The sequence below is a fragment of the Echeneis naucrates genome, chromosome 8 (genome assembly GCF_900963305.1).
Source record: "Echeneis naucrates chromosome 8, fEcheNa1.1, whole genome shotgun sequence".
NCBI lineage: Eukaryota > Metazoa > Chordata > Actinopteri > Carangiformes > Echeneidae > Echeneis > Echeneis naucrates.
In genome coordinates this window covers 2,713,158-2,857,336 of record NC_042518.1, presented here as the reverse complement: position 1 = coordinate 2,857,336, position 144,179 = coordinate 2,713,158, and the positions used below count along the sequence as shown (strand labels likewise).

Below are 144,179 nucleotides of genomic sequence, written 5' to 3'. Positions count from 1 at the left end.
GCATCGTGCATAAGCCCTCGGATTGTGAGGACATGAAATCTCCTCAAGAGCATGCCAACAGAGTGCCCGACACAGATACGCCCCAGTAACCTCAATACTCCTCTCGCCCTCCTGCAGGATGTCCAGAGAGAAGTTGGAAACAAACTGGGCAACACGAGCCCACGGCGTCGAACTCATGTAGAAATAAAAGTGGTGGGGTGCCTGTGGAGAAGAAACCCGTTTCTCTGCTCCTCACCAATCCTCTGAGATTTACAGCAATACTCCCACTGAGACTCCACCCTCTCTGCCTCTCTGGTGCGAGTTCAAATGAAAAAAATTAAATAAAATAAAAGCTGCTGGACCAAGTTTCAGAGACGGTCGTGTTGCTGCAGGATGGACAGTGTTGTTACAGCAGCAGCCTTACTGTTGAACCATCTTGTGCCAACAGACATGTGGATACTTTGGCCTTAGAGACTGCAAGACAACACTGGTCCACTCAGCGAAGAAAAGTTACAAAACTGACAAAAACATAAATATACATATATATAAATAAATATATATATATATAAAAAAAAAAAAGCTACGAGCCCTCAGATCTGAATAAAGTTGTATTTAAATGTGGGTCATGCAGTGGAGGTCGTCTGTTTTATCCTTTTGGTTCCTCATGATTTTGTTCCTATGTCATGTGGATGATATACTATATGGATGATATGATGGCATTTACTGTGGTTTTCGACATTCTAAAAATCAATAAAGTACACACAAGTACTTGAGCCACTCCAGTTGTAGAGAAAACAGACTCCGCTCTTATATTTGGTTGTGCTTTATGTGTAGGAAGAGTGTGTCAAGAGTGCTGAAGTCTGCATAGCCAATAGGAGCCAACTACGAGCCAACAGCTAAGAGGAAGATGTGACACTTTTTCCCCTCTTTGCTGAAGGGCTCTTGCAGATATATATATGCAAAGAAAGAAATGAGAGGGGGCAAATGGGCTTGTGAGCAAAAGGAAGGAAATGTTTCAGCTGGGAAGATGCATGAACACAACTCCATCCTCTAATTAGCCTCCTCTTCTCTACCTCCTCTGACTCACTCTTGGTTTTCTTTGTTGTGCATCCTCATGCTCTCCCCGTTCATTTTAAGATGCAATTGACATTAAATTCATTCTACTTCTTAATTAAATCCCAGACAACTGTTAACGAGGGGATGGGTTGAAACATTCAGCTCACAACATCCCTTTAAACAAGATCGATTAAGGCATGGCTGGCGGCAAAGCCAGCCCCCCCCTCCTCCTCCTCCTCTCCCCTCCCTCCACGCCCCCTCGTTCCCATAAAAGTGCTGCCTGCCTCAGGATAACCTTGCTGGAGATGATGAAAGGGAAGCAAATAAGTCAACACAGAGAAAGAAGAATAGAAATCTAATTTGGAGGAAAGCAGGATTGAGGTTAATGTGAAATCTGTGAGAGCACCATTCTGGGTCAAACACACACATACCTCAACACATGCGCAGACAGACACACAAACACATACATACAGAGGTTTGAAACTGCAGGTAGCACTCGATGAAGGGCTCAAGTGTGTACAACGACTGCGATGGCTTCCGGTTGTCCAAGAGGAGAAAACAATTGAGGTGTCTGAGTTTTTCAGAACGCAAAAGGGCATTTCAGCATGAGTAATGGGGAGCTGGACGACAGTCATTTTAGAAAATAACTAGTCATGGCACGAAGAGGCGGGAGAAGGCGTGCAAAGCTTAAAATGATAAATAGATATTTGGAAAAATAACCTTGAGGTATGAAAATGTGCGTCTGGAATGAAGACTAGACAATATATGTAACAAGATGAGGAGGAAGAGAGAGACTCCTTGTTAGCACTTTGTTTTGAAAAACAAGGCTATCAGGTCTGCAATTTAATCCTGCAAGGTAATAATTATGAGTCATTTTCATCTGTGACATATTACACCACAAAGTGGAGTATTGCTCTGCCGGTAGATATTGCACTTTGCAACATCATCCGCTCACTACCAGTGTTGACAAAGTTGACGTTCAACCACGACGCTCTCATTTCTTCACACTTTGAAATCATCGAGGCGGATTAGGCCGGTGCACCAGTTTGATGCACAGAACCAGAGTGAAGCTGAGGTTTTATTAAAAAAAAAATGAGATTTCATCAGTCGTCTGTTACTAATATGGTGCAGGCTTCTCCCTGACAACAGCCACATTAAATCAGTCTGTGAATACTGCGATGAGCATAATCTTCCAGGCACAATTTTGTTTTTTAATCTATTTTTGAGATTTTTTTCTCTACCTCATTTAAAAGGACTAATTTATCCCCAAACCTGTGCTTTTATTGAAGAGGTGTGTTGAGTCAGCCTACTAACCCATCTGAAAATTTCATTAGAGTGGGGTTTTAGAGATTTTGGTGTCTCGTTATGGTGTAAATGTTGTTTCTGAGGCTTTTTTTCTCCCCGAGAGGAAGAATGCACACCAGATGCAAGTCGACCACAACACCAACACTTTTTATATAACAAACCTAGTCGATCATTAGTGCCTCTGTAATCTGTTTCCACATCAGATCTTATGGAAATTGATTAAGGCTTTTGTTACCATGATACCAACTCCATCCAGAGGCAATTTATTACTGTACCTTATCTGGTTGCACTCGCTGAATTCAAATACATTTGATATTCTTTGATATTCAGTCTTGTGCGTCTGGGTGGTCATGGGCACGCTCCTTATCCGGGCACAAATGTGTAAATGCAAATGTACACATGCACTTGCCGCCCACACACAGACAAGCATAAACAAGTACACCTTCGCTTTAAGTGGCTTCATGCTCCAGCATCCTAATAGTTTCTCTGCTACTGCCACGCCAATCACGGAGCCCGGCGCGGAGTGGACAAGCAGCTAGGCCAAGACGTGACCGTAAAGCATCAGGCAAGGAGGGTTATCGGACAAGGACAGATACCAGATTAGCCTCTCGTCTCCTTCCATGATTGCGATGTATTTCCTCACAGAGTGGACCCAGGACTACAGGACTCACATGCTCCATGGAGGCCATTAAAAATTATGGAGGAGTGGAGGAGTGAAGGGGTTGAGGAAACAACAGGAGGGGGGATGTAAGAGTTTGTTGCGAAGAGAAAGCACAGATGGCCTGGGGCTACAACATGGTGGTAAGAGGGAACAAATAACAGAATGCCCTAATTACAATAGCAGGAATTCACACACAAGGCAACATTCACTACCTCAGCTAGAAAAATATGTTTCATCCATATATCATTCCTACTCAGAGAAAACAAGAGTCTGGGATGGAAACACCGATATAAAAGGTTTTTTGTTTTTTTGTTACTGCTTCACTGCCTCTTGTAACACAAGAACTCAAGAAGTGCAGTTTGCATTGTAGTGGGTGACAACAAAATTGCTTCGCCTGCCGATGCTAGTGTGGAAATTCAGGCTGCGGTGTATGTGTCTTGGAATGTGGCAAGACTAGCCGGAGGCCAGGATGAAGACACAAAGGCCGTGATCTCTGTATTAGCCCGAAAAGAGGACATTTCCACTAAACTAAAGGAAGCAAAGGGGACGAAGGGTGATTTAAATTCAGTGATAAGGCTTTAAATACCAGCCAGGGATCACAGTTGTGCCCTTTGGCAAAGTAATTATTCACTCCCTTAGAAGACGATCAGGTGTGGATGTGTGGTTATGTGGTAGTGTGCGCGCACTGCTTTCAGCAAGTGTTAGTATGTGTGTGTGTGTTTGGGTGAACAGGGAGAGAATGAGGGAGGTGTGAAATGTTACAGTTTCTCCTATTTTCATGTAACTGAGAAGTGTTTATGCCAAGCTCTTCAGAGGAGGGAGAGGCTGTTCAGCTGAGGTCTCCTATCAGGTGGTAAACGTGAGAAGGAAGAGAGGGAGACACAAAACATGAACTGGTAAAGGTTAGCTTTCTTCCTTTCCATCACTGTCTTGCCAGCTTATTCACTCTATTTTATTTTTTTTTTCATGTTCTGTATAACCTTCAGCCAGAAGCAAGAGGAGGAAGAGCAGCTCTCACCCCCCCAACTGTGGCTGGACAGCCGCCTCAGCCCAGAGGTTGATAGGATGAGAGTCTCATTGGGAAACTTTCCTTAAAAAACTGCAGCTTGACGGATTTTTGGTCCGCGGTGTTACTTCTATCTTTCCCAGCACAACTTCATAGCTTTCCGCAGCACTCCATCTCCCTCAAGCCCCCTCAGTTATCAGGCAGTCCCAAAACGCGCACACACACACACACACACACACACACTTCTGCAGGTTTGTTTCTGCTGACAGTCGAGTCTGAGGACTGAGGACTGCGGGGGCTGTTGCTTGATAAGTCAAAGACATGGTTGGGGGCCCGGATGCTTCTTGTTATTTTTGGGGCTGTTCACACGAACCTGCACCCCCCCCGCAGGACTGCCATGGGAGTGTGTTGCAATCACATCGTTATCACCGCTCCTGCACGAGCTCATCACCATCCCAACAAATCTGCAGACTCAGCTGCAGACAGCACACAACACCTCAATCGCTCCTCATTTGCCTCCTCTTCCTTGTCATATTTTGCCACTTTCAATCTTATTTGCAGAGGAGGGAACAGTGGTCGCTCAACTGAGAGTTTATTTCCTTCTGTTTGTAAAGAGATTTTTATTTTTTCCAACACTTAAACTCCCTCAAAAGGCTGAGGCCTGTCTTTCGAAGTGCCCAGAGGTTTCAAAACAGCAAGACTGAGTTGCAGGCTTTCAACAATCAACAGCACCCCACTATAGGCACCAGGAAAAAAATAAAGCTGCATTCACTGAACACTAAAACGCAGTTCATGGACAAATGAGTTATCAGACTTTCTTTATATGAAATGGGAAAGTTTGGCTACGGCCCTTCTGTAAAATGTCTGAATAAACCTCTTGCTGCAGGGACCTTCTTTTTATTGCTTTGAATGAGGTGAAATCAGTGGCGAGGCTTTTCCATTTACAAGTCAGTAAAAGGTGGGAGCCACGATGGAGAGCGGGATCATTGCGGGAGGATAATTGGAAGACGAGACATTAATGTGACCTCTCGCTGACAATGGATGGTCATGTAGCCGCAGTCTGACATTTTAGCAAGTTATAAGAGGTCAGCAGCCTGATGTTGATTAATTATTTCACATACAGAGCTGAAATGTTTAAAAAGGTGACTGAAGAGGGATAAAAACTCAGTTGCACCATTTCTGCAGAAGCAATAAAAGTAAATTATGCAAAAAAAAAAAAAAAAAAAGGGTGGTGGGAGAATTATTTAGATCCTGAAATAAAGATTTGGAAAAAATACAAGTAGGGGTCTTGTGTGCAGAATATAATGCCATCGATTTCACGATTGGAATGTCATTGGCTGCATTGAGAAATGCATATGAGAAATGGTTCCACTCCAACCCAAACCAAGGACTAAAAATACTAAGAATGCTATGAAAGGTTCAGTATCTTCCTTTGAAATATAGTGGAGTGTGAAGGGGCAATTTGATGTGAAAAGGAACTAAGAGAAGGTCCTTCAGGGATGAAAATGTATGTCCATTATCTATCACAGCACTTGTGGTCTCCCTACATTTGTTCTACCTTCAGCACATTATCTGAAAATGTACTGAAACACAGAACTTTGGAAGAAGTTGCTGTGAATCTTCCATACGACCACGATGAGCAGAGCAAAGACATAAAAGCTTTCCAACACATATGCTACAGTAAGTAGCTCAACATGCTTGTTGTTCACTTCTATTATTTAAGTATTTACAACTGCGGTAGTTCTGCCGTCGTCCCTATTCTCAGACTGTTCTGTACAATGTGCTGACACTCTGCTCATTTCAGTGACAGATATCTCTATTCAGCAAATATTTTCCTGCTCATTACCTGTAAGATAACGCCAGTTCCACCGCTTGTACCCTCTTAGACTCCCGCTTAGAGCTGAATTACAGCTCCAACTGAAAATCATCATGCAAGTCCTAAAATCTTCTGAATGGCTCTCGGATTTATAAAGTACTGCAATCAAAAATGACTCTGCTCCATGTTTTGTCCTGAGCTCCCTGCGTGACCTCAGCAAGAAGCTCCTTTTAGAAATCTTGACGTTGGCCATAAAATACTGCTGCCGGAGAGTAAGAGCCTCCGGGGAGCCAATACCTTTAGCCTGACAACGCTGTTATGTGTCGACCTTCACCTTTCACCAAGATTTTAACATACTACTGTTACTTCTGTTTTGGCTTTTAAATAATTGGATTATTGAGGTTGCACAGGCCAGCAGATTCTAATTCACCGCTGGATGCCTGCTGTATTATGATGATTAATGGCTGGATGTGCAGAGACCTCTCATTGGCTTCAGGTTGTCTTTTCAGCCGCACACACACACACACACACACTAACACACGCCTCATATACTTTCCATGGTTAAATTTTCAATTCAGAGACAGTTTTTGAAGATCTAAATCATGGTCTGAACTTATCCACTACATGCTACACGAATTGAGCTACAGTGGGAAGGCAGTTTCTTTCACACTGAAGGATTTCTTTCTGCATCAAACAAGTCAGGCAAATGGAATTATGACCAGGGTCAACGCTCCAGATGAAACAGCGGGCCTTCCCCCTCCTGTTAAATTCACTTTCCACCTGCCTCCACCTCACCACTGTCCTTGACCCCTCTTGATCCCTTCACCTTGGGGGGAATTGTGTTATTCAGTGGTACAGCCATCAGCCCGCAGCTATAACTTTAAAAGCTGACCTTCCTGCCTCTTGCAAACACGGTAGCTGCAGTGTTGGCTTATTGATGGAGGCTCCTTAACATGGTTCCCCTGTCTCTGCCTGGGGCATGAGGAAATAAATCAACTTTACCAGTCCTTCTTAATCGGTGTCCTACATCTTGACATCCTGGTAAGAGCTGATGGCTGCCCGGGGTCAGGGGCAAAGGGGCCGCCACAGTCACTGTATATACACGCTGTGACATGTCACTCCAGGAAACCGCCATTCAGACTGATATTCAGCGAACACATATCAAATTGGGGTCTTTGTCTTTCCTGTGACTCCATCCATCACTATCATCAGACCGCAGGAGGGAAGCAGCAGGTCACATCTTATCCAGATAATTGCAATCGCACGCTCACAAATACAACTTCCTTTATGTCTCAGAATGTGAGGCTTAAGAAAGGCAGTCACAAATGACAAAAAAATAAGGCACTGGTGTGGTGGTGTGTGGGTGGAGATTTAGGGAGGGAAGGAGGGCGACTGTGGGAGGGACATGTGTGGTCGATGTGGGGGAGGGCAGCGCAGGATGAGGGAGGGGAAGTGGATGTTTTATGAGGCCCTTAACATTTACTTCCCCAGCGTTTCAATCCGGCGTGTCTATTAAGGACGGCTGCTCCTCCTACGTGTTCCCCATCCATCAAAGACAGAGAGACACGAGGCCCCACGCTGACAGACAGCTCGATATGATGGAGAGAGAGAAAGTCAGCATCAGGCAGGGGAGGGAGAGAAAGTGAAAATACCAAGAAATGAAGGAGTAAGAGAATGGGGATGGGTCAGGAGCGGAACACAGCAGAAAATATGGTTGCAGCCTGAGATTGGCAACAAAGAGGAGTAAAAAAAAAAAAAAAAAAGCTTTCAGTTATAAACAAAACGGCTGAAGATGAGTTCCGCACAAAGAGCTGAAGCTGCATTTTGTCCCAGAATATGCTTTGTTCAAGGTGGGCTGCTTTCCCTTTGCAGGCACAGTCTGAAATGCCAGAGGATTTTGTGACTACACAATGAGCCACACTGCCCGACAACATTTTGCGAGGAGTGGTGAAGTCATCCAAGCCGTAAATAAAAAGAGAGCCTAAGAAAATAGATGAGATCGTCACTCTCTGTGGCAGTGTGCGCGAGATGTGTGCGGGTCAGCGAGGTGTCTAGCCTTGTTCAGGGTTTAGTAATACGTGTAACCCCTGCAGGTCACAGCTATTAATTACTAACATAGCCAGCTACTCTTCCATTAATCTAAATTTAGAGTCTAGACTAAACTCCGGCTTGATGCTGCTGCTACAGAGCGCTGTGCCAGCCAACCAATCACATAATAGATTTTCTGCCCTCTGGCCGACCGAAGACAAGGTCCACTATCTGCAAACTAATCATAGCCACAGTCTGACACTCTCAACCTGCTGGCAGCCAAGGTCGGCCGACCGATGACCACCACAACATTTATTTGAGACAGAAAATTGCTGCAGATTGTGGCAGGAGTCGGCGGGACACTGAAAACTCTGACCACCTGAAACGCATAAAATCAGGCTCACTAATGAGTACATGGAGCTAATGATCATTGCAGTGATGAACAGCTGGTTTGCGTTACTGTCTCGTCTGCCTTCGGCCTTTTATCTTAATCAACGGCACACATATGTGCAGCGATGTTCCCGCTCTGAGGCGGCCGCAGCCAGCGCTCACCGGCAGCTCGCAAGGGTCAGGATGGGAACTGTGGTGAATTAGCTGTACAACAGATCAACAAGGAGAGAGGGGAGAGTGAGAGGGTAAATGAGACAGAGATGGAGAGAGGTGGGAAAAAGAAAGAGAGATGCTGAAGGAGACAGAAAGAGAAAGGGAGAGAGGAAAGAATGGAGGAAAGAGGGGGGTGATACCATCTTGTAACCTTGTGTTCCCCCAGCCATACTGCCCCTGGACTGCTATACCCCCCTCTAACAATTAATCATCTGATACTGAGCTTACTCAACCGACAACAAGCTACCCCCACATCCTAATTAAGCCAGGAGAGGAGAGGAAATGAGAGGAGAGGAGACGAGAGGAAAGCAAAAACAGCAACTGAAGGACAATAGATAAAGAGAAAGGATGGCCACTGACAATGCAAAAAAAAAAAAAAATACAGTAGACTGAAAGCCAGCAGCAAACAAGAATGAAGGCAAAGGGAAGAAGTCCAAGTCTCAAGGCCAGATTCTATGGACTGGTAGTGAACATAATGAAAAGCCTGTGCCAGCCTGTGTCGAGGACCATCTATCTACCAGACTGGCGAAGCAGGAACCACGCTGGCACCAAGGTTATTCCACAAAGCTCAGAGACTAAGTCTGCATGAATGCGCGCGTGTGTGTGAGAGAATAGATGATGATGTGTGAGAACATGCATTTGCCTTTATGTAATTACATGTAGGGACTGTGTGTCTGTGTGTGTGTGTGTGTGTGTGTGTGTGTGTGTGTGTGTGTGTGTATGACCTGTTTTCATTCTGCTGAAGCCTTTTCATCTTTGGTCCAGCATACCAGGAGACTTGATGTCCTCCCTCTTCCCCCTCCTGGCCGAGACACACTTGCGTTGTCCCGGCCACCTGCCAGCCAATTAGCTGAGTGGGCAGAAGCAGCTGCCCTGCACCAGGTGGACGTCTATCCCAACATCCCCACCACCTGCTAATGCTAATGGCTCTGATCTGAGGGACCACTGGACTGGGCCGCCAGAGGAGGCAGGTCAACTGTGGATAGAAATCACCGAGGCTGAGCTGAAGCTGAAGCTTGGCACAAGCCTCTTGTGGGCAGATTCAAAGAGCAGTGTCTACTATTAATCTAGTGCAACTGCTGGACTGGTGGAAAGCTTTGACAGAACACCTGGGTAAAGTTTGATGATGGGACCAGTTAGAGTCACCTTAAAAATAGATCCTGTCCTTCTCCGTTAAAAAAGCACCTGCTGCAGATTTGGTTGCAAGAGTTTTAGCCAACGAGTGTGAGCACAGGTGACCAAACACGAACTTTTATCTACACTCAGCAGACAAAAGTATAGTCCTTTACAATAAAAAAAAAAAAAAAAAATCTACTTTATCAAACTTTATTGTTTGTATATTGCTCTAAAACCCCAAGGATGTGAGTTTCATTCATCATTTTTATTGCAAACAAACCCCATGAAGATTTGTCTCTATGGGTGATTTTTTAAAAACAGGTCACAGTAAGAAACTTTCATTTCTTCTAAGAAAACCACAGTATAATAAAGGTAACAAGACACAGGTAACAGGAAGATTTTACTAAATGCTACTCCAACACAACAGGATTTATTAGTGGATGCATTCAGTTGCAGATAATTATTACAGGCACATGCTGGTGTGATGACTGAAGACAGTGAATGTGGGGTCACAGATTAACAAGAGTGATTAATTATGTGCTTCTAATAGTTTCCAGAAAAATATGGAACTCTACAGTCTGAGGAATTCAAATGAATATGTTTATATTATCATAATTGTAATTCTTTCTTTGTTTCACTTTCAGTAGAGTAAAAGATCAGGCTATTCTTCAAGAACAATGGCCACTAAAATGTAAAACCTTCAATAAACTGAGGATACATTGTTACATCAGTCAGGATAGACAGCAGAAAAATTAATCTGGGATTATTACTAAGAAGATATCTTCTGCAGGCATGCCAGGATTTCATGGAGACCATTTTTTCCTCCATTATCTGCTCATTGATACAGATTTAAAAGTCTGTCTTCACAGCTCAACCTTGCACTCTCCATCGATCCCTCTTTACTCTCCATCACTTTGCACAGTGAATAATTAGCTCAGTCCACAGGTGGGGGCAGTGATGCAGTGGCTTTTAGCGATCCGACCTGAAATAGGCCTGCTTTTCTCCCCCTCGTAAAATGCCTCGACCCTTTTTCACTTTTATAGATGGAGGAGTAATATATGGCTTTATTTACGAGGACAGGCCCTGACAGATTTAATATTTTAATTCGGTTTTATGACCTGAACATAGGGCCGTGCAGGACTCTTTATTAGCAGCCGGGACGGAGGGACAGAGTGGCAGAGACCACCGGGCAGAGATGAGGGGGGGCCAGGGAATGACAGATACAGCCATTTCTCATGTATCCCTACCTAAATACCAAGCATATCTCTACCTGATCTACTCTCTGCCCATACCACTCCTCCCCTGCATGTCTCTATCATCCATCTAAAGCGCCCCCCACCTTCCCGATCTCCCCTCAACCCATAACTCCAATGAGAAGACATGGCCATGGAGCAGACAGTGCGAGTCTAATAGAAGGGAGATTGATGGTTGAAATGATTCAGGGCTGGTACTGAGGGGAGATTCACGCCCCAGACAACTCCGAGCTATTGGTTTGGAGATTGATGAATCAGAGGATACAGCCCTAAACTTTCCAGGCATTTCATGGCTTCAGCGATTCCCTGCCAATACTTTCAGAGTTCAGGGTTCAGACCATTAACAGCTGATACTGGAGTGAGGCGTGTTAGAGCTGATTGATGAATGTAATGATTCAAACTCTTCTGTGTAGATTGGTGGTCATCTTAAAAGCAGGACTTATAGTTCTTCACAATATAAATAAATAAATAAATAAATGAATTAAAAAAAAAAAAAGAATCCCACACCAATCTAGCGGCATGAAAAGTTTGATTACTTTTAATGGAAATCAATAGAGTTTCAGCACTCGCTCTCCAAGAGAATTTTTAATAAAGAGAAATTCATTATTTTACCCTACTGCACACACTGCTATAATCTGTCTTAAGAAAAACGACCAATAACTAAGATACCCTATAACACAGACACCAATTTTTTTTGTTCCACTTTTACTGGCAATTGAAGCGTTTATTGTTTGACACCAAATTAAGTGTTCCCAAAGGTTGATGGAGTAAAACTTCCCAAACAGAAACTTTGAGAGAAAAACCAAGGAGGTCTTCAAAGCCCCACATCCGGCGGGACTCGGAGCAGTTCCCATGGGAACTGGCAAATGAGCGTCTACCCAGCCTCACCCCTCAAGCGCAGTGCTGGGAGAACACAGTGATTATCGATCTGTCTGAGGCCCGAACAGCTCAACCAATCAATGGCTCTTTGAGTCCCCCAAGGATTGTGGGATAGAGGAGGAGCGACGTGTGTGTGCGCAGAGAGGGGGCCACTGAAGTAGCAGTGCCATAGTGATTTCTGTCTAACACAAATCACCAGCTTAATTGACGGGCTTGGAATTGGTTTAAGAGCCCTGGTACCCCCCCCCCCCCACACACACACTCCTCCACCCTCCCTCTTCCCAGGATGGCATCAAGACAGAACACCGTTTACAGGTATTAATGCCATTATCCCCCCTGGGGAAGGAGGTGAGTAGCTGGTCAGGGGTCTGAGCAGGTCGGGACAGCAGCTATCAAAACACGCCACAGCCTGGGGAGACACTGTTCATACATCTCAGCCTCACAACAATACAACATCGACTGCAAGTCCTGATATTTTAGACTTAATATTTCTGCTGGGACAATTACTCATGAATGAATCAATTAGAAAATGGATTAAAACAAATTCACTTTTAAAGTCATTAATGAAGCAAAACCAACAAACGTAATTTCTTCCAGCTGCTCGAGTCAGCTTTTCTTGGTTTTGTTTGATCATTTGGATGATCATTGTACATGAAAAAATGTATGACAGTTTTCTAGCTGTTCCAATTTAGCTCGAATTGTGTTTTCAAACAGTCGAGAAACATAATTGTATGGAGAAAACACAGATTTTCATACAACCAGAGTATTTTCTGTACTTGTGCCTGATTTCTATCTGTATCGGCACCATTGTACTCAACAAATTAGTTGCAGTAATCTTGAGAAGTCAAACAAAAAGGAGTCAGACTGGCCCAGATTTAGAAGACAAACCCAAAGACGTTTTTGTTTCTCACGTTAGATAAGGTTAGCTGGTGAGAAATATAAAAAGGCACAAAATGAAATGACTCAACCTTTTGTTGTAGCAAAGGGGCCGAGTTCCAGGTCTTAACAGCTATCATCTCTACGAGCAATGATTAATTTATTAGTCAGAAAAATAAAATTGTCAGGCAGCAACACAGACTTAACTATGAGAGACATTGCTCTTCCTGTGTGTGTTCACTCTGGGGAGGGCTGGGCTCAGTGAGAAACTGATGTTCAACTGTGGGCCTTCTCCTACACTCAAGTCACACACACTGATCAAACTGGAGACCAAGGATGGGCTCACCCCCCGGAGCAGACTAAATAATTAACAGGCCTTTAATTACACTTATAAGCGAGCAAATGGCCCTGGGCCTCCTGAGAGCGGTGGGGGGTTTGTGGGAGAGGGATGGAAGGAGGGTCAGGGTGTGTATAAATATATGTGTGTGTGTGTGGGGAGGTTTAGAGATGGATGATTACAGTTACAAACAAGCAGGAGAAAGTGGCCTGATGAGCACATACGGCCGCACAGCCTGGCCAGCTCATTTACTTTGACATTTGAGCAGAGCTATCACCGCAGGAAGTGGCTGTAAGGAGGCAGAAACAGACGCAGCTGACTCACAGGACGGACTGACACCCTGAAGTCCATCCATCTGACCCAGGTGAATGCGAGAGAGGAGAGACGCCGATCAATGAGGCAATGGTTTGATTGAGTGTTTGAGTGGCTGCATTTCGACCTATTGAGCTTTCTGCGTTTCTAATAAGGGGGAGGATTTATAATGGCAGCAGGGTAATGACTGAGTGTCCAAATGGTGATCTGACATCTGATATACACTGGAGCGAAACTTGAGCTGGGAAGAATTTCAACAATTCACAAACACTAATTTGAAGCTCCATCCATGCTAATATTAAAGATTTTCAGTACATTTCAGACATGTGGTTCATAGGAATATACAAAATATGTAATAAATTGTCCATTACACACTGTGAACATTAAATAAGGACCCTTTGATTTGAAAAGGCTTTTACAAAACATTTTATGAACTGCTTAATAGGAGGACTGATGGTGTCTTTCTTTTGTGTTTTTCAATTTAAATATCATGAAAGTCAAGCCTTTATATTTTTCTGTCTAATAACTGTGAAGGCCTTGTAGTTTCTCCATCATTTAAAATAAACTGCACGAGAAAACCCTCCTATATTGTCAAATTAGTTCTCTGCTTCCTACATCTCCAATTAGGCCCCCAGTAAGTCAGACCTCCTGCTTTAACGCCACCAAATATTACACGACGCAGAGTATAAGATCTAAAAATGCCATCATTTTCATCTGCCTAATATTGCGGAAATGGGTGTAAGATCATCTTTCTCATTGGTTAGTGACAGCACTCTTAATCAAATTAAATCTGGAGAAGCGTGGCATGCCACACACCCCCGACAAACACACACACACATTTCAATCATCTCACATGCCTGCATGGTCGTAGTTTCTTTCTTTTGCTTCCCAGTGACACAATCACTCAGAGATCCAATCAATCACAGCTTTTCTCAAATACACACACACACACACACACACACACACACACACACACACACACACACACACAAATATACACGCAGGGTGAAAAGGCAGTTGCTCTAAGTTCACTACCTGACCAATGATATCCATCGTCTTACCCATCAACCCCTGTGGGTGTTAGCGTGACATACAACAGAACACATCACCGCTCTCCACCACCACCATCAAAGCAGCCGCCGACCCGAGCACATGCGACTCCTTTTAAATGGTGGTAAAGAGGAAATTAATCTCTCCCTGGGCTGCTGTGGCAGGATATTAATCTAGCAGTTTCACTCATCTCCTCATCTCTTCTCTCTTTGCCTGATAATCCCCTCCTCATCAACAGCATATGCAAACCACAGGTGGACAAAGAGGCTAATTGATTAGGATGCGAAACTCCCCTCGCACCTCTCCTCCCTTTTTTCTGTTATCAGTCCCTCCGCTCACTATTGCAGGTGTATAATATACCCGTCAATCCTGCAGCAGTTAAATAAGAAGTTATTGATGTGTCTTTTTATGGAGTTGTTTTCAGAGGGGAGATCAGATTTGGGGTTTCAATGTGGCCATGTTCAGCATCAGTTGGTCACACAACTGTGTAATTATTGTTATTTTTGGACAATTATTCAGTCAAATATTCACAATAACTGTGTGCAAACCTAAATAAAAAAAAAAACAATAACTATGATATAAAGATAAACACAAGCTGGTACCCCCTCCCCTGAGTCATATATCACAAAAACAAACAACATTTGTACATTTGTAGTTGTTAAATGATGGGACTTACAAAAATTCTAAGTTGTTGAATTTTCTACATGTCAATACAGTTCCTATCATTCCCAAGTGCATATCCGCACCGTATCTGCCCCTTGGGTGCTTTAGAAGCTCTTTCCCCAGAACAGCTCCAAGCTGAAGAGCTTCTAGTGACGCTCGATAACTGCATGAATCTTATCAGGGCATTAACCCCTGTACTTGCTCCGCGAGTTTACACCCGCCCGACGTAACAGGGCGAGGCAGCTGTGTGGGCCCTGGGGGGAGACAAACGGGGCTGATAAAGTTAAGTTCATTATCTGTTACTGACACATCGGTCAGGGGTCAGGCCTAATCTGAGCCCAGAGGAGCTTGGCCACTTGGCCACTGTGCGACCTGGCTCTGTTACAGCCTTTAATCAGATCCAAGGTTAATGTGCAGCCTCTCCATGACAAAAGCAGTGCGGGAGATCAGAAAGCATCTCCTCATCTCACGGGGAGAGAAATAAGCACCCTCCTGCTCTCCCTGGAGATCCAACACTTAGCCCACACGACTGAGCCATGACTCAGAAGAAGGAAAAAAAAAAAAGAGCACGGCACAAAATAAATATCATTAACCTACAATTAAAATCCTGTTCTCTGTCCTGACATCCTTTATTGTTCTCATATCTCTGTCCAATTACAACATGCTGGAGTAATTACGGCTACATTAAAAAGTAATGAAGTTATATGAGCGGCGCTGTTTCCACAGGGCAATCTGACAGAAGGTGGAGAGAGGAAGGAAATCACTGAAGCTGGTGGAGGAACCTGCTCATCCCTGCCCATGAAGTGAAATGTCAACTAGATGATTCTGCAGCAGGAAAATCCACAATTCAGCTGATTCTCCCTTGTGGCAAACCGCAATCAATCACTCTGCCTCCCGGGCAGCCATTATTTTTTAGCGCTTTAACTGGTCAACATGATCTTGTAGCCATGGAGACAGGGTCTTGCCCAGAAGGCACGGGATATAAATGGTTTCCTGGTCTTTTTTTAATGTGTGCGTTAACAGATTTGCGTCAGTAACATACTCACACATCGGTCAGAGCTGTGTGAACAGAATTAAAAACACATTTAAGTCTGTTGTGTTAGCTCCATGACTCTATGAGTGTTTTAATGTTTCAATCACATTTCTCTCTTTCCGTCCGTGTGTGTGCGTGTTTCTATGGGTTTACACATGTTGCTGTGTAAACATACTTGTTTTTTGTGTGTGAGAATGGGCGATGAAATGCCTGCATGAGGCTGTTAAGCGTGGGTCAGAGATGAGAGCAAGGCAATTTGAGGTTGGAAATGAGCGATGTCCTTTCTCATTTGAGTGCCGCAGAGGCCAAGCCTCTCACATGCCACCTCCTCTTATATGTCAACATGCCCACTTTGCTACAGCTTCCCTTTTGTTGTGTTTGTCTCTCAGTACATTGAAGAAAGAGTGACCACGGAGGAGAGAGGAGTGATAAAACAACTGTGAGCCACAGTGATTTTGAAATGAAATATCAAGCCTGGCCTGTGAAGAGGAGGTAATCTCCCTCTAGAGTAAGAAACAAAAGATGAAAATGACAGCTTGGTTGGGAAAAGAGGGGGAGGCAGAAAGAGGAAGGGAATAAAGGAGAGGGAGAGAAGACCACAACAGTGAAGGAGAATGTATTGGGGTGCTGGGAGAAATTGAGCTTGTATCTGAGCTGCTCCACACATGAATGAAGATCTGACACTGACACAGTGCTGGTCCTGCTGGTCTGAGAACTGCACTGAGACCTGCTCCTCTGAGGGCAGCTCTCAGATCCCCATGGATGGAAGATGGATAGAGCGAGGACACATTTCTGGAAACACAATTCAACTCAACATAGACAGTGAAATGTAAATGATAATGAAAATTGAGAGATTTGTAGCAGAGGTCAGAGCAGATAAAACACCTCTAACCATCCTTTCCTCTGTCACAAAGCTACTGTACGCAGGTACATAAATAATGTTTCTGGATTAGACGCAGCTGTGCTGAAGATTTTATTTCACATTCTTGTGTCTACTGTTGTTTCTCAACATCTCCTTGCATTTGCACCAGGTCAGCATGCCAAAGAACAAAGAGGGGGAGAAGTTCTCTTTAATCTTCCCACAAAATGCCATATTCTCTCATGTGTATTCCTCTGGCTGGACTGGTGGCTGATAATTTATATGGTGAATGTTAAAATGGTCTGTTTATAACAAATTTAATTTGTATGTCATCATTTATATATCATCATCTTCTGGTTCATTACCATAGATTGTTTGTAAAGGTGAAGGTTGATCCACTGACAACGACAGAGGACAACCCTCTGACAGGATTGTGGACTCAAATTGCTTACAATTACATTTCCCACTTTTCTGCTCTGAATCACTTAGAGTCTCATGTGCAGTTATGGACCTGAATATGTGATTCACCCGCTGCTCTGTGTACAAGTTCAATAAACCGTTACGTAACGCGTTCAATCTGTTTTCATTCTGATGTAGTTTTTAATGTCCACTTTCTGTGGCTTCAGTTGGTTTGTCGGCTCCAGGGTCTGTCACAGAGGACTGTAACCTGATCATTGCGGTATAAACGAAGAAAAGTCCGCAAGGCCCGTCTTGGTTGTCTGGCACCATCTTTTATTATTGAACACTGTTTGAGATGGACCAGAAACAATACCTGGCGAACAACACACCAACACAATGCAATGAGAGACTTGCAATAACAGCAGCACAGATGATGACTGGGATTGCCAACACAGGCCAACAACAATGGATTCTTTGATAAGCATCAATCAAGCTGTCGGCCCTCCTGGGGCTTTGATCGAGTGGTTGTGTGTTGTTGAGAGGCTGGCTGGGGATGGAGGTTGGCAGGGAACTGATAATGGGCTTCAGTGAATCACAGGAGATGACCCCCCGTTGAGAGATGGAAGAGGAGGAGAAGAGGATGAAGGAGAGAGCAGAAGGCAGATAAGGGAGAATGGAAAGACAGAAAAAAGGATGGAGCGGGGCTGGATGAGGAGGGAATTTCAGTCGGGGTCTGGCCGCCCCCTCCACCCCCCCCCCAGTCCCCTGCTGGATGACCAGCACACAGACAGCCAGGCACCATGACGGACACTCTCCTCATCTAATGAGTCCCAGTCACAGCTGAACACACCGCTGTGTTTTACAGCACCAACAGAAGGGCCTGCCACCATGAAAAACTGACTGCCTGCTACAGTCACAAACAGTACAACAAACACAGAGTCAAATTAGGTCCTCCTGCAGTAAATCTCCAATATAATTATGTTTGTTTGTGTCTATGGTGCTATGTAAGGACTGTCCTTTAAGTCTCTTCCCATAGTAGGCGACCAGGACACCTGCAGCGTGTTCACAGCATGCACTCTCGCTGCCTTGCTTCTGCCTCTTTGCCACCTGTTCTATGTTCCAGAGTAGAGCCAGCCGAGTGCCTACGCCTGATAACGGCATATCACATAGGCATGGTCCTTTGGCTCCAGGGAGGGGAAAAACGTTTTTTTATCATGGACCGTTCTCTCACATTTCATATTCACTAAATCCATTCAGTAATCTCCTTATGCGTGTGACATGGCAGTATTAGAGGAGGTTGTTGAGGTAACTGTCAGGGAATTTGATGCAAGTTCCCTTGTCACAGTCACTTTGGCTCAGTCCTTTCACTCAGCCGGCCGTGCCCTCAGGGGCTGCTGACAGGAGAGGTATCAGCAGGCAGGGGGAACGGCGGCAAGGATGTCCAAGAGGGCATTTAGTCCAGATACAGGAGTGTGGTATGTAAACCTGCCAGCTCGCGTTGGAAGGCATCTGCGCACATTCTGCCCTGGCATGTGGAAACAGTCTTTGATCAAATAAGCGGAGCCTGAGTCTTTGTTGCCGTATGTATATTGATTTTGTCCATCTTTGCCGTGTCAGGCAGGGGGTGAGCTGTAATGTGAAAAATGACGACCCTCTCTGCCAGAGAGCCAATGAGGCAAAGCCAACACGCAGCAGGGAACTGTGCCATTAACGCGATGTTCTCTTCCCAGCCACATTACAGTCTATTATTTTTAATCTGGAGCCTCTTGATGCAATTGGCATTTAAAGAAGAGGAAAAAAAAGGGATGTGGCTCCAGCAACTCCCATTTTTTACAACACCCTTTATGGCTCAGGCCCAAAACATACCAACGCATCTCTATGTATGAGTGTAATCTAGTCCTCACCGGGTCTCCTGTGGATGTCTGTGGTTTGCTGTGCCAGTGAAATGAAAGCAGGCCTCTCTAATAACAGCGAATTTAATACCAGCACTAGTCCCTTAATGAGAGTGCACTGTGTTTGCTCTAGGCTCATATCCACAGCACCAGTGGGAGAGGAGGCGAGGAATGTAAGAAGGAGGGAAATGTAGTTAAAAACTCCTATTAGCATCACCTCCAGGGCAAGCATCACTGCTCCCCAGGCGATGGCGGCGGTGAGCTGGCAGGGCAGTTGACGTGTGGCGGCACGGGGGGCCGCAAGTTGGCCTTGCTTGCCTCCGCACAGCTGGAGTTCCTCCGGATCGCAGTGCGTGCCACCATTAATAACATGCAGAAATTACTGTGGTGCTTATTAGAAAACAGCACGACGCTGGAAAACGGATGACAAACAATCGGCAACAATAGAGAAGACGAACCCTTAAAATGAACAGGAATGATGAATTGTAAAATAGGAAACTAGAAGATAAATTTAGTGTTCTTCTTTAACATCTGATGGCGGGTGAGGACCCAAGAATGAAAGATCAAAGACAGCAGAGTGTGGGAGTGTGAAATCATTTTGACAGTGTGTTTGTGCCGATTTTGTGGGTGTTGGGAATGGGAAAAAAAAAAAAAAAAAAAAAAAAACACAGGAGGAGGAGGAGGAAGAACTTGCAGAACAAGACAATATACATCCAGGTGATGGGAACATTTCCACGACAGTCAAACAATTAGCTAGTAATCCTTTAGCAATTAGCATGTCAGCTAGATCAAGGAACAAAACTAAACAAAAACAAGCTATTGCAATCATCTCTGCTTTAATAGTCTTGGTGAGGTCCCCTGAGTGTTTACTAAACAGAGTGATTGCAGCGGAGATTTGAATATTTAATAACAGGAAGAGATTGGAGAGGAGCTGCATCTGGGGAGAACAACAATCCGTTTGGACTCGCTGGGAAAATGAGGAAAACTAGGCTGAGCTCATTGAGTTTGTCCCTGTGGTATTAATGAATTTTAAATGAATTTTAGGGAATAGCCATAAATACACTTCGAAAACAGTGAGCAGGGAGTGTTTCTCTGCTTCACATGGGAGACAGAATATCTGTCTTTACAATGAAGGCGCCCTAAAACCATAGCTTTGGGTATTAGGGACCAGACAGACAGATGTAAGACTTATCAGGATTGGAAAACTCTCTGAGGTACATTTGATAGAGACATTTATTCTCCACCAGCTACGGCAGGAAACTCCTCTCCTGCGGGACATATATATTTTGAACTCAATATATTTCTCAATTCAAAACATCCATCACATTGTGCATTTACAGGGATCAAACACATCTATACATGTAGATTAGGTTTGTCAAAAAAATAACTGGCAGAGTTTTGAGTTCAGGTGAGTTCTGCTCACGTATTAAAACATCACAAGCGCCGCCCACATACGGCCTCAGTGTCCCTTCATCCAGGGATGTGCATATTACCCTATAAACACTAAAATATTGTTTAATTAAGTGCAATCCAACACACACATGACTCAACAAAACAAAAGCCCAAACGCCATAAATTTAAATATTTTTTAAATTAAAACTTTGCAGCTTTTAATAAGTCACTTCACAATATCCAGACGAGGTCAGAACCCATTATAAGGCTGGAGTGCCTCCTATTTACATTCTGCCTGCTGTCAGCCACTTTCAGCCCTTCGTCCTCCTCTCTGTACTCATATATACAATATTTTCCCAATGAAGCTGCCCTTATTTATGTCTGTTTCTGTTACTATAAAACAAAACAAAACCAGAAACAAAAGACAATCTGGCTGAAACGTAGCATATTAAGACGTAATTCGACAAAATCACCAAACACAAAAGTTAATGATACATGAGGCTTTGCTGCGATTTCAAAAATCAAAATAAATATACAAGGACAAAAACTTCAATTAGTTCACAACTGCACAGAGGTGCAGTACTTGAGTGAGTGGATTTAGCTGCTGCTCAAAAGATCCAACTGACCCTGACTACGATTCACTGTTTTAGAGCCACAAAGTCTTTTGACCTTTCTAAGGATCAGTAAACCTCAGTGCCAAACACACCCAGTCCGTTTTAAATAACACACAATCCAACAACACTGTTAATTGCCACAACAGAATAACAATAAAGCTGGACATGTGAAGACACATATCACTATTTGCACACACACACACACACACACACACACACACACACACACACACACACAGTGAGCCGGTTTCTTCCAAGCCCAGTCCAGGTCTATTAGGCAGGTATCAGCCATTCGCTGTGGGCCAGGCCTGGCTGGGCTCCCAGGTTAGAGGACGTCTCCTCCTGGCCCTCTCTTACCATCTGCTCCATCCAGAAGGCCTGCACCACTGGGGGGAGGAGGGAGGGGCTGGCCCATCAGATACAGCCCAGAGGAGAGGTAGAGGGAGAGGAAGGGAGGGGGAGGACAGCAGCGAGGAGGAGAAGGAGGAGGGAGCAGTTGGAGGGTGTTGATTGTGCCGAGGCTGACGGAGGAGCAGGAAGGGCTGGAGGTGTTCAAAGGACTGGGTGAAAAAGGTGGAGGAGGTTATGGCAGCACAGGGAGCGTGACGGAGGAGGGACAGGAGGGGCAGGGCTTGGATGCCCTGGGGGGAGGTACGGGGTCGTCTGTTACCTGTCCACCTCTGACCGAAGCCATCTGCTGCAAGGAGAGGGAGAAAGAGTGGGAAGGCAGGGAGCAGACGCTGAGAGGAACTGGCAAAAAGGTGGAAAAAAGGCTCTAATGTGAGATCGAAATCTGCACTCTGTAGTCAGGTTTTAATTAGCATTTCATATATTCTCAGACATGTCTGTTATTGTAACAAGGCAGAGTAATTGAGAAAGGTAATTGAGAATGGGAGGAAATATTATTAATAGTAGATTGAGTGGGTGAAGAAGTGAGGGAGAGAGGGAAAGAAATCACTCTTTTCTGCATGGATATGCGAGTTTAATTGGACACTGTGCCTTCGACTGGGCGGATGCAGGGGCTGCTGCTGACGCAGGGAGTTTTGGAAAAATTGGGTGTGAAACAATAGGGAAATTTCCTCCCAGAAATGAGAGATGGAGCGATATGGAAGAGCTAACACAGGACAAAGAAACAGGTCAGGCACTTCATCTCAACATTACTTTCTTTCCTATTCTAAATCCCTTTCCAAATGAAATATGCCACAGCCTTGACAGTAGAAATGTATCACAGCATTACATTCAGCGCTTTTGATCTCTCATCCACTGGCATTATAATTGACACTTGAAGAAAATGCAGCCAGGATGCCCAAGGATATAGAAAATGTATATCCCTGCTTTTCTGTCCCAGAAATGTCCTCCTTTTGTCCTGCTCAGCTTCCTCCAAGCCAAGCATGAGGAAACAGACTATAAGGACTCTGGTGAAGGTGACAGGAAGCGATTCAGCAGGCGAGGTAGTGCAGGGACTCGAGGATGGACAGAGCTTAACACTGGATTTACACAGAGGGTAACTTGCTCATCAAACACTGAATGAGTTGAAATTTATTAAGGCATTAGCTGCTGTCCCCAGACTCTGAGATACACCTTTCTCTTCCCACTGTTAACACTTTCCTTTCAGGATTTGGATTTGACAAAGATCTACGATCCACCAGAGAAACAAAAACATCACAGGTGACTTCTAAAATGTTAACACCAAGTGTCGTGTGGCCAACCGAGGTTGGCTAGCTTCTTAACAACAGAGGTAATCTGAATTACTTTCATCTCCAAAAGCATTTCAAATGCAAGCAGAGAATTACTGTACAATAATTCATCACGTCTTGACTGCAGACAGCATCACAATTTATCAGGTAGCTGGAAGCAGCTGGGGTGTGTGCAGCATCCCCGGACCTGACAGTGTAGAGAATGACGGGACTTTCACTCACTGGACGATAAGCACAGGCACCATTTCCACCAGTTTCTCTGAGAAATGTACAGATATTGTCATAATATCAATGTCCATCAGAATAGCACAAAGACAGCTGTAGATAAAATAACCACTTCTAAAACGCCACTAGTCAATAAGCACATCGCAGTAGTTCTTGCATTTACTTTTCTAAACACTCAGTGGCTGAAAGTTGTTTCACGGAAATACTGATGCATTGCATCTGCCGGCAGCAGCAACGGTGCACTGCAGAAAAAACAAGAAATTCTTCAGGTGTAAATGGCTGTAAACTGAGTTAATGTGACTTGCTTGTCAGAGAAAATTGCTTCAAAAGTTGCATCTCTTCAAAGAGCCACAGAGGCTGGTGGAAGGGTTCAAACCACTTGGCATTTTCAGCAGCTCAGTTACACAACTGAAGAGACCCAGCACAACTGCCAATGAAAAGAAAAATGAAAATGATGGGATTTACATAATTATTTCTTTACCTGGCTTTCTCTGCGCTTTGTTCTCGAATATGTAAATGAGATATTGTTGTCCGTCAGTTTTTGTGTGACTAAAATTCGGGGTGATGAAGGAGGGATTTGTGGTTCTGTGATTTATCAATGTTGCAATTCCTGCTGGACACCGACCAGTACCAGTAAAGGTCATAAATCAGCTAATGTCCCAACGGAAAGAAAATACACTAAATACAATTGTTTGTTAATGTTACACAGATGGATCCTACCAGTGAATTGGTAATTAGTCATTAAAGGGGAGCTGCAGCTGCTCCTGCTGGTCCCCGTAATGTTCTTCCCCAAATACACAGAAGTTGTATCAACTTCCTGATAGATGGAGTTGACAGATGAGAGGCCACCAGCCTCACAGCCGGTAGCTAGTGGCACTGCCAGGCATGGCTGGTGATAGCCGGTTTTTAGCGTCGCTCCCCTGCTGTGCCACAATTAGCAGTCATTAGCAGCTCTGGGGAACAGAGGGGGTTACGAGGGGTTGGGGAGAGCTGAGGTGGGGGACTACAGCAGCGTGGAAAGAACCTACAATGTTAATAAGGTTTGATTCTCCATCCCTTGAGTCTCCTCATCCACATGACCACAAAAACAATCATTCAGTTATGTGTGCATTTGTATGTATTTGTGGTCACGAGCATGCACGCAGGAGTGCGCAGCACCACAAAAAAAAAATTACCAGACATGCTCACACAGTCTGTCATGTAAAGATTGAAGCCGATGAGATGGAGTACTTAACACAGTCGAGAATCCCAGAGGATCAATACTTAGCCAGAGTTATTACTCAGCGTATTACATTTATATTGGCACTGCAGCTCTGAAAAGCCACCCGAGATGAACCACGTGAAATTGATGTCAAAGGTGACTCCGCACAAAAGGAGCATAAAAGATAATGTGCAAGCAAAACTAAATAAGAGAGGAATCCAGACAGCAGGTTAGCATCATAAGTACACTAGAGCGAGCTCAGATTGCTGTTCTTACAGATAAAGACTGGCTGCATGGCCGAGTACAGCAAGTGAGTCTAAAAATGACATTGATGCATAGAGGGAAGCGGCACAAAAGGAATGACTTCTCTTTTTTCTGTGGCAGGAGACAGGCAGCTTGTCCTTTGCCGTGGCCCTCCCCGGCTCTCTGAGCGGTGGGACGACACCATCTCATCTCTCCCGCTGTGATTTGTGCATCCGATCACAGAGGCGCCACTTTTACAGCGGCTATATTGTCAGGGCTAAGCAGGATGTGGCATGTCGAGACACTGCTGTGTGTATTTCTGTGTGTCTGTGTGTGTGTGTGTGTGTGTGTGTGTGTGTGAACGTGTGTGAACGTGTAGGTATCTGTGAAAGGAAGACATTAATTTGCTGTATCATTTCATGCTGGGACAGTCAACCCCCCTTCCCTCCATACTCACACTTTCAGCTCAAACACTACATGTCTATAGCTGGCCTGTCTGCCATAATAAACAGCTCATGTTGGAGGACTGAATTTAAACCAGGGCCATTTTTGTACATGAGCGGAGGGGGACTAGGAGAAAAACACATCAATAAAGATGACACTGTTTAAGAGGCAAACAACCTTTACAAAAGAGCGACGGGTTTAATGCGCAGGCAACGTGGCTCATAAACCACAACCGCATCAGACTGCAACAGGGACCAGAAGACAGCTTTGCTCAAGGCTGCTGCAGAGGAACAGTGCCTCCATGGACGCAACTCCAGGTGTTTTTCTATGAGGCAGTCACAACCCTAACAAAATCACAGAATTTTGACCTTACATGCAATGTAATGTGTGTTTGCTAAAAAGAGATTAGCAAACAAACAGCGTTAATGTTTTATCAGTATCAACAGGCAGTTTTAGCAATTCATGACTTCTTTTCTACTTTTCAGGTGTTTAATCTTTACATCTTCACTGCATTCGTACAATTACTGCAGATTTACATTCTGCTGGCAAAACTTTTTCCATTGAAAATGTTGAGTATGAGCTCAGAAAATGTGATGCATTTCTATTAATTAAACAACCTGACAGCATGTGAGAGTTAAAATTAGAAAATTAGCTGCGCCTGGACCAGCCACATGTAGCAGGAGAATGTAATAGCTCAATCAGCTGCAGGTTAGCAAGTGGCTAAAACGTGTCTTTTGATCCATTAATTTATTAATCTATTGGTTAATGATACAGAAGCAAACCAAAACTAGGTTCGATTAAACAAATTTTAACATAATTTACATGTGGTAAGTAGCAAAGATAAAACTTTTTAACATGCCTCAACAAAGAAACGAAAGCATCATGGCACCTTGACTTCATTATTATTTTTGTGTATGAGAATACTGAATCATCAGCAACAATCTCCATGGTGATGATCAATTTTATGTATTTACCAATTAGTTGTAACAGCAGCCAAAATTAAAACAAGGCTGCTTTTTACTTCCCTTAAGATACTGCTGCTCAATAATCTTTTTCTGCTATGTGGATGCCCTTGTCACAGCTAAAATTAACAAACGTTAAGGTGAAATCAACTCATTGCAAATTTGGTTTGTGCAAGCACGAACAATCTGTTTTCGTGTCTTGTCATGTAGTCTTACATGTAAGACCATGTCGTGGTGTTGCTACAGAGGTTGGTAATCCTCCAGTTACTAATTAATGCAACATCCTTAATACCATGAGAATACCAGGAGAACCATGGCATCATGTAAGCAACTGTAACACCAGCTTCATTAGTCATGTATAGCCATTTATTCAAGGTTAATTACAGCAATCAAATGAGTGGGGAGATTGCAGACTTCCTCGGTTACCTTGGCCAGGGTCACCAGCCTTTATCCAACGAACATTCAACTTCAGGTCCTGCTGACAACAGCCTCAGCACAGGAGTCTTACAAATGAGTGATCAATTTATTATCTGTAATAACTGAGGAGGAGACAGTGGCAGTGAAAGAGACACAAAGCCACTGAAATATCTACAAGTATATCATGTCATTGAGATGTAAATCTATGCAAATTCATGCAAAACCAGCTACTGACCTCAACTGGCCAGACTCAAGAGCAGTAAATATCCAGATTTCCAACTTTTAACCATCTTCTGCTTTGCCACCTGCCAAAAACACTCAACATTTTTTCTCATTAATATGCAAATGTGGGGAATCAGATTTGTATGTTGGATTGAATTAATCCCTGCCACCCCTTCTGCTTGTGCTGTAATCACAAATTACAGACAGGCGTCTGACGGTAGGCTAAAGCCTTGAATCCTGTCAGAGGGTCTTTTACCTCGGGGGAGAAATCCCAATCAGCACAACTGGTCAGACATACAGATACGACAGCAGCATAGTAATTTGCCACATCCACTGTCAGTTTCAAAGGGATATTAATTTTCCCTTTTCTCTTTGCCTTATCTCTCTGTTCTTGTAGCATCGCTGTGGAGCAGCCACAGCAGGCCCACGCCATGGCCAGTTTCTTGACATGATAATCAGCAGGCAATTTGTTCACATTTAACAAGGGGGATGTTTGAGAAGATAAAATGCCTCCATCCTCTCAAAGCGATTCCTTAAGATTTAGAGTTAATGAGGAGGTGCATCTGAATATTCTGAGATCAGAGGGATGCCACTGCTAATCATCCTCCTTTAAAGTGACTTTATATCATGGTGACCTGACTCAACACAAGACAACTATTGAGATGCAGCAGGAAGTTTCATCCAACTATTGCAACAGGATGAACACGAGTAGACAGTGAAGAAAATGTACATAAAACACAGCAGAATGATGTTTTGTTTGTTTTTTTGTTTTTTTGTTTTTTTTTTTTTTTGGGGGGGGGGTTCTTTTTTTTTTAGTTTAAGCATTTTCTGGAGTATTCCAAAAAAATGCTTATGTGTTATTACTTAATATTGTGCATCCTGAAAACACCTCCTTCTTGGTTTTTATAACTGTAATGGTATATTATAATGCCTATAATGCCTAATGCCTGCACATTACCAATGGCAAACTTCTTTACATGTGCTATATTGAATCCTGTTTAAATCTTAATTTAATTTAACGTGTTGATTGTGTCCCCTCAGCAGCCTTACCCGCACCCAGATGGTGCATGATAAAATAATAAAATGACATGAACATCCACCTGTAAGATGAGTGCCAGGTAAGCTGTGCAGACTGCTGCGATACTCATAAGCAGAGTCACACTGAAGAAGGAACGTGTGATCTCCCCCATGAACAGCATCAGTAGTTACATCTGTGAAAGAGTGGAGGCAACATATCATCGGCTTCATTCAGATGACAAAGTAGGGACAGACAATGGGTGTAGCTGCGTTATTTCAACTCCCCTCTCACAATACTCTAATTTAATGAAACACACTGAGCGCTTGGGTTAGTCTCTGTCTCACTTTGTCTGGAGCAAGGTCAATCTGCAAACACAAGAGCACGAGCAGGAAACAACAGAAAAACAAAGCCAGGCCTTGGACAGAAAAAAAAAACATAAAAAGTCGGATTACAAACCACCAACAGTGCAAACAAGTGAGGGCCGCTGGCAGCACAGAATATTCCAATAATTAAACTGTAACAGCAGACATGCTGTAAACAATGTTTGCTGTGCAGAGAGTGGTAATAGCATTTTACTTAGGAGAGGACTCGGCCAGATTATTAATGGTGTTGCCCACCTCCCCCCTGATGTGCTGAAGTGCGACACTGCAAACATAGTCACAGTGACGACAAAAAAGCCACGACGATGACCTCCTCCAAAACACACCCACGGACACACACACAGACACACTTGGAGAGACCACAACTCCCATCTCTTGGCTTCACCACGTCCTTCCTCCCTCCATCTGTCTGTCACCACAGATACAAACGCCATTCCAGGCAGCAGTCGCCTGGCAACATGGCTCAGCCTCTGAACATATTTCCCAGTTCTGGTAAGATATACACTTTCAGCTACAGTGTTATTTCATTAGAACAGAGCATGTGGGTTTGTGTTTCTGCATCTCTGTCTCCAGCCACCTGCTTTTATTGGAGCCTGCCCCCGGAGTGTTTGCTGGGGGAATATTAAAGAGATGACTGCCGTTGAACGGGATATTATAACATAATTAGCAGGGGTTCCGGGCTGGCACACCGCACAAAAACAGATGGTCTGCTAATTCTATTAGCAGGGCAAAAATGACCGCATAGCTTTTAGCACTGGTAGAGCGCTGTGACCTTCAAGCCCCTGGAAGTGGCCCGATACTAAGACCCCCACACTACTACAAGACACTTTCAGTGACCCCGGACACATCAGTTTAAACTTCCTTAACATAAGGTGCAACGAGGCATCCAAATCATCTGGCTGTCGTGTTTTGTTTTCCCGATTTTAGGGGTTCAAATCAGGTCATTGCCCTTGCTCGTGTTTCACAAAAAGCACAATCAAGCTGAAAATGCATTTGTGTAAACCATCTGATGTCAGTGTGTTAATTGTCAATGTGATGTTTCCTCATTGGCAACAATAGAAGCTGCTGTGGGCACTGGATTCAAGTCAACCTGTCTCACAATGGACATTTTGCCTTGTCATTACAAACATTAGCACATGGTCCAATAAAATACAACAAACATCACACAACATTAGCATGACAAGCCAAACTCAATAGAAAGAGGCGATGCATGGATCAGTCACATGGATGTCAGGGAGATATTTGTATGGCAGATGATGGACACCAACTTTCTTCAGCTTGTTTATGAAGACTGAAAGAAATACAACAATGCAGCAAACACACAAGTCAGCGATCCCTACAAACATCCACAGCGCTGACACACAACAACAACAAACCATGAATTACCATAAAGTAATTTCCACGATATGTAGTTTCAAACAAAGCCACAAAACAGTAACACAACTGCACACAAGACATCTCAGTGACAAAACAACAAAACAGGAAGCAGACTACAACACAAAAATGTTTCCATGGCGACGACGTTCCTGGAGACGGGGGTGTTAGCACAGCAACCGGGTAGCTAGCTTGCTAGCTCAACCGTCTCCACAATTAACTTAATTAACCCGCAAGACACGAACGCACTCTGCCACAAACATCTCCCTCTGGGTTTCCACACGTTCTTCTAACGCACAGCCAAAACGGAACAATCAAAAAGTTATCAGAAAAGGGAAATCTTACCTGTTTTCCAGACCTACGGCCTCCAGCGCTGACCGACGACGGATCCTTTTCTTCTTCGCTGGAGCTAATAACGGCACGCGGCGGCCATTTTGTCCAAACTCGGCTTCCGGCTCCACACTCTCCTGCTGGAGGCCTCCGAGGGTGACATTGTGTTTTAAAATATCAGGAAACAATATAAATATATATATAACACAAAACATGATGTAAAATCAAAGCCCGATCCGATTAAATGTCACTGGCTTCGCAGGTTGTGATTAAAAAAGAAAGTGCAAATGCACCAAGGATGTTTGATTTACACTGATGACTTATTGTGTTTCAGCCCCTCCGTCAGGATCATGAAAATATGCAATGGGCCAAAGGCATGAATACAAAAATACAGTGATTATCAGTTAGTGGGTGTACAAAAGAGGCTCGATTGTCTCAGACAATCAATATAAAATTACCATAAAGTAATTTCCACAGGATATCATTTCAAACAAAGCCAGGAAATAAATAAAAATATAAATAAAACAGACAAGGAGGGAAAGAAAACAAAAGAAGAAATCAAGATGACAATAATAAATAAATAAAGATGAAAACAAAAAAAGGAACTGATTAAATTGTAAAAAGTATTGAAAATTGGTTAATGCTGGATTTGCATAAGGTAAAATGGACAGAAACAAACAAAAAAATAATAATGTACGGGTGTTGGTTTTCATTTGCCAGTTTTGTTCAACATTATGACTTTTCTTCAGCTTTGAACTCTCCTTTTCTCACACCATCATTAAGGTCAGCACTGTCATGAAGCTGAGGAGAAGGAAGTGATTGCAGCAGTTCCACTGAACTTTATTTTGGTGTGAAATTAACCACTGACCACTCAAAGTTAGATTATAACTGCGCTCATCAAATATATCCTGGTCAAAAAGGATATGCATTTCTGGTGAGTGAGTTGAATTTTCATAATAGGGCCTTTTTTAAATTATATGAAAGGGAAGCTAATATAGAAGCGCATGGGTTCATCTATTTAGCATGAAAATCGACGGTGGAATTAAACATATTACCAATGGTCTCATCCTGATTCCTAATATATTTCATCTCCAGTCACTTTAACATATCCATTTACACCACAGAAACACTGCTGCTGTAAAATATAATCAGACCATGAACAATAACAGATATTACATTCTGAAATATTAAAAATATCATCTTTTATATTTTCATTACCAACCCACATTGATGTTTATGAATTTTCATTAGGACGCTCTGTGGGTTTGATCAAGCCGAGCTGTGTGGAGAAGGTATTGAATCAGCCGTCTGAATGGCCACATCCAAACCTCTGCTCTGCCCCGAATACTGAGCAGAGTCTCAGCCGCTGACTGTCATTCTCACACCCACTCACTTTTCATCTTTACCTCAGCCCCAACATCCTCCCTCCCAGGTTTCAATATGCTGTCCTTCATCCTTCATTTCTAAGAAGATTCCATTTACCTTCTCTATATATTTCAGTGACATATTTTTCAGTCCTTCTCGCTTCTTTTTCTTATCGTGCCCCTCCCGCCCCCTTCCATCCCTTTGCTGTCCCTCTCCCACTAAAGCAATCATCCCTCTTCCTTTCTCTCTTTATTTACATGACATCGAGGTTCTCTCTCAGGCAGCTGCCGATGGCAAAAGGCAGGCTTTTACAAAATGGTTCAGGTTTAATATCTTCCTCTTGCTTTTCATCACAATCCAATAGCTCCACAGCAAAACTAACAGTCCTCTCATAATGGCATTGTCCGTCTGTAAATATCATGGGCCCAGTCTCATCTTTATTTTATTACCACCTCTATCACTAAAGACCCTCAGTGTGGACCAATATCGTTTAGGCTGGAGGGTCAGCCAACGCTGCTCTCATATGATCCACTCTGGCCTTGCACAAAGTGAATCATGTGAAACACACAGGACATTTCTGTCAAGCATTAAACCCAAAGCAACAGTTAGTCCAATATTACAACAATAAGTTACTTAGAATAATGTAATTATCCTAAAAAAAAAAGCATTACGAAGCCCTGTTGGAATTAATAAATTGATAGGCATGTTATAATGGATTTGGACTGATGTGCAATTATAATTTGAAGTCCTCCAAGATTGAATTGTTAAAGAAAATCCTTTGGTTTTTTTTCTTTATCTTTGTATTTGAACAGTCCATAAAAAACAATTACAGAGGAGCTGAGTTCTGCTCAGGCGTCTGTTCAAGCACAGAGCTGTGAGAATTTCTCATCTTTCATCTCTGGGTAGATGGATTGGATAGTTTCTTGTGTGGATGGATGTCAGGCAGTTGTGGCCCAGCAGCTGGAGCGAGTCTTCTATTAATTTCAGAGTTGGCAGTTCGATTCCTAGCTCGACAGAAAGTATTTAAGTTTTCTTCTGCAAAACACTTAACCCTTCACTCCAGGTGTTCGGGTGTCTGCCTGCACGGCAGCCTGTTGAGTTCATTTGTGAATGAGATGCAAATTTGGATGAAGAGTTGGAAAGGTGCAGTCCATGATCCAAAAACAACAAAGATTTGCTTCCAATTATAGCTGGAGTTTTTTATTTGAGGTAAATGAGGATTGTATTTTTCAATTCCTAAATATATATCACAAGCAGAGCATAAATATCAGTATGACCCTAAAAATCCACTGTCAGTAAATCACTCCTTCAAAAACTGTGCTTATATTGCTGCAGTTGAGTGGCAGTTTTTAACAATGGATACATTATAAACCCTTTTATAATCCATCAAAGCACACGTTAGACTCCCATCACTACTTCAGTGAAAAGAAACTGGGGGAGTAAACTATTAAGGGACACGTAAGAGGACACTGATAATTAGACCACATCATGATATGATCATTTTTTTTTGTCAGATTTGTCTGGATTATTCCCCTGATATCTCTGTAGTATTCCTGATGTCTACACCACAGATATGGTGAGAGAAGAAGAAGCTGTGTAGAAGATTTGGATTGGCGTGATGTGGAAAATTAACTGAGCAGATGGTTGAAGGGAAAAAAAAAAACAAGTGTAAACGGCATCAGTCAGCTGACTGAGTTGGAAGCAGGAAGGATCATCTCCCTGATAAAATCTAATCAAACTCAACCTGCAAGGATGAACCAAAGGTTTAAAGACATTGAGAAACAGAGTGGCCCACAATGCAGATACCACGACGCATCTGTTCAGACGTACAGTGTAAATATAAACATAGCTGGACACACATTCACACACAAGCTTTACTCCACACTGCTGCTGAACTTCCTCAGAGGCTGAACAAATGTTTTGTCCAACAGCGATCTGAGCTGCAGCTTTTCCTCAGCACGGAGGGGAAGCTGGAACAAAGTGAAGAATCCCCATCAGGATCCAAGTCAGTTGTTTTAAACAGTCCGTCAACAAGCCTGAACAGCGCAGCAAAATTCTTCCCTTTTGAAAAGCACGTCACGTGTTTTTCATGGAGTCACAAGAAATTCTGCCTTTTTTTGTACAGTCCTTTATTATTTTCACTGAGCACAGCCTCTCTTCCACTGCTCCTGATTTATACTGTGCATCATGGCGTCAGCTGTTTATTAATGGATTCTCACCACTGATGGCAGCAGCACAGGAGCAATTCAACCTACTTACTGCGTGGCCAGTTTATGAAAGCTTTCACGCCTCGGTTTAATCTTTTCTGGGGACATTTCTTACATGCACAGCCAATTATGTACGTTACGTTGTGCTGGGGAAGAAGATAAATGGTGAAGTTTCTATGTCTTAACAGACCAAAAAAAAAAAAAAAAAAAAAAAAAAAATAGATGCACTACAAGAAACTTCAGCAATAACTCCAAAATTAAGAGTCATGAGAAGTTATGGCTTTCTGCTAAAGGAGCAATGCAGCAAAGGACCGTTTCTACATATTGCACAAGGCATCAAGCATGCAGTCATTAGCCGGAGTGACAGTGCAATGACGATTATTGCTCACATCATTGCACACACACCTTTGTGCAGCTACTACAATTCATTCATCTATTCCCTTTTAGTCTCTTGAGGATGTGGCCCATTAACACAACTCTCATCATCCTGAATCACTTTTGAAAAAACAAAAAAGTAAAAATAAAACAAATACTGCAAAATTACTGAGCATAAATGCATCATGAATTTATAAACACACCTTCGAGGCAGAGAAGGCTTCATTCATCAAAATGAGTTAGGAATGATTTTACATGCTCGATTGTTTATTGTGATGCATTTGAGGAGTGATTGTTTTCAAATCAAGGTATTTTTATGTAAATTACCACTTTAGGTTTTTTTGCACGTAAAAGGAAAAACACAAGGATGCATTCAAATTATTTTCACATCAAATCAACCGAAATCGGAAATCAGCCACAGCACATCCCTCCTGACTGATCTGGTTTCTTTTTCGTTGCAATTTAATTGCAGTCATTTTGTCTTAACCATGAACTCCAGATGAGGAATGAAGCATCAGCTGTGAGATCAGACCGTCCTGTTGGAGTCCATTAAAAAGAGTCCTGCAATCCCAAAAAAAATAAAAAAAGGCCCACTTTTTTACATCAAGATGTAAAAACATGAAGTTCACACAAACAGTCAGGGTGAGAAAGTGTCCCAGTGCAGCAGAGGTATTTGTTTTTCCCCCCTCTGACAAATAACTGCACCCCAGGACGACCTACCGGGGGGAGAACGAACGAGAAACAGAGAAAGACAAACTCACAAAGGCTTACATGTCGAGATAATTCTCAAGTGCACTGGTGGGGGAGGGGAATAAGTTGGGGAAACAAAAATCCTTTGCATTTTAATGAAAATTTGAATTGAACGTAAATAAAAGAAGGAATACAGTGGTACATAAACAAAACAAGAAAAAAACAAACAAAGGAGAACCAGACAGGAGTTTGTGTGTGAGTGTGTGTTTGTTTCTGGATGAATAGGACTGACAGACCAACTCATCTCACTCAGGTGTGAGGAGAATGTACGACGACTTTGGCTGGCACCCATCAGCTCACCTGAGCATCGGGCAGGTGGGGGGGTGAAGGAGGGGAATCGGCTGTTTGAAGAATTCATGAGGTCCCGACGGAGACGACGTCTCATCAGCAGCCACGCACTGACAGAGTTGGCTGGACGGAGATATTTTACAGCCAATGAAGGGTAATCGGCAAAGTGATGGGCCAACATTCCTCACAGTGACCTTTCAGGTGTGCACGTTGTTATGCTGTGGATGTGTGTGTCTGTGAGGGGGGGGTGCAAGAAGCCTGATAAAAGTGGATAGAGCAAAGCTTCTTGAAGGACGAGTGACCTCATAGATCATGCTGGCGTTCCTCTGCACAGCGCTGAAATGAGGGATTTTCTGTCCCACTCCCTTCTGTCCTCATGTCCGCACACACACACACACACACACGTACTGGTATCTCTATACTTGTTGGGACCCTCACTGATATCATGTATTCCCAAGGACACAAACTATCCGGCTGCGGCTCGGACCCTGAAGCCTTAAAGCTGAACTGCTCATAATGTTCACATGAAGGTTCAGAGTTCGTCGTGACGGCACCGATCTGGTCCTGAATACTTTAATTAAGGTGAAAGTTCTGGTTATTATTATTATTATTATTATTATTTGACATCCCTGCTCTGTGTTACTTTGCAGCCGCAGGTCGGCTGAGTGAATCATAATAAACCTGCTTTTGTTCTGACAGGAAGATAAAACGCTGAAATATTCCAAATCATGTGCACTTTTCAGCAGATATTGGATTGTGTCGTGGTGTTTTTCTGCCAGCTCACAGCAGCTTCTGTATCAGTGCTGCCGGCTTCCTCTCTTCAGCTACTCAGACCTGAACATTTCCCCCACAAGTTGGTGGAGACCAAAGCGGAGCTAATGTCAGGTAGAACTCTGAAATGTTATGTGTCGTTTCCCACGTTGTTAGTCAGAGCTGACTGAAACAAGTTAAAGATCAAAAATAGCTCCCAGTTTTGTGCGATAATGTTTGTTTTTTGCCGGACCAGGTGGACCGGCCCACATTCAGGGGCGTCACGTGTCCAAGTCTGCACAGACATCAACCATTTCCACCTTAACGCAGCGTCTCATATCACTGAGCAGCAGCTCAGAGTGTCTGCACTTCTTAAAAATGTCAAATGGAAGTACAAAGACACACAAACACACAGAGAGAGACATGCACATACACACACACACACACACACACACATTCAGGCAGGTAAATATACCTCCCTTAACCTCAGAAGGTCAGACTACAGTGAGTTTGTCCGTTTCCATGACACAGCACTCAACCTGACTATCAATCAGCAGACAAACCAACAACAGGACCAGACACAGAACCAGACTGCAGATACAGGACCAGACACAGAACCAGGCTCAGAATACAGGACCAGACACAGAACCGAGCTCAGTATACAGGACCAGACACAGAACCAGACTGCAGATACAGGACCAGACACAGAACCGGGCTCAGTACACAGGACCGAGCTCAGTACACAGAACCGAGCTCAGCATACAGGACCAGACACAGAACCGGGCTCAGTACACAGGACCGGGCCAATGTCCAGGTAAGCAGACACACACTCCTGCAGTGACAGTCAGAGCTGAGTGTCTTCTCTGTCCGTTGTATCAGCGTGTCGTGCAGCTATCTGTCAGTAATCTGGAGATGTAGCAGGAAGCTCAGCAGTCCCTCATCTGAGCAGAAACCTGTTGATTAGTGCTGGAATTATCTTATTAACAGGAATGATTTCACAAGCTTCAGCATAGAAATGAGTCACTTACAAAAGCTTCATCTGATACTAAGAGCGAAACTTATTAAATCATTTAATCGTGAGATTAAAGTGAGCTAATTTGACAAACCAGCACTAATCACAAATGACAATAGTACAGTCTGGAGGCCCGAGCTCGGTTTATTTTTATATTTATAATAAGAGTGGCTGAAGGGACAGAAGGGCATCAGAGGAGAAACCAGATAGCACAAACAGCTGAAACTGCAATGATTAAGAGAACGAAGGACACAATATTCGAAGAAATATCTTTAAGAAGCAAAAAAAGTAGGACTGGGTCGGTTTTTGTGTGAGTGTGTGTTTGCCAGGTCAGAGCTAAGCGCCCGGGACGATCAGAATAAAGGCACAATAGCTGATCGGTGAAGCGGACAAATGCGTCGAAAACAACGTGAGGCCAGGAGATAACGCTGGAAGTGGCGGGCTGTGATTAATCAGTGACAGCTAACCACTAATTAGAACCCCCAATCAATTACCTCAACACTCATTATCGAGTCAACACACCACCTGGAGAGCACTAATGCGCTTTACTTGCTGTGGGCAGTATCAGCATATACACTTGTCTTCTGAAAGCACTGACACTGACACCGGAAAATACGTGTGTGTGTGTGTGTGTGTGTGTGTACTGGGGAATAAGTGCATGAGCAAGGTGTGTGAATAATCCCCTATATGTATTAATTTACCATGTTGTGTGTTTTTTTTATGAAGGTGAACATGTGTGTGTGTGTGGGGGGGGGGGGGGGGGGCTCTGCAGTGGCCAGAAGCCTCCAGCCTTTGCTTTACATTTTGAGCGAGACTAAAGATTAAAGCTCTTCTTCCCAGCAGCTCTCTAACAGAGCACAACCCAATTACACCTCGCCAGACCTGCACCACGAACCGAGAGAGAAGAAAGGCGAAGAGAGACAAGAGAGAGCGAAGACGAGGGAGGTCGACGGGAGGGACGAGCGGGCTGCAGGAGGGGGGGAAAGGACAGCGGAGGAGATCATCCTTTAAGACGGGCGAGAGGAAGAGTGTGAGAGAAAAGCAAGTTGGAAAGATGAGTGCAATGCAAAGCGAGGTGTGAAGAAGAGAAAAGTGAGGGGGTTGGATTGAGAATATCAGAGGCGAGAGGAAAGCAATGTCAGACGTTTCTTCAGGGGATGAAATACTGAGCTCGGCTGAAAGGTGTAACTCCAAATGGCAGAAAGAGTTAACTGAAACTCACGGTACTTAAAAAAAAAAAAGAATGAAACCTCAAGACACCAGAACGAAAACACATTTGACGACTTGGACTGATCCACGCTTTAATACATCACCAACTACAGATACACAGATAAAGAACCTAAAGAACCTTTGAGTCCACCTTCTCCTCTGAATACTTTTTCTTCTTGTTTCTAAAAATCAAGATGCAACAGCCAAATTACAAACCAATCTATCACAGACCAGACTGATGGAGATTGATAAAATTCACACATTCCAAAATTGGAATAAAACAGTGTTTTACACCCCTGATGGTAATTTGAAGCATTTTTACATCCCACTTAGCCTTGTGAGACATTTCAATCCAGACCAAAAAATGCCCGGCTTTGATTGCGTGGAATAATTTTGTTCTTTAACTTTGCATTTTTCTTATTAATAAGGCAAAACGCTGGTCAAAAGCAAGCGAGTGCAAATTACTTCCAACAACTCAGGCAGAAGACATAATTGATGGGAGGAAATCAAACCTTGGTTAAACTACCTCACACTCTTGTGGCTAAATGTGTGTTTCTCATTCTGCTCATGGCTGCATCTGCCCGGCTGAAGAAAACAAATTCTGATCCCTCCGCTTGTCAAAAGGCATTCTGGAAAATGATGAAAATCACTAATTGCACAAGAAGTAAACAAACAGTTAGGGTTAGAGGGAAGGAAAACAGATCAAATACCACGATCAATTCAGACATGCCATCTGAAAAAAAAAAAAAAGCACAGATCCTAAATATTGCATTATGGATATTTGGTCTTCAGACCAATCGACGAGGTTTCAGCGACCAAACAGGAAATCCTTGTGCATCCTGCAAACTGAGCCAACAGATCAAAATTTTCCCTCCCAAAATGTTAAGAGTAATTATACGGCTGGTGTTTCGCCCTATAAGAGAATAAAAGTTAGTGTGCTGCCTCTCTCAGCTTTCCCTCCTTCAGGTGGCAGACAGTGCTGAGCTGATCAGGTCTGCTGTGGGTGACTGATGATGTTGGTTTTTTGGAAGCTGACAAAGATTCACCCCAAAAGTTGCAAGCTTGTGAAAGCTTGTGAATTTTGTTCTTGGCAGGAAGCAGAATGATCTGGACGAACATTTAGCTCCCGGGACACTGAGGACATTTTTTAATACTTGGCCAAGATACTCGAGTCTGCACTCGTGTTTGTTTTGTTTCCACACAAGAATCTGTCCTGTGAACTGCGGTTCAATCCTGCAACACCCACATCACTTCAATCATCAGTCAAAGTGCCAGTTCTGCTTACATGGATGTCTGTAGACTAACAGCAGGAAACCAAAAAACCAAAACAGTGAGCCTGATGGTGATAAATAAAAAGAGGCTGCATATTTTAACGTTGCGTCGACAGATTTAGATTCACAGGATTTCCACAGGTCATAAAGGTGAATCCTCTGAGGAGCATGAATGTGTGTGCCGTGTTTTAATGCCGATCCTTCGAGCGCATGTTGAGATATTCAGCGAACCTGAGCATCATGCACACAATCCGAGAGTTCATTATTCTTCAGTCTGGATTTCAGCTCCCCCCAGCAGGGATTAAAAAGAGTTACCACCTTTTTTTTAGAGTTGGTGGTGAACCGTTGACCCGGTCCGCTGATCTGGACTGAGTGTGATGACCAAATGTAACGGCCTCGGGTCTGCTACAACCTCTTTATATGTTAAAACCAAGCGGCAACCTCCAAGGCTGGAAAATTAAGCCAACATGACCAAAAAAAAAGTAAATCCCCATAAACTCTCAAAGAAAAGGAGTAACGCCTGTAAATGTAATAACAGGTTAAAGGTCAGCTTGGCGCTCAGAGGAACAGGTGGGTGAGCTGATGCTGGTTTGGCAAAGCCGGACAACATGAAGATGGTGCCAGCGTAAAAATGACGGCACAAAGATACGTCAGAGTCGTTGTGCACCGAATTCAGGTCTAAAATCTGCAGAATGACATCAGACTGTAACTCTGAGGTGAGCATCGATCCTTCAGCAGCAGCAGGTTTACCTTTTGTGTTGTTAGGTGTGTGCTTTGCTGCCAATCTCGGATGAAGATCTCTTAACCTCCCCCCATCCCTCCTCCCAGCAGCAGGCGAGGTTAAAGCCTAAATAAATAAGGCATGGCTGCGAGGGTCGCTCAGCCGTGACCTTTCGGCCCATTTGCTCCTGGAGTGCAGGAGTGCAGCCTCAGCTAGCTGCTCCCCAAAAACTCCGGAGGGCGAATTTTAATCAGCGCCGTGCCGATGGCTGCGGCCGTGCATCATGCTTAACGAGGCTAAGAGAGGGCTTTCATTTACCCGAGCACACGTAACAAATCGACCACAGTGCTCAGAAGACAACTCTACTTCCCCTTTTCTCCCGCCACGTCCTGATGTGTGTCTCTCCTCCACTGCGGATATTATTTAGAACCGCTTCAACTGCTGCCAATGGAAATATTTATCTGTATATTCACTTTTGTTTTAATATTATTACTTAGGTTCATTTGATTGATAGTCCGGCTGAACAAACATCACCAGTCACTGGTGATGCTGGATTTGGTTCGACTGCAGTGAAAAGCTTCAGGTCGAGGCTGAAACTACTGGACGGAGCGGACCGAAGCTGTCAGATATCCTAATAACCCCGGTGATCCCCTGGCTTTTCTCCTTCCTAAATAAAGCTTCACAGAGCTGCGAGCAGGGCAGCAGACTCCCAGCCTTGTTTGTATATATTGTGCTGTTTTGTTTATTACTTTATTTTTACATTTACTGCTCATTTGACTACCGTCTGTGAGCCGAATTGTGCCTCGGGGACATAAAAGCTCTGCTCTACTTTACATGTCCCTCCCTTCCTCCAGCCTAATGCATGCTCCACTACACTCAGGCCCACATTTATTTTTCATTCATCGCTCCTTCCATTATATATCTTCAGTCCTATTTGGACAGGATTAATACTCCAGAGGGAGGTGGGCAGTAAAATATTTCCACTTCTACTTTGTAACTGAGCTAATATTGCCAGATGTAATTTCAGCTATTGCTGAGGGAACGGCAGATCGACGGTTTCTAAGAACATCAGCTTCCACAGTTCAGACAACAATAATAAGGAATTGAGAAAATATTAAACACCACTTATTTGCTCTTGTTTCGCGTGGCCTTTTTTTTACAACACGAAGCATCCATCTTTAGTTTCTACCTCCTCCCTCCCTCCCTCTCTGATGGTTTCAGCTTCATCACTTGTTTCCATCTGACTCATTACAGCAGGCCGGTGTGGGGACGCTCTAATACACAGATGAAGAAAAGCACAAAAAACCCAAACCCACATGCACACACACACACAACCTTGGGAAAGATTACACCGGGGACGAGTACAAAATAAAAACCTTTCACTTGATTATTTCTGGGACAATAAATCACGACCCTCAGACAAGCTCAGGCCTCAGAGCAAGAAAAATGGTGATACAACAACATCCGCCGTGAGAACGGGAGCAAACATGCAGCTGCAGATAAGAGCGCTGCTTGTTGAGGGGCGGGGGCACATTCACCATGCACACTTGAATAATGGAAAACACACACACACAGCCGTGCACCTTCCTCTGTTGTACTGTGCACAATAAGTCTTGCTTCATTAAAGCCAAATCTCATCCACTATCAGTTTACAACCACAGAAGTCGTTTGAACCGCCGGGGAAATACAATTCCATTCCGTTTCGGGGTTATCTTAATATATGAGCTTGTCTCCGCCACATCGGTCTGAGGTTATGAGCTGGGCAAACACCCACAGCACCGCAATACAGACACACAAAGCAATTAGCAGCTCATGTATATGTGCGTAATTGTGTCTGTGACTCAGATGTCCGCCCCTTTTTTCTCCTCTGTCGACATCCAGCGTTATTAGTAATCAGTTCATTTTGGGTTTCAGTTTGCTGGTTAATCCTTAAAACAATCCAGGCTGAATGGAGGATTGTCCTGATGTGGTGACTCCAAAGATTCCCAAGAAGCTACAGTAACAGAGGAGGGGGGGGGGGAGAGGGAGAGAGAGAGAGAGAGAGAGGGAGGGAGGGAGGGAGAGAGAGAGGGAGAGAGAGGGGGAGAGAAAGGGACAGAGAGAGGGGGTAGAGAGAGGGGGAGGGAGAGGGAGAGAGAAAGGGACAGAGAGGGAGAGAGAGGGACAGAGAGAGGGAGAGAGAGGGACAGAGAGAGGGGGAGAGATGGACAGAGGGGGGGGAGGGAGAGGGACCGGGGGGGAGATAGTGAGAGGGAGAGCGAGGGAGAGAAAAAGGGAGAGACAGGGACAGAGGGGGGAGAGAGAGGGGGGGGGGAGGGAGAGGGAGGAGAGAGAGAGAGAGAAAGAAAGAGAGCGAGCCTCTGCTGCTGTATTGTCAGAGTAAATAGTTTTATGAGCTTTAACTCTCTCGGACACAGTGGAGAAGGAGAAATAAGACAAATGGAGCACAAAGAAGACAAATCTCTCAGCGCCGTCGATGTCTGAGCCGCTCCGGCAATCCATCCTCCATCGCGCCTTCATTCGCCATCTGTCTGGCCCGATCCCACCTGTATGACACCCGATCACTCTTCATCCCTCCATCCATCCATTAGGCCTGTCGCTCCACCCCTCCATTTCTCTGCCCCAAGGCCTGAGCCCCCCTCAGCTGTCAGAGATGATGCCATCTGAGTGGATTACTCTGGATATCATGAGGGATGTACAGTACGGTCAAATATCTCCTCTCAGAGGTTGGAATATGTTTATGCTGCGTTCTGTGTCGGGGCCTGACAGTCCAGAAATATATATGAACTGCTGGATAATTGGCTTATTAATGTTTCCAAATCACTTCGTGAATTCATCATGTCACTGACTGAAAATGATAGTAAGTGTTTAATGGATTCATTCATTAGGGCTGACTTTATTAATATTAGCATGTCAGTGAAGAGGCCAAAACTTTAGGTTAGCTGGGATTTGTTGGAACGGATGTTTCATAACTCCACTTCCTAAAACCTTCTTAATCCTGTTATATATGAAGCAGCTGTAGGCAGCATGTTGAAGACCATTTGTTGGTGGTCAGCGCACAGAAGTGAAGAAGCTGTGAACGACCTGATCAGCGTTACACAACTCACTCACGTAGTCAGGCAGGAGGAGACCAAAACAGAAGCAACGAAAGAAGAATGCCCACAAAGAGCATAAATGAATATGAATGCTAATGCTAATGCTAATGCTACTCTGTGTTCACCAGAAGGGCAACCTGGCAAACAAGGTCACTACAAAAACTTAAAATAAATCACTGTTGTGTTTGCATTTTGTTGTGCTGCCCCCAAGTGGCCAAACACGTGTCATGTAAACACACAATTTTTGTCCGGTTCCTTCGAGGCAAACAACTTACAAAGATTACATGCAAAGTTTTCCTAACCTGGCAACCCTCTTAGTTACTGATGATTCATAAATGCTGCTTTAGTTAAACATCGGTTCTAACTTATCAAGTTGCAGTTCGTCTTTTTAAGTTAAGAACGGCTCTGATTGAAAACAGAAAAAGGGAAAAAGCTAAATGTTCCAGAGATGTTGGAAAATACTGAAGTGAAGTTTGACAGAGTCACAGAGAAATTACAGCCACAAACAGCTGAGGTTTACATTTCCAGCTCCTCGTCTTCATCCTGCCAGGCATCAATCTCCGCCCGGCTCTTCCTCCTCGTCAGAGACTCTCTCAGCATTGACCTGCCACACCTCGCTCTCCTCTCCCCCATGAAGGGGGGAGTGAATGATGAGAAGGTGAGGCGGAGGAGGGAGGCGGTGACAGACTCATGGAGCATGCATAACAACCGAGCATGCCTCTCCACATGCGTCGCTACATCCATCTCCCCCTGACTGTCAGAGACACCCAAACACAAACACACATCTTTACAAAGATACAGAAGGTTGGCTGCAAGCTGCTGCACAAGCTGACTATCAAAGAAGAAAAAAAAAAAAAAATTACAACCTCGTGCCTCAAATTCCAGCTCATACGAGTCGGGTCACACCGGCTGCAGAAGGCAAAGCCTCCTCCCGTCTCGGGGACATTCCTAAAAACAGCACGTTGTGCTGACATGTGTGCGCACTCAGCCGCCGCCATATGCCTGCCATGTTCACACTTTTTCCCCTTTCAGCCAGACGCACATGCACACACATTGACCTTTACAGGGAAATTCTCTAACTCTGAAATACTGGCTGAGAGGCGTATTTGAGGGTTATCAAGCATTATGAAGGATGAGCTATCAATCTGCCTTCTCCCGTTTCTGCTGTCAGATCGACTGTGTAGCTCAGCGTGACATCACATCCAAATTAATCAGCTCAAGCTAATCAGCCTCAACATTTTTTGCTACATCGTGATAGGAGCAGTTTGTTCAAAGTTTGGACACACTTTCCTGGAGAGAAATGTCCACAAATACGCACATTAATGTGCAGCCTGAGTGGGAGATGCATAGAAGGCAACAAAAATCACATCGAGACGGGATTGAATTCATTTGTTTCATTTTCACTGAAATTGAACAATGATGTGATTTTTGTTTTGTCTTGTGCTAAACAAACATTCTCCTCCATATCTGGAAAATGATTTGTAGGATGGGATGTCTCCGTAGCACCACAACACTTAACGGAGCGACTGTGTTGTGATGCATTCAGAAGAAAATGGCAGCTCCTGTGATTTTTGAAACTTCTGCATCACGTCCAAAACACACGTTAGCTATGTTACTTATATATTCAGATTAAATGTGATTTAATATCCAACATATCTGAGGGAGGACCTCGTTTTACCTCAGATGGTTGTTGGAGACACATCAAATACAACACACTGAGTCGGCTTCATCGTCGGTGGTAAAGTGTCCTATGATGGACAATAAGCCTTAAAACATGCCCAAAAATATAAATGACTGCCACGCTCCCCTGAAAATGTGATGCTAACTTAATTGAACCACGCTCGTGCTCCCTGTATCAAGAATCACAGCCCTCCATCAGTTTGATGGATGTCAGGACAACAGCAGATGATCCCCAAAGGTGTCTGTCTGGAGCTGACTGTTTGATGTGGAGCGATTTGTGGGGCTCAGGAAGGAGCTTCCTTAAAGCCCGTTAGGCCTCCGCTTGGGCCAACAGAGTGACACGGTCCAGGAGGAAAGAGCACGAGTCAAACAGGCGTACAGCCACGAGTGGGAGACACAGCTGGACGTGAGCCCTGGTGATCGGCCTGGGGCGGGGCGGAGCGCCATGTGTGCTGCGGTTCACACTTTGATCCTGAAAGTGAAACGTGTTTTTTCTGGCAGCGGGTTGAAAGAGGCCGTGCACTAATGAGTCAGTAGCTGACCAAACTGCATAACGATGAGACCGGGGATTAAAAGGACACCGTCAAACCAGAGAAATTCAAAACGTCTGTACTTTATAGGTTCGGAGGTCGACACATAGTTTCAGTTATCGGGAATGTTCTGTGATTAACAGCTGAGTAAACAGTGCGTTTGATTTCCTTAACGTGCTCCTTAAACCTGGGCAGACACCGAGCGCGCTGACTGATAACACACGTCTGATTCCGACTTCCTTCACAGATTGATTCATCACGGAGCTCAAATCCACGATCTGCAAACAAAACCTCAACGAGAGCCAGCGGTAGTTTGACTCCTCCATCAATGGAAGGTGGGCCGAAGATGAACTGGATATAAAAGTGGCAGAGCCTTTAACCTGCATTGAAGTCTATGGGAAATGTGACATAATTCTGCCTTGATTCATTCCAGTCAGTAAAGGTTCTGCTAAAGGATTTACACTTTGATTGATTGATTAAAAAAAAAAAAAAATGGATTAGAACAGGATTTCAATGTCCGTAATGCATAATATTTTTTAAAACTATGATTAGATTTTAGTCTGAGCTTTCAGGGAACAAGAATGTTCCCTGCAGAATATGATTATTTAGGTCCCTCATGGTCACATTTTACCTTTGGTGGAAATTTCAGCTCCTGCCATTTTGACACTTGGCAATGCTGCGATTTCGATCAATTTTCCAATATCTGTTCAGCTCTAATGGAAAAAATTATGGCTGACAGCTGCAGACAGAATAATCTGCCCCGACAGCGTTAGCCATGACTTGTAAAATCTTACTCCAACAACATAAAATCAAGCCTGCTGCTCTTTCAGTTATGTAGGAGGTCGGCCTGCGGAGCCTGCCGAGAATCACCCGTGAGACGGATCGTTGATCGCTCGGGCCGTTAATCAGGTGTCATTACTGCCCTCAAAACACACGTCAGCAGCAGCCAATGTGGTGGAAAGTCAACCAGACCCCAAAAAAATCAGTCAGAGGTTAAACTTTGTTCCGCACAGTGTCTGCCCATTTTAAGACATTAAAAGGGGAACATTAAAACATGTTCAGATTCATTCAAACTCTGAATTGTTCATGTTCTAAAAAAATAACACTTTGTACAAATAGAAGAGTCTTTCACTTTCTGGTTGGTTGATCCTGTTCACTTGTCCTTAATCAAGCACATTTTGGGCTCTAACATTCAAGACACCGTACAAGACAATATGCCACAAGATTGTATTTACAGAGACTCGGCGTTGACATTTCTGTTCAAAGCCAGATCATTTCTTTATGTGAGCGACTTGCAGACTAAAGTTCTGACTTTTCCAAGAGCGTAGACGGAGGATAGATGGAGTTTGTGAGGCTCTGAGCTTGCAACCATACATATCCAGGTCCAGGTCTGGCAGAGTTTACCCCATCCCCACCGACAGAGATGTGTAGTACCTCCTCTGCGGCACCAGTCTGTTCTGCCCAGCTGAGCAGCTCCCTTAGACGTATCTAGCCAAGTCTTGGGCGTCTCTGGATGCTGTAGGAGTGAGAGGAGGGCCGGGAGAGGGGAGCAGTGAGGTCGCTGGTACAGGAGGACACAGCAGGGTCAGGACTGAAGAGTTGACCTCCGGGGCACTAAGACTGTTTGAGGCGTTTCCTCGGGGGACCCAGGAAGGGGCACTGGGCCGAGGCCAGGGAGTGGTAGGCCTCTGCTACCAGGTGGGGGTGAGAGATCACCATGGACTTCCAGCCCGACGTCTCCATCACATCAGCAGCGTGACTACGAGAAAGAAGGCAGCGACAGGAGATGCAGAACGTTAAAAGAGCAACAGACTCCATCAACAAGCAAAATAAAGTAAGCGCACACAAATAAAGCAGTTTCAAAAGAGTTTGGGATTATATGACTCAATCTCTGGAGAGCAGCACGGACACATTCAGGATTTGTCATACCAGCTGGCAGCGCGGCTATTTACTTTATATTTTTATATATTTAACCTCAAAGGTCGTTTCTGGGAGAAAAAAACATCATGCAACCAAAAAGACTTAACTCAAGACCATAAATATAAATATGTGGGCAAGTGGTGACAAAGTCTGTTGAGTCCAAGTTTTATCTTCATATCATGTCATACATTCACGAGCTGTGTTCACTAATGACTTTAGTGACTAAACTCTCTAATGTTTCAGACCTACAGACCTGAATTACTGAACCTAATTTGAGTTGACGTAATGTACAGAGAGCACTGAAGTCTGATTATTTTGGGAGAAACTACACTTCAAAAATAATTTATCTTTTTGTTTGGCTTCAAATATTACACCATGAGAAAAAAAATCATGGTAATTTTCAAGCTATATAATTATTTGGATTCCCCGTGTCTGTGCGAGGGTGATAATGAACCGATGGAAGCCAGAAAGACGGAAAAGAAGTTGGATAAATCTTGTAATGAATTCCTGGTGCTGATCATTAGATGTGTGTCTCCACCAACACACCCTGTGGCAGCATCCTGAGACCCTCGGGGTGCTGGGCTGCACTATCACGCACACCGCTGCGTGGCCTTTAATGACATTTTTCATGTTTCATTGTGTGTAAATCGACAACAGCGTGTGTTTGTGTCCATGTGTTTGTGTTTGCGGTGGCCTGGTCGACACACACACACACACACACAGCAGCTGCAGACCTCCAGCCGACCTCTGACCCCATCCTCTGTGGAGGAAGTGCACGCCTGCGTACAGTAATGGCCAAGGCGCTGAGGCCGAGGTAAGGTCCAGGAGAAGGAGGAGGAGGAGGAGGAGGAGGACAAGTGGAGCGAGACGGCAGAGGTGACAAACAAATAAATAAATAACTGGGGAGGTGGGGGAGAGTAATGAAAGTGCAGAGCGAGGGAGGCTGAGGAGCAGTGATGTGGAGGTAAATTAAAAAGAGCCCAGCTATGACCTGCAGTCAGCAGTAATAATGAGGAACCCCGCCACTTTTACCAAATCAACTAGTTTCAGAAAAGCTGCTTTAAAAACAGCCTCACTTAAATTACTCAAGTTGCATTTGTACTATTTACTGTGATTTATTCTATGAATTTATCCCAATAAAACGTGGAGAAACTATTTTTTTATATAAAAATATATATGTGTAAACAAATTGGATAAAGAGAGTTTGGGTGGCTTTACTCTGCTGCATCCCTGGAGAGGATGAATAAATGAGAAAGGCAGGATAAAGAGGACTCCTATTGTCTCAACTAAATGACTGTAAGCTGCTTGTGAAGACCGGTCTGGAAGGAGGTGGAGGTGCTACTGGGAGGAGGATTATTGGTTCCTCCATGTCGTCTTTTTTCAATATTTGTCCTCTAAATTGATTTTTGTTTTGTTGCTCTTGTTGCTGTCGATTGCATCCGCAGGAGGAAGGTTGATAACGCTTTGCTGGCCAGGAGTCTCCCGTGGCCAATTTTCCTGACCACCACAACAGCGCAGTCACAAATTAAACTGTCATAATGCCCATAACCACAATTAATGACAGGGATTAGGGGCAAAAATCTGCATTACTGAACACCTTCAGGCTCACATGAGCTCTTAAGCACAGAGCAGCAGAGGGAGAAAGGGAGGAATAACAGGAGGGGGGGGGGTCGCTGCTCCTGCTTGGGAACAAGACCAGGAAATGAAGTAAAGCTGCAAATGGAGGGCAGAGGATTGAACAAAGGGATGTAAAATGTGTCTGGCTGTGAGACAGCGGAGCTTTCTGTTTTCAAACACCGGATCAATCACCTCTCTGTGGACATAAATAGCAGCCGTTGATGCTAATAGGCTCCATCTCACCTAAACAGGCTGCAACATGATTAACAACGCAGTTCGATTTTTGGCTAAACGGCTCAATATGACACGGCAGCAAAAAAATCTGATCTGAGGATTAAATTAAAATTCCTCGGGAGACAAAAATGACTCCCTTTGTCCGTAAGCTAAGCGTGAGGCGTGCGTTGATGCTCTGCAGACGGATGACGGCGCTCACTAGTTGATGAAGTCCACGGCCTGCGTCTTCAGCTGGTCAGCACTGTGCAGGTCGGCCAGGATGAGGATCTCGGCGGCGTTGTCCACGGACAGACCCGTGCACAGAGCGTCCTCGCACATCACCTTCAGCCTCTCCAGAGCGTACTGCCGGTGACAGAGTGAGGGAGAGCAGAAACAACAGGTAAACTAAATTACTTAAACAATGCTGCCACCAACAACTGTTGTTGCACTGTTTAATGATACGGAAAAACAGCATTACTCCACAGCGGCGGCAAAAAGCCTAAATTGAATAAGGAAATATATGGCCAAGAGAAGGGAAAGTGACAGTTACACAGACGGAGGGGGAGTGATGATGGAAAAGGGGCTCGCTTGGGAGGTAAAAAATTATTTCCACCACAAGTGATTACAAAATTGCAAGGAACAATAATATTATCTCCTGTGTAGGGGATAAGCAGAGGCAATGGAGGAATTTTTCCTCACCACAATTTCTCAACCTGGCAGTCATTTTCCAACACTAATGATGTAAAGGAGCTGATATCATGCTGGGCTGTTTCAGACACATATTGTTTTCTACCATTGAAATAAACTGCTACACAGACACGTGTGTGTGTGTGTGTGTGTGTGTATAAAATGATAATATAAGTAGTCTGAGGCGTTCAAACAAATAGTCCAAAAGACAAGCTGACAGCTTAAAGGCCCATTTTCAAAACTGCACCTCATCCCATCACAAACTGAAGCTGCCCCGCGCTGTGACATCACAGTGGGCTCGTGGGTTGGCACGCCAACGCCATCTTGACAGGACCTGACTCAGCGCAGCTCCCGTCTGAGCTGAGACTTTGGTGCACGCTGGTTTTTGGCTAATCTGCGTTCGCACACCTGCCACTCGAAGAGACCACGCCCACAATGATGCAGAACAGAAATTTAAGGCTCGATAAAGCTGAAACTTTTAGAGAACCTGTTGTCCTGAGGGAGTAAATTAGCTTTTATTCCAGGCTGTGAACATGTTTATTTCTGCTGCAAAACATGAGTCTATGAAAACTGACTCTCCTTTTAAAAAGCAGTCCCATGTGGCCAATTGACAAACTGCAGGTTTTAGCACTTCACTTGCACATTGGCTTAATTCTTCACCTCCTGTGTGACATCCCTTTATTAGTGACAGAGCTGAATAGGCCCCCTGGAATTTTTATAAGACATTGTTGTTATTAAATCCTTCAAATTTGGCTATAAACATGTAAAAAAAAAGACTAATAGGTTTACTTAAAAAGTGAAAGACTGGTTGCTTCAGTTGTAGCGCACTGGTCTAAACCTACTGTGAGCAATTAAAACACACAAATTAAACTCTACAATGAGCAGCACAAAAACATCCCCAGAAATCTGGAAAATGAAGAAAACAAAACTTTAAAAAAAGAAGCAGAGGAGTAAAACGTAAGTTTAGTCGAGCAGACAGGAAACACTGAGTACACACCTGTTCCAACAAAAGTCTGTTTGGGTGGGATTGTGCCATACATTGTGCGTATGTGCTCAGCAGCTGAGAAGCATTTAGTGTTTTTGTGGGGGATATTGTTATGCATAATGTTTTCATGTCAGCGTACACAGCACCAGGTGCGTACGGCAGCACACCTTGTCAGCTGCAGCCAGCAGGTCATCAGCCATCTTGTCCAGGTTGGGGGCTTTGCCCGTGTAGATGAAGCACATCATTTCTTTGAAGACATCTGGCTCCACGTCATTTATCTCCACACGGTTCTGAGCGGGAGGAGAGGACAGCAGAGAGTTCATAGAGACTTTAAAAGACAGATGCTTTGACAAGCCATCAAAACCACGCACAGCAGCAGAGTGGAGGTTTTTTTTTTTTTTTAATATCCCAAATTTTACCTGAATTAAACTCACTCACCTTGTTTAGCATACACACAGGGACAGTCAGACAACGCGCTGATGCAAAATGTTCCAAGTACCAAACACTTAAAGGATCCTCTGAACAGTCTGAACACGTTTCAGCAAAACTACACTCTAGTACATTTATTTCATTCTTTCCAGCTGATTCCTGAAAATTAATCCCGAGCATTCATTCCTTGACAGCGCCTGCAGCCAGCGAAAGTCGGCTTTATCGCTCGCCGGCACAGCGAGGGTAACCTGAACCTTTCCCTCCACACTGAGAGGCAGAACAAAGTAGTAAACCAATTATAACGCTGCTTTATTGTCACCATGGTGACCAGCGGCGTTTTAGCAGGGTCAGGCTGCGTATACCAACAGCTTAGTGCATTTGTGTCCATTCTGACCGCTCAACAGCAACACAAACACACCAAGAATTAATGGCAGGGTCTTTACAGCTGTAGTGCCCTTCAGGTAACATGTGAAGGTAAGTGAGCGATGCCAACGGGACTCTGACCTGCTGCTACAGCACACAGGATCTGCATGTGCATATTAAAATATTCCTGCTCACAGCTTGGGCTCTCTTACTTCTCCAACCTGTTCGTGATCCGGGAAGAACGAGGGATGGTGTTAGATACAAAAAAATGAAAAACATGCTGTTAAATTTTGACAGCAGAGAGTGTTGCAGTGTTAATGAAATTTAACAACAAATAAATAATTAAAAAAATAATTAAAATGAAATAAAAGCAGCAGCATCGCACAACCGCATTGGAGGTCACATGAGAAAAACTAACAGGACTTCTTTCAACAGACAACAGTCGTGTAGTTACAGTACCGGGAGCTGCCGTGTATTCACAGAGCAGTCCTCTATTAGAGTGTTTCTTTATGAGCTCATTTGTCTCTCCTCTATAGAGTGCTGCAGAGGAGTGTTAACCCATCTATCTGTTTCCCCCAAGTCGTACAGGGACGTGGCCCACCCCTCTTTCCCTCTTTCTGATGAAGACGCCCACTTAAATAGCAATTAAGATGCATTTCCTTGCTCTGTGCTTTATAATTTCCCCATTCGAGCTATGCAGGCATCAATATTCTGCTGACATGACGGCTAAATCACCAAGGTTCAGGCTCACCACCATCCCATCATACGAGCACAACCGAATGTGGCGATGAGGGCTTTCTGCATCTCACACACACATGGAAAAAAAAAAACACACAAACACCACACAAAGAAAAGCCACAAGTGAATGCAGTGGTGAGACACACACAGATGCACAAAGCCTATTTAATGCACAGAGGCCAAGTAAAAATGAACTTGCCGGCTGTAAATAGAGGTTTCAAAGAGATTAATTTAAACTACTATAAAACCGGTTTATTACTAAAGTACTTAACACTAAGGTTAAGAAAACAACTTGAGCTGTGAACTCACTCATATTATATGTGAGTGAAATTCAGATAACAGATGAAATGTTTACCGTTCAGTCATTCTGCATATTTCTTTAAATCCTATGAAGAATTAAAGTAAAAATAATATGACAATCAGTGAGTGCAGAGATTAAAAAAATCTCTGATCTAAGATTGCACAATTTACTATTTTTAGCAAAGTTGTTCATCCCTCCCTTTTTGCAGTTTAACTGTACAATGAACATGTTAATATGCTTTTCAGACCTGCGCTCATATCAGTACAACAATGTACAATGCAACGTAAGTAGAGCCTTCGTCACATCGGGAAGTATCTCAGCTCAAATCTTCCCCATTTTGTCTGTTACAGGTGCTTTTTTTTTTTTTTTTTGTGGCCAGAGCTGCTGAGCTAACCGCTAACAGGCTATGTGCTGATGATAAAAGACATATTTTGTCTTATACATAATTTTTTTCTCTCTCAGATATTGATAGTAGAGAATCAAATATCCAGTATTATGCAGATGAAAACTTGCGCACCCCCTGAGGATAGCTGCCCCCCCCCCCTCCCAAAAAAAAAAAAAAAAAAAAAAGGTACCACGGCAGAAATGGATTCCTTCCTCCCCTGCCACAATTTAATCCTTTAACAGGGAGAAGACGGAGCCGAAAGCGACGCAGCCTGGACTAATTTTCAGCGGCATTGTTTCATTTTTGTCTGCAAACACCTTGTGCCTTTGGTATTATTTCTAAGACGCAATAATCACGCAGAAATTCTGCACACACTTCTAAGGACACCAGATAATAGAGTTGCGGTCAACATGACATGAAGGAACACGAGCAGACTGGCTTTCTGAGAGGTGAGGGGCCTCCTGACGCAACACAGAGAAAGATTGGAATTTAGACATTCAAGTCGCCACAGAGAGAACTGGAACAACAGAGTCAAGAGCTCGACTCACCTTCTTGCTCTCCTCCATCTCGTGTTCAAACATGGCACTGAACACCGGCGAGCGAGCTGAGACAGAGAGAGGAACAAAGGACAGAGAGGAGGGGTTGGTTGTTATTGTGTGTAATGTTGATACACGGCGAGGTCTCTGATATCCGTTAACAGGCTGCCACAGGGCCAGAACAGATGATTGACAGCTGTGACAGCAGAGAGCCGACTGCAGCTCCTTCCTGCTGACAGACTCATGACGACCTCTGAGGTGTGTTCGGGCTGCATTTAATGCTGACAGACCAACTTGACTGGAGCTTATTTGGCACATTATTCTTTAATTAAAGTCAGTCTTCCTGTTTTGACAACACGGTCACCTGCTGCCACTCAGCACAGACTATTTTAACACGGCAGCGCGGAGCTGATGAGGCTTATTTTCACCAATTAACACACACAGTTTTTAAGATGGGAACATATGTTTTTTGAAATTTTCACTCAGCTTTTATACCTACACAAATCAAAAACTGTTCCCCACCGTTCACAAATCCTTCTGCGAGAAGGACAGCTCAGGCTGTAAAAGGAGTAAATGTGGATACGAGATGCAGACAAGCTGCTGATTATGCACTAAAGTCCCTACACGTAAAAGATAACGGTTAAAAAGAGACTTTGCAATGCAAATGGCATTTTTATGATCAGATTTTCACCCAGATTTCAGAGTATTGATTTTCTACAGGCGAAGTAAACACATAAATTCATTTCAGTGCTGCAAAGTTTCGCAGCCATTAATTCCAACGGGGACACATGGATGAGTCTCGAGTTTGTGTTGTGAACTCGCTGCGCTGCTTTGAAGGCTAAACACAGGATGTTTTCTCTCTTATTATCACCAGCGTGACCCGAGCTGGGGAGGTCATGTTTAATCTCCAGCACAAACCGACGGTGCTCTGTATCTGATCCAACCACAGCGTTTCAAATTACACAAATCGGTCCCCTTTCTGTTGCTTGAAATCACGGCCGAATGGTAATTCTGCGTGCTTGAAAAAAATCCACACATCTTATCTCTGCAGTTGTGCGTAACACAGCGACGGTGTGTGTTTCCCTTCCTGCTGTCACAGTGGTTAGTTTCGGTATCAGCTGAAGTTGAACCTCACAGATGGAGCTGAGCCTCAACTAAACTCGGTCACCAGTCGGTCAGAATCCCAAATCAGCCAGGATCTTCTTTCGATATGCTTCACTTTGTTTAATGATGTGCTCGCTTTACTTTTCTGTTAACTAATAAATGCTTAATTAACTAGTGATTAAATTTTAACAAATGTTTAACACATTATAAAGTATGTGTCAAAGTCAGTGATGTGCTAATTAATTTAGCTGCTTTATACTCAGTTATGAAGTGCAGAACTAGCTACCCATTAAATTACTCATTCTGAAACGTGGTCTTATCAATCAGCTCTGCACAAACCACGAATAAGTCTTCAGCTGATAACAGACGCAAAATGTGGCCATGAAGTGAATGGCCATAGTGGGTGAAATGTCAACAGCTGTTGCTCCAGTTGTAAAAATAAAGAGCAGTGTTGAAGATCAGGTCTTAGAAATGTTGTGTCTCCGGAGTCAGAAACAAAAAGGCCACAAGTTGAACGTTTGATTGTCAGAAAAGCTTCACTGTTGTCGTGGCAAAAACAAGCAAAAACACTTTAAACTGATGCTTTTTCGGGTAAATTAAATCAGCTGACATTAGTTTTCCTTCATTCCGTTAATCACCTGACTCTGCATGGTGACGGCCGTGAGAAGTTGTCGTTGTCCGTCTTATCAACCTCTCAAAACGATTCACAATGGAAGCCACTTTCACCGATTCACCCACATTTATGGAGCACTAATCATATGGAGCTTCTGCCGTAAACACACCAAAAGAGCGGCCATCCGACCTCCAACCTTCTGGTCTCCCCTCTGACCTGTCCCCGTTCTGCAGAGGATCAAACACTGATGACAGAGCGTTGAACAACGAACACATAGACCTTCGGTGGTTTAACCTTCTCTCCATCTATCAGCCCATTAAATTTCACTCTAACTCTCTCCATCTAATTTCACATAAATGTTTTTAAATTTGGTTATCGCTTTAAAGCAGCCTCCATTCTGTCCTCCAACAGCTGAGTGTGGCCTGTCCTTGTGATAAATGTAGAATTAAAGTTTCCAGCTATTGAAATGAATAAATATGTAAGTAAAAGTTATGTAATAACTTTGAGAGGGATGCTTTTTTTTTTTTTTTTTTTTTCACTTGAGCACCGGCCCCCATTCGACTGTCAGGTTTGTTTAAAGGAGTCGGTGAAATGGACGTTACAAAATAACTTCATCCTCTGAAGAGGTAAATCTGTGTTGTTTACATGGGAGGCGAGGAAAGTTGGCCAGGTGATGTGTGAAAACAGTTCAACAGTTTTTGCTCCAAGAAAATAAAAATCGACTTAACAGAAAACTTTTTTTTTTTTGAAGATCCTGATGTCAAGATAAGAGGAAATGTGGAAGACAACAACAACCGGTCTTGTCTTGTTCTTGGTTCCCATTGGCTGCAGTTACAGAGCATTGCCAAAAAAATATTATTCATCAGAAACAGGTGTCGGTACGAATCCTTCAGCCAAGTCAGTTTGTGATGTTATTTAATATCGCTTTGATCCCAAAGCTTGCTGAGTGATACCAGCAGTTACACCAAACTTAGCTCAGGTAGGACTGTAGAGACAAACCTACAATAAATCTGTCTGGTGCAGCTGAGCATCGGTGAGCTCATACTGCAGCAACAAAGGGAAGGGGTGGACGAGAGACAGACGGAGAGAGTGACGGAGACAGACAGAGAGAGAGGAGAGGAGGGAGGAGGAGAGCAGCAGACGGAGACGGCGAAAGGAACCGAGCAAAATGTGAGAGGAAAAGGACGACAAACAACAGGCAGATATGTGGAGAAAACTCAAGACAGGAAGCAAGAAAAGGGGGAAGGAAAAAAAAATGAAAGGGGGGTAACATGAAAGAGGAAGACGGGATATTGAGAAACGGTGGGAGAGATTGAGTAGAGGGAATAAAGAGGAGGTGAGAGATAGAAAGAGGGGAAGAACACCGGGTGGCAGAAAGATCACACGGCCAGTGTGGAGCCAATTTGAGTTGCTCTCCCTCCTTCGTTTGATCCCTCTCTGTCCGTCTCCACGGCGATTAACGGCCGGGAGAGTTGTCACGGGAACGGCCGAGAGGGGGAATAACGAGGAGGAGGGAAGGGACGTCATCTGGACCGAGGAGAGCTGAGCGGGAGGGAGAGAGAGAGGGGAAGACCCCAAACCACAGCAGCACATAATTAAAATGGCTCCTCACACACACATTTCAACAAATCCAATAATGAACAGCCTCTTCCCGTCTCCACAGAGACACACAGTTCACCGGCTCCTTCAAACTTTTCACTGCCTGACGCCGACTGTCATCAAAGTGTCAATATCGGCAACAAGTTGTTCAAAAGTGCATCGTGTTTCTTTGTGCGACTGTCTGCACAACAAAGTCTGAGCCGTATGGATTCCTGAAGGCCAAAGAAGACGCACAGGTGCTGCAGGTGTCAATAGCTGATTCCTGCACAGGCATCAAATATATTCAAATTTAACCATCCCTGTAGCAAGTGAAAATTATTCATTAAAATTGAAAATTTGATTTAGTATTTCCCCCGGAATTTAATTTTTGTCACAGTGGAAAAGCGCTTGAAATTGTATTTGCACCAAAACTAAAACAGAAATGAGGCCCAGGATGACAATGACAAACTCCACCATGAATAATAACATAAACCAAAGCACTTAAATTACTTTGGAAGTCACTTTGTTCCAAAACTATGAGCACTGTTATTATGTACTGTAAAACTGTGACATATAAATGACATTTACATTTTTAGACTTTTCCTCTTCTATCTTTTATACTTTGGTGTTAGTTTCTTCTTCATTTTTATTTTTATTTTTATTTTATTCTCCTCTTCATTACACATACCAATTCACAACGAAGCCCTGAACACTTTGAACCGCTGAACGCCGGCAAACAGACATTATGATATTTATGTGACGATTACATGGCGTTGGATTTTGGTTATTTCACCAAAAAGACATCAACATCAGTCTGCCCTAAGAATTGAAGAAGACATCAGACGTTGAGCTTTGGTGAGATCAACCTGAGATCAACAGAAGACCAACTTCCAACGATGTGACGGTAAATAAATCAATAAGAAAATCATCATCACCAATCAGCAGCGTCACTAACACCATTTATCTTAAATACCTTTCAGCTTCATGATGTTTTTACCTTCGTCTACTGAACATTTTCATCATCCGGTGGCTCTGGTTAACGCTCTGACGTTTGACAAAAGCAGAGAACGATCAGCGGAATAATTGAGTTACAGCCCTAATGTAAACTGTACAGTGCTCCAGCACGGCAGTAAACATCTCTGTTACAGTGTATACTGCTCCATTAATGATTCAGCAGAACATGACAGTTACAAGCAGCATCTTGGAAGTGTTCGTGTGTTTAAAGTCCTTTGAATTTACTGAGACATGACAACGGAAATTTGCTGCATGTTTTTTTTTTTTTTTTTAAACACTTTTAAGTTGACATTCGACTGAAAAATGAGACATTAAAACACAGGTTATTCCTGAGGATATGACATTTTTTAGCACCAATATAAAGATTTTATCCGTCTCTTTTTTAAGACGTGGTGACAGGAAGGACACTCTCACCTGCCAGGATGGCTTTGTGCGCCTGGAACTTCTGTCCGGCGACACAAAGGGAGCAGTCGGTGAATCTGGAGTTTTCCCACAAGTCTCCGAGCTCCTCGGCCAGCCTGCAGTCAGGAACCTTCACCATGTTCATTGTGTTCTGGCCTGAGATGTTCACAGAGTCCTGCACAACACTCACCTGGAAACACACACACACATTAAACTCAGTAATTCATTTGTGTTACCAGCTGGTCTAGTTGAAACAGGAGTATTTAAATACACAGAGCTATAATTGAAAGGTGAATTGGTCTTTTAACACACTCACTGCTTCACACAGAGGCTAATAAATAGCATGAAATGTTCATAAAAAAAAAAGCAATAAATCAGTCAATCAAACATGCTGCGAATGATTAATGCAGTTTCTCTGACTGTGTAATCAATACATCAGCCACTCGATGCGGGGGCAATTCAAAGGCAACCGATTCTTCCTTCTCCATCCAGGCAGGCTGTCTGCACTCTCAAACAATCCAGAAAATCGGCATTGAAGTCAAATTGGGTGTGTGAGAGTGTGTGTCTCTGTTTGTGTGCATGTATGAGTGTTGTCTGCGGGTCTTCCCTGCTGACTTCACCACCTGTTCCAGACAATGTCAACCAGACTCATTTATCTCTCAACAGGAATCATTGCAAACACACACACACACACACACACACAGGAGCAGGCTGATGGGCACAAACACATACACTAATTATCAAGTCATATCTGACTGCCTGGATGGACTCATGCGATCTAATCAGCTTCCTATCACTTAAGTCCAGAAGTACAGATGTTCGACGATGTTGTTTCTTAGACTGACATGAGTCGACTTTTGTGGGGGCAACACGGTGGCCCAGTTGTTATCAATATATCTCACAGAAAAAGGTTCTGGTTCCAATCTCTGGGTCTTCTGTGTGGATGTTTATGTTGTGTTAAGCCCGATGATGGCCGTCAGCTCCAGCCCAGTAACAGTGACGGTAATAATTACACTCTGTTTGTAAATTTACCACCGCAATCAAATAAACCGCACTTCTTTATTTCTGCGCCATACTCTATCCCCATTGGATGGTATGGTATGGTCTGGCCACGCCCCCCTGGTCCGTCCCCTGCCTTATAGTCTATTTCCTCTAAATTAGACCATCATTTATAAAATGTTGTATTGACGAAGACTTGAAACTACAGACTGAGACCATAAACTCATTAGGAAAACATTTACTGGGCAGATAAATCAGGGAGAAGGAGGATCACTTTCCCATAGACTTCAATACAACCTGACTTCTTTTTCAGCCTGATGAGCATTAGATAGACTGCAGATTCAAGGCTGTTCAGCATTGGCATCAATTTTCAGCCTCAGACTTGATAACCACTTTAATTAAGTCTGTTCTTTGTCTCTTTGCTCCTTTCTTCCTCTCTGAGCCCAAATACTCAGATTTTAAACACAGAAAACTTCCCAACGAAGCTGTTTTGTTTTTAAATTTCTGCTCCTAACTTAGACGATGTAAAATGTGAGTGTGAAATACTGACTAATGATGATGTTCGCTCAGAAGACATGCTGTCGAGCAGTGACGTCCAAAACTGCTCAGAAAATCCTGATTTTATATCCGCATCATTATTTCATTTCACTTTAACTTCATCGGTTAGTCGGTGACGGCCATTTGCATCTGTAGGGTTGACTTTAAAGTCATTCTGCCTAAATAAAAACCCGTTCAGCTGATGAAGCTGTCAACGATTCCGTAGCTGTAAAGGATTTTTAAATGTCAAATGTGTTATGAAGCACAGACTGAAATGCTGATGGATCGGTATTGATTATGTATTATCTACTTCCCTGTCAATGTAGTATGTAATTACAGAACAACGTAATGATAAAAACTTCTGATAAGCTGCACTTTCTTTACTTGTGACAATGCAAAGATATCAAGAAAAACTTTTTTAATAAACTTGAATAACTTTTATAGATTCTTGTTTGTTTGTTTTTTATTCTATCTACTTAGAATGACTTTTTAATGTTCTGCCCAGGTCTTCCAATATCAAGGCAATTAAACTGAAAGACATTTGTTTTTGTTTGTTTTGTTTTGGTTTTTTTTTTTTTTTACATTGCAGCACATTTTACGCAATGATAAATTTTGCTAGAGATAAAACAGAAAAACTTGCTGCTAATGTTTTTTTTTTTTTCCTGTTTTCATTGCTGACAGCTTCTAAATACATTTGATGTGGTACCACCAAAAAAAAAAAGAAGAGGGGCTGAAAATCTCAACAGAATCCCAGCAAAGCTTCAGCCAGGTAGGCTAACACCCAAAAAATAAATAAAAAAAAACAGCCATGTTCTCTGCTCATCCATCCCATCCATCCCTCTGCCTACTCATTCGCCCAATGCCACATCCATCCACCTATTCAGCTCGCACAAAAAAAAGTCCTAGAATAGGAGGAGAAGCACACTGAATAGAGAAGTGCGTGGCAAGCAGGAAATTGAATGTCAAGGAGCCTTGTTTGCTCCTGATGGAGGTTTGAGGGTTAGTCTGAAGGGGAGAGAACGACGGAGAGAAGGGGGGAAAAGGAAAGATAATAAAACAGAGGAAGAGAGGCAGAAAAAAAAAAGAGAGTGGAAGATACGGGAATAATAAAGACAGAGAGAATACAGATGCAGAGATAACAAGCGACGGACGGGCAGAATAGAGGGAGGCCATCACACACAAAGAGGGACTGAGGTGTGAGTGAGCTATTGCTGGGATCTACAGTAGGACTCATTTTTGGGACCGAAATTGCAGACACACAGTGAGACAAAAATGTGTGTTCTATAGAAAGGAGCATTCAAGGTATTCCTGTGTGTGTTTGTGACCGGGGGGATGCATTCATGCGTGCCGGTGTGGTTTCCACAGCTGGCTCTATTAATCACACTCCAGGAGGGTGCTGGTCTGACTGACTGACGTGCATCCATCTCCACACACTCACAGAGGAATGATATCACACACACACACACACACACACACACACACATTCGCCCGAGGATGAGACAGCATGCACAGACTTTGGCATTCATAAAACACTGATTAGCAATACAGAAAGCCTGGGAGAAAAAGGAGCTGCCGCAGATTTGGTAGGAGGTGGTGGTGTGGGGGGGGGGTAAAATCAACAGTGAGAGGAAAAACAGAGGAGGCAGACAGAGAGACTGACAAAGAGACAGAGTGCAGAGGACAAAAGTTCAGTCAAGTTGGAATGAAAAATGGCTTTAGGAGAGGAGGAGGAGGCTGCTGAGTCCAGCCCTGTGTCCTGAGTACACACCGAAAAAATAAACAAGTGCTGAAAAGCGAATTGGAAAGGAAGCCAGAGAGCCTGGTCAATGGTATAAATAGCCCAATTAGCATGGCGGAGCAGTCGCTGGGCTCTCAAAGGCAGCGTGCTGGAGCCGGCCTAATTACTGGCTAACTTGACCAATTATTCCACTGTTTAACCAGGCAGAAACTGAACCGCAGCACCTGGTGATTAAGACACGCCGGCTGCCTTGACAGCCTTCTCGCCATCAGCTGTCATCCTCAGTCATGGCCAACCTTCTCCTCTTTCTCCTCAGACTCATTCATACTGGACGCAAACGTCACCCGCATTTATCATGCATGTCAAATAAAGCTATTCACCTGTTTTCAATACTAATTGGTAGCTCTCTGATGATGACCAGGTAAATATCCACAATCGTATGAAACGATATGAAAAAAATGGAAATTGTAAATTATTAATTACAGTTGGTTGTTTTGTTTTTTTTTGCATAAACCCAAACAAACCAATGATGCTGTCCTGTTGGTGGGGTCGGACAGATGGCAGATTTTATTTTATAATTTAATTTAAAGTTTACGATGTAAAATCATCATTTAAACTCAAAGTAGCAGCAAATGGCTGCTAGATAATAAAATTTTAATTATAACCCTCAGTACAGAAGTGTTGACGGTTAGTTATTTTTTATTATTCTTACTAATGAGGCTAAATTTGAAAGTTTCACCTGCTGGTGGTGCTACAGGAAAGGTCACAGGCTAGTTGAAATTCAAAGGGTATTTTTCTTTGGGGGTATGAATATTTCTGGACGATGTACCTTTTGGCAGAGTTTTTATCCAGAATTGTTGTTTTGTCAAAAAGGAAAAAACAATTTGTCCTCCTTCTGATACCACGCTGGTGCACAGCAGCTAATTTAGAAGCAATCTGGTGATTTGAGGTTGGTAATTCTTATTCCGGCATGTTGTCCTCGACCCTGTATGAAGCCTCCTGATTCTCTGGCTTCCTCCCAAAGTCCGAAGACAAACATGTTTGGCTTGACTGACTCTAAACGGCCCATTGGTGTGAATGTGGGTGTGAATGGCTGCTGGTCTCCATATGCTGCCTTCGGGTACACCCCAGCAGTGCCCCTGGGACCCTCAGAGTATCAGCAGCGCAGTAATGGACTGATGGATAACTCTGGGTAACTCTGTCTTAATCTTGGTACAACAGTAAGGAGACGAAATGGCCAAAACCAAGAGATTTACTTTTTCTGACCCTGCTTTTAGGATTTGTGGGCATCTAGCTAAACTAAATACCCCTCCCTCTGCAGTGTGCAGGAGAGAGTTCGGTGGCCGTCAGGTAACATAAAAGGCAAAAAGCTGCCTCTCTAACAGTGTTTTGTTACCCGTTTCAGGTGCGATTACACACCAAAGAATACATAATTATGGATGTTATATCAAAATCTGCCAATCAAGCCTCATAAATGCTCCGCACTGGTCCTTTAAGATCACTGTGTATCACACACTGAGGACTTTTAATTACAATTTTCATGGTAATCCAGCCAGCAACGGTGAACATATCGCTCCCAACGCAGCGCTGAATGGACCGACTACCTGAATCACCGACTTAGTAGCTCTCATTTAATCCCCGGCGGTGTTAATGACAGAGATACTGGTACACAACCTTAGGTAAAGAATAACTGTAATGAAGAATCATTGCCGCTGACAATCATCATTTGTTTTGGTAATTAAGTTCCCAAGATAAGTGCTTACTAATGCGCTCGCCTCCCAGTTAGTTCCTCAGACTCAAGATGGATCTGTCGTAAGCTCCCTCTCTACCCTCCAGGCAACGTAGAGTTAATATTGAGTTTCAGTACCCAGATGATTTATTCATAATGCATCAATCTTTTTCTGCCTGTTTATGTGTTTGTTTATGGATTTACAGTTTTGCCATGCGTGAAATAGTTTGAAAAAGAAAAAAAAAAATTCTAATGAAATTCATTAATTTATGGAACACTTGTTATTTTAACTCCACAGTCTCAGTTTTCAGTCAGTCCTACACATATAAACATGGCAGGGACAAACAACAGACAAACGCACAGACTGGACACACACAACCTTGTGGAGTAATCCTCGTCTTGTTGTTAAATGCAGCTAATACGCAAATATGAGCACCTTAAAAACCCACTGAATCAATTTTAGATCAGAGGTGTTATGGTTCACACATCTCAGGAATGATCACTGTGGATAAAAATAGGACTGCACTGAGGAAATATAATTAAACTCACTTATAAGCACCTGAGGAAAAAAAGAAGAGAATCGCAGGGTCTGTTTTTTATTTTAAGTTAAAGATAAAATGTGTCACACCTTGTTAGCACCATTTGTTACTCTACAAATCACATTCACCACACAACAGGGAACTGAAGGCTTGTACCTCCTATATCACAATATCTGCCAAAATAATTACAGTATGAATTTATGCAGCCCTGGATAAAGTAGAAATAACAGTTTCCATCTTTGTCTGCTAATAGAAGGACTAATTCTATTTTTAAGTTTTGTGTTTGATTGTTCTGTTTGTCCACAGAGCATTTTTTAAACATCTTAGTAAGGCGTAAACAACTGACTAACTAACGAAACTAACGAACTGCCTCCATCTTTAAATAAATAAATGCATTTTTTGGTCCCTAACATTAACCTTACCTGAAATTTCTGGTTTTATTTTTCAATATTTCTTGGTCTCCCATGTGAAACATTTTCAAGTGCAAACACATGAGCAGCTATGCTTCTGTAAAGTCAGGTCAGCTGGAGCAGCTGAGGAATGATTCACAACAACATTCACTTGGAAAAAATGGCTTTGAAAACACAACTTGATATATTTTACTCCTGCCGCAGCACACATCCCTGTTTGATTTCTTATTTTTTAATCCACCCTCTGCTGTAATTTGTGCTACACTGCTCCAAGTCTTTTGGCGAAATTACAACTTATCTTCCATTCAGTAGCACTCCGGTCTGCCTCAGCGAAGATTGTACACTGCGTACAATTGTACATATCGCCGACAGTGATGGAAAATCTTAAAAACCGCTCTGTGGAGGCAACTATCAGTCATTTACACAATGCATTAGTCTGCGCTTTGTTTCAAATCAGGCGCAACATCAGCCTGTGGAGTTGTGATGTTGCTTTTCAGGAACAAAATAATTTAATAATAAAAAAATGGATCGCAGCTTTATTAAATTACAGAAAGGGAGGAGCAGCTGAATGTATCATCAGATTTCCTTAAGAATTATTAATGGAAATTATTATTGATAGCAGTTTAACTCCCAATCGAACGGTAGACTGTAAACGTAGATGGCAATTCTGTAAATCAGAGCAATCCTTAACACGACGGATGTGTCTCTGCTAAGGAATGGAAGGAGTGTGTGACCAATTTTTCATTAAAACCACACAGATACAAACAGAACAAGCACATAAATACATCTCATCTGTAATGGCTTAATAGATCTGTGATCTTTAAACTTGTCGTCTAAAGCCCTGAGCACAGAACTCATCACCGGCTTTTTATAATGCATGACTCGCCCTCCACTCTCCAGCCAGCCAGAGTAAACAGGCCTGATGTCACAGACACACTCTGCAGCTCTGCCTTTCTTATTCATCCCCTCCACCCACTTTTAGATGTTATTGCACAGAGAAATCAAACAGATTCGGTGCTCGGATAGGAATATTTCAGTTTGGGAGACGGAGCCTGATGCATGCGTCACAGTTAGCAGCTACAGCAAGTTGCTGAACTGATTAAAACTGAGATTAATAACTGAATCTGATGTGGTCCTGACACCATTAAACAAACAGAGCCGTAAATCTCTGAGCTATTAAACAAAAGTCAAAAATAAACACTTCATTCACAGGACGATAATAGCTGGTACCTTACCTTCTTTAATCACAGGCTATTCATTTCATGCAAGTTAACGATTATTGTTTTTCGGCCTCATTATTCAAACCTTAAGGGGTACATGGGAGCTCTCCTTTGTTGCTGTCCTGACAGCGCAGTGTTTGGCAAGTCTTTTGTTTTGTGCACAGAAGGTAATTTAGTTTAAGTTTTCGGATTGTTTGGGAAAATGAAAAAAACAAAAACAAAACATAACACACACACACACAAAAAAAACAAAACAAAACAAAACAAAACTAACTGCTAACAACCGGGTTGTTCGTCTGTGCAGCTGCAGACAAAGAACAGTGCAACCTTAAAAGCTCACAACAAGTCAACAAGTAAAGAGTGCTCGCCACAAAAACATCAGGAATAAAACCATGAAAGCAGACAGACAAGCAGAAGGGAAACTTGGTGGGCAGCAGCACCGGAGGCTAGGGAAGATAAACTTTACATTTGCATCACATAAAATCTGGCCTGACCCCGTTTTGGCTTTACGGCTCCGTACCGCAGTTTCATTGTCGGCGGTGGAGTCTGCTATTCCCACGTTGGACTGAAATTACCGACTTACACACGAGGAAAGATCCGCGGTGCGATCCACGCATGTAGCAGCGCATTACTGTTTGTAGTTTTATCCCATTGATATCAGCCTCACTGTTGACGGTTTGTTCTCTACACACGGTGTCAGAGCTGTATTCAATTAGTGCAAACTGAACTTTCACAAGCGTTGCTGCACCACGTTAAAAGCTGGGAAGGCTCTCATTGTGTAGATATCACAGGAAATTCTGGGATTCATCTAATCATGTTTTAAACACGAATCAAAGAAAACAGAAGTGTGTCTGAAAAGTCAGAGGCGGCGGACTAATGAAACAATGTTCCCCATCCCATGTAGCATGGCGACAAGACATAAAAAGCCTCATTATGGACAAGAACGTTTATGGACCGCAGGTGCCATCAAATCATCCAGGTCTGAAATCTTAAGGATTATAACTTTCTGAAGCTCAGTTTTCTCTGAGGCCTAAAAGATGTAACTGTCACATTTCTTTACTCAAGCTTAATCTCTTTTTGAAGGTAGTCTATTTATGTAACACTCAGAAAATCGTTCTTATCAATGACAGCAGTGATTTACAGTCAGTATCCTGTTACCTGCACATGTGTGTTGGTCGGGGGGGGTGACCAACATGAGACTGGTTATGATTGGATGGCGTCACCTTGACATATGAGGTAACTAAAGATGTTGGAATAAAAATGACTAACGACAAAGATCGGTGACAGAATAGTGGACTATTATTGCCATACTTCATTCAAACTGGCCTTCATTTTGTCAAGCCAACCAGCCAACCAACCAACCAACCGTCATCACTGACAAACAGTTAGCAGGAGCTTTACAGAGCAGAGGCTTCATTCTGGTTGCCGCCGTAGCGACAGAAGATGCTCCTTTATTCAGAATAGAAAACAGGCGAACCGCCTCACATGGCAGCTTTAGGCAGTGCAGCTGCTGTAGGTGCCTGTTCATGTGTCACAGTGGGTGGATGGTTGGGTGGTGGTGGTGGCGGTGGTGGGGGGTCCCTGCTGTTTGCATCTGGATGGTTCAGGCCGCAGACAAGCAGTCGGCTCACTGTTGACACAGAGGTGTTTGGGGGAATCTGTACAGACACAGGCATTTTTCATGCATGATTTGAAGTCAGCTCTGTGTTCCCACCCCGCGCCGTGTCCAGGAAACTTTGCTCTCACACATACATCGGGAAGGTCGGTGGGGTCGGGGGGGTTCCTACTCAAGCTGGCTGTGAGCGTGAAACTCTGTATGCTGTCTGCGTTGTGGCAGCCATTTGGCTCTCTTTATGAGTAGTTTTGTTTTCTCTGCTGGTAGATCACAGGCGCTAAAGTGACTGCTTTGAGACTCTGAGGCCTGAGCTAAAGTGCCTAAAGGAGATGCTGAGAGAAACAAAAAGAATAAATAAGCAGAGAAGGTTGACTCGTTCAATTGCTGATGTCTTGACTTTGGGAGAAGCAGAGGAGTTTTGAAGGGATATGAAAGACCTGTTGATGCGATTCTGGAGCAAAAATGTTACAAAGGTACAATCAATTGAAGACGCCGTCATTACTGAGAAATGGGTGCCAACAAGCAATAGAGTGAAAATCCCACTTCAGGAGCGACAGCAAGCTCGCTCTCTTTCCACAAATGAAGGATTGTTTTTGCTGTTTCACTACACAAACCCAAACTTCTATGTGGATCCTTTCTCCCTCACCCAGTCCTGAATGTTCCCACCTCTGTCTCTTTATCCTGTTCTGAGCTGTGTGTGTGTGTGTGTGTGTGTGTGTGTGCAGGGAGGGAGCAGCTGGAGCATCTGCAGCCGTCTCCTCTGACAGAAACACAGCATATGGCAGGGCCCGGTGAAGGATGGGTGCTGTCACACGGCAAAGTGCTTACCCACCGACAGGAGAGGCAAAGCCGCACTAACACCACGACGAAGAGGAGGAAACAGCTGAACATCACTACCCCACTCATTTATTCTCCCACCGCCGCCTCGCCCCGGGAGGGACACGGTGGAGGAGCCTTAAAGGAAAGACCTCCGACTGGCGAGCGGCGGAGAGGGCAAACAGTTACTACACTTCGCCGTAAATCACGTCAGAGTCGGTCTGAGTGTAGAGGGTAAACTAATCAGAAGGAAAACACCGACTCATCTGCCAATTTACAGATGGAAGCACTGATCCTCACACATGCCCTTATCGGACTTTTATGTCTCACATAGAGGTGCACCACACACTCCATTAATAATAGCTGAAAATGCAAAGGCACGGTATTTTGCCTCTTATTATGCCCCACACATTACAATCACCACAGTGCATGAGGAAATACTTGCACATTGTAGATGAATGTGTAGGAACAAATCTTTATTTTTTTTCTGTCATTTCATCTTTTAGACACAGTGAGAGAAAAAAAAAACATTCAAGGTTTAGATTTATCTGCTCAGTTACTTGTATGCAAGTTTATACAATTTTGGAGCATTTCTATTAATATCCCTCCCTCTTCTGGTAAAAACATTTCAATATTTGTGGTGACTCATCTTTAACTCGGGGGTGTATACATACATTTATGCAATCAAATCTGATTTGGGGCGACCAGCAAACCTTGCTCATTGCATTAAACCACACATGACCCCACTTGACAGTTGGATTTCATTATACCGTTACCAGTAGGAGGTGTGTGTGGCTCTCCATGCAAGTTGGCAAAAATGTTGTTGTTTACACTTCCAAAGATTGGATATTTACTGTTTTATTCATGTATTGTCAACAGTCCTCCGCAGTTCCCTGTTAATCTACAGTTTGTATTGTTTTTGACCGTCGCATCCGATCACCTAACTGTAAACCTGGCTCATCTCCAAACAGCAGACTGTACATCAAAGTGGATGTAGACTCCAAAGGCGGTAAAGTGAAGGTGAGTGAAGAGCCGTAAACCTTCATTCTATCTAATGACCAGCCGGGGCGACTCCAAAAAAAAAAAGGTTTTATGGACGCCAATGAGGAAATGTGCCCACTTCTTTTTTAAGTTATTAGCTCAGTAAACATTTCCTAATGAATTTATGTTCTCCAGCTCTAATTTGAAGTCTTCTTCCCTTCAACAGGATGTTCATCTTATTCACATTTTGAATTACAGTCTCACTCAGAGGAGTGAAAAAAGCCCAGAGCACTTCAGATTCCTCCCTCACTCTTCCTCAGCTCCACCTTCTCCTCCAAATATTGAATTGTTATTCTTCTGATTTAAATGATATTATCTCAGGGTTGGCTGGAGCCAAGCCAAGCTAAAATTAGCTTGTACAGCTTGGACTGAGGTCACAAGTCTATTACACCGGGTCTGAGTGATTTGACAATCATATATCTTTAAGCTGGAGCGACTCATGATTATTTTGCACAGGGATGATGATACATCACAAGCTTGTACCGTTTACTTTTATTTCAAAAATCTAAATCACTTTATAATGTCTTGTTATTAATAAATTGACTCATGATTAAACTGAGGCAGGTGCATGCTGATTTGAGGCCTTGTATGTGCTGAAGCTGAGTGAATTGGTCCTTATGAAGACACCAGGATCACAAAAACAGCCGTATCCTGTTTCAGTGGGAAACACGTCACGTTACTGAAGATAAACACGCGCTACCTTCTTTAATGAACAACTGCTGTGCTGCTTAATGAGAAGATATAATGTCTGGGGCAGAGCTTTTTTTTTTCTTCCCTGTAGCACTTCAGTCATGCGTACAGAACCTGAAAAAAGAAATCACCAAATAACACCCACCACCCTTCATTACTTCGCTTATGTGTGAATGAGATAGTTGCAAAATATGCGGCACTTCTCAAAGGACAGTATAATCAATGCCAATCCAGTGTGTACTCTGGAATGAAGAGCAGTAGTTGTTGTCTGGAAGGAATATTTGGCCTGATTATAGAAAAGAATAATTAAATCTGCAGTTTCCAGTTTGGCTCTCATATTTGAATGCTGCTAATCAAACAGACATTTGATGAATTCTATTCCTACACCAAATTACAAATTTTAGCCTTTCAAAATTATATTTTTCCTTTTCAGGATTTAAAACATTTATCAGAGAGCAAAATTTGAAGCCAACTCTTCTGTTCCATAAAAGTGTCGAAGGTAACTGCTCTAAGCTGTCATCGTGTGATTTCCTGCTGCTGGAAGGCCAACTCTTGTCATCAGTGCAGTTTTTTCCATTTTCAATTATTACAGACCAAACTAAATCCCGACTGGTAAACAATCAGTACACAACTGGCTCTTATATTTGACCTGAGCTGTTGATGCACATGTCGGCTTTCAATGTCCACAAAACTGGAGGAGAAAGTCAAAACAGTGGAGTTAAAAAGCTTTTATTACAGGAGCTAAATTTTTAAAAACAAAACCAGCAGATATCGACCAGCTGCTCTCCTCGTTCAGGGTGAAACCCCCCCCCCCCTTTTTTTTTTTGAACATCAACACATCAGTACGGCCTTAGCTGAGATAAAGACAGATAAAGTGTGGTCCGTTTGTTGCGCTTTGTGTCTGCAGGAGCAGATATCAGACTCTGTCATGCTCCTGAAGCCACAGCAGCCCAGAGAGGAGGAGATGGCCTCCTCTGTGAACTGAACCGGTCGGGTCCAGCAGCAGCTCTCTGACTCGAGGCCTCCTGAAGGTGGACCACTGTGCTGCTACCGATTTTCAGCAGCCAATTTAACATGACTGACAGATAAGTTTCACCATAAACTTCTCCCCTCTTAAACAACCCCCTTCTTTTTCCCTTTAGTCAATCAAAAACAAGACTTCCCGAGCAGTAAGCCTTTCCGGCGCCAGTCAACACACAACTCTACCTGCAAACAGATCCTGACAGCGGGGCGTTGTTGAGCTTTTTCCAGGACCCATAGGATCCATAGGTGTGGTGCTGAATACGAGTCTTCAGCGCCTCCGAATTAGCATGAAGACTTAGCTACTTAGCGGCGGCCTGACCCCAGAGCAAGACGTTACCTGCAGTGCTGACAGATACATGTGAGGTAAAGGCAGAGAGGATTTAACCTGCTTTACCTTTGTGTCTCATTAAAGCACAGAAGGTAAAAACACGTCTCATCTGCATGAAAACATCCCCTCTCTAGCAACATCAAATCTCTTGGTTCATTTTCTCATCCGGTATAATCTTTATATTTCTGTTTCTTCGGCTCATTGCCACCCAGCTCGTCCATTTTTTCCCAGAAAAGGCCTCTCTTCTCACCGAACCTCGGTCCATCTCCCTCTCTCTGTCCCTCATGCTCTCTATTGACAGCCAGCGCAGCACCTTTAATGGGGGCTACCTCCTCATTAAATATCTGCAGGTGTCTACAGCACTTTGGCAGCGACGGACAGGGAAAGAGAGACGGAGACAAAGAGAGAGAGCGAGTGGCAGCTGGTGTTGTTCAGACCCTCTCCGACATGACATATAGCCAGATTCCCTGTGCTAAATTTGAATTACTAATGTCTCCAGAGACGACCGAACCAAGCGCAGAGACCAAGGGTCAGGAGGAGAGGTTCAGCCAGCGCCCCCCCCCACGGTGATCTGGCTTCTCCTCATAGCCCTTTTGCCTCTTTGACACTCTACTACACAGAGGAAGAGAGACGGGTGAAGAGGGAAGAGCCTGAGCAAAGGGGGGAGACAAGGGACGTAGGGGAGAGTTGAAAGTGGCGGGACGGGGGGGTGGGGGGGTGTGACGCTCAAAGTGGGAGTCAGCGAGAGATTAAAGGAAAAGGGAAGGGAGAAGGAGGAGATTGGGCCTGAATGAGAGATAAGATGGAGGGGAAAAAGAGGAAGTGGTGGAGATGAGAGCTGGGCTCGGGGGCAATGGGGTTCTCTCAGATGCAGGACAGGACCATCTGGACGAAAACGGAGCCAGGTCTCTGACGGTAAACACTGGGCTCCACTTTCATATGGAAAAAGACCAGGGAAAAAAGATTCAATCACCCACTCCACACTTTTCTTACCCCCCCCACCCAGTAACTGATTCCAGCCAACGTGTTTGTGGAGTACGCTACCAGACCTCTCCACTGGCAATATCATCATTTTCTGCAGAAAACAAGCCCTCTTCCAAACAGCCTTTTTTTGTGCTTCCAGTGTGTTTCAGAATTGATTTGAAAGTGCTGCTGCCCGACTGTATATATATGATATACTATACTTCACACATCTGACTTCATTAACTAATATGAACTCTGCTGGCTCTCTCAGGTCAAATGTTTCCAGAGCAGAAAAACTAGTGAAGTTTAGTTTAATATCACACACACACACACACACACAGCTGGTGAAAACTTAACACCCCCAGACCCAAGACTACAAAAATTATAGAAAATGTTCTCTGTCTCTTTTTATTTATCTACTTTATACTTTCATTTAATCTTTTTTTCTGTTGTACACAGTTTTTATATTAAGCACATTGATTTTTAGTCAAGTGTAAAATGCTCTATATAATTCAGCTCTGCTTCGCTTGTTCATCAGCAGAGCTGGCTAATTACCACAGTACAGCAGATATTTTTGGGGGAGGAAGTGGCCACCGAGGAGTTGAACCAGCAACACCCCCCCCACACACACACACACACACACAGACAACCCCAACAGGAGGGTGGATGAGAGGATTTTTACAAGGTACAATCATCCATCTCTGCTCGAACTCATTTTCTCCAGCAAACAGTGTCATCCTCAAAATTACGTCCCAACGAGACACGCCTGCACCAACACACACAGTATATGCATAAGTTAACTCCTACACACACACACACGCACAACTCTACCCCCCACCCCCCCATCCCACATGGCTCTGGAGAAGCCGCACTGCCCCTCCTACCCCTCTGTCAATAAGCCCAGTTTGGAAACACTTTAAACAGACTTGCACATTGCTCCACTACAAAAAGGGAAAACTTCAAGACATGCTCTCCTCTATACCCGCAGGGTTAATTAGAATTGTTTTAAACAGCCACTGCCATGCTTTTTAAACATTTATGGGTGCATGCATTACAACTAAGGCATTAACATATCCAGAAAGTTTAACCTCCTCTCTGCACCCTGACTCCATTATGAGGAGCAGGAAGGGGAGGAGAGAGGGAGGGAGAGCGAGACAGAGGACAGTTGACCTCTGCTGCCCCCTGTGTTACAGCTGAAAAACAACAAGGGAATTTTCGATGAGGCGAAGCAGCCAGCTTTGGATCAGAGGAATCGGAGCCAAGCCACCATGCAGGCTGAATGACAATCAGCTTGTGTGTTAGTGATGAAGGAGAGAGGGAGAGGGAGCGATCTAAACCCAGGGGCTATGTAGTACCAATAAAAACAGATATTATTCACTAAGAGGGACATACGAGGAGAAGAGTTGAATAAAAGGATGAGGGGAAACCACCAATACTAACAATAAATATATGTAGTCCAACAGTATTCATTATTTTCTGATTATTTTCAAAAATCTGAGACCACTCAGACTTTTTTTTATTTATTTATTTATTTTTAAATCTTAAGTAGTTTCACTAATACAAATACAATCCAACGTTACAATTCTGGTTTTGGGGGTTCATCATCACAGATGTCCGTAATTAAATGTTAAAATATTTTCATCTAGCAATACAACCAGCGTGGTCCTTTTCTCTGAAGCTCTGAGCTTAAACATGAAGACAGATGGATCTGTTTCAGAATTAAACTGACTTCAGACTCACCTCACAGAAAAGTGTCAGTTTGTCGTCGGGCAGGAGACCGTTGGCCTCATCTAGCAGGAAGTCCCTCCTGATGAACTTTTTGAAACCCCAGTCCTTCCCCTGGACAAATCGGTACGCCCTCTGGCTCTCTAGAAAAAGAAAACACACAAACAAGGTGAAACAAGATTATTTGGAGACTTTTACAATGTGATTAAGCTCTGCATGTGTGAATGTGTGTGCGAAAGAGAAAGTTTATTATGAGTCATGGCCATAAGCAGCGGAGGAACAATGGCAAAAGAGGCTGCGTGCAGGAAGTATTGCCTGCAGGGAGCTTTTAACACTTCAGAAGAAAACCAAATCTCTCTCCCGCTCTCCATCCTCTCTCTGCCACATAAAGACGAGTGGTAAACACGAGACAGAACTGCTGTGCCTCTTTGGCCAAGAAGTGAGAAATTGCAGGGATCAAAGCAGTCCAATTATCATGTGTTTATGGAGTGCCAATTATCTCTGACAGTGGCAGGAAGGATTCAGTTGCAATACAAAGACACAGGAAAGGTGCCGGATCTCCTGTGTGTACCACAGTCACACTGTGGGGGCGGTCACAGCTTTCTACACTCACAAATACTCTCATATGGGGTCAAAAGATAGTGGCCAGCGGACCTCGACTGCTGCAGAGGCCACAGCAAATCAAAGCTAATCACCAATAGGATGGAAACGGAGCACTGACACATAAATTCAGCGAGTAGCTGGAGTTCTGTTGGAGGCATGTAACACCATTCTTTGGAGAAATTACATCACTCGCCATTTTGTTAATGAGAAGGAAACGCCTGCCGGGACGCTGCTCTGAGTTTGCTCAGCCGAGCCGAGTGTCAGCGACAGACTCTAAGCCCGTTTTATATTTGACATGTCGTGTCCAGCTAAGGGTTAAATGGTCAAACGGGAAAATTAACAGAAGAGAAGACCTTTGGTCATTTGCACATATGTGTATGTGTCTGTAATTCCTTTTCCAGGTGGAGAGTTGGGATTGGCTGGTTTCCCCTTGAAAAAGGAAGTGCACCTTCCTACTTCCAACACTGGACCATGCTGGGCTCTGTGGGGGGGGTTAATGAGGTAACCTGGGTGTCTTTATTTTTTCTTTTTCTTAGATTCCAAACCTTAGTTGATTATGTTAGTTAGTTACCTGGTCACTTATTGTAAATAAATGCACTTTGTTGACTGACGTGGGCCTTCCTTTGGAAGTTGGGAAAGAGGGGAGTCAAAAGTGTGACTCCCCTCTTGTTGTTTGAATGTTTTGCCCTGGTTTCCCCAAGACCCCCGGGACATAACACTAGAAACTAATTTACATTTCAGATCCTTTTATCTCTCTCGTAGGCGTCATCAGGAACTTCTTATACAAACAACACGTATATCTCAGTGACCTGGCTTTTGTTGACATTGAGCTGAATCACAATCCAGGAGCTAATTCACTAACAACACTGAGAAGATCCACTCAGCAGAATCAGAATCGCTTGTGACCGCACAGTCTCCAGCCTATGTGAAGTAAAACAGCTCTATATATGTAAATGAGCATTCGAGAATGGATCCAAGCAAAGCGCAACAGGCAGCTCATTGACAGGGATATACGTATTAAGAGGGGTGCTGATGTGCGCAGTAAGCTGTGACCTGCAAGACGTCTAATTCCAGCCTATACATAAGGATTATTTTAATGTACATGCTATCGTATTCCTAGAGCCATGAAATGTTGTGAGGTGAGGTGTGCAATTATTTGAGATTGTTAAAATGGAAAATAGGGCCAATAATAGGTAAAGTAGCAATAGCTAGAGGAGGCATGAAAGTAGGAAAGAACTGCAAAGGACTAGTGTCCTGAGTGTTCATCAAGACACTGCAGAAAGTGACTCCATTCAGCCCTTTTTAATGCTTCCAGTTCATCATTTATGACATTTAAGACTTCTGCAGACAACCTATATCCATCCGCAATCCAGATCAAATTTATTCCTCTTCAGACAAAGAAATGTGATCAAGACAACCTTTAAATCTCCCGTAAAACATGGTTAAAGGGCACAAAGTAGGAGAAGACTCCAGTTTAAAAACGACAGTGCCGGCTGACGCTGCACCATCACATCATATACCAGGAGGTCATCACTTCTGGCACTCTTATGCCAGCAAGTCTGTGATCGCTCTGTGTGTTCAGTGCCTCAGTTCAAACTGACTTCTCTTCAGTCTGTTCTTGCACAGAGATCCCAACAGAAGATCTGCTGACAGATCACAACGGGAAGCACTAAGATGAAGTGTCAATGCTGATGTAAGATCCCGTGTCAAATCCCCTGTTTGGATCTGAGGAGGGGATTGGTGGAGGAGTGTAGTGCATATGCAGTTATTCCCATTGCTGCTCATGCGGGGGTCCTTCACTGTAATCCCCCGAGTCTACAGACTGTGTACCCAAAGAAGCTGAGAGGCATCGCTATGCAAACACACACACACACACACACACACACACACACACCAGCATGCATGCAAACCACTGCACACAAATTACAAATCTGTGCACTCTTCTATTTTATTCGTTGTGCTTCCACAATATGTAACAGACAAGGAAAGTCAATTTTGTTTCGTTTATTTTTTTTTTTTGAAGAACACAGATCTCTCAGCTGAACTTGGGTAAGTCTGAAAAGACAGTCACACCCCTGTGGCCTTGGTACTTTTTGCTGTTTGTGGCTGTGGAGACTTGGTGCCTAGATTTCTCTCTCTCTCTCTCTCTCGCCCCGCTGACTTTCACTCATATCTTTGAAATGTTTGTTTGCAAGAGGCAGAATTGTGAAGTTGTCAAGTTGTGTTGTTTAGTTAAAAGCAGTACAAGCAGTGCGTCGAATGGTGACTGAGTATTTCCCCGGCGGCGGCATCCAGAGTTAAACTCCAGGTTTGGGGAAGAAGCGGTGAGGAGAGGTGTGGCGGATTGCTGAAAGAATCGCCAGAAGACGAGTAGAAAAGTGTGAGAGGTGTGACTTTTTATGTCCTCACCCTTGACTGCGAGGTGCCTTTGTGTACGCGTGAGTGTGCACATGCGTAAAAGGCACAGATGATGAAAGTGTGTGTGTGTGTGTGTGTGTGCTGAGCTCAGCTAATATCATGCTGCCATCTCCAGTGGGGCATCAGAAAACCTGCACTGGCAGAGAATCAACTGCAGGTCAGATCTCTGGCGCTCGCTCTTTTGGCGGGCACGCCCGGGTGAAGGAGGGGTGGTGGGGTGCAACTGCTCTGCTGGAATACCAACAAGAGCTGGACAGTGGTGGAGGGGGTCAGTGCCACTGAGCTACCCACTGAGAAAGATGTACATGATGGGGGAAAAAAAAAAAAAACAAATTTGGACGTCATGTTGCACTTGTGGCGAGGACATACAGATCTCATTAAAAGAATAAAATTACATTTTTTTGTGTGAGAAATCACACAGTCAAGGCATGTACAGGTACCATGCTGACGATGTGACGCACTTTCATAGGCTGCTGGCATTAAAGAGGGATGCTTCTAACCTTGTGAAAAAAGAAGACTGAAGGTGATGTGGAAGGTGAGGGAAAAAATGAGGCCTGAGCTGGAGACAGAGGAAAGGAAGAGCGATGCCAAGCTGTTTAAGTGAGCAAGGCATCCATATTCAGGCGGAGGGCTCAGGGGCACGGCCGGCACACAGACGAGAAGGTCGCCAGAAGACGAGCTGGCATGAAGACACAGCAGCCAGAGTCAATATCTCCCTTCCTGTCTGTCACTCACATTGAATCAGCAGAATCCCTCCTCGCACTGACCACCATAACGCCCCGCTAGCAGACCATACTCAAATCCATCTCCCACACTCTCAAAACCTCAGACCACACACATCCACTGTTATCTCACTTGTATCAGAGTGTTTAAAAATATTCCCATCTACTCACTGATTCTCTTTGGCTGGCATAAAGCAGACAGATGCACATAAAAACATGACACAGCCCCTTTTAGAGAAGAAAATCTAATCTCTACTGAAGATTGAGCTCTTTAAGATAGCGTTCGCACAAACATGCCTATTGACATTCTTTCTACCGATGTCAATACCATCTGATTATGTAAAGACTGACCAATAGCTTCTAGTCTATTAGCCGTGCTCCACCTACCCACACAGAATGCCTGATCACCTCCATCAGAGGGCAACAGACTCTGACAAGCTCACACTTAGAGCTTCAATTAACTGAAACAAAAAAAAAAAAAACAAAACAAAACAAAACAAACAAACTCTGAAATATAGAAGGAGCCCACACTGAACTCTTAATGTAACTAGCCTCTCCGGCCAACTGATACACACATAAGCTCACTTCGCCGTAGGCTACAACACAGGAAGAACTATTGTCTGTAGGGGAGACTTAACAAGGAGGCTATTTGAATACAAAACAGCTTGCGGCATAGGATGAGAACTTTCCATCTCTTCTCTCCAAAGCTGTCAGAACAAAAGACTGTAGTTGGGGCGGGTGGGGGGGGGCTGTTTTCTATAGCAAAAAGGGGTGGGTGGGGTAGTGGGGTGTCAGGAGACAAGTTACAACCCACCCAACAGCCTCGGAGGAGAGAAGCCAGCACATTAAACCAGGGAGAGAAATGATGTGGCCAAGCTGAGAGTATCGGAGTAAGGGTGGAGGGGCGGTGGGGGGAGGCGCCGCCACCGCTGGCTGAATCTATCTCCATTAGCAAGTATGGACCATCAGAGGAAGCAGACACACACTCCGGTGGTGTTGGTGGTGGTGGGGTGGGGGGGCTCCGAGGCTGACTGATGTATATAGAGAGTTTCATCAGATAACGTCGAGCTTTCCAGTCAAAATCTGCCGTCGTGGCAGAGCCTTCATATCTCAGGCTGTATTTACGCCTCCTCTTTTAAGTGCTGCAGGGATGCTTTAATTCTCAATATGCATGCGTCAGTCCACACCTTCCCATAAAGGAAAATGTATGGCTTCTCAGCGTGGGTGGAGTTGAACAGGCAGTGGATCACTTCACTCTGTTGGCGTCAGAGTGAAAGTCTACTTCGTTCAAAAGCGACAAAGGACAGAAATTCAAAGACCCCAAAAGACAAACTTCAGCGCTTGAGCGGTCCAGCTCGGCACTAAGGGCTTTTTCATCAGTTACATTTGGGCTTGATGTCGATGTATCTCAGCACAGTTTGCTCGCAATTTACTGATTATTTACTCATTTTTCCAGCAAACTTCTGGCTTAAAGGATTCAGACTGAACATGCTATTAAAAATTGTCCCCACAGGGACGGAGTGTATCAGCAGGCCGACCGCTGACCTGCCACATAAACAGTCCACAGCCACCCAGCTTTGTTAATTAAGGCACTTTGTTTTTATTTGGCCTTTTTTTCCTAGAGGCCTGGATTAAATTGGATTTTAAATGATCCAGAACCAATAGAGCAATCTTTACTGCCATATTCTCAGACAGAGTGCTCACTAAACTGTCACAAATATGCTGGCAGTTGGGTAATTTTCTCCTGTGACAGGGTGAGCGAAGGAGAGGGCCCAGGTCTCCCCGGGGGGAATGTGGAAAGATTGGAGGAGGGCATATGGCGAGAATGGGAAGGGGTGTGCACCGCAGAGCACGCCATTTATAGCTGAAAGCCCTTCGAGACACAAAAATGGAGGACAGGAAAATGAGAGGCTCTTCACTTCACTTGGTATTCCCCATATTCTGGCTTTTCGCAGGTCCTTTAGGGGAAGTGCTGCTCACGAAATGTCCAAGCAGTGGAGTCATTACACCTCAAAGGTCTGTTTATTACTTAAACTGCCGGAAAATGTGTTTCACAACACGACACAGCCACCAGCGTAAAGTACCCAAAAGAGAAAGCTTTGAGGACATTGACTGCAGTGAGGTTCAGTTTTCTTGAGTTGGCAGCTGAGAATTAAAAAGGTGGAATTCCAACATTACGGACATAAATGGAGAGAAAAAAGGATAAAAGGAAAGTGACATTGTGACGGTGAAAGGCAGAAGAAATAGGTCTGAACGGGAAAATGATGGCCTGGTAACACACCCAGGGAGATGAGGGGGGGGGAGGGCTCACATTGGAGGGATGTTTCTTAGCAGAAATGATTTCCTTTTCTACACAACCTGCACCGCAGGGGGTCGTCCACAGTTTCAGCACACACACGCCTTTGATTTAAACACTTCCGTCTCGCGCCTCTCCTCTCGCCGTCTTCCCTCCTCCTCCTCTAACTTCTCACTTCCTGTATACTGTGCTGTAGGGTACTAGGAGGGAGGAGGCAGCCAGAAAGCCTGATAACCAGGAAGCGGTCACATCTGGCCCTCACTAATTCAATTCCACACAAGTTTGCTTTTCCTTCCCATAACATAACCTAATTAAAAAAAAGCAGGAATAGGAGGCGCATTCATTTCCAATTCATCAACAGGAGCGAGGCAGAGGAAGACTCCTAAAAAGGTTGGGTCTTTTTTAATTAAAATCAAAATTGCCCCACGCTATTCTGAATTATATATTTACTAGAAATGAATCCAACTGGCAGTGATTACACAAGCCCATATGGCTATCAATACTTCACATTATTAGACACACTTGGTGTATTAGACACACTCACCACCTCCAACATTTACAAATTCCAGTGCCCCAGAGACACAGGTGTGACAGAAGTTTTTAATTTTGAAACTTTTCCAACCTTAAGATATCTTCAGTTTTCGGCTGAACATGCAGGTTGGACTTGAGTAATTTTTCAATGCCAATGTTATTTTCTGTTATTATTGAAAAGGTGGAAATGGAAAATGAAAATGAGGGTGCTGGTTAGCATCAGCTAGGCGTAGTTTGGGGCCCCGTGGCTGTGACTTACCCATGGCCTTGGTCTCCTCTCCCTTGGCATTGAGGATAGAAAACTTAAACTTGGCGCGCACCTCACTCTTTGGGCAGCTCACTAAGAGCAAGTAAAGTGACAGATAGTCTTTGCTCTCCTCATCCAGACCTTTAGGATTCACACGCAAACACCTGGAGGGAAAGAAAGGGAGGAAACACACAGGTGAGACAGATAAAGCTGAAGGATAATGTGATGCTTGTGAGACTAAAACCTGGGCTCTTTCTGAGTATGAATGAGCTCAGCCTGTGAGTCAAAGTATAGCTCATGATAAAATAATATCATGTAATGTTTCCCGTATGGAACCGTAGTGACGTAGCACTTGATGTAGAGCAGAATCATCTGAGGTATCCTGCAGTATTTATTTGAGATAAGTGACAAATACGACACCCCTCTTTAAGAAGCTGTTTTCACAAATCAGGAATTTATTCATTCTGTAATGAAAACCTTTCAATCTAACAGAGTTTCACACACAGCTGATATGTCGCACTAGAGAGCGAAAAGCAAAGAGTCTTTTCAACACAAATACGAGCAAATATCTCATTGTCAAACTGCAATAAACTGGCAAACGGATGAACTGCCAAAAGCAAAATGTTTCACAGCTCCGAAACGAGTCTGCTTCAGAAAGGCAACAGAAAGAGCCTAAACACTGGAGCACTGAAGTATCAGCATGGTATCAAAAACAAGACTGTAACACAACATTGATTATTTGGTCCACCTCTGCCTCTGACTAGGAGCTGCAGCTTTTCCAGCTAACCTAAGATGAACTTCAAAAGAATGGAAAAGGAGGGATTTTCTGAACACAGCCACTTTCTTTCAACACAAAAACAGAGTGTGTTGGGAACGTCAACAATATATCTTAACCAGGCTATTCAACTAAGATCTGCCGTGTTCAATGCATCAAGGCTACAGTCCTTTTATGTTTTTACAGAGCAGCCTTACAGAAGAACGATAGCTTTGCAAAACGTACAAGTAACATATGGTTTGTTTGTTGTGCACGCTGTGTAACGGTTTTAGAATGGTGAAAAGGAACACACGCCCATATGGACAATTACTTAACATGCAAAGCATCTGGAAGCTGAAGATCCTGCTTGATGCAGAACACAGAACCTTTGAAAGAGTTCTCATCAATCCCGGTAAAAGTCCTCATGCTGAGGACCCTCCTCCTCAAGTTCCTCCTGGGAGACCCTTCCTCCTCCAGCAGGTTTTAGTCAGACTGTCTATTAAAGTGGATGAAGACTCAAGATCTGAGCCAACGCTGGTACGTCTTTAATCTGCTTTCGAGCTAATCATCATCAGGGGACAGATTGTATTGATGGATATGGGAAAATGACTTGATTTATTCGGTTAGTAAATATTTTCTGAATGAGTTTATGTCAGACTCAGTCTGTCTCAGTCTCCAGGTTCAAGTCTTCTGCAATACACCATGATTTTACAGTCTTTTAAATTGAGATAAAGCAGGTCTGTCTTATGTCTGAACTATGTCTGACATCCTCCAAACATAGTTCAGTTACTCAGTTATGATTTGGCACCATATAAATGATTTGATTAAATTTGAGTTTCTTTTGTTTCCAAAAACTCAGTATGGTGGCAGACAAATTACTAATGTACTGTAACAAAAGTAAGCTCCTTTTCCATTCCACAGTGATCACCTATGTGCGTCAGATGTGTGTGATATGTCATCAACAAAACCTGGGTATGAAAATGGAGCATTATAATACAGCTCATACGAGGTCAGAGCTTTGTTGCCTGTTATGTGTTGGACATCCATGATGAGGAAGCTCTGCAGAGAAGCTTCTAAATTTAGTTTTTACTAATACTGTTTTAAGTTTGCATGTCCTCCCTGTGCTTGCGTGAATTCCCTTCAGATGCTCAAACGTCCTCCCACAGTCCAAAGACATGCAGGTAAATTGACTCCAACTTGCCCGCTGCCACGACTGTGAGCATGAACGTGTGTTTGTCTGCGCGGACGCTCTGGAAACGTGTCCAGGGCACATGTGTCAACAGGGATTGGCTCCCTGTATGGATAATCAATGTAGATAATGGATGCATGAAGCCTCCACTCTCCCACAGAATCATAAGCTCTCCATGGAGGCTGAGCACTGTGACTCCACCATACGAGGAGTCAGGCGGTCCCAGACCTGTACGTGACACCGAAGAGATGCATCACCCAGGACAACAAATGCCCGCGGCCTTTAAGGTTCATTCATCTATCTCCTGCTGCTTATCTGGGCCCCGTATATGAAGCAAAGTAACATGCATTTCCTTCTACCCTGCCATGTTGTCACTCTCTCCTTAGGGGACCCCAAGGTGTTTCAAGGCTGTGTCGCAGAGGCATCCATCAGATGCTCAAACCACCTCAACTGACTCCTTTCCACGTCAAGGAGCAGCACAATGTTGCTCAGGAGGGGACTCCGAGTCTTGCTTTTCCATTTCAGGGCAGATCTCACGCACCTCTGGCACCTCGCCATGACACACTGCTGTTCAGACTGCTTCAGTGACCTCCGCTGTAGACACGGTCAAGGCTTCCCCAAAGTTTTCTAACTGTTTCCTCTACAGAGGTGTATTTAATGAAGAATTACAGACAGTCTGAATGGTTAGCTGACTATGAACACATCAATGTGTTTAAATTTAAGTTGAACTCATTTTTTCACTCTGATCCTGTTACAACGTGAGAGACAGCCAGATTTGACTAAATTGAAACACAACCAAGCGCTGCATGAACGATCATTCCCAGAAGTCATGCAAACAAACATCAGCGATGATGCAGTGAAGACTAAAGACCCTAAAGCCAAAACATCTGACATCTGATGCTGACAAGATTTAATCTGCAGAAGACAAGGCTGCTCTTCTCAAGAGGACAAACCTTGGGAGAGTTGTTTGAGAAAATGTTCTCAACGTGCAACAGCAGCCTTTTACTAACCATTTGAGTTTGTCGTTGGCTCCCGAGGAGAAAGTGGAGCTTTTGATGACCTCTCCCATCTCCTCACGACAGAAGCTGAAGTTGTTGATGGTCCACATGTAGGAGAATTTCACCACTTTGATCTGCAGAGAAAAGACACAGGACGCACTAAAACCAGCATCGCTTTATTTATATATTTATCTATTCTATATGGGTAAGTGGTGTTTGGTCAGCCTGGACTTCAAAACCATACATCAAAACTGCCTTTCATCTTCATAAACACTGACAACAAACGAAGAGGAAGAAGAAAGGATATTGTAAAAGCAGCAGCAGAAAAAAAAAAAACAAAACAAGTTTGCAAGGACAGAGAGAAGATGAAAAAACAGACATCATCATTGACAGCCTTTATCCACCTTGGTTCTTAACAAGAGAGTGATATCTGAAGCAGCAAGGACTGAATACGCTGAATAGGTAACCTTTTAAACAAAGACAACAACGAAAATGACACCAATTTTGGTGAGAAACAAATTATGTTTGCAGGAAGATGCTCGTGTCCATTCAGCTGCTCGCCGTCATGAAAAATCCAAAAGCTTGTCCCATTAATCTGCAGTGAAACTTTGCTGTGTTGTCAGATACAACGAGGGAGAGAACGAACCAATATGCTTGATTTTGATCTTTATCAGTCTGCCGACGCGACACTGGTTTTATGTGATCAATGCAGAGAGAAATTACAGATAAAAATCATATCTGGGGTTCTGTATTAATTCAGACAGCTTGGAATAGTTATGTCCTTAATAGCAAATAAGCATTTATTTATGCGAAAATTAGGTCACTGCGATTCAAGTGCTGACTAATTGGTGTGTAGTCGATCACAGACCCGTAAACGCCCCTGCTCACCTGAGTGTAACACCAGCTCTCAGCCACGGGCCCGCTGGACATTTCCGCCGGGGACGGGGGGCTCGGGACTCTGGACATTGCCTGCTTTGATGCAGAGGGAAGCCAGAGCACCAGCCGGGTGTCGCTGAGGTGAGGCGGTGCAGGTTGTGGGGAGGGCGGCCAACGATAAGGCGAGCTGGCAGGCTCTTAAACAACACCTGCTGGACAGGCAGGCTGCGGAGAGGGATGAAGCCAAAGCTGCAGGACGTCCAAACTCCTAAAGGGACAGGCAAAGTGAAAGCAAGCGAGTGAGTGAATCAACTCCGACTTCATACGAGCGAAGTGCTTTCCTATGAAAAGCTGCGACCTTGCGTGCGAGTGCTTGTCAAGGCGACGCCAAAGTAAATGGTGATTTCCCTCTTAGCCAGGGATGTGACTTTATTTGTTTCAAAACAGACCTCAGCATTCACGGCACAGCGGCAGTGTGAGGCTAGCCTTCTTTTATCGGCACGTGCTTCGATCTGTGTTTTGCTTTGAAAGGAGCAGAGTGCTGCGCCAGCCATCTGATTCCAGCCGGGCAGCACTCGTCCACCGCGGCCCTGAGGGAAGGCCGAGGCTTCAGACTTTGATCTCGAGCTGCCAGGCTGTACTCACACAACACAGCACACAAAGTTGTGTGGTATTTTCAAAAGGCAGCGATGGCTGGGAAAGGTTAAAACTCCTTTCTTTTAAGAACCTGAATCCAGACGATGAAGATTTACACTACGGTGGCCACATTAGCTCTCAGTCTGAGTTTGTAGCAAAGGGAAACATCCTCATTATTTCTGTCTCATTTCTGTTCCTTTGCTACACGAGCAGCCTCATGGGAAAAATCTTTTTTGGACAAAAAAAAAAAAAATGCACAAGTGACAGTTTGGTTTCAAAGTTACACTTCTCCGCTGTGTAAATTTTGCTGGTTTCACATCCCCTGTTCCTCTTCAGTTCCTCTACACACTTCATACCTGAGTCGTTACACTTTCAGGATCTGGCTTTTCCCAGTCACCCACACACACACACCTCCCTATCTCACACCTCCTGCCAAAGAAACCCTTCCACTCCGCTGCTTAATTAGTGGCTGATTGAAAGAGAAGTTCAGGACCTGAGAAAACTTGGCAGAAACTGGAGTATCAGACTGAGAGCGCAGACACACGGAGCGAGAAATGAAAGAAAGGTACAAAAAAAAAAAAAAAAAGAGAGAGAGAAAGAAAGATATAAAGAGGGAGGGAGAGACCTCTGTCTGAGCAAGTGGATCGGAGACAGGAGAGGCGACACCCAGACCGAGACACGGCTTAATTAATGTTTAGAGATAACGCACGCATCTGATCCTCCCCAATCCAGCGCCCCCCTTTTTCTTCTTTTGTGCTATTTGTATCTGATGAAAAACACTGGTGGCATTTTCACTCAGTAAAACAATAAAATATTAATCACAAAAGTTGAGAGAACAAGGGTGCCCTGATTTGCAATTTAAATTACCTGAGACTTCCTGGCAATTAATTATAGTTTATATGAGTGAGTGAGGGCGTGTGCGCACGTGTGTGTTCCTCTCCACCAGCGTGTGTGTGTTTGTGTGTTGTGTGCGTTGTTTTCATCATTTAGGTTTTATTCCACAGCTTATCCGTAACACAATTTACCCAAGTGCTTTTCTTGTATCCTGTCCCTTAAAGAGCACAGTGAATGCCAAGTAATCACAGGGAATCAATTTAAGAAAACATGACAACATTGGCAACACTGCTAACAGCTTCACAGCCTTCGACATAGACAAAGATGACACCTAACCAGAATAAAGCCAAAGAAGGGTTTTGGGTTTTGTTTTGGTTTTTTTTTTTCTCTGATCCTTTTCACGAAAAACATCAACTGCTGCAATAACAAGCCTGAGAGGCTGAGGAGATGTGTGCTAATCATCGGACTCCCTCGGCAGAAATGTCTTCAGACAGTTCATTTGTCATGGGAAATCATACGATGACAACATAAAATGAATGAATGTCTAATAGGTGATCATTTGCACAGCACAGAGAAAAATAAATACTGTCACACTATAGTGTGTGCCTAGCAGAGATTTACAGAGACTGTGTCCCCTCCCCAAAGCAATTAAAAGACGAAGCAGAAGAAGAAGGACGGTAACGGAGACGCTCTGCTTTGGCGTCTGTTGCTGCTACTTCGGCTCCATCAGCATGTCGTAAGTTGGATAACAGGAAGTGGTAATTACAATGAGGGCGCAGAGCGAGTGCAACACAGAAGGAGAGCATAAAAGTTCAGCTTCTACTTGGTCTACATCTTCATCTCCAGCAAATGTGTCGCCGTGAAGCTTAAAACTGGGCTGGACAATTAGTTTTATTGATTTTTTGTTTCCGACGATAATGAAAACAAGATAATCAAGATAAAATATACACAGCGAAACAAAACACTTTAATTACAAGTCCAATGACTGTGTGTCAGGACATAATTGATTATTATGATTACTTATTTATGTATGTAAACTTTTTTTTTTATTCACTTGTATTAAGTTCAGAAGTGTCCTTTTTTTAAGTTAAGAGAATTGTGTTGTGTTTTAAGATGTCATTCAGTGTAGTATTATACTTTTCAAAATAACATTTTAGAATAATATAAATAGAAATATTTCTAATAATCAAATAAAAAAATCTTTGTAATTGTAAGATTCTTTGGTCTGTAATCTTAACAACAGTTTTGAAAGTTGCTGCTGAAGCGAATCTCATCAAAGTGGTTGTGTTTTCTTCAGGTCTGAACAGCTGAAGATATTTACGACATGCTTTTTTAATTTAATGGCATCAGATGAATGTAATTATGTAAATGTTCAAGACTGAGTCCACTTTTGTATGAGGAACAACTGATACCATATTGTGATGTAATTTGAAACATCAGGCTGCAACTTGTGCAGCTTTTGTTTTTTTGTTTCTTTTTACATTTGCATGTTTTGTCTATGAAATACCGACTTCATCGTCCTTAAAAAAGAAAGAAAAAAACATCGCAGTATGAAAATGAGCCCAAGATTTTTTTTCTTATTTTGTCCAACAGTCAGTTCCAAACACAAATACTGTGATTTTTACTAAAATCAACACTTAAAGAAAATGTCTTTGGATTTTTCTCTAAAAATTAAGTTTGAACTTGCTGCTGATTAATTCTGTCATATGATTCATAACGCTTTCAGCTATAAAATTATCTAAAAGCATCTCATATTGTTTCACAGCAAGCAAAGCTTATTCATCACCGATGAAAAGTGTCATGTGATGTCTTCAATCACGGCTCGCACCTTCGCTATTAAAACTGAAAAATTACAAAATTTTTATGATGTCACACATTCTCCTTCATAAAAAATATAAAAGAGATGATTTAAACCCAGTTACTTTGACAATGTGATAAAGTTTCATGGCGCTCAGAGTCTCACTGTCAGCTGAACTGGGACCTTGAAAACCTCAGAGGAGTCACCACAAAAGAAACACATTTGTATACTTGTGTGTGTGTTGTTTATCTATACAATGCAGCAAGTGTGCAAGTACCTGAAAGAGGAAGGGGAGGGAGGAGGATGGACCACCTGCATCCACACATCTTCAGAGGCGGGGGGAGCCAAGATGAGGAGAGCGAGGCCTGGAGCCCATTTATATTCATTACAGGGAGACAGTCTGCTCTCACTCTGCCCGTCCAGCCTCCATCTCACTGTGACACACCTCAGCCCCGCCGCGGGGGAAGAGTCCAACAAACCAGCTGGAAGACAGATTCAACTTCTTCTGTATAAACAAGAGCCAAGCGAGGTGATTGTGCATCTGTGTGTGTGTGTCCCCCTCCACACACACACGTCAGGAGATGAGCTGGGGTGCCTCCGGCCGATCACAACGGCTCCGGACGCACAATGTATAGCAACCACACCGCAAGCCGGTGCAGCAGCCTGAGTCAGAGCACCGGCTCAGGCTATAACAAGGCTTGTGCTGTGATATTAATTCCATCTGTAAATTCTAACATGGTGGTAGCATATATTTCTGCACATATGTCGTCTCCATCTGCAAGTCCGATAACGTGAACAGCTTACAATGCATATTTATACCGGAGGACACGTTTCTGTTCATTTGTTTTTCCATCTGTGCTCGTGACAATCTGAATAGCTGCTGATGCACGTCGCCTGCACAGCCGCCCCGAACTGCAAGTCTGTCAATACATATTTAGCTGGTTTATTTTCAGTGCATTACAATATGACTCTGTATTCTTTAATATCTTTAATAAAGCACTTAGTCTCAACTGTGCTTTCCAATTAGCTAATATCAAAATGTCACATACTAAATACAATTACACAATCATTCAATTACGTCACATTATCACCTTCCTTCTCTCTATCGGCCGGCTAATTGCACTCATGTGAAGCAGAGCGGACTCATTTGTGGTGCTTGTTAAGGAAAGCTACACCGAACACCATCTCGCCTTTTTTACACCTTATTTTATCTTAATGTGTTAATTCACGTTAAATTTAAATGGACTCACATGGCAGAGACTTTCACCTGAAGCGCCCTGCAGACTGAGGGACACCACTGAAGCCTTGGTGCAACAGGAGACGCTGATTTGAGCACTAAGTGCTACGTCCATTCAATAACTGCAGGATATCAGGTAAAGAAGTGCACTGAGACCACGTAGTAAGTGCTGATTAAGCATGTTGGGGTGTTAGAGGTGCTACCTGAGGAGGTGCACTTGGAGGAGATGAGTTTTAAGGAGATTGACCTGCTGTTAGGCTGAGAGCACTCTGTGTCTATTTGTCTTTTGATGAGAGTAAACCACCCGGATGTTTCCTTCGGGGACAGCCACAGGAAAACTTCAGCAGCAGAGCAGTCAGAGTTCTTCTTGTAGCAGATGCCATCATGCTGGAATTTATTATTCTTAATATGCGTTTGTCATTATTTGTCATTTTCTTCTCTAGCACGCATTCCATAACTTTGAAAGGTAATAATTCATACAAACTAGCTGGAGCCATGCTGCTCTGACTGTTCTGGCTCTATGCTGCCATCCATGGAGCCATGCAATTAGCATGTTGACTCCTTTCACAGCATGAGGAATTTCATGTATGAAGAGAGCAGCAACACAGAAATTTGCATATTGTTTCACAGTCCACGGATATCATTTCTACACAGAGTAATATTTCTGCTGCTGCACGGGGCTATTTAACTGTAATATAACAGCATTTCCTCCTCAGCAGCCTGGTGGATAAGATGAATGAATGAGGTGTTTCCAGCTCAGCTCCAGCCCGGGACCTTTTTTTGTATGTTATTCTCCATCTCTCTTCCAATGTTTCAAGTTTGATCTGAATCATTCAGAATAAATAGTCATTGTCAAAATGGTCCATTCTCCTCTGCAAATGCAATTGATGTTTTGGCTCTGCTGTAGAAGATCTGATTTCATTGATACAAGGATTGATTCCAAAGGCAGAAAAGATGTCTATAGAGATGAAGAGACTCTGTTGTGGAAATGATGGTGAGTCCGTTACATCAATAAAAACAGTCAAGTGTAACCTAAAAATGCTCCGGAAAGGCCATATGGCAAGGACCTGAGGCAACCAGGCCTGCTGTGAGAGCGGAGGTAAAGATGGAAAGCCTCGTGGAATTCATTACAGCTATTGCTCTGGCTCTCAGAAAGAGAAAATAAATTCATTATGAAAAAAATGAAAACCCCACTCTGCATGCATGCACACACAGAAACAACGTGTTTCCATCTAAATCCCCTTTAACTTGCAAAGTGAAAGGGAAATATCAAATACACAGACCCACCCACAAGCCTGTCCCTGAGGGCCACACTTCCTGCTGGGAGGGGAAGGAAATGGGTGGCGTGGTGCTGAGACACCACCACCAGGTGGACACGGGGTGGAGCTGCATGATTTGGCTGCTGCGGTCACAGCTGCGATCCTGGAGAGTTTAGAGGGTCACCTTGTGCGACAATAGGCGGCGAGCGAAACAGTGAGGTACAGAGGCGGGCTGCAGAGTTTAGACAGGTGCACTACAAAGACTGAAAACATGCCAAAAAACTGAGGCTAAGTGACAGAAGGCTGCAGCTTCGAGCGTATGCATGACGCATTTCTGAACGTAAATCAAATGCCCACATGCTAGCTCCCTTTTCCACAGCTTAGACTAAACCCTGAGCTCTTCTAACAACCCCATCACCACCACCCGTCCCCTCTTCAGCTCTGGTGCAAAATCTGACAGCGGGTTAATGAAGCCTGTTCATTATAAGGTCAGATTTCATTAAAAGCAGACAGCAGCACTGATGAAAGCTTACAGAGAGCATGTGCAGATGCATCAGTGGGATCAGCCAGACTGATCAAGTGAAGTAGCAAATTCCCCATCTCTTAAAAAAAAAAATAAAAATTAATTCATACACAGCTGGCTGGAGGTGCACTTCCACATGCAGAGGAATCATATGTAGGAAGTGTTTCCAACTGTTATCTGAGATTCAAGAGTTCTGGCAGCAGACAAGCAGATGTTCATACAGCACCGGGAAGTGTCTGCCATTAGCAGCAAGAAAAAATCCACGTAAAATACTAAAAGAGAAGAGGAGCTGTCTCTCCGGTGTGAGTGAGTGACACCGACGTTTACAGGGCTGGATGTGGAGCAGGATTGAAGACACGGAACAGTGTGCATCCATGCTGCCTTAGGCACCGCCAAAGGTCCAGACGCTCACACAGAGAGAGAGAGAAAAGGAGGGTGAAAACGAGGTTGAGAAGAAGCAGGGAGAGGCCGCCACACATGCGTGACAGGGCTGAGCGTAAACCCGACGGCTGGTTGGGGAGACACTGGAGTGTTGCCGGATCCGGGGCTGCAGGAGGTGTGATGGATTAAGAGGCGCTGGCAGAGGCAGAGGCCCTCCCTGAACCGTGGAGCTTACCCCAGTGAAGCAATGTTACCATCCCTGGGCTCTGCCCTCGCTATCTCCCTTTTCCTCCCCTTCCATCGTCTTATTCCTCCATCGAAATGTCCCGTTTTCTCTGCCCCTCTTAAACATACACAAAATTGCTGCAAAGCCAGGCGACCCCTCCCGAGGCCACACTTAGTCACTTGCATCTCATTTCCCCGTTTGAGATGTTCAAATTGAGGAAAGTACAAATTTTTGCAGCGAAGATAACACCAAAAACACCTCATAGTGAGATCACTTAGCCCAAATTAATAAGGCTAATATTCTAGCTTCACTTCACAGTGAAGTGCATATGAGTGCTGTTATCAATTATCTTTTTAAGCAGTGAGAGCACTGATGTTTGGGACTACATTTCCAACAGAGCACACTGCATTACTTTGTTGGATTGACACAAGAATATACTGAATGAATGGACTGAGATTAGTGAAGCAGCTTCTGTTAACAAAAAAAAAAACAAAACAAAACAACAACCAAAAAACAAACGTGGAAAATAAATAGGGATGAAGACTTACTGCAAATATTAACAGTGATTATGCCTTAATCGCACATTTACTCAGACCTGCCACACACTGACAGTAAAACAGTCAAGTCAAGGTGGCGTGACAGAAAAACATCGCATTTCTACATCATCACTCATCCTCTAACACAATCAACTGCTGACAGAGGCTTGAAGCTATTTTAGTCCAATGTAAAGCCACCAAAATACACAGGAGACGGGAATACTTTATCAGCATTTGGCCCTCAGCGTCATCCTTTCTTCTGCCTTTCTCCATCACTCCATCCTTCCAGACCGTCCTCTGAATCTCTGCTTTGCTGTGGTGTTGCAGAGCTGACCAGCTGCTGCCTGAGTACTAACACCTGCTCTCTCTGAACTTCCACAAGTTTGCCACAACGCTGGCATTTCTGAACGACTGTCTGATAACTACGTGGTCCAGTCTACTTCTTTCCAACAAGCAAATACCTTTACTGCAATGACTTTCAGCTGCTGCAAATCCCATTACGCATGCAAATCAATTTATTTGCATACTTCTATCCAAATATTTTGCACACTCAGCTACAAGCATCAGATATTACTTATTCAATAAGAGCAGCCGGTGAGGGGGAGAAAAAAACAACAACCCTGCACTGCCGGTGTATTTACATTGGCAGCGTGAACAGTTTTGAATGTATTTTATACACACAAACCTAAATAAGGCCCAGCATGTGCAAATGCGCACGTAAACATTCCCATCAGGTGAAGAGCTTAAAATCCCACATCTAAAGATTTTCAGTCTAACCTTGCACTCTGCTCCAATGTGATCAATTAAACGTCTGTACTCGCAAATCCTTCTCTTCTACACAAGTGGAGACACACACTCAGCAGAGCAAGCCAAATCCACAGTGAAAATAAAAATGAGAAATAAAATTATATACTCTAAGGTAGACATCGAACCACAGTGAGCCCTTGCAGCTAAGATAACAACAGGGAGGTGCTTTTTAAATGACAAAATGATAGTGGCTGCACCGAGCCCACAGCTCTGTCTCACTCTGTCATCTCCTCCTGCACACAAATACACTATGACACAGGAAAGACAGTCTGAATGTCAAAATAAAAAACTGATTTTTATACATATATATATATATTTTTTTACAATACATCTCTTCCTTTCCCTGAACCAAGATGACAGAATCTTTTTTGCATACTCGCTTCTTTCGCTTTCATCCACATGGCTGTATTGGCTGTGCTCTTACGTATTACCCTCGCTGTTTATTTCCCGCCCTGCAGAGGCTCTCTGCGTGAGGTTTCATTCTCATGAAGTGAGCTGAGCTTGAAGCAAAAGGGGGGAGTGAACGGGGGTGGGTTCTGTTTTGTTACCGCTCTCGGTGCAATGATGCAATTTATAATTAAAATGCAAATAGACTGACAGGGAGTCTCTCTTCACCTTGTTTTCACTTTACTCCGACGTTCTCAGGGGAGGCCCATCTATGCCCAGGATCTATGTGTCCTAGCCAGTAAATCAATTCTTTAATATGAAGCCCTGAAATCAATTTGAGATTTAGGCTATACAAAATTTTAAGTGCAAGCCACTGAGAGTAAAACTGAGATGCATGGACAGAAACATCCAGCCTGTGGCTAGAAAACATTTGTCTACTTGATGATGTGTGAAGGATTTTTAGAAGCTCACATCTCTCACGCTGAAGACTAAAAGCAATTATTTCTACAACAAGAAAACACAGGCCTGTCTGACACATCCGCCACTGGCCTGTGTCTGTTTTGACTATGGCTTATCACAATAGGTGCCTCAAAAATCCCCTGAGCTTCAATCTATAAAAAAAAAAAAAAACACAAAACAAAACAACAAAGACATCGAATTAATCTTTTTGGGGAGTTTTGTTTCAAAAGTGTGCTTTGATGGGGACGAGAAGGAGATGAGGCCTTTTTAGTGATTGTCCTTCAATGTGACTTTGTCATGTAACACATTTCTAGCTCAATTATCTGCATCCAGTGGATTTCAAACACATTTAGCGAGGACCAGCGAGCTTGGTAATTAGCAGGAGCCCCGGCTCATAAGGGGTCCAGAAAACAAAGCCTGTCTTTAGCTCTATCTTTATCCCCTCGACTTGTCAAATCTGCTCTGATCCTTCTCTTTTCACAGAAGGTGCTGAACATCATGTGCACACTCAGTCAATACCTTTATATATCAACAGGTTTCCACTTTTATGCATCAAAGCATGATAAAAAACAAGATACACCTGATCCGTCAGAACAGGCTTAGAAAATAAGAAAATCTGACTGTGGCTTAGTTTTAATGATAACTAAATATCACTGACTCCACAAACAGTACAGAATGGTTTCTGTGTGTGCAAACATAGAAATAAGTATGTATACTCACGGGATGTTCTTTATAGAGTGGAATAAAAGGGCACCACAATCAGATTTCAGCGTGTGACAAGATAAGGAAAGAGATAACAACCTTTACCAACCACCTAAAGCTGCACTGTGAACCACAAGGACTAATGAATCTTTAATGAGGCACACAAGCTTTGCTATTGATACAAAGGCAGATAAAATATCAGTAACTACAGCACAAGCCCATTTAATATTTTCCCACCAAGACCCCAACACTTGTGTTGACATTTAACACAGAAATACAACATTTCGGCCCAAAAAGGGGAGGCGGAAAATCAATCTAGTGTCCAAAGTACATCATGACATTATTAGAATTCAACACATAAAGGTTAAGACCATGTCAGACATTGGCCACCAGCCTCTTACTCCTCCTCTTCCTCGTCCTCGTGGTGTTTTCCATTTTAATATAGTTTGAAAATCACGTCAACTTGTTTTGGCACTGAAGCGTAGCCTGAAGTAAAACTGTTTTCCGTCTATCTTCAGTTACCTACAAAGGTTTACTTCAGCGAGGGACAATCAGGCTTTATCAACAAATAAATAAAAAACACACTCCTTGCTACCAAGAGTACAATACGTACATTCAGCCATTGTAGTTTAGAGCCTGAATTCTATTTTAGCATTTATGTACTATAAAGCCATAAAAAGACTCCCCGAAATAAAATATATATAATTCAATAGCTCCCTGTTGTTCTTAAGATGACAACTGTAACACAAAATAAGTCTGCGTTATTAGTGTACAGAAATCTCATAATGGAGTAAGCCACTGCGTTTTTAATATGTTTAGTATGTAGAGAGGAGTGGATGAGTAAATAAGGGAGCAATTTCAAACCCACTGAGTTTTTCCTCCCTCCCCTCCCTCTTTTATCCATTTTCTCCTCGCCATATCCTTCCTTCGCTCCGACAATTATAATGATGAACAGTGCCGGCAGCGGTGCAAGTCACTGAATTTGTGAGATGTCATCTTAGACAGAGGTGGAGGGAGCCATGTGGGGGAAGAGGAGGAGAAAAAGAAGCGATGATGAGGGAAAGTTGGGTGTGGATCTCTTCCAGCAAAGTCCAGAAAATAGCCAGTGATAAGTTTCATATGTGTGCTCAAATATGGGAAAAATGACAGACAAGGAGGTGTAGCGGAGCGGCCATGTGGTGTCCTCTCACATATGCAGTGAGCATCTGTCTGTGGACACAACATGAGGTAACTGAGAAAAACATCAGTGGAGCAAATATCAATGAAAAGCAAAAATCTGCCCATTAGCATAAAGTACTCAAAACCCAAATGGAGACACACACAGACTGAAGAGGAGCCAATTAAGATCAGCTGTTCACTTAACTTGTCATACTGTCATATCACGCGCTGACACATGGGGATCAAAGGTAATCTACCGCCATGGTGGGGAGGGATGGAGTCAAAACTGCCACTGTTCCACTCAAGAGGATATCTTCCCGTCAGCGGACAATACACCAGACGTCACATTCGATGTCCCTCTTCCTGGAACCAATTTCATCTGAGACCATTCAGCAGGAGACAGAAGAGCCTTATTTTAAGACCCAATGACCTGTGTGTGTACATTAAAGTCCCAAACAACCAGAAGAATTATAATTGGTTGTTCATCTGTAATTAAAAAAAATAAATAAATAAATAAATAAAGGGGGGGAATCATGTCGTGTTATCAAGGAGAGGCCGCCCTGGACGTTATTGTACAAAGTGTCATAGTTAATTTTAATAAAGCGGTAATTGAAACTCAAACCAAAACCAAACCTTATCCAAACCGCAGCACTGGTACATCAAAGGCCGTTCATCCCGACTCAGCAGCAGGAATAAACATGTTAATAATTATTTTGCTTCCTATAAATCATTTCCTCTTTAATGACAACTGCATGGACTTGAATTGTTATTCAATGCATCTATTAAAAATTTATTAAGGATTAAAGTTCTGCATAGTTGATGGTGTGTCCCTTCGAGTGACCCAAACAGATGTGCATCAGACTCTGTGTATCACACTAACACGATCTCAAACATCAAGTAGATTCTAAATCGATGTTTGAAATGTGCAGAATGTAAAATGCAATTAGGTGTGTTCCCATCTGCTCCTCTGAGGTGTATAAATTAACTTTCTAAATGCAGGAGCTCAAAAGAGTACACGTCAACGAGAGAAGTGTGAAGTCGTCAGAAACACATCAATGCGAGGCAAGATGTTTTTCTTCTTTGGTGTCTACTGATGTGAGGCTACATTTCATAACGCCTGCAGACAAAAACAAAGACATGCACTTAGCAATAATGTATCGCACTAGCTAATGGTTACAAACCCGTTGCCATTCTGGATTCAATTTAATGAGCGAATGCATCCATCAAACTATTTATTACATAATTCGTCAAGCAGGGAATACATTTTATCAGAGGGCTTTTCATTCCTATTCAGTTTCTCTTGTTCGCTCCAGAAACAGAAACCACATAAATATACTTTTAGTGTGTGGGAGAGTCTCGCAAACCACTGAGGAGGTGTGCAGACAGGGAGACAGGTGCACAGGGCTCTCTGTCTTATTGCTTCGCTGTTGCTCTTTTCAGTGGAAGGAAGGGAGAGGAAAGGTAGCCGCGCTAATAAGTTCAGCTCTATCCATCGGTTGCACTCGGTACGACAAGGGTTACCCCTGTGTGTGCCCCAACGTCACTCTGCCTCCCAATTACCGCATTTCCACACATATACACACTTACCCGCACACTCATGGATATTCAGGGAGAAATTTAAATGCTCTCCATTACATTCATAAAGGATAGATCGTCTTTTAAAACCAAAAGCGGTCTCTTCACCTCTTACACACTGTAAGCCATACATTAAAGCACGTGCACATTATACAGCGAAGCCTGAAAATTAGCCACCTCACTGTGAGAAGTGTCAAACTAGAGTTTTGATAGTAATAAATACAACAATTAAAACAGGAAATGCAGTTCGAAAAAGCGCAGAAAAAAAAAAAAAAACTGCTGGTCACACAACACTACAAAAAAAACTTGAAAAAGAGAATCATCTGTAAAACTTGGCTCAAGTGGTGCTGATTGAATTTTTGCTGGCTCCCGCTGCTCGAGTGTCTTCTCACATTGTTAGTTAATCATGCATAAATTAAAAGCTCCAGTACAGTCCAGTTATTAATCCATTGTTAAAGCTGAATGCTGTTTCCATTTTAGGAGCTAGCCAGCATTAAATATGCTAAAATTGCAATAGTTTCAATATTTACATATAATTTCCAGTTGACATTTTCAATATTCGCTCCCAGAGCAACCCCGGTTGAGATAGTGGTGTACTTTGAGTGCCTGCAGTCGTACATCTCTGTTTGGCTGCTGGCACCTAAATGCCAACCTCAATCCTAGCAGGAGTGAAGTGGAAAAGGCTGCAAAGTCGCAGCCACAAGCCAAAGCCAGACAACTATGACTGTGTCATATCATCTGTACTAATCAGCCAGCAGTCTGATTTGAGATCAGTTCATTGGGGGCTTGCAGAGAGATAAAGCCGGCATGGCGGAATCACACCCAAACTCTTGCAACACCATTAAGATAACACCCAGAAAATAACTTCTGGTGTTAGTGGAGTTTACAAAACCGCCTCTGTCATCCCGCAAATCCGAGCCGTCCTAATTCATGTTAAGGTTACATGTTTTCCCCTCAATATTCTTTGCGGTGCACAGCCTTTTGGAGGGTCATCAGATGGTGTTTGCTGCCACAGTCACCTCTGAAAGCAGGAAATGCCAGGCAGATAAAGCTGCTACAGCACCACCAACACAAACACAAACACACACACACAGTGACATTTCAGATCGCCACAGCAAATCTGGGACCATAACCAACAGTTCCGCTCTGAATCCAAGCTTTTCTAATTCATCTCTCTCCTTCACTATTTCTGAGGGCACTCCTGCCACTATCAGACTTTCAGCCCCAGAACTCTCGCCGTCTGCACCCACTCTGCCGTTTGAAATGACTCGTGTTAACTACTCCACACTTTTTGTCTTCTTCTTTTTTTTTTTTTTTTTCCTAAATGGCTCCGACAAATCAGTTACATCAGGCTACCGTCGGTGGAAACCCTGAATGAGATTATTACCCTAATGAAGTCATTTAAGTTGTCCGAGACATTTTAGTCTTTGAATGACCGGCCAAATGCACCAGACAGACTCTCCGTGCTCTGGCAGATGCCAAGATGGTGGCAAAAACAGGCTCTGATGGGCAAAGGGGACGAGGCAGATAAGCACGACAACGGGGAGCCAGACAGCATTAATCTCAGGCCATGTTGAAAACATAAATACACCATAAACACATAAAGATAGTATGAGTGGGTCATAAAATAGTGGTACAATAAGAGGGAATGCAGAAAAGTAGGGAGACAAACACAAAAGGAGATGGTGATGGGACTTTTTTTTCTCACCGCTCCTCCAAACAGAAAGAAAAAACAGGTCTTGTTCACAGAATAATAAAAAGACCATTGGATAAAAAAAAAAAAGGAATAGGAAAGAAAGAAAGGAATGTCCTGACAGATGGAAACTGAGAATGCAAAGTAAACAAGGAAGACAGATGTCAAAACAAAGTCCAGCGTCTGTAACTTCACAAAAGCAAGCTGGACTTGTCTCACTGAAGTCGTTTTCTTCAGTCACTCACAGAATCTCCAAACACAAATTAAATTGTGAATTACTAACTTGTACAAGTTAGTGGTCACTTGATGCCATCAGAATATCTACAGATATAATATAGACTAATGTAATATATATAGACTGAAAGAAAGGAAACAAGGTAGTGAATAAGTATGAAACAGTTACGTCCAGAGTTCCATATGTACGGAACCAGCAACACTTGGTACCTGTCTGTGTGTGTCTAAAAGCTGAACATGATCAGCAGCAGGTGGAGATTTCCTTCTGTTATCTACAAAACACCTTTTCAGCACCTGCTGCATAAAAATCTCCTTCATGTGAGTTAAAGTAATGTGCTCATTTGTTATCAGTGAACACACAAACACTGGGGAAATTCATTTCCGAGTGATGAGTTCACACAGAAACTAACAGCAGCACTCAGCATTACCCTGCCTATTTGTATAAAGCACATTTTCCACCGGCAGAAAAACCCTGCTAAGACCTGGTGGGATCGGGTCTTTGCGTCAATGGAGAAGTGTACAATCGGCACTAAGACTCAGGTCAAATAACTGCAGTAAACACAGGAATTTATTGGCTCTGGCTGAAAAGCATTGATGTAAACAGAACGCGTGGGTGAACCTGCTAATTTTTGTTCCTTCTCCTGCAGTAATATCTCCCAGAGCAGAGACACACACCTGTCACCTGCCCAGCACGGTTCTATTTGACCAGTAACACAGCGGCTAACCCTAACCCTTCCTCTGATAGCAAACTACATCTCTGAAATAACTTTAAAAAAGCACAAAACCACCGATGGAAGCGTCTCACAGAGACTCTTTTTCAGATCCTTTAAAGTTTTCATGCTGGTCAGTAAAGCTCTGAATGGTCTCGGACCAAAATACATCAGCGACCTCCTGACCCAGTATGAACCTTCCAAACCCCTCAGGTCATCTGGCTCCAGTTTTTTATCGGTCCCCAGAGTCAGAACCAGACATGGAGAAGCTGCATTCAGCTTCTACGCTCCACATGTCTGGAACAAATTCCCAGAAAGCCTCAGATCAGCTGAAACAGTCAGTGTATTTAAATCCAGGTTGAAGACACACCTATTTTCAGCAGCTCAGAATCTATTGGTACTTTTAAGCCTGAGTTTTAAAAAATCTAATCTGATTTTAACTGATTTTATCAGATTTTATCTATTGTTCTTATTTCTATCTTCTCTGTTCAAACTTTAATCATGCTATGTTTTAATGTCTCTGTAAAGCACTTTGAATCACCCTGTTGTCGAATTGTGCGATACAAATAAACTTGCCTTGCCTTGCCTAGTGCATGACAGACAACCACAGTCTTGGGGAACGACTGGCCCTTCATGAGGAGGGTCATCGCTCACTGGAAGGGAAAAGTGTAAAAGGAAAATGTGATGACTGCAGCCTGGAGAAGAAACATTTCTCCAGGATATTCCTATTTTTGAAATGTCCCTGTCTCTGGTGGGTTTGTAATAAAATATGATTATAGTAAGTTACTGCAAATTTAGAAAAAACACGTACACATCAAACAAGGTCAAGGTAGCTCGGTTGGTTGAGTTTGTCTTGACTATGATTCTATTAATAAGAATCAGCCAAGGCACACTGAGCAAACAAATTTATATCCAAGTACATCGATGGACAAGTGGTGACGATCCACCGAGTGTCCTTGAATGACCACAATTTACTGCACGAGTGGCGGCAAGCAGCAGCGGTCTGCAGAGAAACAAGAAAGCACAGAGACGGACTGCAACACAACAAGAGCAGGAGGGAAAAATAAAAGGAAGGAGGCGGTGGGAAGAGAGAGCAAACAAGGAAGAAGGAAATAAAATACAGCGGGAAGAAAGGGGGAAAACAACTCAGTGGAGAGTCAAGACATGTGAGGCCCATCAAAGGGAAGCCAAGCAGAGGAAAAAATATAAATAAAACACAATCATTAACCGTCTTCTCCGCACTTAAGAAGGGTTGCCGCGGCAACTGAAATCGGGACCTGGGATAAAACGAGAAGCGAGAATGTGTGGGACGAGCCAGGTGAGACAGACAAGAGAGACGATCACACTCACGTGAACGCCACTAACACAACACTGTGATACATAAAAGACGTCAGTGTGTTTTCTTTTCAAATCTTTAAAAAAGGCGGAAGGCAAAAGTTCAGGCAATGGAGCACGTCCAGCAATGTGATGTGACATCTGAAGAAACAATGAATATTAAGTTAAATAACAACACAGACGCACACATGCACACTTGTATGATCAGTGTTCGTGATAGACTTCCCACTTCCAGTTATTAATTAAGTCAATTTTATTTGTACAGCCTCTAATCACAGCGAGTCTCGGAGGTTTTCTCGACGCCCACGCCATGAAAAGAAATTAAAATGATGCCTTCCAACCTCAGGACCTCAGAAAATCTGTGAAAAACTCCCATAAAAAGTCATTAGGAAAAAAACAGAAGGGACCTGTGACAGAGCTACTTATCAGTAAACAACAGACGTGATATACAGATAATGATTTTTACAATGCTGTTATAAATTTGAAAGCACCCATTTCACCGCAGCTGACAAATTTAGCTGTGAGCGGTTATCAAGCACCTTTGCTGTCTGCTTGGAGGTTGCCAAGAGACAGATAATGCCAACTGGAGGCTGGCAATTTATAAGGTCTGAGTGTTAAGACCTAAAATGTCAATATTGGTCCCAGGAGAGAGAATAATTAAGGCATGAAGATCTAAAAGGCTTGTCACATATGGTCGGCCAGCTGTCACATCTGTCTGTTTATATTCATGCCAGTAACAACCAGAGCTATACTAAAGCACCAGCAGCAGAGTATGTAATGGCTGAGCATGAAATGTCAGCTGACTGAGCTACAACTAAAGGCTTGCACAAGAATGCACTCCGAATGAGGAGAAGCCTGGCATTTCAAACAATACGCCAGCCCCACTTCTCATTTTAGACGTTCCCTCCCAAGTGGCTTCTCTCGAAAAGATCTATTCCCAGTGGTTCCCCATCACATGTTCCCAGTGTTGGGTGTTCCGGGAGTTAGTGCTGCTGAAAGAGAGAACGGCATTTAAGAGTAAACTATCCAACTCAGCAGAATTCCTGCAGGATGTCAGGCCGACATGTTGCAGCGATAATCCCTCACACCGGTGAACCCGTAATACAAGTGTCAACGTCTTCTCCGCTGACGTGGCCCTTACGATTTCCATATTTTCCATATTTGTTCTAAAACTATCTACATATGTTCGAACCCGAACCCTAACCAATTCCCCCATTTAGGGGGAAAATAGACCATAAAGGTAGGGATGTATCTGGGCGAAGCTAATCTATGACTGGCAAGACGACACCAGAAACAGTGACCTGCCCGAGAAATCTCAAAAGCAGCTTAAGGCGTAACAGGTCTTTAGATTTTGGGCTTAAAAACTTTGAAGTAGTGCAGAGAGGAAATTGAAAACAGAGGAGAGTCGAAGCTCTGTTTGTGACAAACAACATTTTTTGTCAATTAGGTAGAAAGTTATGCATCTAACACAAGTGCTTTTTTCTGCAGGGATAACGAATGAATGACTCTTACGGACTCTGCAAACCTTAGTCAGCTTGTTTTGCTCCAAACGAAGGAACAAGTTGCTTCTTTGCTGCTTTTATGCATTGGTTGCTTTTATGATAAAACCATGGACAACTTTCAATTTAGCTATAATTTATCAACAAAAGCCATGTGAGAGGCAAATTAGACCAAACAAATCCAATTGCAGTCCGTGTCCCCATAGCTGAGCTTTGTGAACTTGCAGTCTTGGGGTTTTGTTTGCGCTGAGCTTCAGAGTTTTTAAATTTGCCGTATACTGAGAAGGCATTTCACTGCATCCGGAGTGCGTTTTTTGCCCTTAGTTAATTTTTGTTATGCTGGGCTTTTCAAGCGCGAGTAAGTTCCAGCTTTGTGATGACAACATCCATCTCCCTATAGCCATAAAACCAGAGCAGGGTCAGTTCTTGTAGCTGAAGGTCTAACACCTAAGCAATAGCTTTGCAGTTGACTCCAGGTCAAAATTTTCATGCATCATGGCAGAGTTCTTATTGGAAGCGTAGAAGTCACAACTCTCACCAGGCTAAATGAAAAAGAGAAGCGTAAAGTGCAACCATGATTCATTAAAACTGACTGGAGCCAATGAACCCGGGCTCAGGGCACAAATGGAACAGATCTCGTGACACGGGTTGGGCGGGGGTGGTCGGGCACCTCCCTGCTGTGTAAGCAGGCGGCGTGATGGCATGTGGAGGTGTGTGGTGGCGTTGACTGACAGTTCAGGTGAACTGCATGGCCTGCTGAGGCGTACAGATCCAGCTCCTCTGACTGATCTGAAGTGGCTTCAATTAAGTGGAGCAGCCAAGTGTGAGGGAGGGGACTAGGTGTGGGGGGTGGAGGGGCAGGCCCCAGACAAGCCTTCTGACAGATTTTGGAAGGGGGGAAAGATGAGTGGAGCCTTCTGACAGCCCCTCTAATGCCCCACTAACTTCAACCTTTCTCGATCTCCTCGTAGCTAATTACTTAGTATCTACATGGAGACACTTGTCACCGTGATCACAGCAAATTGGCTGTAACTGCAGGGTCAGAGAAACGGTCCTTCACTCACGTACACAGGCGCACACACACACACAAGATACACACATCTCGTCTTTGCACACGAACAAAAGTCACACCAGTTTTCATCAATTTTCAGTACGGAAACTATTTTGAGTTTCCCAGGAGAACAGAAATTAAGTCACCACCAGAAAATCCAATATTACACACAAACACACACACACGTACATCTACAAAAGCATTTTCACACTGATGAGCTGACTGCGTGATAATGTAGAAAGGGGGGTGATTAAAATATTGCAGCATTTCTCAACAAATCCTACACACAGATTTAATTTTCATGGGTATATCCAGCAACACTGACGTGAGAGGACACTGCCAAAGTGAAATGTTAGTTTCACTTTGAATGCATGAAGGTCAATCTCACTCAAAACACGTGGGAACATGGAGAAGAGACTTGAACGGCGTCCTGAAATTTCTCACAGCTCCACATTTGCACCAACGCCTTGCTTTGGGTTTAAAGCAAACCAACGGCAAACAAACAACCCTATAAACATCAGCAGGTTATTATGTCACATCAATAATGCATCTATCATGTACTATTTTTCTCATCTCGGCACACACAATAATGCGTATCTTATGGCCTCTAACTGAATAGTGTGCTGTTTAACACTCTATTTGTTCTTGTTTTATGGCTGTCTTGCTGTTCTTGCTAGTTTTACATTGTCTAATTAACGGGGGAGTTTTGGGGTGAGTCATAAAACACACAGGCCCAAGTAATTTCACCTGAAGGATGGATCTTACTGTTGTTTTTCTTTCGTTGCCCCTTCTTAAAATCATCTTCCTCTTCAATTTTTTTGTTTCGTTTTTTCATTATTATAACTGTGTGGAATTTTAAACTCTTAAATGATGGCTGGATACCGCCTGAAACTTTTGACACATATTGCAATTTATATGATCAAGTGTCTAGTGTATCCTCTGTTCTCCTGCTACTTGGTATTCCTCCACCGGTAGCCTCTACATCATCTGTCACCTTCATTCTTTTTGAAGGTTTGTGTTTCCTATTCAAACGATCTACTTTACTTCTCATTCTGCACCATCCGGTTCCTCTAACCAACTCCTTGATTCCATGCTGGCCATCTGGAAATACCACAGGTGACTGCTGTCATGTCAAAAAGCAAAGCAAAACAAAATTTAGCTTGTGCTTGAGAGCAAATGACTAAAACTGTAACACTCTGACTCATTTCTATGAGGCTGCATCCACAACCAAAAAGTCTCCACCCAGACAACAGTTACATCCATCTTTACACACACGCTTAACCGTTCATATACACTGAGCTTGTGTGTGTGGGAAAGCAAGATTATACTCTGCTGTTGATTAGTTCCAGAAGATACTGCAAACAAGGAACAGCAAAAGGCAGCTGTAGCATTAAAATGCAGATTTTCACTGCACAACAACAGCTAGCAAAGACAACTAGGTCAGCACCGACTTCCCTTTGTTACTCATGTGGCTTTGACGGCTGGCCAAATCTGAGTTTTCAAATTAAAACGGGTTCAGCAGCTTTTCCAAAAGTTTCAGTTTTAGGTGCAAAAAATGTAGCAGAAATGATGCCTCTTAAAACTAAAAGGGTAGACGTACGGATGCCGCCTCAGCGTTGTGTCTTCCAAAGCACAACCTGTAACTAAAGTAGACTAGTTTCAGAAAAGATTACAGATTTTTCAAGCTGGATATACATTTTAAACAAAGACCTATGACAAATCAGTGCAGAACACATGGCAGCAGAGTGACTGCAATATTTATGGATAGCTGCAAAATTAAAACAGAACTGTGCTTAATTGGATTTGAGGCCTTAAGTTCAAATAATGTGATTCAGACATTTTTCTCCAGAAAATACTAAGTAATATGTCTAAATGTTTCTTAGTAAAAGTCAGCAAACACATCACGAGATAAGGCTGCTTCAAACACCCCTCTGCCTTCCAGTATACTTGCCACTTCCCAGTATTAGAACAGACCACTGCCCCTCTCTCCCTCCCCCAAAGATCCTCACCCTATTTGGTACTCACCTAGATCAAAGTCCCTCGCACATCTGTTCCGCTTGCTGCTGCCATGACTAGCCAGCTGGACTCCGTCCGTCAGGTCCCTCTGTCTGTAGGTGTGTCAGTGCTGTGCGTCTATCCGAAGCCTGAGCTTCTTGGCAAGCTGCAAACGCAAACAGCAGAAAGAATCAACAACACTGTAGTTGTGAGAGCAAGCGTAGGAGTGAGCCAGCGCCTTATCATATTCTTGCAAGAGACTCCTTGTCAAGTTGACTGTTTGTATGCGCATCTGTTATGTAGGAGACTTGAATGCAGATTCCCCCCCCCCCCTTTTTTTTTTTTGAGATGGTGTGCATGGACTTTATTGTGTGTGTGTGTGTGTCTGTGTGACAAGATATTGCAAAGACGCATGTTTTACAAACAGTGTAAGTGAAGTTTACAGAAAGAGGTGGAACAGAGTGGGACGGTGGTCCCCCTTTTGTAATTACACCCGACATTAAAACACTAATCCAAACACAAACTGCACAGTGGAAAGGAAAAGTCTGTGAAGCCTTTGGAGAGAAATGCTTTTCTGCATTAAACCAGCAATTAAATGTGATCTGATCATCAACGTCACAAGCGGAGGCAAACACAACGTGCTGAAGCCAATAACACTAACACACAAACAATTCGAACATTGGCTGTGCTGATGGGAAAAAGGACAGATTTGGATTTACAGTCCTAAAACAACTGGTCCAGTAGCAGCAGAGTCAAATCAGATACCTCCTCAGGTCCTTCCACAGTGTCTCCACTCCAACAGGTGGATTTTCCCCATTGGAAGTCAGTGTTTGGTAAAATGTGATGGTTGGGGTCTCGCTTCAGCAGGTGGACCACGTGTGATACTTTTATTAGTTGTGGGATTTATTTCCCCCTTCACGGCATCACACTGTCCGGTAGCAGAAGCAGCAACGCCCTGAATCCTGAAGACCCCCTTCACCCTCCCTCACCTTCGGGGTGTGTGTTCCTGCTGGGATGCAGCACACTTTTAATACCACACATTGTGCTGCCTGTTGCTCCCAAACAACTTCACCTTAGTTCCATCAGGCCACAAAAGATTTTCCCTGAGGAGGTGTGCAGTGTCAAACTTCAGGTGCTGTGATGTTTTTATTTGGACAGGAGCAGGTTTCGGCACCGTGTCCTGTCATGGATCAGCTGCTTTTAGTTTTACCTCATCTTAACTGGCCACAGCAGCCACTTACTGAATCATTTCATTTATAAAGAGCTTGTTTCACTGTGGACTGATGAGTATCATAAATCTTTGATATAACCTCATTATCAACTTTTCTTGACCATAGCTCTTCTTGTGAGGCACCAGCAGCTGCTTCTTGTAATTAAATCAAAGTATCTTTGACCAACACTCCAGTCTGGCATCATTTGTTTGAGCCAAGAACTCCAGACTCTCCAGCTTTTAGCTTCAGTAAATCCAATATGGACCAGGGCAACACAGTTATTTGTGTGTTGTTAGTTAAAACAGATTGTTTGCTAAAGATTTTAACTTTTAGGGGCAAATTTGCACATAAATTCAAATGATTCCAAAAGGTTAACTGACTTTTTGGTGTAAACATCTTTAAACATTTGGTGTAAAAATCTTTACTATGTAATAAATTTGAAACAGGAATGGTACGTTTATGTGGCGCATAAAGGTCTGACAGAGACACCGATAACAGTAAAACTATTTAACAGAAAAGACCCACAATGGTTCTTAACTCCGACATGAAGGTTTGGTCCGGCAGTCTCATTAAAATCCTGGGAGTCCATTTCCACTTCAAATACCTCTATCTAAATAAATATAACGGAATACACTCAGTCCTACTGCACATGTCTGCCAAACACAGATGAGCAGGATTTCACAGACAGCCAGCTGGTTGTTCTGGACAGTCGAAATGTCTAAAGAGAAACAGCCACAGTGATGCTTTTAGGACTCGTAACACAGCCAATCCATAAAGGCACCTGACATTTAAGACATTTAAACAAAAAAAAAAAAAAAAAAAGGCTGATTTGAGTCAATTATCTTTTATAACCCACTCATAAAGTACAAAGTTTTAAAACAGGCAGGGAATGACCTGAAACTGTGGCGACAGCTACAGAAATGTTAGACACAATTCGCCCCAGACGTGAAATAAATTTTGACACTAACACTAAAGACTGACGCACATTTGGCCCAGATGTACTGTGCAAAGAATGGGACACTTTTTACACCGAGGTTCTTTGTATTCATCCCCAGTATCTAAACTGCCTGTGGGCTTTTACCTCAGAGAGAGAGAAGAGATGATCTACATGAATGAATGAAATATCTTAAGATCGGCATGTTTACACATACGTACCAAGGAAATGTCAATCAGATGCAAAATGCAGCTGTTGAGCTCTGAAAGAAATGTCAAAAAGCTAACCCGACTTCTGTGATGTGTGGATGTGACTGGCAGCACTTGATCAATAGCTCACCTGAAATGAATATGAGATCATTCCCCGTCGACTTGAAGCGGACAGGCCCTCCAAACCTGCCAACAAAAAAAAAAAAACCAGACACAGCCCAGACGAACAGGCCTCATCAGTCAAACGTCAAATTGGGATTTCTGATGCTTCCCGTTTGTGTAAATGAAAGGTCAGACTTGTGACCGGGTAACGTCTGTGATCACTGTTTCTCCTGGTCTTCCAGTTTTCACCCTCACAGATTCTAAAATGCAGACAGCAGCTCATTATACCATGGTTACAGAGGATACTGGTTATTTTGAGAACATTTCACAGCTTTGGCGGTGAAACCTCATCACTGCTCGACATTAATAGCTGTCAAGCAAGCTTCAGCTTACAGCTCCGACATTGAGAGGAGTGGGGGAAGCTACAGCTAAAACGGCGAGTCTATTAATCCCCAGTAGTTATTAACCAAAGTGATGGAAAATTAATTGCTAACTGCTTCAATAATGGGTTAATTTTTTAATGTGTTTTTGAGTCAAAGGGGTATTCAGTGTTTTTCTCTCCTTTATATTATTGTAAATTCCTCATCTTTTGGTTACACTTTCTTTGGTGATGCTTTCAGAAAGACTGATTACTTTTCTCTCTGTATTTTACATTTCATAGACTAAACCATTAATCTAGTGTTACCGGCTCAGCTTTCCCCCTTTAAGGGCAGCGGATGGATGATGTGTAATCCTCCAGGCATTACAGGAGGAGGATTTTCCGCATGTGTCGAGGAGTAAAAAGGATACCCTGTGCTTTTTCCGCACAAAAAACCTACATACTTCAGAGAGTCACTATAAATGTCTAGATAAGCCCTGGATATAGGGACATAACAGTGTTGAAACGCTTGCGTTCCGGGCGCTACTTAAACGCCTCATCATTCCTCAGCGGAGTGGTACAGAAAAGAAAGCTTGTTACCAGCTCGAGTACTCCCAACTACTGGGTGCTAACTAACGGCACATGGAAGGTAAAACTACCGACCACACACTCGTGGCTCCATTGGCTCTTCGCTGCCTCCTTCCTGTCACTCTGTTGCTGTATCAAACTCCCAAATAAGTCATAATAAATAATAAAAATGATCTATTAGAGTCAAAGGACCACAGCTTCCACAAATCAGATCTTTTAGAACGATTTCTTAAGGGCCCTTTACTGTGAGGGGACAGACAAAGTTAGTTGCAAGCTGATGAACAAAACCTTCTCTCAGAGGTCAGTGGAGACCAAAGTAAGGGCTAAAAGAATATTGAATATTAGACATCAGCGCCTGGGAGGACAGACACTAGGTTATAATGAAAGACAGTTTGCTATAACAGCTCACCAGATGATAACAGGTCAGCCTCCATATTATTCTGAGGTGTCACATTCTTTCTGCTCTAATGGTACTCTTAAAGACTCAAAATGGCTGCTGTTTTTGTGCTCCATACTTTCTGTGTCCAATATTCACGCTGGTCAGAGGTGTGACACCGCGTTTTGACCACAGGAAATGAGATTTGACCTGGAGCTTCTAAAAACCCCATCAACCGTTTGGATGAGCAGGATGGGATACAACCCTCGCGCCCTTCCTGTCTCCTCCGTCCTTAGTCATTTTGCTCCCCCCCCCCATGACTCCAGCAGTCTCAGGTGGTCAGTTGAGACGGGGACAGATGCCACCAAGGCCCCGCCAGTTGACCCCGGCATCATGTGGCAGCGGTCAAAACAGAAAAGGGATGGTAGGTCTCCCACACAGGGAGGTGGGAAATAAAAATACAAGAGCAGGGAAAGCAAAATGCAGAAAAATGAAGAGCTGACAAGATCCAGAGAGGGGAGAGGCAGGATGAGAGATCGGTCAGTGTACAACAGACTGAGAGAGCAGAGTGGTACAGCAGCTCAAACTGTAGTCAAGAAACTGAGGAACAAAAAAAAGAGACCCTAAAGGGATGGAAGAGAAATTAAGCAAAACGCAGGTCAGAGAGGGACACAGTGAAGTGGAGGCAGCCCGAAAATAAAAAATAAAAAGATGTCAGACCCCATTCTTCTCTGACAAGAAGGAGAGAATTACAGACGAAGACGACAGGCTCATTCCTCCTCGTCTCACCGCTCCTAAAACCTGCACAGACTTAAAAAGACCAATAAGTAGAAAGGAACAAAATGACAAGAGGGGGTTACAGCGAGCACTCGACTGCATTTTAAAAGCACCACCGAGGAAGAATAACTGACACAATTAAGAGCATAACTGTCATCACAGCCAATCAGCCCAGGGCTGCCCACACACAGGGGTGCCGAGCAGCAGCCCAGTCATGAGGAGGGATGAAGGGCGGCTAATTCCCCCCAGCATTTCAGCATGGACTGGTAACAGTGACTACCAGATACCTTCAGAGGCTTAAAGGCTGCAGCGGCGTAATGCAGCAGAAAACAAGAGACACATGTATAAAACCGGTCCATCACTACACGTCCCTGCCTCATTTGCATCCTGAGAGGGAAGCTGACATTTAAATATAATCCTGCTGACATGCAAACTAAGTGCAGCCAATTCCGTGGCCCACATGCGTATCAAAAAACAGTATGAAATGCAGATATGAAACCAATCACAGGCGAATGCGTACTCTGACTCAATAAAATACAGACCCAAATTTAATAAGGAGCACTCGGGCTCCACCACTGTGACATTTCCTCTTCCATTTCACTTTTACAGTTAACATTCAACCACCCTCCATTTCTCTTTCTCCTCACCGCCGCCTGCCCTCCCCCACTCAGTTTTTTGCTCAAAATCCACTTCTCTGCCTCGACCTTTTTTATTTCTGCCCCTCTCCATCCAAAACAACAGCCATTGCAGAAAGAGGGCCATCAATCTTCCTCAATGAGCCTGGAGTGCGTGGGAGTGCCAAGGCTACGGCAGATTACTATCTCTCCTTACCTCCACTCAACACAGATAACATCTATCACGAGAGGATGGGCAGACGGGACAGGCTGGGGGGGTCGAGAGCAAGTCAAAGAAACAGCTTGAGATAGCTGACGGACGCATTAGCTCTTAAAAGTCCAAAACAAACATCCACCCCTGTCAACAGTGGAGGCTCTTCAAGACGTACAGCAGCCGCATTTAAAAATCACTAATCCTAAATACCAACTTCAAACCTGACCGTTCCTTTATTTCTACAGAGAGTCGAAGTGCACTTTACAACTCCTATAACCAGCTGGCATTTATTATTACACACCGCTCTTATTAAATCCATAAATATAATGAGAATTTCTGAAATTATCGATCACATCGATCTGTAAAATGTCAAAAAAGTCTTTTTCAAACCGAAACGTTGCTGTTGTCTGAGAGGTGTGGCGGGAAAACACAATGTGACCATCGCTTTTGACCAGAACAAGTTTACATACGTCACTCTGATAGAAGTGAAACACACAAAGAAATGCTGATTTCACTGACAGCTGGTGAGGCTTCAAAAATGCCTCAAAATAAATGCTTTGCTGCCTATTCACCTTTGCTGTGTAGATACATTTTGGCAGAAAAACTAATCAATTTATTGAGCTCAGAAGCTACTTACAACACTGAAAGTTGTTTATTGCATGTTGCTTAATTTATGAACATGGGTGAGAGTGAAATGAAAATGAACCCACAATATTTTGGATCAAGGAGCTTGTGAGAAATAAGGTGTGCCAGATTTAGTTGGCTCCACCGGCTCGCTCCATGTGCCAAACTGCATAGACATAAGTATTGGCTCAGACTCGGCAACAGGAGACTCCCAGTATTAAAAGACTCAAACCATGATCGAGGCCAGAAAAAATAAAACAAATAAAAATTTAATCGGGACCGTGGTTACAGCATTAATGTTGAATAGCTACATCTGATATAATCTGCATGTTTGACATTTTAACAACTCAGCATCTGTCAGCTCTGTAGAAAAATGAAAGCTCACAAAGGGTGAGAAGGTTTCCAAAGAAACCTGACGTTGGTGTTGCTGCTTCGTGAATTCAGTTATTTTAGTTGAATCCGTAGCAGATGCCAAACTTACTGTTTTACGAGTATCATGTATGTGAGGGAGCATGATGAGACATGAAGGAGAAAAAACAGTTGGCAGTGCATATGTGGATGTGTGTGAAAGTGTTAAAGCCTAAATTTATAGCTCCATGATATTTCAAAACTGTGTGCGAATGTGAGACTGACAGAGCATTGCCAATCACAAAGGTGGAAAAGCCACAGCTGTGACCGCACAGCCGAGAGGGGTTTTTAACAAGCCGCCTCACTGACCGCGTGCTGTAGTGGCAATAATCCACACACACACAAACTGTGTTTCACCACCAAATCCAAGGCCAAGTGTGTAATTCTGAGGGAAGCCAGTGAGAGAAAGAGATGGGCTACACTGGAAAACGTGAAGGAGAGATTTTGCATAGAAAATTCTCCCATTAGCAGCTGACAGAAGTGTGATGGAGCAAAGGCTCTGTGATCTCCCATTACTTATACAACATGGTCTTCTCAAGCAATGTGCATCGTGTTTAATCCAAGGACACAACAAGACCACCAGGCCAGCGATGACAGTTACATCCACAATTGAGCATGATAGGGCTAATCGCTATGCAGCTTTCCCACAGAGGAAAACCTTCTTGGGAGAGTCTTGTCAGGCATAATAAGCTCTCCTTGCGTTGTCACAGCACTGTTGACGAGGAAGGTTAAACTTAGAGCTGTCCATAAAGCTGTCCAGCTGGGGATTGGCGGAGTGCGGCCTCTGTTGGGCCTCTGGGCGACACGATGACAAAGTGGAAGAGGAGGAGGGAGCTGCGATGGGTCTCAGACCACCCCGTAAAGACTTTGACACGAACATAATCACTGATAATTGATTTTGCTGGTGAGGAAGGTGTTACATTAAAGGATAAAAACAGCGGCGACGGCGGCAGCGCGGCGCTGAGGTTTAATGGGAGCTGATGGGGCCAACGCTGCCTGTCAAACACCATCTGATCACACATGAAGAGATGAATTCAAAAACTTACACATATCATCAAATCACAATCGGCACCAGAGTGGATGGTATTCTCAAAGGGGCTTTGATCAGCAGCGGACCAAGGAAAGCGAGGGGGCCCACAGGCCAAGGACGGCAGGGAGACGGAGCGTGAGGATAGACGAAGAGGACAGGCGTCCTTCGCTGATGCAGGATAGCCCTGAGACGTGACGGGAAAGAAACAACGGGGTGCACAAGCAAGGCTGGAATTTCAGTGCACTTTGGGGATACTGCACAAAACTTCAGCATGTCGAGCATCTTTTGTAATGAAGAAAATGAAAAACTTTCTAACACATGTGGCAGTCCACTGTGATGCCACCCATTGGTTTGCAAACCTCCAGTTTGTAATTTGGCCGTCAGCCTCTTGGTCTATTTGAAACCATATTGGGAGGAGAAGTCGCAGTACGTTGAACAGAGATAAATACAGGCGGCAGGAATTCTGCGGGTATGTGATTAAATTCTAATTCCACGTATAGCTCACGCAAACGTGCACAGCCTTTGCCTGTTTTTAGCTAATGTAGCTTTCAAATGCAAAGACTGGATACAGTGAAACACTTTTTGTTAGTTGGATCTCATTTATCAAGCAATAATGTCAAACTTTGCCTAATTGTAGCCTCTAAAATTTTCAGATTGTTGATTCATTTTCTGTTTATATCTCTGAATATTGAGTGTGTTTAATTTTGGGGCTGTTGACAAAACAAGACATTTGAAAATTGCACCTTGGGCTTTCGAAAAATTACTATTTTCTCATATACACATTATTAAATCATGAGAACAATCACAGTGAACCAGCAAACTGCAATTAAACCACTACACAAAAAGGAAGAAGCAATAGAGACCATCCAAATTCACAGAGGAAGAAGAGCAGCAGGTTGAAGATGTCTCGAACTGCCTACCTAAAAACTACCTGGAAAAACTGAGTCCAAGAAAAGTGTTGCTGCTTCAAAGCCAGTGAGTGGTCAGACCATTTGGATTTCTGCACCAGGTAAATGATAAAAACAAACAAATCAAATAAAATCTATTCCTGGAATAATGTTTTAAAGCATCCAAACTTCATTTCCAATGACTAAATATACATATGGTCTACTGTTTGGTGAAACACACACTATAATTAAAGAAATATTCAAAGCGGCAGCTCACTAAAACAAATTCAAGTTGCTCAGCAGTTAATCTATTCGTCATTATCTGGATCTGCTTCAGACTTGCAATAATCAAAATGGAGTACAACAGGCAGTGAATACTGCAGCTACAAATCAGGTAATGTTGTTCTCATTAGCTTATTAAAAAAAAATGCCCGTTTCACTACAGTAATCTGCCAGCTGTTTATTATTGTAAATTACCATCCTGTGGGAAACGCTAATAATTCGGAGGTGAGGTAATAAATACATGTTAACCTGTCTCACCTGTACTTTCAGCAGATCCCTGTCGCTTCCCATTGCATAACATGAAGCGCCAATTCAAGCCGTCCGCACGGCTTTGTTATTAACGTGTAATGGAGACACATGAGGTAAGTCTAGTAGCAGTGACTGGGGTGTGCCTATCTGCTGAGTGAATTGATGAAGACGGAGGGTTCCCTGTAGCCTTACAGTCAGAGCGCTGATAAATTGGCCAGCCTCCACCCTTTTCTCCCCACTGCAGAAAGTATGTGTGTGCCTGAGAATCAGCATGGACGCCCGCTAGACTGGAACTGACAATATTAAGTGGCAGCGCAACCAGCCTCATGAAAACAGGGAGGCAGAGAGCACCGAGGAGCAGGAAGGCCTCTATTATGTCACAGAATAGGAGGCATAAAAAGGAGGCAGTAAAACTTTGTGTCCTCCCTCTGCAGCACCAACAGACTCACCTTTCCTAAATTAAAGGTTGCCGAGCACAAGCAGCATGAGACGGACAGACAAACGCATATTTCCACCTTGTGCTGCAGACGTAAACACACATCGCCTCATGGTGGAGATGGCTGGTGGGACATCAAAGATTTCACCGACCCATAGGAGCCCCTTCAGGTAGACTACGGGGGTCGGATACGTTATAGACGAGCAAGGGAGGAAAGAGAGGGGGAAAAAAATAGGAGTAATGGCAAATAAGAGGAGCAGTGAAAGCTGCAGGCTTAAGACAGAGGGGAGAAGCAGAGGAAGACCGGAATGATGAGTGAGTGAGAAAATGCAAATGAGAGGCTGCTGAGCAAAAGAGGAGAGAGCGAGAGAGAGATTACTATACGAACTGCTGGAAGAGAATCTGAGGAGCAGAACAAAGCTGACAATGGCAAAAAAAAAAAAAAAAGTGTGGTGAGAAGGGGAATCGAGAGCACAGGAGGAAATGGCAACACATGAGACATGATGCACACATCGAGCAGCCTTTCAGTGTTAAAGCGAGCCTGTGTGCTTTCTCATATGTCCTTCACAGTGTAGTGCTGACATCACAGCACAATATGTTCTAAGAAAGCGGTATGAAAAGACCAGGAGAGGTGGACAGAAAGAGAGAGAAGTATAATAAAAAAAAGGACAGAGATGGTCACCACAGAGGCAGCCCGTGGCATCTGTTTCTCACGAGCCAGGACCACAGGGACGAAGAGTGGAGGAGGAGGAGGAGGAGGCGTACAGGCTCCTCTTCTCAGTCTTTTGCTCCCTGGCCATCCTCCACAGAAGCTGGAGGCTAGACTTAAGCAGTGCCAGCAGCCACTGGGGAGCAGGGAGAGGCCTTGGGAAGGGGTCACCGACAAAAACAAAACTGAGGGATGCACATCTGCATCATTAGCAGAGGAGCCAGAGTCTCCTGATGTGATCAGATCCCTCAGAAATGTGGCCACCACAGTCCCTGTGCACACAAACACCAACACCCTCCACGCAATCGCCATCCAGCGATGTCAGCCTCCTCTTCATGAATATTCATCTGCCTCATTAGCACTCAAGTGGGGAAACACAGCATATTGCATGAGACTCCCGTTACTTGGAGAGAGAATGAGAGTTGAGGGAGGGAGAGGAAAAGGGAAGAAGAGATGGGACACATGGTGACTGTAGAGGAAGCAAAGGGGAAGAGAAAGAGTAAGAGGCAAAGCTTCTTTTTTTTTCTATGCCAGTAAACTTTTTTTTTTTTTTTTTTTTTTTGGTGTGGGGGGGGTCTCGAGAGTTTAGGGGATGAAAATTTCCCATATTGTTGCGGGAGCTGAAACCCTCCTGTCGCTTTCCCTTACGAAACCAGAGATGGTCAGTATGAAAGCAGCGTCAGCAGCAGAGATAGCACAGCGGGAACGCAGGCTGGGAATTACAGACCATTTTACCCTGCAAAGGCTCGGCCAATAAAAGCTTTAAAACAGCTGCAATTTCTCTGCTTAATGTCTGGCTGTTCACAATAACTGCTGAACTGTAGGGGATATGTGTGAATACACCTCGATGCAAGCTGAAGCTGTACAGACATTCAATTCAAGCAACCCTCATCTTTGTTCGTTAACAAAACACATCGGCACACACAAACGCACAAAGCCAGACTGTCTCGCACACAGACACCCAGTCTGTCAGTCCACTCAGTCAGACTCTCTCTCTGAGCCACTTGCCAACAGGCACATGCAGACAAATACTACCACACATTGAGAGAGGATTATTTTCTCTTTATGTTGTAATGCCAGTGAATCTCTTAACAGGAACTGCCAACAGGGGAAATCTCCCGTCCTGCAGCTGTGTCCTCTGAGAGGCGCTGGAAAAAGCAAACTCTTATTTCCTTGGCTTTCTCTCGGTGGAAACACGGTGGCAGAAAGAGTCGGCCACTCGGGGAGCGGGACACGAGGTAAAGTTGAGCAATGCCCACATTTTTGCCCCCCCGCCAGAGTTGCTCAGGTCCTTTAAAGGGGGTGCTCAAGAAACCCACGGCACCATAATTGGGACCAGGTCTCTGGAAATCAATACTGCTGTTTACGGGAGGGACCTACACCAAAGCTTTTTCACATTCCAGCTTCAACACGTGGTTTGTGACTACAACAAAAAAAAAATCCTTCAATTTCAGAACAGTATGAACTATCGATTTCACCGGCACGATTCATGCCCCTCTCCTCCACCTCCTCCACCTCCTCCACCTCCTCCAGCCTGTTTGCCAGTCCCATACCCTTGACACAGCTACTTTTCCATTCTAATTTAAGGGTTAATAGCAGATGAACCGGTCCTTATCTGAAGGTTTCCACGTCGTTATGTCCATCAGCATTAGACAAGGGCCTTCTTATGAGTTTCAATTATTGCAAACGTGATTTACCTCTGGCATGGTTTTGAATGGTGCAACTCTGTTTGGATGCATTTTAAAAAAAAATTTATTTGATTTCAGTAAGCACTGCATGTTTAAAATATATAATCAATATTTAGAGCAACAGCAAACAATGGCTTCATTCATTTTGTTATGTTTTTAATTTTAAAAAATAATTTTTCAGAAATAAAATAAAAAAGAAAATAATAAAAAAATACCAACCTGACATATTCAAACTGCCTTTTTTTTCTTTGTGTAAGACCAGTTACACATAAATCAAAGTGCACATTTTATTTATTTTAATTAATTAATATTTATTTTACTTTAATTCAAAACCGAGAAAACAAGCATCTACAGACACATGTGAGGCTGCAACAAGGAAAAATCTGAATAGCCCATTAAAACAGTTTGAATGCTAATAAGCTTGTTTCCTTGCAGAATGTTAACAGATGTTTTTCCTGAAGCTGGTTTAGGCTGTTTTATTCTTCTGCATCTCTGTAAATCAAGGACCAGAACTAAAACAAGTCTTTGTGTGACTGTTTTCATTCAACTATAATGAACTATAAAGCCGTCTGATCATTTGAAATGTTAGAAAACGCAACAGAGCTTCGAAATTAACCTTACCAACTATCCAATAAACTGAGTTTGATGGAGCTGTTTATTGTTAATCAGCTTGTCAATTACCTGACAAAACATATATTACTCAACTCTGTTGTTCGATATAATTATGACATTAAATGTTACATGAATAATTCAGGAGGAATGATTGTGTGTGAAAATGATAGCGGTAGCTGCTGAAGGAAATCATATGATAATACATCCAATGACGGTCCACACTCAGTATGTTAGTAATTCAGTTGTTAGATCCCAAACTGGGCTGCTATCGTTATTTTTAACTCTCATTTAACATCTAAACTCCAGTTTTTGGCTTCGTGGCTTTAGCTCCTGGGCACATTGGAGGTTACATCAGTGTTTCTACACTCCAACCGCGGCTGTGACTGAAAAGTCCCCCTGCTTACAACATTGTAAGTAAAAATTACTTCATTCTCAAATGCCAAATCAAACAATATTTCAGCCATGGCAGAGCTGGATCTGGTAATCAAACCGTTTGGATGGGTCACTGTTTTCCGGGCTTAAATGTCAAATAATATCAGCAAAATTGGATCTGGCTTTTGGGCAGTGACACTTTTAACCAACTGTGTTGTCACTAATTCGTATTCAGATGGCTTCCCTGGGTCACAAGTTGTGCTGAGCAGCCTGGCAGAGACCGGGGACCTGACCAGTTCAAATCACAGGTCCAAACTCTGCATGCATGCATGATTTAAATACATCTAAATGGCAGATGGCAAGAGAGCCTGCTTGTGTCTGGCTCTAAGGCAGAAGCAGGGATGTAGGGGGAAGCAGAGGATGAGGCTGTGTACTAAACTGAGGAATGGCTTGGCTTGTCTTTAAGATTACTTTTCCTCTTAAAACATTCACTTCATCTGTGTCACTACTGCGTCCAACTTGTTATTGGAAAATAGCTCCGTGCAGGAACGTTGGAGGACCATTCGACTGTCTGCATCAGTCACACACTGACACACACAGAAAATACGTTTCATCCTCCATATCCGAAACAGCCAATAGCACTGGCAGGCATTTGCGACCCCAATCCATATTTCAATTTCCCTTCTCTCATGTAAACTAATTCAATACTTGTTGCCTTCCCTCACAAGCAATCAGCAATGTGAGAAATGAGCTTCTTCTCGTGTTGCATCTATAAAAGGCCCAATCAGAAAGATTTTTGAGCGAGCCTCTGCCTATATCAATTACATTTTAGTAGGCCTGCACACGGCAGATCCTTGGAAGTAATATTTAAGGGTAAAAAAAGGATAACAAAATATGCACTGCAATGGATCCAGTCTGGATTAGCTACATTTTGAACTATTTTAAATCAACTCTTAAAGTAGAATTTGTCTCAAGACAGAGATTGGATAGCAATTTTGTTTTCAGCAATACTAAATCAGGGCAGTTTTGTGAACTTGCACAAAGCCAGAAACAGAAATGCCAATGCCGAAGGCTGCAATGCCATTGGCCAACACTTTCTGGAATGAATCCACCAGCACAGCTCAAAAGACAGACTGGCCACAGTGACAACAAGCCAAGTTTTGGGGTGTGATTTACGTATATGCTGTTAATCAGGCTCATCGGCGGTGGAAAAACTCTCTTAGAAATTCTACAATGGATTACTGACAACTGAACTATTTCCAAACACTGTGGGCGCTCTAACTACTATTTGATATGATAACTCTGCTGTAGCATTTTCCACTCTGACACCAGAGAAAAGAGGCTCACACATCTTGACATCTCCCTCCTGTGGCACCATCAACAAAACATTTTCCCTATTGCGCACTCACAAATAAGAAAGTTTGTGTAAACAGATGCAGCAGAGTCAGACTGAGCAACGGTGCAGTGCAGAAATGCTTGGACTCAATATGTGCAAACCAACATACCCACGAAACAGGCTGAAACAGGTAAAGATGAGTGACGAGAATTAGCCAAGCCCAGCAGTGTGGCTGCACTTTACCTCACAACTCTTCGCCCACGAGAAGGGAGCAGCAAGCAGGTAATAGCGACAAATATAGGGGCTTAAACGGCGACAGCTTTACGATTCCTGTGCGGCCACTATGACTCCATTCCTGTCAGATTCTATTAGCTTGGCCTCCACCATGCGTTTCGATTGGCTCTTGGCCTATTCCCAGCAGTTACAGAAGCACCTCCCGTAAATAAACCAAATGGCTGCACCTTGTAGTGTACGAAGGGAGAGGGGAGAGTGTGGAGGTGGGGGAGGGTTTGGGCAGCTGGGCACTTATGTGTAAAGAACATCTGACAGGGCGGTTGAATAGTTTAATATACAGCAGCAAGCCAAATGGACACAGTTGACTAGAGGGAGAGCTCAGCATACATCAGTGTAAGAGTTTAAATTTGACTAGTGTTTAAGGAGAATACAAGCAGCCAGGCGAAGAAAACCTTGGTAAATCAAGACAAGTGGTTTCATTCCCCTCCACACACACACATATAAACAAAAGAAAAAGTGTGTCTGTCTGCCAGCTGCCAGGTGCAAGTCTAAGGAAAGGCCACCTGTCTAATAACCGTTTTTGATGCGTACAGCTCAGCAATATGAAACTGAGCATCTGGCCTGTCCCCTCCAAACTGATCTCGTTAACAGCACCGGTATCTGCGGTTCTCATATACAATTAATCCGGAGCGGCTCCCCTAAATAGGTTTTCCCTCCACCAAAATCAACAAATAAACAAATATGTAAAATTAAATAAAAGCTGAAATTTGTGTCTATTAATTCAACCATTAAGGGCTTAGGATTGTGATCTATCGTTTACCACCGACTCCAACCTGCAAGACATTTTTTCGAGGAGCAAAAAGAATCCCTCTGTCTTTAAAGTAGTTCACATTGTCACATAAAAACAGTGACGACGTGAACTGCTTCAAAACCAAGTTGCTGTTTTTTTAAAAACCCAATGCCCCCCGATCAAAACGTACTGGATTTGTAAATTCTGGTGAAAAATTATTAAAATGTAATGCCTGAGAGAGTGCAGCTAAATTAGGGTTGTTTTTTTTTTATGTCTTTGAAATGTGGAAAACAATACATTTCCTTGTACAGATAAAATCACTGGACTGGAGCTAAGCATGCTGAGAGAGGAAAGGCTAGCACAATGAAATGACTTTGAATTTTTGAAGAGGAGAAACTACACCGAAATGCAGAAAAATAAGTCTTTCTCGTTCATAATCAACACCAGAATAATAGAATAAGTGGTACATGTTAATAGACTGCCACAGGCTTGTATCTGTATTTGTTCCTTTTTTCACAGCAAACACAGTGACTGGGCCATCCCAGGTAAAGCACACACGCTATCAAATAAATTAACAAAAACTCTTCTCTTTTATCGGCACCATGCTCGACAGTAGAAACTACAGAGCGTTATATAAAGGTGACCAAATGCTGCTCATAGTTGCATCAACATTTTGTCAACAGTGTGTAATTTCTAATATTATTATTTTTATTATTGTGGCCAATACCATTTATAATTGCTCTGGTTAATATTTCTTTACTATTTGTGTTATTTATTATTTACTTAATATTATTAGGCTGCATCCAAAATCCCCCACTGCTCCCTATTTAGTTGGCTAGACTGACTGATTTATTTTATTTATCCCAAGCTGGGAAATTCTCATCTTACAGCATAACCATTAAGACAAAAAGACAATAAAAACTAATTTTATTGTGATGTCCATATATATAGTGAGAATATTATGCCCTATATAGTGGACTAGGTGGAACAGTGGGTCAGGGGTTAGTACTGCAATAAGGTTCTGGGTTTAAAACTCAGGTCTGGGGCTTTTCTGATGTTCCCCTTATGCCTGTGTGCGTTCTTGCCGGCTCCTTCCAGCTTCTTCCCAAAGTCCAGACAAATGCATGTTAAGGTTGAGTGGTGACTCTAAATTGCCCGTAGGCGTAAGTGTGAGCATGAGTGGTTGTTTGAATCTGCATGTCGGCTCTGCGATAGACTCACGCCTTCGCCCAAAGTCAGCTGGGATTGAATCAAGCCCCCGCAACCCTGATGGATATAGGGGACTTGCACGGTGCATCATGAAAAATAGTGCGCAGCTAATGCTCACCAGCTAAGCAAGATAGACCATCATGCTGTGCACAATTATCAAAATAAATTTTACACAGAAGTGCCTGGATAGTGAGTAGGAAGAGAATGATTCAACCTCAGGAATGACAGCTGCTGAACAAAACTCCATAAGGAAATGAAATCCTACTTTGAAACATAACAAAGTATTTTGTTTTGCAGATGAGGCAGCAGTTTTACCAAATTTCCAATATTTACAGAAGCCTTCAGACCAGCAGAAGTCATGAAGTTGCACATCAGAAATGCCTCTTCAGCAAGAGCCCTGTGAAGAATGTCTGACAACGAAATGAGAAAAATGCAAAGCCAGTCAACAAGTTATCTCTGAGATTTAAAATATTCTCTCCCATTTTGAATCAAACAAGACTCCCATTGAGAGCATTTCTGAACTCCCACACACACGTCCCTGCTAACAGACACAACATCAACACGAGCGGAAAAACAGAGTGGGACAAATCAGGTGAATTTCTCTCATGCATCTGAGCGAGACTCAGCTATAAATACAACTTAACAGGTAAAATTCTCTTCATTACTTTGAGAATCATTTTTATTTTGCCCTTTCAGATGACCAGCTGATTTGCTTGGTGAAAATTTGTTTTATATTTATTTAAATAGTTTTATATGTTGTGACTCTATGAGTTAACTCTAGCTTGTTTAGACATTTAGCATTTTTATATAAACCTGGGCTGCAGCAAATAATTATCTTCATTATTGATTAATGATCAGGATTATTTATCAAATTATTTATCTAATTAATCAACAACAATCATCAACAATTTTTTTTGTTTGTTTGTTTTTTTGGAGCACACAATGTCAACAAAAGAGCGAAAAAGCCATCCTGTTTTGTCAAAATTTCACCACTCTCCATTTCAAAGTAATGTTTTTCAATTAATCTAAACAGGCTTTGATTAACCTACACGTTTTGGTTTCCTCTTCTTCTATTTTTATTTTGAGTATTTAAGAATATTTATGAAATAAAGTGCATATACTCTGTCCAAGAGGTGCATGTCTATTTGTCCCCACAAAGATTTTCTCTCACCGTGGGCTTTTGTTCATATCCACCAGTTCTGCAATCTAATCTAATCTTCTCCGAGCAGCCAAATGTACTTTTCAAGGCCTCCAGCATCTCTGCTCACAACGGTGGTTTGAGTTGAAGAGGACTGCAAAAATTAGATAATTTATCAATTATTATATGTTATTCTCATTACAAGTCACTTATCTGCATAATTAGTTTTTGTGGCACCATCATAAATTTTACATATTTATCTGTTTTAACTGGTAGACCAGACAAAACAAGGCAAGCAAATGTCCGTGTAAAGCGGTTTGTTTTACCCATGAAGAAAAATTAAATGAAAATATTGGCCTTACTTTAACTCAGGCCATCCTGAGGGGACAAAGTTTTCTCCGACAAAACTTCATCAGAGGGATTTTGTGCCATAGGCTGACATCTTATAGACCAAATGATTACTCAAACCACAGTCCCTTGTCTTCTCTGTTTATTTATTCAATTAGAGCCAGCCGGAGTATAAAAGCAATGACAGTGAAGAGAGTGAGATGAAAATCCCGGTGAGACCGTTTCTTCCTGTCTGTCATCCCCAAACATGAGGCAGAGGAGACATGATCACACTGTGGTCTGCATTGCAGGGGCCTTTCTGCTGGACTCTCCCAGCTCAGCTGCTTCCTGGCAGAGTCCAACCTGCAGCTGTCCTGCACTGCGCATGGAGCCTCCACAGAGGGGGGGGTGGAGGGGGGGGCAAACCAGTGTGCTGCTCACTATTTGGCAGGATACCCAGGCTGAGCCGGGGGAGAGACGGCAAACCACGTCTTCCTATGGCAGTCTCATTATTTGGCATGCGTCTTTGGAACCCCCCACCAAGGCTTGTAATTTTTTGCCGTGACGTCCGCATTCAAGCGGCGGACATCGGAACGGCACAGAAAATGAACAAAATCAGCCGAAAAGTCCCTCAAACTGCCGGGACATCGCGCAGACACACGAACCCGGAGCCGTCACCGAGCCGCTAACATTAGCCAGCTAGCGGCTAACGCTGGAGCTCCGGAGAAGTCCGACCGGCGTCAGATCGCGTCCAAACTTCAAACCTAGCTCAATAACCCGAGAGGTACTGTCATATTCAAGCGATGAAAACAAGAAGGGGGCTGATTTTATGGCCTCAAAACTCACCTTTGTTTCGCGGTTCCACAAAAGGGATGAAGGATTTTTGACAAGAGCTGTCACACCACTTCCGGGTGAGGCTGTGACGTGTGCGGGCGCGTCATCAGCGTCTGGCCATGCTGGGATTGTTTTGGTTTTTGGCCTCCCAAAGTTTCTCCAGAAAAACAGCTGAATACGTTTCTTTAACCGGCCCTTCTCTCCACCGGGACCCGCACCGTCACCGACACGACACTGCGGTTGGTCTGCATTCGTGTAAACTGAAGATAGGTGGTTCTGGTTGCTGATTAAGATAAATCAACTGACCCCCAGGAGGAAAAAACAAAGGGTTGCATGAAGAAACACAGCAGAGTGCAGTTAAAACTTTATCAGAGAAGTATCAAAAGGGCTCATTCCATAGCAGTATCATTTATTGTTTTATATCATTTATATTATTCATGCAGAATAAACAAAACATAGTAGTATGAAAATAATAATATTACAGTGATCACATGTAAGCCCACTGTTACTGGGTAAGGATATTTTTTTCCCCTCACTCCGGATTCTAATCAGAGTCTCTTAATATTGAACATCTGCCAACCAAATCCAATCAAGTTTTTGCACAGCGTACTGACACTGCATCAACATTTGATTAAATCAGTTTTTGTGCCAGCACCAGGGCCTGAGCGGTCTGGTTTATCTCTGATATATTACAGAAAGAGACAAAAAAACAAAACAACTATTAATCAAAGGATTATAAGACAATGGGCCCCTGAACACAGCCATGTAAACAACACAGGCTGTTACTGTTGGAACAAAAATAATAATCTTAGCCATTTTAAACATACTGTAAGAAATCTGGAAATAACAGAATGAGAAGCAAATTTCTCTGTTCAGATCGCAGTAGCAGTGTCATCCACAGGTGGTCTATACAAGGAATGGCTGGCTCAGAGAAGGAAAGGAAATCCAAAAAAAGCAAAGTAACAAACAATGAGGGCAAATGCGAGGCACTTCAAATACAAACTAGCAGAGATCAAAGGCGAAAAGGATTTAATCAGGCTAGATCTGAGGCAGGAGAGTAGTCGTGATCAAGAATGAGGAGGCAATGACAAGACAGGTGAGTAAATGTGATAAAACTGGGAACCTCCCGCATGTTAAATGAAAATGAGGAGCTCTTTTTCTCGTATCGAGGTCACGTTGAGCTATAAACTCCATGTTGTTGTATAGTTTACTGTCTTACCTGTGTGACATATACAATTCCCCCCTTTGCCAAAAAAGATTACCCATCTATACCTAATGTTTCACAGTAAAACGAAAGATCCTCCCATGAAAAATATTTACTACATATTAGGCATAACTATTAATTAGTTGTAATAAAACTGGGATGATCCTGACATTGAGACATGCGCATTAGCGTGTATAAATTACACATCCAGACGTCAATGTTGCCAGCATTTTTCACCTGTTCTCCTGAGTTCATTCAAGATTTTAAAAACATTTTCAAAGCAGGAACTTTGCCACATGTGTGGTCTTCATGAATTATTGTCCTCTGGAAAGTGGGTCATCACAGCAGGAAATAGATTCAAGCAAGATTAGCTGTTGTACAGGATAGAATACTTCCAGCAAAAAAAAAAAAAAAAAAAAAAAAAAACCACACACTGATAATAATGCCAAATATAAATTAGTGTACGGTCTTTGTATAGATTTGCAGCTTTACTGGGCTGATGCCACGACAGGAAAAGATTCGCTATAATATGATTACCTTTCTGATGCCGGCGTCAGAATCGGCTCTGAAATAAAATGGTGTGCAGGCTTGTTTATGTTGCAGATGTGAGTAGGCAGTGTTGCAGATATTAAGTCACCACACGTGGGTAGCTGCCCATGAAGGGTATCTTGGCAATTTCGCAGTGTTATAGGATACTGTAATATGATTTTCTCTTTTGAAGATTTAAATCACATTCATCCAACTTCAACAAAGGCACTTGGGATGCTGTGTGATTTTGCTGTGATGCTCATCCAAAAGGTTGTCTGGTGGGATCCTTCAGTTAAGGCAAAGCAAATTGGAAAGATAAACCAAAAAAAAGTATCTAAAAATGAAGAGAAATTTTGGCAATTGAATAAAGGAGAGAGGAGAAAACTTGTTATGACACCTGGATTGTTTTCCTCTCAGGAATGTTTGATCTCTCCAGGAGAACAATGCTGCAGTGATAATATTCATAAACTCTTTTCACAGGTGGAATTTTCTCATCTGCTGTGAAACAGTCCGTGTCCCTGCAGCTTTGAATTATATACGTCCTGTGTTGACATTCCGCATTGTTTCTCTACCATTGTAAATAATAATCCAAACTGTTTCTTCCTGTTTGTTGTCGTCTAATGTACAGTGCATCCCCAGATGATTCATAATGTGGAATTTTCCCCAGGTGGTGGGATGTTTCAGGACATGAAATTGTATTAGTGTGTGACAATCCCAGCTTACTCCACTGGTCTGGCACAGTGTTCAGCCGCGGCGCCGCTCCTCAGAGTTTCTATGCAATTATAAATAAATAAGCATGTGGACGGGAAGAAGACAGGGCCCTATGGGGACAAGCCGGGAGAAAATAGAGGAAGTTTAATTAAAGCTGCAAACCACACTCCCACATACAGTGTCTCACACACACACACATACATACAATAATGTGGGAAAACTAATAGACTTATGAGTGTTTATGTGTGTGCATGCACCTAATTTGACACTATGCAGCTAAACAAAAGAGGAAGTATTATGCAAGCGTGCATGCACCGTGCCAGCATCCATGAGCACATGCTTGCTACAAGAGGAGGCAAACGTGAGTGTAGCGTAATCCCACTGTCGTGGTCAGATATGGTTGGTTGTAAATTCTCCATTACGCTGTTTTTGGTGCTGAAGGTGTTCTGCCTCTGCTGGTATTTTAACCTCCAGTAACCTGATTATCTCAACCACTGCACGGTGAAATGATTTGGGGTGTGCCACGATGTTTTTGTTACGTTATTTTCTGCAAAATGATTGAACTGCCAGTCTTCTCGTAATTACCTAAGGGGGGCAGGCAAAGCCACAGCTAGTAAAAAGGCTGATGAGGGAGTATTGAATTTGCACTTCAATTAGAGTGCTTATAAAGTGTGGATTACACAAGGACTCCAGGGCCACAGCTCTCACTCAATTACCACAGTGGACTATGGGAGGAGGGACAGTAGCCTGTGCAGGAGGGATGGACAGCGAAGGCATCGGTGTAAAGGAGCAAGGTGGCAGCAGAAGACCGGGGGAAAAAAGAGGTTAGAGAAATCAGATTTTCGTGCGGCCTCAGTCGAGTCTTTAATCAGTGCAGATACATGCAAAGTCAAGGGCAGGGGAAAAGATTAAAATGAGGAGAAACGACTGGAGAGAGATCCATCCATGTGTGACTCAGGTCTCCCTGCCCAGGTTCTGGCCTTGGATTCTACAAGGATGTCTGAAAACATGTAGCCATTTTGAGTTATTAAAATATCCCAGCGCCACGTGCCGTAGCAACTGCCCTGCTTTGAAATGCCTGTTCATGTGCATTAATTTCCATTTTCTGTGCTGCTCAGACATGTCTCCCTCAAGTTGAAGAAGGGGCCTTACAGAGGAATCTGTTCAAAAAGAAAGCAAAAAATAAATAAATAAAAAAAAACAACTTCAACAATGTGCCTGAGTCCCTGAGTAAATTCTCAAATGGATTATTGAGCCAATGAGTGAAAATCACCAGCCATTTATAGTGGATTTGTCTGCGAGGCAGCGATAAACGACAGCTCGCCTTTCTACAGCTTAGCTCCTTGATTCTGAGAAGGAGATGCTTGAAGGACAAGCTTTTACAGTAAACAGGCCAATGGCAGTGAAGGAAAAAAAAAAAAGGAGCACTTCTATTTGATTGCATGGCTAAACTTATAAAGACATAGTGAGATGTTATCAAGATGAATAATTAATTGTTATAGACTTTTATAGAGAGCTCTTGGTGTTTCATTACTGGTTTTGATATTTGCCTGAGGTGCAGCGAGATTCCAAAGATTTTAAAGTGAAAATGTGGAAAGCAGAATCACGGGAGAAAAGGAGTCTTTTACTAGCTGCCCAAACGTAGCACAGCAGTGTGGTAAGATAATTATGGGGAAGTTACCTGAATTCCATTTGACATTGCTGTAAGATGTAACTGACAGGTACACGAAGGCAGAGCTGGTGCTATTTGGATACATGGGTGAACAAATAAAAGGAAACCCTAATAGCTTCCTGCAAAAAGGGATTTTATATCAGCACGACCCTTTAATCGCCCAGACTCCAGAGCTTTTTCTGTCTGTGGATCATCTCCTTCCCCTCTACCTTTCTCTCCCTCACGCTCCCTCCTTCTCTCTCTCTCTCTCTCTCTCTCCTCCTCTCTCATTGCTACTGTCAACAAAGAATGTGCAGGCTTCCCACAGGCCCTAAAGGAATCTCTCGCACTACACTCACATAATCACTTCAGACCCGGCTGTTTAGGCCGACATCTCCGCTGGGACTTACCAGCCGCTTGCTGCAGGCCAAATCAGACCACTGAGTTAAAAAAAAACTACTGCAATACTGAAACAAAGAAGTGCAAGTCAGACAGAAGAGCGTGGCCGGTCTGGGAACATCAAGGACTTGTCTTCCTGCGGCTGTGTGTCATACTGTCCTCCTTCAGTAACGGGATGATTTGGTGCACTCCTGTATGACAATGATAGACTCCAGGGGTCTCTACAAGGACACAGTACACACCCACACGTTGTGTTTGAACAAGAAGCACATGCATTCATATGCGTCCATTAGTGTGTGTGTGTGTGTGTGTGTGCACGTGGCAGGTCAAGCATGACTCTTTGATTCCCATAAGCCCGGTTTAAATTCTATCATCCTTTCCAAAGACCAAATGGGATCCAGAGATTCATCTACTTATATCAAAGAAGCTGGATTTAATGACATGTTTAATGACTCCTTACATTGGCAAATGGGCTTTATTGGAAATCTCCAGCGCCATCAGAGAGAGAGAGAGAAAAAAAGCCTTTTCTACTCCAATTAGAGGCATCCTTTGGAAGACAGGCTCGCTGAGGATCCTTCTTTTTTCAAAGATGGAAAAGAGGGGAGCTGTTGATGCTTAGTCCCTCGCTAATGTCAGACTCCAGCAGGCTGGAAATGAATTTGAAAAGCAAAAAAAAAAAAAAAAAAAAAAAAAAAAAAGTGGGAAAATATATCTAACAATGGCAGACAGAAGCTGAAGCCTCGTGGGAGCGGATAGCTTCTGAAAAGGGGAGTTAAAGAGAGTTAAATGGATCTGTCAGATGAGACTCATAATGTGTTTAATGGTATCTTCCCTTTGCTCTCCACTTCTTTTGTTTTTGGTCAGCTTTCCTGTTCAGTTATTTTTGCCTTTTGGTTACAACAAGGGTTAACGGTGACGGGTTAATGAGGTTTTGATGTCAGCAGTAAATACTGCCGTAAAAAACTGCACACTCGCACATGTGCTCCTGTGAATTAGGCAAAATGTGATGTTGAAAGTAGTACATCCTTGCCTGGAGCATAGTTTGCCTCAGTGAACCAAATTATTAATATCTTAATTAACAACTACAATATGAAAAGTGTGAGACATAAGCAGAATGAAAGATGCTTGTTTTTCTCAGGCTGTCAGAGGCTGAGCTGCGCAGCTCAATTTGACTGACTCAAAAAGCTAATTCCCCTCCAGCACTGACTCACTCAGCAACATTTGCCTTGCAAACGGTAAGATATAGAAGCTGAAAGGTTTTCAAAAAGAAATGTGAGGACCTACATGTGAAGACACACTAAAGAAAAAGGTCTTGAATGTTTTTGGCAGAATCAAAAGAGAAAGATTAACCGAAGGATTTAAATAAAGGTCGGTCACATATGTGGACCCAGAAAACAGAGGAGGAACATTTTATTGTTCATTTTGAGTTGAACTTCGAACTGTACTGCGAATCAAAAGTTCTGCTGCAGAACAACATGAGAAATTCACGCACACTTCCTCAGATGTTTGTGGGCGACGCACCAATCAGGTTTGTTTTGGTTCCAGATGAATGCGGTGAGCCTCTCCCAGTCCAGAAGCTACAAAACAAACCAAGGCGGCGCTTTGTTATGACAGCAGACCAGTCACGATAAGGCAGGAGGAAGGTCATTACTTTGGGTGGTGTTTGATTATTCCCCAGTTTGGGTCACGTCCAAGTGTCAACATTCCCGGTTAGTTCAGTGAACCATAAAGGACGTGGCCTGGATGTTTCTGAAACCAGAGGAAACCTAAGCTGAGGGAGAAGGTGGAGCTGATCTGCCCTGTACTCTCTCCGGATCCTCAGGCAGGACACCATTTCTGGATCCCCTAATTGCACACCCCGGTTTTTGGTCTATTTGCCTCCAAATGGGGCAATTGTTTAATAAATTAACATCATGTTGTACTGGAGACTGACAGACTGAGAGCATAAATTCATCAGGAAAATATTTGCTTCGCATTTTCCCATAGAATCCAATACAATCTGACCTTCCTTGGTGGAATCATTCATTAGACTAAATGCAGGTTTGGGGCTTTTAAGCCTTGAGTCGTCCATTCTCGTATCCAATCCATGGTCATGGCCAAATTTTAATTCCTTCATTTCCCATCATGCAACTCATGGCCTCTATTAATCGAACCTCTTGAAATTTAAACATTAAAATTAAACTTTAAAGCTCACTCTGAGACGACAGTGATGATTCACTACAGAGCTAAAAACAAAAACCGTACGCCACAATCCAGGTCTGTTTGTCCTTGTGATGAGTGAAATTCTCTTCTTTAGAAAAATTGTTGGCATGACTCACTGAATTTCCGGTTTAACCAACTCAGCCCGTTGTGTGCTGCAGTAATATTTAATTACATCCAGGAAAACAAAACAAACAAAAACAACTTGAAGAATGGCAGCTATGAACTCGGCTGACTCAACGGACTCTATAATGTGGTATAGTGACAAAATATTAGATTAGAGTCCAATTTATTGCCATGACCTGATTCAGTAAATTCCACATTTGTTGCTAAAATGAAAAATAAAGTGCTGCTGGAATGAGATGTAACAGAGAGGCAGAGAGGTGAGGTCTCTGTTTGGTGCTGGTGACCTTGTTCTTCTGTCTCCGTCTGAATCAGGACGACAGCAGCAGCTGGACGTGGCAGAAAAATACTGCCAGAAGATGAACTCTGGCAGTATTTTTCTGCCATGTGGATCAAATTAATATCACGATTTTACAGACATGATGAGGAAGTTAAACACACAAATAATCAAACCGCTCTTGAGCTGCTTCAGTACGAATGTAACAACACAAGGAAGGTTCAGAAAAAGCCCAGAGAGCTTTTAAAGCAATCAAAAGCAAACTTTAAAATACAGTCTTATCCAGCCATTACACTGAAGTGGTGGCAGCTGAAGCTCAGGAGGAAGAGCGAGACATTCAATGATGTGAAGGTCAACAGTTTGATCCCCTGCTCCTACGGTCTGTATGTGGAAGTGTCCTTGGGTAGAGACTCCGAAGCCTCTGATTGCTATTGTATGAAGGATGTGGCTGTGAAGAGGCAGACTCAAAAGGTGCAGCTGTTCTGATTATGATTCAGGTCCACTCAGTTATAATCTTTACACGCAGGAAGAAAAAGCACCAACAGAACGAGGCAGAAACACACTGATGATTAACATTCAGATGGCAACACTGGCATTTTTGTAGCACCTTCAATCCGGCGCCGCCACCCCCCGCGAGACGCCTTCCTTCCAAAGCCCTCCAAACCCAGGAGCCCCCCGTCACATGGTGCAGCGACTAACTGCCCCCTCACACACACGCTGATCACCCTCTGGAAACAAGAAACTAAAAGCCAAAGCAGATTAGAACGGCGGCAATGAGTTGGCAGACAACGTGTTTACTGTCAGAGGCCGATCCCAACCAACTCCGGGCTCAGTGACCACCAACTGGCAGACAAACGGGAGCGACATCGCCGTCGGACACGGGGGAAACTTCTCACGTCGTTTGAAGGCATAAGAAGCATCTATTTCAACATTTAAGTTCTGCAATTCCAAAGTTCAATGAGCGACATGAGGAATTGAAAACACTGAAGGAGAAGCAGAGGTTACATGGATAGATAAACACATGCTGGTGATATATACTGAACACGCACACATCCTGGTGTTGTTATGTTGTTATGTTCATTTTGGAAGTCATTCGTTGGTGCTTTTCAGAAGAATAGCTTTTTCCTGCCAATAAATCATCAAATAATTGAATTGATTGAATTCAACTGACCTAAATTAATTGAATTGAACTGCACCAAACTAAATTGAAGAGAATTGACAGCCCACTCTTCTCGAGCTACGACTGATGATAAAAAGCAATGTAATGTGTAAAATATGATTCAGTACATTGCCTCTGCAGAGGCCTTCGTCTGTGTCTCTCCATCTGCAGCCATTAACTTCAGCTGAAGTAGTTTTGGAGACAGAGAGGACCCTGGCTGTCTTTCAAGGCTTCGGCACGCTTGGCTCCACCTCAAACATGTTGCGGCATTTCTCTGCTTCTAATTCGGGAGATAAACAAGGACACGAGACAAGAGAACGGGGAAAGTCGCGGCACGAGGAACAAACCGAGCGGCGTTCTCGTCAACAGACTCTCTCCATTTGTCATTTCATTGAACCACTTCATCTCCATCTTGCCGGTGTAATTTGTGAGCGTGTCCACCTGTTAGGCGCAATTTTCCAGCAGCCAAAAGCACAGCGGAATCGCACAAAACAGTACGCTGTTCTTCCTAACACAGCTGGGGCATAATGACCTCGTGCCACAGGTCGAAGCATTTTTTTCTGTCCTCCACCTTCCCCAAATGAGGCTGCCTCTGGTCATTAGGGAGCCAGCGTTTTAAAAACACAGAAAAACAACCAGCGCTGTGGCCATTAAAGATGCCATCGACTTTTTAATTAAGTCTCATAAAGGGCCTATCAGTGTGAAGGCGGCAATGTACGACGGCGTAAAGCCAATCCCATCCCATTTCTGTGTTCTTTGAGGCTTTAACAGATCTGTTCTCATTTCACGCTATTAGAGAAGGTCTGGGACTGTAACTCTTAACATCTCAGCAGTCCCAGGCCTAATCTCTCATCATGTGCCATAATCCAATTCCGCCATTTCATACGACCTTTTCCTCTCTTTTCTCAGTAAGAGAAGTTTACTCACGCTGCATCTCTCCAACACAAAGGTAACGTGAGGTGTGAAAAGGCGTTCTGTCGGCACTAAAAGACAAAGAGCGTGAAGTTAGTGAAATCATAAAAATTTGAATTAAAAGCAACCACAAAGAAAAGAAAAGCATTTTAACCGTGATCTCATCAGCAGAGGTTTCGGCTCTGAGCTCCAGGCGTGTGGTGGTAAGCTAACAAGACCCGGATAACTCGGGTCAGAGGTTTGTTGAGAGTTTGGAGTTTGGTGTATTTTGGTTTTGAATATTTCATAATTTTTTTCAAACAAGCTAAGGCTACAGCATTTTGACATCAGCCCTTTGACGCTCAGGTAGCCTGGAGAGACCTGAGAGCTTCAGTGTTGTGCTTTGCTTTCCTGGCGTGACTCAGTTTTCGAGGAGATCTGTGTCTACTCGAGTATAACTCGGACATAAATCCTTCAATTTGCGTTTTATTTGGGTGGTAATTTGCTTTCACGCTTGTGAAATTTCTGGTTCTGGCCCATTATTCAAGGTTTTAACTTGTTTTTTTGTTTTCTGTATTTATTTATTTATTTATTTTGAGGGGGGGGGGGGTTGTCTTTTGTTGTTTTCTTTCTTTCTTTTGCTTTCAGTGTAATTAGTTTCACAACATGGTGCAGCTGATAAATCAAATCTGTTCTTGCAAAAATAAAAGTACACAGTATTTGTGTCAGAGGAACATGAATAACAGGGTTAAAAAAAAAAAAAGAAAAGAAAAAAGCCTTGATTGACACCTTCAGACTCCCACCACTACCAAACGGACTTTGAGTCGGTCCTTTGATTCCCTCTAGAGGAATCTTCCAGAGGGAGGCAGGGAGGTGATGTTGGAGAACCTTCACTCACCTCACACACATGGGGCGGGTCATCGTGACCTCAAATCTCCACCACACACAAACGTCTGAGCGGCGCTGAATCTATCAGGGCATAATAACAAGACCGACCTCCTTATCTCCGGTTGGCATAAGATGCCATATCTGCTGCCCGTCCAGGAAATCCTCAGCACTCCTAAACTTTCTGTGTTGTGGAGCAGCAAACAAATCCAAGTCAGGAATTGGGCTGCATTCGCTGTGAGATTGATGTGATACCATGTCAGCTGGATAGAGTATTTTGTAAAAGCTACACCTTTAAAGTCTTAATATGATTTTTATTCTTGACATATGTATTTGCCTTGTGCTTTATTAGGCTATTAATCCAGCTTGTGTCGATAAATATGGGTCTTAGCAACTGTGATAAAGTGCTGCAGAACACAATCAGTCTCTAAAATTAGAGTACGTCTGCATTCAGTTTAGCAGGGTATCATTTTAATGTCTCAGGTCTGTGTCTGAGCTTGGTTTGTCATCTTCTTCCTCTGTGACCTTCTTCTGAGCAGAGTTTATTAAAGGAAGCTCCGTAAACGTTGAGATTGATGCAATCATTGTTGATCTGTGGGGTTTTTATTGTTGCTCCACAAGCAGAAATAGGATGTTAAAGTCTATCTTAGAAGCATATGAACACATTGAGGATCATTATCATCATTATTATTATTGTTATTATTCTTACTTCCCCTTTTGTCTTCTTCGTTGGTTGATTTAATTGCGTTCAGCTTTATTTGACAATCTAACAGATAAAAAGGTAAAGGGCGTGACATGTAGGAAAGCACTGAGGTGAATTTCATTTTCTCGCCTCTAAAGGCTCCAGGTTTGGACGGCTCTAAACTACCTGGGCGGGGAGAACTTGTTGAGGAACCTACACGAATCGCTGGAGAAGAAAGCTGGCAGGCCAAAGAGTTGCACTTACTTTCCTTTGGAGTTTGCCAGCCAAACCTGGGCCGAAATCCAAACAAATACTGGACTTACAGTCGACAGATGGCGAGAAAGAACTCTCCAGTAGGATGTAACACAGTGTCCAAGCAATGCTGTAATTAGCTCACATCTTAACTGTGACAACGTAAACTTAACTGGAGCCCTGAATGCAGCATGATGGACAGAGACCACTGGCTTGTTCTGAGGCGTTAAATTCTGCTGCTACTTGGATGCATAAAGGACGTAATGCGTGATGGTGTAAAATCGAAATCTTGGTCGTGACTTTTGACCTCTGCAAGCTCATTAAAAGTGGTGTTTTCCTTTTTAGAGCACAGCATATAAATAGACTTCCAGCACTTTGATGAACACATGCTGATAAACTCTTTTAACCTTATTGCATTAAAGGGAAGTCAAGCTTGTGTTTTGTGGACAGACTACAGAGCTTCTTTCCTCCCCGAGCACATTGTGCAGCTCCACTAATCAAAGACCTTAAGTCGAGTCCAGAACATTATCCTCAACCAACTGCATGAAGGAAGGAGGAAGAAGGTAATGGGGTTAGCAAACATAAATCAGCGCACGAGAAACTCTATTATTGGTAAAGTAATGGGACCGACGTTGTTTGTAAGCTTCAGCTGTTTGCTTAATTGCAGATCTACAAGCAACTCTGGCTCTCATTTACATATGTAAATTCTAAGCAGAGCTGGCTTGGCAGTGCTTGTGTTTGCCCGCGAGGAGAAAAAAGGGGCATTGCAGCGAGAGAAAGAGCGAGCGAGACAAACAAACAGATGGAAACTAAAATAGGAAACGGAGATGGAAGCGATCATTTAAGGAGTGATGAGCAGAAACTGAGGCAGAGCTCTCGGGGTTGAGGTGGCGGGTAGAGGGCTTTGTCCTATGGCACCAATCAGGACAAGTAAACTGAAGGACACGCAGGTTTACCTGAGAGCGCCCCCACAGGTTGTCTGACAGTCACAACCCCCAAAACTCCCCGCTAAGTTCAAGGAGACCCAGACACACGCCGATGCACGCAGATGTGCACAGATGTTGCTGCGCCTAGGATTGTGATCCGCTAGCATTAGAGGCAGAGTGTGTTACTAATTCATATAGACAGCTGGGGACAGTAGGAGCAGGTCCCCGGTGCATTACCCGCTTGCAGACAGCATGCCATCAGCTAATATCGCACTGTGCACGCGTGCACAGGAGAACAGAGGAGAATGTAGAGCCGGCTAATGGCAGAGCTGAGGAAGAGAGGCACTCGTCTCACAGCCTATAAACGACAGAACGCAGATTTTTGCAGCCAGACACACTTTGATCCTCATTGTTCCGGTGAGACGTCAGTAAACAGCCAGAACAAACCAGAAAGAAAAAAGTTTAAATTTACCTGAAAGAAGCAGAGAGCAGGCTGAGGTGAAACAGGGATTGTTTAAAGAAACATTGTAGCGGAAATAAATTATTTCTTTGTTTTCTCCATCCATGATTATGGGGATCAGTTTCTATGCCTGATTATATCAATCAGCAGGAGATGATATAACATGAAAGTGAGTCAGCCCGTTCCCAGTTCATGAATATACATCAGCTCTTCCAATCATCCAGAGCCGGCTTAGAAGGGAAGGCGGGTGTTCTGCTGTTGTGTGGGAATTTATGCATTTTACATTTACTGTACAGTTTGACTGGATATAATTGAAGAACTGGGTCTGTTTCTGCATATGACTGACCAAGACCAAAATAAATGTTCTTGTCTCTGTTTTAAATATCAAAGGTGTGTGTTGAAATAAAGTCAAAGCTAGTAAACATGAGGCGCTGAAGAGAGAAGATAGAAGCCACTGGACATCTCGCAGCGCTGTTTGTAAAAGAATCATGTTGTTTCTTAAAGCAGCGTCCAGATACGCTGCAGGTCGGAGGAATGGAAGCCAGTTACTGATATACAATTAATGCGACTTGGCAGCAGAGCAGTCTGGTGTCTCTGGTCAATCTCTCTCACTCACAGACAAAAGGCAGGGAGAAAATTCAATAAAATTCATCGCCATGTCTCCACGTATTCCCTGTCTGCTCTCCGCCTGTTGAAAGACTCCTCCTCTCTCCCGCTGCTGATCTTCAGGCTGTCCTAATTCATGGATCCTCCTGAGGAACCATCAAAGTGCGACCTACTGTATTATACCCAGCCCGTTTGTTTCATGACTTCGTGCACTCGTACACATTTCCATGTGTGAGGAAGGCCCATAATGGTGGAGCTGGAGTAACAGTCCAGAAATTCATCTGGCTCTCAGGTGGTCCAGCTGATAGTGTGTGTTTATGAATGTGTGTCTTTGCACATTCTTTATTAATATCACAACGCCTGGAATCTAGATAAAGCTTTTATGTTTGGACCTCAGTCCTGGAAATTTAACCATGAGCTGGTTACACAGGAGTGTGTTAAAGCTGAAACACACTGAAGAGGAGCTCCAGTTTTCCATGTTACTGTCTGTTTATGAAGCCTGTTGTGGCACCAGAGGGAGCTGCACAACATCTGAAAGAGCGGCTCAAGTGACGCCGTTGGCAGCTGAGGATTATAAATCCGGGAACGCTCATCTCTGCTTGACGTCAGCCGCGTTAGCTGCTACTGGCATAACACATGCAAACTCTCAGCAGTCAAACTGCATTGTGGGTAAATCAGGTGCAATGTACTGACAAGAACAAAGAATGTGGCAGATTGAAGCGATGATAGTCTGACAGGTTTGCTGTTCAGGGTTCAGTGTAAACCCTGATGTTATTTTCATTAATAAAATAAAATATTCTTCATTAGCAGCGGATCTCAGGATCAGTTGGGCCTCAGAGGATCCAAACATTAGAGCCTTGATGGCCCAGAAAAAGCAAAAGGTGTTTCTCGGCAGTCTACAAAATGGGAAAGCTCAGTGATGCTGCTGTGAAGGTCTCAGGATGGGACACAGATGATGTCTTTGGTTCTGCTGAATTAATTTTGATTCTTTTTTTTCTTTTTTTTTTTTTTATCTGTCCAGTATAACTTGATGTTCACTGTAGAAGTGCAAAACTTAATGTTCTCTTAAGGATAAAATCGAGGCACATGCTCACCTTGCGGTTTTCGGACACGGGAAAAATATCATCTTCAGCACGGCGCACAGCTCCAGTGAAGAACAGAAAATATGGAGTTTTTTTGTTTTGTTTTGTTTTTTTCATTTCCAGAATTTTACCAGGTCACAGTTGGGCTACAATGAGCATGTTAAGCTTCCACAGACAAATGTGGGTATTTGAACGCCTACAAAAACACATTCCCTCTCTGAATCAATAATCCAATATGTTCAGTCAGAGATAACAGATGATCAGAAGATAGGTACTACGTGGTGCCAAGAGGCGCCTCCATCACGCTTGGCTCACACATTTCAAGTAAAGAGAGGACCCGCCAAAAAGCATCTCAAGGGACTGCCAATCACCTCCAGTAACGATAATACCGGAGACAAATGAAGGCAATAACCAGAAATGGGATTAGACCCCTTATAAAAGTGTGAAAGAGGGAAATTTGGGACATTTATCTCCTCCACTACGGCGAAAATACGGCAGCGTAGCGCAGAGCAGTGACGGCAGTGTGAGGCAGCTTTTAATGGGCCACATTTAACTGCTAAACTAAACTACTGTGGTGCCTTTTTGGCGTTTATGTCTGTTAAATGTATATTTGGAAATCTAAAAGCAGGCCAATCTTTGAGACATAAATGTGTTAGCCTTTTGATTTCCAATAAAAATCTGGATCATTATCCTGATAGAGTCCCTTGTCGTGCAGTCTATCCTGTCCATTTAATGTTTCTCCAATCACCTATCGATCGCAACTGTCACCCTTTTTTTCTTTTTTTAAAGTAAACCATTGTCAACAGGAACTAATGTCTACGTGAGTGTTTATGCAGTTGGGATGGATGGCAACATCCGCTTATTATCTCTCAGTGGCCACAGTCACATTACACATCTGTCATATCTGAGACGCTCTCAGGTTTCTGAAGCTAACTTTCCTCTCCAGCGGTCAACCTATTTACCTGCAGGAGAAATCAGAAGCTACGGAGCATTTATAATAAGGCCGTGTGCTCATGGAGGTGCGTTATCACACCTTGAAATACATATTTCCACCTCATTTAACTTCAGCTGATTTCTGGATGTGAGAGGCTGTCATGTATCATTTATTACCACTGTGAATATCGTTCAAGGTTTCTGAAGCCCTTATGATTAATTGGGAGAATGAACAAAATAATCACAGTGTTTTCAAACCATTAATTTGCATCCAGTTTAAAGCCTTGTATTACTCATGCTGTGCATTTGACTCCCACTTTGTCACTTTCTTTCATATAAATTGTTTACTTTCCTTATCTGTCTAAGAATCTGGTTTATAAAGTGTTATTATAGCAAAAGCCTTGCAATGAGCAACGAGGAATTAATAAACACAATACACATATGAAGAATACATACCAAAACTTTTTTTTTTTTCTAGTTTAATGGAGCTCATAAGATAACACATCTAGGCTTTGACAGACAAACAACCGGGGTCATCAAACCCAACACAACTGCACATCTATTAAGGATAATCATCATGAATAGATGGACATTGGGGGCCACGGAGAGCTGAGATTAAACCCAGCAGGCAGTGCGGACAAACAACATGAGGAAGCAGAGCTAATACACAAACAAAAACAAATCAGAAGCAACATTATTTTTACACTGATCATGTTACGTGACTGCTGAGGGTTTTGGATGATGAGTTCACATTTGCACAGACAACCTGTTTATAACGCTGTCCAAGGTGAGAAAGACGTGACGCCTTGACTTCAAATATAGTAGTTAAGCATATACTGTCACCTCTTTCTTTTTTTTACTGATATTTGTGATGTTAAAGCACGTTTTCACTTCACATGCTGTTATGACAGAAATATATAGGACCTCATTTGCATGTTACTTTGGTTAAATCCTACCACCAACTGTTCTCGATAAAACTCATTCAAAGATTACAGGATATATGGAGCAAGCTTCCTTTTTTTAATATATAAATAGGACTCATCTTCTTTTGAAGAGACTAAAGCTCAAGGGATGTTATTCATAAACAAAGTGTGGGTAAAAACCGAAAAAAAAAAAACAACTCAATCGTCAGAAAAGTAACTCCAAGATAAAGACGACAGGTGGACTAAACAGTGGAAGGTTAGTAACAATAGGCACGTACTCTTTAATTATAATAAATATATATAATATATAACTTTGGGCCTTTAAACATAATAAAATCAGCACCAGACACATCATCCCTTTGTTCCCTGTCACGCTACACCGTCCTTTTAAATGAGACCGGCATTAAATGGCCAAAGAAATCAAAATTATTCAATAAATCAGCTCCGTTTCTCTGTTTATGGCTGAACTCTAACGTTAAAAAAAGATGAAGCTGCAGTTAAGTCTCTCCCCGAAACAGATAGCACGTCACTTCATAAAACAGCAGCTGCATCAATATTGCATTTAAGTTTCAGCCACATTTCTGATGCGGTCGGTGAGTGAGACGTCAAGCTGCCCCCACCAAACACCCCCGCTCTGATAAAGGTCTACAAACTGCACTTTGCTCTTTTGGTTTTATTGTTTGCCTGCACTTTAAAAGAACGTTAAATCTGACACAAATCTGATTAAATGTAACAGCAAGGGCATAATTATGTTGTGGGACAGACAAAAAGCCCTCCAGTAGGCTAATGTGCCTGCAGTTGCTGCTCACTTGACTTCAGATGGGAACCAGTAGGCCTAATTGGCTGCATGCAGTCTAATCAGACTTGCTGGATTGTCTTGCTTAACATTTTATCCCCATCCTTGTATCAATTTTCAACTAAATTAGCCTGGTCCACCAGAGATATAGCAGAATTAGCCGAGGGGAAGGGGAGGGAGGGGGGAAAGGCGGGGGGTTGCTGTTGTCACACCTCACTTCACCATCACAGTTTTCACATTCTGCCACAGGGAAGGCTGCACACACTATCAGAGGCGGGACTGTAAACACCCAGACCTGTGATGTTGAACCTTCCCTGCACGTGTCAAAGGTGCTCTGAGGTGCTGCATCAGTGCGGTGACACCGCCCCCTGCAGACCAGACTCAGGCCCACGTAAAGGGCCTTCCTGGTCCGGGGTGATGTCTCCTCCTGCAGGGTTCCTCTCCACATCCTGAGAGCGTGGGAGAACACTGCAGAGCTTTACTGAGCTCCGCAGTGAAGTGAGGAATGACATTTTTAAATTGCTTTGTGTGCAAAAACCAGGAAAATAAGCCCCAAGGGAGAAAATCCTCATCGAGTGCACTTTTAAAATAGATCCAAAGATAAATGAATGACAATAAAGTTAAGAGAGTTCATGTTACCAAAGCTCTGTTGACCTTTTTAAAAAATTCATGCCAAAGCATCAAAAATGTTTGAAATGTTTTGTTTTCATCTGTCGTTCTGATAGTTCACCTTTAGCTCAGACCGGCTGGGGAAAACTTGAGACAGGTAGAATGTGTTTCTGAGTTTCTTAAAATGAGCATTTCCTTAGAGCCCAAAAATAAAAATAAATAAATAACGGAATCCATAGCAATGAGTAATAGGTAAAAACGCTTCTGCATAATTTATTAACGTGTTTGTTTCTACAAAATTTGAAAAACAGCCACAGATAAGAGCCAGTGGAACAAAGCAGACGAGCTCAGAAACAAGCGCCTGGACGGCCCGAGGCGTTGACCATTTGCTGCAGCTCCGGTTAAATTTTGTCTTGTGACATTGTTCTGCATTTTTCTTTTCTCCTCATTTCCTGCCACCTCTGTTTTTGCCTTTTTAATGAAGTGTGCTTCCTGTGTCTTTGACAATCCGGATCAACTCTAAAAACTCGTCCTGTTGTCTGCTCCCTGAATGTCACCGTACGAGTTTGGGTAAGTTAACTTGCAGCTCAGCTCACATTTCATAGAAATCCTTAAACCTAAATTGTCTTTTGTTTCCACCACGCTCTTCATTTTCGCTGTCATTGATTTGCTATTGAATCGTGCAACAGTAGACTGCAGGCAGCGGAGTCAGATCTTTGATCAGCACAGTGTAGTTGACTCAAACGCGCTGAAACCTGAGTGTTCCTGATTTAGCTGGAGAACCTCTGAAGTAGAAAGTACGGAGTTAAAGGGAGTTTAGAGGGATGAGTGCTGAAAAGGGATGAGAGGAAGAGTCTGGGCTGTGATGACGAGGAGAAGGGAAAGTTGCCTTGGCTGTGGGCAGATGCTGGTTGTGGTGCCAGCTGGTGGGAGGTGGGTCCACCTGTCTCTGGCTCTCCCTGTCTCCCTCCTCTCTGCTGTGGAGGCGACAGATGGAGTCCGAAGGTTCTGCGCCATTTCTCCCGGTTCTCCTTCCCTCGCCCGGCACCATGCCAGGGGAACACGTGGGGCTGCGCCCGGGCCCCTGGCCCTCTGCTGCTTACAGAGCAGGGGTCGCCCTGCCGCCTTCAAACACACTGCTGCCTCCCGGTGGCTGCAGGCGGCTGCTGCAGCTCCCACATGAAGTCCTGGCAGACGAGAGGCATTTCTTCACTCAGACAAAACATGTCCTCTCAAGGTCTCTCAGCAGCGTCAGCTCTGAAATCATCAAGCCTGGAGGATTCATGTAAGCTCATTTTTCACTGTGAGATTGGGAGGGAGGGGAAAGGGAGAGGTGCCAAATTGAATGTGTTGTACATATTGATGTGGCTATATACGCTCCCCAAGGAGTGCTGCGGCTGCACGGTGATGCATGAGGACCGTGTGACAGCCCGATGAGGAGATGATTGTGTTGCGAGGTGCAGGTTAAAGGGTTGTGTCAAAGCTCCAAAGCGCTGAAGTCCATCACAGGGCGACTCGGTGACCTTTATGTCTCTAAGTTTGTGATAAATCAATGCATGAGCTCTCTGAAGAGCCACAGTGAGCTCATTAGAGAACCTTTAAAGGACTGAGCCACCAGGACCAGTTTTTCCACTGGACCTCCCATTAACCTGCCACTGTTTGTTTGCAACGATACACATGGTGCTTGTTAAAAGGAACTCGTCCAGATGGAAGAAAGAGGTTGAAAATTCAAACTGTTGTTGTTATATAAGCTCCTCCAGACCTCAGATTTATCTCTATTATCTCTGTAGATTAATAAATTCTTGCCTGCTTGGGTTTTACCGGAATCAGCCTTGATATTTGTGGGTGTCTGTGTTCATTAGCGGCAGAGCTGAATTATGACTAAGGTCTTCTCTTCAAATGCAGCAGCATAACTGGGCTGTTTCTCCTCCCTGTAGTCCATGTTGCTCCCAGAGGTGCCTTTAGAGCACATTAATGGATTCCCCTCTATTCAGGAAGAAAGTTATGGTTGTAGCAAAATCCATCCTCTCAGCGATAAAGAAATGGGACCAAATCCCAGGGTATTTATCAATATTTAAATAATGGGCTTTTTAGATGTGGTGTTTTAGTGGAAGGGCAGCACGGCGGCAGTGTGGTTAGCGCTGTTGCAACTCAACAAGAATGTGGTGGGTTAGCTTCCCAGCCTGTGGCCTTTCTGTGTGGAGTTTGCATGTTCTCCATGCGCTTGCATGGGTTTCCTCCCACCGTCCAAAGACGGGTGACTCTAAATTGTCCGTAGGTCTGAGTGTTGTTGTTGTTGTTGTTCTTTGTGTGTTGTGATGGACTGGCCACCTGTCCAGGGTGGCCCCTCCCTCGTCCAGCAGCCCCCCAGCAACACTCACTGCTCTCCGATGGACTGCAGGTTATCGCAGGAGGGGAAGGACCTGAAGGTTTCCTGCATTGACATTCAGGTTCTTTAAAAGGCCTTCAGTTACGGTGATACACTGATTTAATAGAAATTATCTGGAGATTCTCTCACCACACGAAAAGTGAAATGAGTTTTCCAACAGTGCGAAGAGTTCAGCTGTGAAAATCTAAAGACTTCAGGGGGGGCTGTAAGTCGACCAGTTTGGTATTATCTGGACCGACGAAGCTTCCTAATTATCACCGAACATGAAATGAATCTAAAGAGACCAATTTTCACCAAATAATCAAGCCATTATCATTCATGACTCAATCACAGTGGCAATTACCAAGTCTCCGCTTGTGCCCGGCAGCAGAGAAGAAAAAAAAGAACAGACATGCGAGGAAACAAAGGGATGATAATGGAGCTCAAACCAGTTTGTGGCTCCGATGGGATCGCTGTTCATGTGTGTCGCTGTAGTTTGGTAGCTTGTGGGCGCTCTGCCATACCTGAGCCTGATTGAGTGCAAATTAAATCTTGTTTCATCTTTTGAATGGTAGCAAAGAACGAACAGAAATGCCCGGCAATCTATTTGGAGGCAATATCTGCAAAGAAAATCATATCAGGAGAGCATTCAGGCTCCTCGTCCCCTCCGAGCTGAGACCGTTCGCTGCGTTACATCTAATATTTTATCATAATGACAAACAAAAAGCAGCATCTCTTCGTTTTTGGCTCCGCTTTGTCTCCAAAGTATAAAGGTTGATAAGAGTAAATCTGGGCGTTTTGCTTAAGAATGATAGAAATTTCTGGAAGCTGATGTTTGTTGCTGTGGCCGATTTTTTGAAAAACGTAATGCAGAGAAATCAAACTGCTCTTTGCATCATAAACACTGGATGTTAAACCAACATGTTCAGTTCATCAACTACACTCGTGGTTTAACATTTACATAATAAGAGAATCATCTCTAATTTATTGGACTCCAGTGGATTTTTTTTTTTGCCATCAGTGTGTGAGAGTGTGTTTGTCTGACCTGGTGAAGGACATCAAGGTGACGGCGACCAGACGACGATCCTTCATCTTTTCCTGCTCAGCCTTCAGGAACTGAAGAACTCAGTCTTTCCAAAACGTCT

General features: G+C 43.3%; 2 protein-coding genes across 7 annotated transcripts in view; one reads left to right on the top strand and one right to left on the bottom strand.

The window, feature by feature from the left end:
* Nucleotides 1-439, top strand: part of LOC115047737 (neurexophilin-1) — a 16,085-nt gene extending 15,646 nt beyond the window's left edge. The window contains exon 3 of the mRNA XM_029508868.1: nt 118-439. The gene's annotated coding sequence lies outside the window, so the exon portion shown is untranslated. The remainder of the gene's footprint in view (nt 1-117) is intronic.
* A 43,946-nt stretch (nt 440-44,385) lies between these two features.
* spop (speckle type BTB/POZ protein) lies at nt 44,386-123,454 on the bottom strand. 6 transcript variants are annotated; one of them, XM_029508851.1, is made up of 13 exons: nt 123,383-123,439; nt 122,243-122,363; nt 107,307-107,362; nt 104,853-104,988; nt 83,800-84,055; nt 82,924-83,045; nt 79,983-80,134; nt 73,169-73,296; nt 57,793-57,970; nt 53,082-53,137; nt 50,485-50,607; nt 48,866-49,008; nt 46,510-46,654 (listed from the first exon to the last, which is right to left on the bottom strand). In XM_029508851.1, the coding sequence occupies exons 5-13, from the start codon at nt 83,875-83,877 to the stop codon at nt 46,510-46,512; spliced, it is 1,125 nt and encodes a 374-aa protein (XP_029364711.1). In that variant the 5' UTR covers nt 83,878-84,055; nt 104,853-104,988; nt 107,307-107,362; nt 122,243-122,363; nt 123,383-123,439. The 6 variants fall into 6 exon arrangements, with proteins under 6 accessions (XP_029364716.1, XP_029364711.1, XP_029364712.1 ...); XM_029508856.1 differs by lacking the exon at nt 122,243-122,363 and having other exon boundaries at nt 44,386-46,654; nt 123,383-123,445; XM_029508852.1 differs by lacking the exon at nt 107,307-107,362.
* Nucleotides 123,455-144,179: the final 20,725 nt, after the last annotated feature.

What these genes read in the sequence shown, in the direction of transcription:
- spop (XM_029508850.1), bottom strand. Translation starts at nt 83,877, where the DNA reads ATGTCCAGAGTCCCGAGCCCCCCGTCCCCGGCGGAAATGTCCAGCGGG. An exon ending in AGAGCTGGTGTTACACTCAG is followed by an intron (nt 83,046 to 83,799) that starts GTGAGCAGGGGC and finishes TTTTCTCTGCAG; the next exon opens with ATCAAAGTGGTGAAATTCTC. An exon ending in GCACAAAGCCATCCTGGCAG is followed by an intron (nt 53,138 to 57,792) that starts GTGAGAGTGTCC and finishes TCTCTGTCTCAG; the next exon opens with CTCGCTCGCCGGTGTTCAGT.